Source organism: Bubalus kerabau, chromosome 1 (genome assembly GCF_029407905.1).
Source record: "Bubalus kerabau isolate K-KA32 ecotype Philippines breed swamp buffalo chromosome 1, PCC_UOA_SB_1v2, whole genome shotgun sequence".
Classification (NCBI taxonomy): Eukaryota; Metazoa; Chordata; class Mammalia; order Artiodactyla; family Bovidae; genus Bubalus; species Bubalus kerabau.
The window spans coordinates 107,004,880-107,149,058 of NC_073624.1; the positions used below are offsets into that span (position 1 = coordinate 107,004,880).

Genomic DNA, 144,179 nt, shown 5'->3' on the forward strand with positions numbered 1-144,179 from the left:
TTCAGGTATACAGCAAAGTGAATCTGGTATACATATAGTTGCTCTTCTTTAGATTCTTTTAAAAAGCCTACTCTGGCACATTTAACAAGTTTACCTGCATTTTTTAAATAAAACTGAGGTCATCAGGCATGAACCATATCAACCACCTGCCTATTTTGTACAAAATAATTTATATCAGCAGATGCTTTTATATTCTCCTTCCAGGATCTTTGTCCAACAAGTTTATCTTCTTTCTCCTAAATATTTAACTTCTCCTGATTTCTATTGGTCTATGCCCTCAGGATGGATAGGTACAGCTATAGATATAAATGTATGAATATATGTATATATTCAAGGCTTTCAATTCTTCCAATAATCTAATTGACACCAACTTATCCACAGTTTTTCAACAAATTCTTGACTTAACTTTCTTAGTTTCCTTTTTGGTTCGATTATCAGGTTTAATTCTCTTAATGATCAGTCTTTTCTTTCCATGAACACACTCTCTTTGGCAATATCATCACTTGTGGGTTAACTAAAGCCTATAAACACAATAACCTCAGTTGTGTATTTCCAGTTTCCAGATCCTGAACTACTTTCCAGAACAGTTAATAGAATTTCAAACTCAACATCATCAATGTCAAATGTCACAGCATTTCTTATTTCCTGCTGCTGCTGCTGCTGCTAAGTCGCTTCAGTCGTGTCCAACTCTGTGCGACCCCATAGATGGCAGCCCACCAGGCTCCCTCGTCCCTGGGATTCTCCAGGCAAGAACACTGGAGTGGGTTGCCATTTCCTTCTCCAACATCTACTATTTAGGTAATAAACCTCAATTAATGAATTCTCTGTCTATGGAAATGTTGATTCTCAACATGGGTTATGGGAGCAACAAAAAAACAAAGCACCTGCTGCTCAGTGGCTTCTAGAAGTTTCCAGTCCATGAAGTGCTACTGATGTGCAATGAATCTTACTGTGCTGAGAGGACACTATGTCTCCTCCAAGAACCACAAAGCCATTGTGGAAAGAGCAGCCCAGCTGGCCACCAGAGTCTCCAGTTCCAATGCCCGTCTGTGCAGCAAAGGAAATGAATAGATAGTTTGTGTGCATATTGTATTTGTGCTAATAAAACTCTGAGAAAAAAATGAAGCCAATTTATAGCCTACATCTTCCCTCACACTTGGTTCACCAAATTCTGATAATTATGCTTTTGAACCACCTCCTTTCTTATTGCAACTACCCTCATTTCAGTCTATCATTAAATCTTACTTGGACCATTGAAATGTCCATTTAATCAGGCTCCTTGTCTTTATTGTTACCTATCATTAATTCTGTTTTATTGGCTACGGCAAAGCCTTTGACTGTGTGGATCACAAGAAACTGTGGAGAATTCTGAAAGAGATGGGAATACCAGACCACCTGATCTGCCTCTTGAGAAATTTGTGTGCAGATCAGGAAGCAACAGTTAGAACTGGACATGGAACAACAGACTGGTTCCAAATAGGAAAAGGAGTTCGTCAAGGCTGTATATGTCACCCTGCTTATTTAACTTATATGCAGAGTACATCATGAGAAATGCTGGACTGGAAGAAACACAAGCTGGAATCAAGATTGCCGGGAGAAATATCAATAATCTCAGATATGCAGATGACACCACCCTTATGGCAGAAAGTGAAGAGGAACTCAAAAGCCTCTTGATGAAAGTGAAAGTGGAGAGTGAAAAAGTTGGCTTAAAGCTCAACATTCAGAAAACGAAGATCATGGCATCCAGTCCCATCACTTCATGGGAAATAGTTAGGGAAACAGTGGAAATAGTGTCAGACTTTATTTTTTGGGGCTCCAAAATCACTGCAGATGGTGACTGCAGCCATGAAATTAAAAGACGCTTACTCCTTGGAAGGAAAGTTATGACCAACCTAGATAGCATATTCAAAAGCAGAGACATTACTTTGCCAACAAAGGTCTGTCTAGTCAAGCCTATGGTTTTTCCTGTGGTCATGTATGGATGTGAGAGTTGGAGTGTGAAGAAAGCTGAGCACCGAAGAATTGATGCTTTTGAACTGTGGTGTTGGAAAAGACTCTTGAGAGTCCCTTGAACTGCAAGGAGATCCAACCAGTCCATTCTGAAGGAGATCAGCCCTGGGATTTCTTTGGAAGGAATGATGCTAAAGCTGAAACTCCAGTACTTTGGCCACCTCATGTGAAGAGTTGACTCATTGGAAAAGACTCTGATGCTGGGAGGGATTGGGGGCAGGAGGAGAAGGGGACGACAGAGGATGAGATGGCTGGATGGCATCACTGACTTGATGGACGTGAGTCTCAGTGAACTCCAGGAGTTGGTGATGAACAGGGAGGCCTGGCGTGCTGCAATTCATGGGGTCACAAAGAGTCGGACACAACTGAGCGACTGATCTGATCTGATCTGATCTGATCATTAATTCACCTTTGATAGCACTGCTAAGTAACAGAACATGAAAGCATATTTGATTTATACAAATGAAGTTTGATTTGACTATTTAAAGATGGTTTCAAAGATGAAACTATGTTCTTATACTTGGCAAATGATTTGGCATGTCATTCTTCAGGTCACCAAGTATAGCATATGATTAGTTTCTAAAATAACAAATTCATCACCTGCATAGCTCTTCTCCGACAAACTGATTCCTTGGAAATCTAACTCTTTGAAAATGCTCCCTATGACTTGAAGTGGAAAGGTGCTTTCTGAAGTGTTTTGCTTTTTTTAAAAGTGTTATCACTCTCTCTTTGGCTAAGATGTGGTTCTAAGGCATTTATTTAGCCCTCACCACTACCCCAACAAGTAGAATTACTCTTGTCTTTCATCAAAGAATAAGTGATCCATTGACATGCCTTGGTAGAGAAAATCTGAACCCCTCCTTCTTCTCCACTCAGCCCTATTTGACAGCAAAGAAACTTATCCTGGCCTGAGAACAATAGGACTCAAAGACCTTCTGGATATGGAAGTTAAGAAGAAAATAGAATGAGTTTCTGATCTTGGGAACTGGAAATAGCTTTGAACTTAATTTGGACCTGTAGTTTAAATCAGACCACAAACCCTTAGAAGCTAGAGAAGCAGAGAAAATAATGTAAAGCTTCAACTTAAGAGGATTGAGCTCAAAAAAGTCACAGAATGAGAAATTCCTGAGTCATCGCCTATATTAAATAATTCTGATATCTAGCTAAATTCTGAACCAGTCTGTTGCCATGAAAAGTTTATATCCTTAAAAGAAAATTAATCATACTGTTGAATAACATTAAAACAACTGTAATAGGCTCCACTACTGAGAAAAATCCTAGAAAAGATTAAATATCAAGATCACCTTCCAAAATTAGATATTCTTTAAAAAAAAAAAATGCCCAAATTTACAAAGGAGAGTATTGGATACACTTTTATCTTAGGGTTTTATCTGATTCTTTAAAGGTGTGCTTCCCCAGTGACTCAGTAGTAAAGAATCTGCCTGCAATGCTGGAGCCGTAGGAGTCACAGGTTTGATCCCTGGGTCTGGAACATACCTGGAGCATCCACTCTAGTATTCTGGCCTGGAGAATCCCATGGATAGCAGAGCCTGGTGGACTACAGACCATGGTGCTGCAAAGAATTGGACATGACTGAAGCGACTTAGCACATAAAGATATGTTGCTATTACTGGCTTTCTCTCAATTAGGTCATTTTATATGACTGTAAGAATAGATGATAACTTATTCAAAAAAGGATCATAGGGCAAATAAATATGGCCCAGGGAAGAAAAAAACTTGATTTTTGCCCCATGGAAAAGATGACATCAAATATGGCCTAACATTGCATGGAAGATTAAAGAATTTTAAATCTATTAGTGAATTAATTTGAAGAATTAATTTCAATCAGGCCTTCTGAAGGCCTGATTGTCAAATTCTCCTTTGAACTGATTATAACATCTTACTGATTTCCCCATTAATTAATGAATTAAATAAAATTTTGGCCCATGTTTATTTTATATGTCATAATTTTATCTTCCTGAAAATTATAATTTAGTAATGTTATAGTCAAAAGAATACCCTAAGAAGACCAATCAATTAATTCAATGAATCCTCTGATAATAAGAGTACAAAGGTTTTCTCACATAACCAATAAGTGATGATTGAATTATTTCACATAAATATCTATACATCAAAAAGTCAAAGTGAGAAAATCTTGCCAAACAAAATTTTACACTTTTGCTATCTAGATGTGTAGTATTTCTAAACATGGGAAACTTTAATTTGAATTTGTCTAAAGGCAGCAGGTGCTGAATATTGTTTATCATTTGATTTCTACATGAACATCTCATTTCTTAACAGCAATGAGACTTGACATTTTTGATGAGAGGTGGGATTTTGGTAGAGGAATTTTTGTGATAAAGATTAACATTGATTGCAGTACACATTTTTAAATTTAAATTGTTTGAACCTTTTATTGAATGTTGCCATGTACAATCACAAAACAACAACATACATAAATAGACCTCCCCTCTCCTCAAAATAACTATCCTGTCACTGTGCTCCATGCTCAGTCGCACAGTCATGTCTGACTCTTTGTGACCCCATAGACTCTAGACTGCCAGGCTTCTCCATCCATGGAATTTTCCAAGCAAGAATACTTGAGTGGGTTTCCATTTCTTACTCCAGGGGCTCTTTCCAATCCAGTAATTAGACTTAATCAAATGTAGTTTGATTCAACATTTTTAATGCACTTACTGTTCTTAATAAGGCAATGTATTTGACTTTCTCAGTGCTAAATGAAATAGAGAAAGGAGGCATTTTACCTTCAGGAGTTCCAAATCAAGGAGAGAATGAAATGCATAATTGTAAATAGAATGCATGGTAGAATATAATAATCTAATATACCTTCCTCTCACTATGGATGATTAATTGATATGCTTTTGGAAATAATGTAATGATGATATTTATTTCTTTCTTTAAAATGTGCATTCAAATTAATAAGAGAAATTCAGAAAATAAGAGACTCCACCAATATCTTGTGAATTAAATATCAGTACTTCTTAGGAACTCATTCCAGTGCTCCAGTAAATGAAGGGGCAAAATAAATACCCAAAGCAAGAGGACAGGTGCTTTCCTAAGTGGGATTGACCTTGTCAGATGACATTGCTTTGTTTGGTAATATAGGTTTAGAATTTAGAATTATTCCAAGCGATTTTCTTTCTTTTAATTTTTAAGTCAAAACTAAAAACAAATATTATTTTAAAAATTCATTTAAAAGGAAGACTCTGATGATAACTGTTAAAAGGTAATTACAATGAAGGAAAGATAGAATTCGTCAGACGCAGGGCAAACAAGAATGTACTGTTGCTATAAACTTGCTTCACCATAGTGAAAACACAATGAGAGTAACTCATGACAATGCCACTGCAATCTGAGAAAGAGCTAAATCTGGAAAATCCTTCAGCATGACAGATACTTGGATGCAAAACTTTCTATAATGGAGAAGCAAAATAATACATTCATGATTATAGGCTAATGCCATCTGAAGTTTTACTTTTCTTTAAAAACGTGTTATTCAGTTTCATGTGATATGAGAAAAATAATACAAATGTCTTTTCTCTTATTTTCTACTCTTTTTGAGAAAATTCAACTAGATTTTATTTGTAATCACCTTTCAATTTTTAACAATGTCTATCATATAAAATTAAGAGGTGAGTCTATGAGATATACAAATTAAATATAATGGTAAGAAAAAGTAGGGTAGAGATGAAGGATAGGACATTCTAGAAGGAACTTAGAGGATACACAATATGGGCTATATCAGAAAATGACAAGTCATTAGTTTTTGTTCATGTTTTTCTGTTAAAGAATATACTGGATTCTCATCGGGTCTCTGTGACTATAAAGCCTGTGCTGATTCTTGCCTATAGAACCCCATCAGTGGAAAAGATAGTTGAGTGGAAAAGTGGAACATTTTTTATGGTTATGAACACAAGATGGATTTCATCAAGAAAGTAGTACTTGAGCTGAACCTGATGCCTAAAGACATTTTCTTCTAATCAGGATATAGTTTCAGTCATTTCAGGAAGCAGCAGGAGCACACTGGGTGTGGGATAATGTATAGAATTTCTAGAAAGTTTATGGAGCCACTCAGACTTAGATGTGAGGAGCTGTTTATATCAAATGTTGAGCCCAGAAGATGATCAGCAGTCAGAAGCTTCATATTTTGTTCAAAGAAATTTTAGCTTTATAGCAGAGGGCCTGGAAGGGCTCTGAGCAGGGAGTTATATTAAATTGACAACATCCATACCCAGGCAGAGTATATTATGGATGTGGGGATGCATGTGACAAAGATGGAAAAATGATGAATGGTAATGTGTTTGTGACATATTAATAAGTGTGGTTTAGTGTGCTTCACACTGAGTATGTACATCAGGGCTTGAGAGGACGCATAGAAAGAGTTGATGAAGGTCAAGCATGGCTACTAAGGACAGGTTTCCTAGAAAAGCCTTGCTTAGATCTCAGATTTGATATGAGAGACATGAGTAGATAAAATAAGGACAGAATGAACCATGACAAGTCAAAGCAATAAAACCAAGAAGCAAGAAAGACCAAGTTGTATGTGAGAAGAGGAGTGGAGTTGTTAAAATAAGAGTTAGAAAATAAAAATGAGAGACGAAATTATTTTGGGGTGTCTAATTCACTTGGGAATGATGGACAAAACTATCTTGTTGCTGTTATTATTTCAATAAAGAAATAGCAATGTTTTTCAGTTCAGTTCAGTCTCTCAGTTGTGTCTGACTCTTTGAGACTCGATGAACCACAGCACGCCAGGCCTCCCTGTCCATCAACAACTCCCGGAGTTTACCCAAACTCATGTCCATTGAGTCAGTGATGCCATCCAACCATCTCATCCTCTGTCGTCCCCTTCTCCTCCTGCCCTCAATCTTTCCCAGCATCAGGGTCTTTTCAGTGAGTCAGCTCTTCACATGAGGTGGCCAAAGTATTGGAGTTTCAGCTTCAACATCAGTCCTTCCAATGAACACCCAGGACTGATCTCCTTTAGGATGGACTGGTTAGATCTCCTTGCAGTCCAAGGGACTCTCAAGAGTCTTCTCCAACACCACAGTTCAAAAGCATCAATTCTTAGGCGCTCAGCTTTCTTCACAGTCCAACTCTCACATCCATACGTAACTACTGGAAAAACCATAGCCTTGACTAGACGGACCTTTGTTCACAAAGTAACGTCTCTGCTTTTGAATATGCTATCTAGGTTGGTCATAACTTTCCTTCCAAGGAGTAAGCGTCTTTTAATTTCATGGCTGCAATCACCATCTGCAGTGATTTTGGAGCCCAGAAAAATAAAGTCAGCCACTGTTTCCACTCTTTCCCCATCTATTTGCCATGAAGTGATGGGACTGGATGCCATGATCTTAGTTTTCTGAATGTTGAGCTTTAAGTCAACTTTTTTACTCTCCTCTTTCACTTTTATCTTAGACAGATTTTAATCAATCTTACAGTCATATTACTACATTAGTTAGTCCTTTGAGAAAATTCTCACTTAAGACACATAGCAAGCATGTTAATAAAAATTATTAAACAGTTTCAGCGCCTTGTGAGATATAAATTAATTAAAACAGATGCTGATTTTAAGAAGTGATATAAGCAGTAAGCTTACAATATATAGGGGTATATGACAACATAGGCTGATACAATGATATACTCACATTGATATATGCAAAATAAATAGATTGTATAAATAAGCACAGAGAGAACAGTATCATTTCCTGGAGGAAAGACGTACAGTAAGCACCAATGATTTTCTCTTGAAGTATATAGAGTTGGTTATATAAAGATTCCCCATAGCTGAACTTCCCAGGTGGCTCAGTGGGAAAGAATCTGTCTGCAATGCAGGAGATGTGAACTTGATCTCTGGCTCAAGAAGATCCCCTAGAGTAGGAAATGGCAAATCATTCCAGTATACTTGCCTGGGAAATCTCAGGGACAGAGGAGCCTGGCAGGTCACTAGAGTGGGACAGGACTGAGCACCTGAGCATGCACATAGATAATTGGGAAAGGTGTTATCTTCCAAGAAATTCTTATTTAAGATAAGAAGGAATTTGCCAAAACCTCTAAAAAGCCCAAATAACTTTCTTCTCCTGCTGAGTCTTGAGTAAGTAAGTGAAATATCAGAAAGGAACGTGAATGGTATCTTTAGTTACTTTGAAGTCTTAGGTTGAAGTCTGAAGGTTTGGGAGCAGGAGATTTGGATTGTACGGTTGGAGTAGTCATCCTGTTATCTAACTGAACACTGCATATTGAAGACAAACAAGCATTTGGAATTGAGACCATGCAGATGATACAAAAATTTTGATGGTATTTTCTGGGCTACAGCTCCTCATTTGAGAATGAGGGATGTCAGAGAAGGAAAAGAGACCATCTCAGGAGAAAAATGAAAAGATGTAAAGTTCAGGCTTTTTTCATATGCTGCTTCCCATAGGAAGGCTCTCCATCCACTCTTGCCACTTTATCATTTAGATTATTTTGTATTTGGATGCAGACAGTGAACGTATACTTTTATATCTGAAAATATCACAAACATAAAGATAGGGGAAGCTGAGAGACTATGAATTCAATTACATTGTTGTTTGAAAAGAAAAGCTGAATTAATAGGATTAAATGCCAGAGGTATTAATGTAATTTCCTACACCTATTTTCAGAAATTAGCTGCACAAGTACAGGATGATTCTATTAAAACAAAACAAAACAAAACTCACACACACTGGCTTAACTGCATTTTAGTTTAAAAATATATATATACTTGTCTGGATAAAGTCAGTTTTAGAATTCTGTGAAGCCAACTGTGTGATTCAGCAACCAAAATTATCTAATGAATTTTCAAACTGCATTAGCAAAATTTTAATACCCAGGGAAAGCAAAGTAATAATTCTCTGGCTCTTTGCTTTGCCCAGACCACATCTGGAGCTATTTGTTAATTTTTAGACTTGGTTGACAGTTAATTATAGTACACCCCAAGAACATAAGTGGTTGTTAAGGGCTATGGAAACCATGGATATGAGAAAGAGTTAGAAAAAAATGTCATGGTTAACCTGGGAAAGAAGACATTAATAGAAGTAGAAGCTGCCTTAAAGTCTTTGACTGACTGTCATATGGCAAAAAGTTCCTTTTTATATTGTGTAGCTTTTGAATTGTGATTAATGCCAACTCCGAGGTAAATTTCACAGCAAAGCATTTTGAGTATATATAAGGGAGATCTCTTTAAAACTTGAAGTCTATCAGTACATGGGCTTCTTTGTGAAGTAGTTGTAGGTCACAAAAAATATTCTAAACAGAGAGAGTGGAACACTTGCAACATGTGCTTGAGTTATCTCCTACCAGTTATGAAAGACAAATGTTAAATATTTAAGAATTTTTCCAGTTGGTTTGGTATCTTAAAATCAGTAAACTTTGGGAATATTTACAGTAGAGATATTGGCAAACACTATAAATCAGGATTTTTATGTTTTCCTTCTGATAGCTAGTTTACCTGCATACTACAGGGTTTTTATAGATGATGTCAGTGCAATGATTAAGAGTTTTTGGTTTTTCAAATCTAAAACCCTATGGATTTATTAATATGTAGAAGAATATAACCCCACTCCAGTACTTTTGCCTAGAAAATCCAATGGACGGAGGAGCCTGGTAGGCTGCAGTCCATGGGGTCACTAGAGTCGGACACGACTGAGCGACTTCACTTTCACTTTTCACTTGCATGCACTGGAGAAGGAAATAGCAACCCACTCCAGTGTTCTTGCCTGGAGAATCCCAGGGACGGGGAAGCCTGGTGGGCTGCCATCTATGGGGTTGCACAGAGTCAGACACGACTGAAGCGACTTAGCAGCAGCAGCAGAAGAAGAATATAAACTGAGTTTAAAAAGAAACAGGAGGAATAAATATGGTTATCAAAGTCAGGGAAATTTGTGAAGGAATTTAGAAGTGAAATGGTAAGAGTCAATACTAGGGGAATGGATTATATTCTGTGGGAATAGGAAAATATAGAACTTTAGGGAGAATTTTCTGAATATTTTGAATTTGTGAGATTTCCCTTTGTTGACAGAAAAGCATAACATCCTAGAAATATCTGCTTTTTTCTTTCCTTTAGAGATGGATATATTAAGGAGTCAATGAATAAAATTTAAACCCAGAAACTGCAGAATGGAGTAACTACAAATTTTGAGTTTAAGAAATCAGACTATCTTTCAAAAATGCAAAAATATTTTCACTGTCTACTTCATAGCTAAAAGTAAATGCTACAGGAGTTTGTTGTTTCTAACACAATTTATATTCTTCATTCCATAATTTATGAGTGGACTAATTATTCCTACATTTAATCATAAACATAAATTTTCTTAATTCCAGTGGTATTTAAGATTTTTTAATATGGGTGATCCTTTTGATATATACTTAATTAGTGCCTAACTTGGATGTTTGTGCTGAAATAGCCATATTACAATGTTCCATAAAAAAAAAGCTCTTGTAGTCTTTCATGTTATAAAAATTTAACTATCCCACATTTCAAAGTGTAAGAGTTTTGAAATTTTAAAAAGATAATGCTTTCAAAATCTTTAATTGCTGCATGATATTTTAATAAGCTTTTGTAGATATTTCATTTCAAAGAGGAAGGGAAGTTCTCCAACTTGAAAAGTTTCCTTGCTGTTCTCTATGACATCAATACAATAAGGAAATAAAACCACGAAACTTCATATTTAGTTCTTCTTTCTTTGAGTGCCTATAACACTATGTGTATGCTCCTGGCATGATAATAATTATATTATTACTCACATGTTATAATTAGTTTAATATTAAATAAAGCTCTAAACTTATTAGATTCCTAAGAGCAATGCCCAGGTCTCATTCACTTTAGTGCTTTAAAAAAAAAAAAAACACTATTTACAATAATAGATATGCTGCTGCTGCTAAGTCACTTCAGTCGTGTCCAACTCTGTGCAACCCTATAGATGGCAGCCCACCAGGCTTCCCCGTCCCTGGGATTCTCCAGGCAAGAACACTGGAGTGGGTTGCCATTTCCTTCTCCAGTGCATGCAAGTGAAAAGTGAAAGTGAAGTCGCTCAGTCGTGTCCAACTCTTAGCGACCCATGGACTGCAGCCTACCAGGCTGCTCCATCCATGGGATTTTCCAGGCAAGAGTACTATATACTAAAGAAATATTTTTAAGTGAAGAGTTCAGCCATTTTTCTGTTAAATAAGACACACAACATGCTGTTTAGATACATCCATAAATACATCCATAAATGACATAAGCCCATTTCTCTAATATCTTCTCTATGGTTTGTTTGAGGAACTCCATTCCTCCTTCAAAATGTTGATTTAAACTTTATAGAACAAGTTAAGTCATAATCTTTGTGTAGAATGGAATTTTGAAAAAAATAAATGTGTTTAGTAAGATCCAAAATAAATATATTTGCATTCTTTCCACCAGAATAATAAATTTTATATCCAATTAATATGGATATAATAGTTTCTATCCAAATACATATATACAGATACATGTATATGTGTATATACATATGTGTGGATAACACATATAGTATATATAGTATATACACATACATGTAAAAATTGAGATATTATCCAAGTATATCTGTTAGGCCAAATACTTATTCACTCAAAAAGTCCTTAAGGGCCTACTGTATGCCAGGTACTGTATAAAGTGTCCTTGATACATCGGTGGACACATAACAGAGAAAGATGCCTGCCCTAGTGGAGCTCACATTGTAATAGAGAATAGAGCAATTAAATAATTAAAAGTGATTAATATTTTTTTAAAGAAAGTAATGTTCACTGTAAGAGAAAAGGGACACGATATAAATAGGAATATCAGCTTATGATCATTTCAGATGACAGTTTGGATCAACAAAATGAGTCAGATTCCATATATTTTTGGAAGTTAAGTTAGCAGGACTCCTGAGAAGTGTAGAGTGCAAGAAAAAGAAAAGGGTCATAGACAATGCTAAGGTTTTTTGACCAGACCAGAACAATTATAAGCTGATAGAGCTACTTTCAAACAAACTATGGAAAGCTGTGCATGTAACAAGTTTTGGAGGAAAATACAAGAGTGCAAATTAGGAAATTCCAAAATAAATATGATTGAGAATAAGCCCATTACATGAGATGATACATACATTTCAGACCACAGAAAGAATGTGAGCAAGAGCTAACAGATTTTGTTCCAATGAATTAGAAAAGGATGGTGTTCTTCTTTATGTTAATTTACATAAATTTATAGGATGTCTAACATTTCGCTTTTTTAACTACAATATTACACATGCAATTAAGAAGTTATTCTTTTTATGGCACAAAATTCCAAAGGGAAGACATTCATCAAAAGAGTTAGATACTTTTATGGTGTTGGTGTTAAAGATTCACTATGTCCACCATTTAACTGTGCTCTTTCCAACATCTGCTGATTCTTCAGGTTTGTAGGCACTGTGAATCCTGCCCACGGAATGATAAAATACCATTAATTTCCATTTTAGTTGAGTGGAGTATACCATTTTATTGACCAAAATTGGGATTAAATTGATCTTTACATTTTGGATAAAAAATGACTTGTTGAGAAAATTAATTCCATACAAAGAACAAAGAATATTTTTAATCTGCTAAAGGAAACACATGTTTACCAAGTGCATGACGGCACACAGCTATGGACAGGTGAAAAAGTGTCCTGTGTTCTATGCAGTGCAGGAAAACAGTACTTGGTTCCAACCCCCAAGTACTCAGTCAGAGGACATTCAGTAGTCAAGAGAAAATAAAAGAAAGATTGTGCTAAGAACTTTATGGGAAGAAGAACCTTCACTGGGGTTTAAAGAGTGTGATTAATTTTAATAATGTGACTATGATAGCAGGGGCTACAGCTGTGGAAAATTCTGAAAGAGATGGGATCCCAGACCACCTGACCTGCCTCTTGAGAAACCTATATTCAGGTCAGGAAGCAACAGTTAGGACTGGACATGGAACAGACTGGTTCCAAATAGGAAAAGGAGTACGTCAAGGCTGTATATTGTCACCCTGCTTATTTAACTTATATGCAGAGTACATCATGAGAAATGCTGGGCTGGAACAGGCACAGACTGGAATCAAGATTGCCGGGAGAAATGTTAATAACCTCAGATACGCAGATGACACCACCCTTATGGTAGAAAGTGAAGAGGAACTAAAAAGCCTCTTGATGAAAGTTGAAAGAGGAGAGTGAAAAAGTTGGCTTAAAGCTCAACATGCAGAAAACGAAGATCATGGCATCCAGTCCCATCACTTCATGGGAAATAGATGGGGAAACAGTGGAAACTGTGTCAGACTTTATTTGGGGGGCTCCAAAATCACTGCAGATGGTGACTGCAGCCATGAAATTAAAAGACGCTTACTCCTTGGAAGGAAAGTTATGACCAACCTAGATAGCATATTCAAAAGCAGAGACATTACTTTGCCAACAAAGGTTCGTCTAGTCAAGGCTATGGTTTTTCCAGTGGTCATGTATGGCTGTGAGAATTGGACTATAAAGAAAGCTGAGCCCCGAAGAATTGATGCTTTTGAACTGTGGTGTTGGAGAAGACTCTTGAGAGTCCCTTAGACTGCAAGGAGTTCCAACCAGTCCATCCTAAAGGAGATCAGTCCTGGGTGTTCATTGGAAAGACTGATGTTGAAGCTGAAACTCCAATACTTTGGCCACCTCATGTGAAGAGTTGACTCATTGGAAAAGACTCTGAAGCTGGGAGGGATTGGGGGCAGGAGGAGAAGGGGACGACAGAGAATGAGATGGCTGGATGGCATCACCAATGCGATGGACATGAGTTTGAGTGAACGCCAGGAGTTGGTGATAGACAGGGAGGCATGGCATGCTGTGATTCATGGGGTCACAAAGAGTTGGACATGACTGAGTGACTGAACTGAACTGAATAGCAGGGACTAGCCAGGTAAGACTGGAGTTCACTGTGACCATTACTCTTCTTTATTAAAATTATATCTTTATGAAGCATTCATTCTCGATTGACTTCTATATTACTTATGCACGCTCAGTCGCTTCAGTCATGTCCAACTCTTTTGTCACCCTATGGACTAGCCTGCCAGGCTCCTCTGTCCATGAAGATTCTCCAGGCAAGAATACTGAAGTGAGTTGCTATGCACTCTTCCAAGGGATCCTCCTGACCCAGGGATCAAACCCGCATCTCCTTTGTCTTCTGTATTGAAGGTAGATAAAATTATTTACCGCTGAGCCACTGGGGAAGCCCTCTGTATTACTTTAGAACCAATTTATTGAACCAGCTAGACTAGGTTGGGCACAGGCAGAACGCAACTCTTATTTTCTTTTTTTCACCTCTATCTTTTGGATTTTGTCTGAAGATTTGTTGTTGTCATTTCCTTTTCCCAGAAGAAGTTCAGTAGACTCCATAGTTTTTAGAAAAGTTTAAAATAACACAAAAGAATCTAGGTTTTTCCCATAAAAATACAGACCAATATTCAATTTAAAATTTCTCTCCAACATCTGCTCAAGACTGCTACAGGCTGTACTGGGGGAAAATGTCATAGTTGACTGCACTTTTTTTCTCTTGATGTATTTCTTACCTCATGCTCTGTCACTTCTTATCTCATATTTCTCTTCTCTACAGTGTCAGGCTAACAGACCTGAAGCAAATAGACTGCCAGATATTTCTCCAGCATATATGGGTTTATTCAGGATTAACTGAGAATTGCAATTTGGAGTCTGCAACCATGGTGAGCCATGTGCAGATCGCCCTGCACAGCAAGAGAAGGGACATGCTCTTACAGAGAGGAAAAGGAAGTTGGGGGGGCTTAGTAAATAAGGCGTTCTTGGTTTTTCATTGACTGGCTCCCTCCCAGGAAAGAAAAGTGTTAAAGTCTTTCTTCTCTGCTGGCCTCTGCTACTGTCACAGGATGTAAGAGCTCCTCCTCCAGGTTTCTCAGTTTATTTGAGGTTTCTGCTTGTTGCCTGTGTGCTAAGTTGCTTCAGTCCTGTCAGACTCTGTGATCCTATTGAACTGTAGCCTGCCAGGCTCCCCTGTCTGTGGGATTCTCCAGGCAAGAATACCGGAGTGGGTTGCCAGGCCCTCTTCCAGGGGATCTTCCCGAACCAGGGATCAAACTCACAACTCTTAAATTTCTTGCATTGGCAAACGGGTTCTTTACTGCTGGTGCCACCATTAAATGTCAACAAGGTGTAGGGGAATACAGAAGTGGTGAAAGGGTAAAAAAGACTTTACATGATTGGTTCAGTTGTAACTTAACGTTAGGTCTTTGTATTGGTTATGAAGGTGGCTTTGTTTTTCTTGTAGGATGCTTCAGCATTTTCTTCTGATAGCCTCACCTGCTAGAACTTTAACTGTTAAAGATAATGCTTTCTGTAGGAATGAAGCTTGCTCCTAGGGCTCATGAAAACTGATAGCATCAATTTCCAATTCAGCGTTCAGTAACTTCATGGTGGTAACTTGAAATCCACCATAGTGCACATACTTATATGATGGTAATCAGTAAGTCCTACAAATCAGGATTTTTATGTGTGTGTGTGTGTGTGTGTGTGTGTGTGCATGTATATTTTTTCCCCTCCTGGAGGGTCTGACGATTGGTAAACATATACCAGCACATTGCTCCATATATTGCTTCCTCAGGATTCTTTGGCTGGCCTTTTCTTTGAAAATCCTTTGGGGCAGTGATTTTACGTACCATTATTTGTTCAGGAACATAATGCAAACCTTTAGAATTTGTCTCTTAGAGTCCCTTGCTTTGGGGGCATGGAAAGGGAAATAGAATACAAACATAATGTCAAACTTACCACAAAATTCCTTACTGTCAGCATCCAAGGTCATTTTCTTAGGTCTTTCTTATAAGAATAGACTCCTGACCCTTCTAGGGCCTCCTTAGCACCTTGCCTGAACTTGTGTAAGACTAGTTGGAAAATGAATAATTTAAAGCCAGACTTTGGAAAATATAATAGCTGTTATTTGTTTTAGTTGTGACTAATACTACTGTTTCTGGGGGCAAATAATATCACAGTAATTAATATTATTGTTTTATTATTATCACACAAATAGCTCCCATTGATCTCAGGATTACTCCAAGGGCTTTCTACACACTATAAATTTTCACTCCATTAATCTTCACAACACTCATTGTTACAATAATAATAAGATACTATTATTAACCTCACTTAATAGATAAGAAAACAGAAGCACACAGAGACTGAGTTACTTGCCCTAGATCAATCTAGAACATATGTATTGTTAATCAGTTTGTTTAGTCCTCAGAGGAAATAAGAAGAATTAGTACTCTCTGAATTCATCCTTCCTCTGTATGCAGAGCATAGCATATGTAAGACTCATTTATACCATACAGCAACTTCTGATTTAGGTATTATTACTTTATTTCATAAACTGAAAGTGCTATATGTGGAATATCATGAGTATGAGCTTGCGTTAGTAAAAGATGAGTCTGATATTTGAAATGGTTATGCATGACCTCAAAATTCACATTTTTAGAGTTCACCACAGTTCTTTGGTAGGAACTGACTGTAAGTCTTTTTACCCTCTTCATAGAGTGTCATACTCTCAGTACTATTATATGAAAAATTACTTATTTAATATTGAAAACTGAGACTACTTGAGAAATTAATATATAATGTATAAAAATAATATTAAAAGAAAGGGCGAGGTATACCATTAAGAATCCTAATATTTGAGAAATAAGACTTAATATTATTGAGTGTTATGGTATGTTGGGTATTGTTCTAAACACATCTTATTTCATATTTATAAAGAATTCTAATACAGAGTTTCAAATAGTCTTACACTGCTAGCTTCTGATCTGTATATTTTAGAATTACCTATTTGCTTAACAACTGTTTAGATTTCTTACTCCTCCATCCCCATGCCATGCACTTAGCTCCTCTCCCTCATACACTACACTCTGAGAGCATCTGCAATAGTTAGTTTGATGTGTCAACTTGACTGGGCAATAGGGCACCCAGATAGTTGGTGAAACATTATTCTAGGTATTTCTATAAATGTGTTTTGGGAGTGAGTAACATTCAACTTGGTAGACGGCATAAAGTGGATGGTTTTCCTAAAGTTGGTATGCCTCATCTAATCAGTTAAGGGTCTGTATAAAACAAAAAGGCTGACCCTTTCAAGCAGGACTCTCTGATGGCTTTCATGCTTTTAAACTGTGGTGTTGGAGAAGAGTCTTGAGAGTCCCTTGGACTTCAAGGCGATACAACCAGTCCATCCTAAAGGAAATCAGTCTTGAATATTCATTGGAAAGACTGATGCTGAAACTGAAACTCCAATACTTTGGCCACCTGATGTGAAAAACTGACTCATTGGAAAAGACCCTGATGCTGGGAAAGATTGAAGGCGGGAGGAGAAGGGGACGACAGAGGATGAGATGGTTGGATGGCATTACCAACTCAATGGACATGAGTTTGAGTTAGCTTCAGGATTGGTGAAGGACAGGGAAGCCTGGCGTACTGCAGTCCATGGGGTTGCAAAGAGTTGGACATGATTGAGCAAATGAATTGAACAGGGTCACTGGATTTTTCCTGCTTTCATATTTGAGTTGAGTATTGACTCCTCCTGGGTCTTCAATCAGGTAGCTTTTTGACTAGAACTAAATCATTGGGTCTCCTAGTTCTCCAGCTTGCCAACTCACTCTGCAAATCTTGAGACACAACAGTCTCCATAATTGTGTGAATTAATTCCTTATAAAAATATTTCTTTCAGTTCAGTTCAGGCACTCAGTCATGTCCTACTGAGCAACCCCATGAACTGAAGCACACCAGGCCTCCCTGTCCATCACCATCTCCCGGAGTTTACCCAAAATCATGTCCATTGAGTTGGTGATGCCATCCAATCATCTCATCCTCTGTCGTCCCCTTCTCCTCCTGCACTCAATCTTTCCCAGCATCAGGGTCTTTTCCAATGAGTCAACTCTTTGCATCAGGTGGCCAAAGTACTGGAGTTTCAGCTTCAACATCAGTCCTTCCAATGAATACCCAGGACTGATCTCCTTTAGGATGGACTGGTTGGATCTCTTTGCACTCCAAGGGACTCTCAAGAGTCTTGTCCAACACCACAGTTCAAAAGCATCAATTCTTCGTTGCTCAGCTTTCTTTACAGTCCAGCTCACATCCATACAGGACCACTGGAAAAACCATACCCTTGACTAGATGGACCTTTGTTCACAAAGTAATATCTCTGCTTTTTAATATGCTATCTAGGTTGGTCATAACTTTCCTTCCAAGGAGTAAGCGTCTTTTAATTTCATGGCTGCAATAACTATCTGCAGTGATTTTGGAGCCCAAAAAAATAGTCAGCCACTGTTTCTACTGTTTCTCCATCTATTTGCCATGAAGTGATGGGACCGGATGTCATGATTTTAGTTTTCTGAATGTTGAGCTTTAAGCCAACTTTTTCACTCTCCTCTTTCACTTTCATTAGAGGCTCTTTAGTTATTCTTCACTTTCTGCCATAATGGTGGTGTCATCTGCATATCTGAGGTATTGATACTTCTCCCAGTAATCTTGATTTCAGTTTGTGCTTCTTCCAGCCCAGCATTTCTCATGATGTACTCTGCATATAAGTTAAATAAGCAGGGTGACAATATACAGCCTTGACATACTCCTTTTCCTATTTGGAACCAGTCTGTTGTTTCATGTTCAGTTCTAACTATTGCTTCCTGGATAGCTATAACTGTTTATATTTATCTATATCTACATCTGTATCTATAACTGGGTTTCCCTGGTGGCTCAGAGGGTAAAGAATCTACCTGCAATGCAGAAGACCCGTGTTCAGTCCCTGAATTGGGAAAATCCCCTAGAGAAGGGAATAGCTACCCACTCCAGTATTTTTGCCTGGAAAAGTCCATGGACAGAGGAGCCTGGGGGGGTTACTGTCCATGGGGTCACAAAAAGTTGGACATGACAAAGCACAGCACAGAACATCTGTATCCATAACTATGTATAGATAGATATCTATCCTATTGATTCTGTTTCTCTAGAGGACCCTGATTAATACAGATTTCAATGTAGTTCTAGCACAATTTTTTAAATCAATATCCAGTATTTGCATTGTTATGACTATGTAACTATTATTTCCTGCTCTTAGAGTAGTTTGTAATTTCCTCAGTTTTGTCTTGCCACAGCAAAAATTTGAAGTGATGGACAGACCAGTATTACAGCTCAGTTTTATTTGACAAGCAAAGGAAAATACACCCTCAAGGCTTGAGGGCAGGCTGACCCAAAAGACACAAAGAGAAGCCCCCAGCTCAGTTTTGGCTCCTCTCTGTATATGTTTTTTCTCCTCCCCCTGAGCCTGCCTAATGTAAATTGGACAGCCAGGAGGGCTGTCTGTTTTCCCTGAGGTTCTCACACAGGTCCTTGGACCTTCCTTTGTTCTGTTTGCAGGCTTTTCCTTTCTTTCTCTTTTAGGCACCACCATTATGGACTCCTTTTTCCTATTCTAACTACCTAACATTTCCCCCTCAAGAGATGGAGGCCCAATTCTTTAGGAACAGGGGCATAGATGTCTTTCTGGCTATTTCCTGCTGACCTGGGACAGCGAGGGGCATTGGGCCTCCCCTTCTTAGTCTCAAGCCTCAGAGTCCATAAAGTGGTGTCCATCTAAGGGTGAGTGATATTTTCCATGGTTGGGTGTAGTTTTCTATATCCTTGTTGAACTGGCACTGCATGTTGTAGCTTGTTAATCTGGGAAGAAACAAAATGGGTTAGACAATTGATAATACATGGAGCAATCATATACATGCAGCATCAATAGAGTTATGACAGGGATTAATAGGGGCGTTAGCCAACTCCAAATTTCCCTTGCCAGGAGAAGGATCCCCCAAAAGAGATTATAGCCACCTGAGAAGTCTCCAGCTCATTTTTTGAGATACTATAGGATGTGAATGTTTTTCTTGAGGACCATGAGACTTTTTAACTTGGCTGGAGGTATTTACCCAGAAACAAGTCTTGTTCAAGATGGCTCAAGTCCCTCCTTGTTTAGGGATCAGGAAATCTATCTCCTGTCTATTTTGTGTTGTCTCTGCCAAGCTGTGTTGGCTCTTTAGAGCTATCCTGAGAAATCTGATCCCCAGAAACTTAATTTTGGGGGTGTTCATTAGAATGGCACTCATTTGTAATCCTGAATAGGTATCTGAGATCTCAGGGGCTCACAGGTGTATTGTGTGTCCTCTTCTGTTTTCTTCCATGCTTGACTCATGAGTAGTGAATCCAGGAGTCATGTCCTGGTACCTTGACTTCTGTGGGGGTATAAAGTATTTCAGAGTAGGGACCCTTCCATGTGGGCTGGAGTTGAGCCTTTGGGGACCCATCTTTCCAAACTTTAATTAGGACATGAGTCCCTGGAGCATATAGTGGTGGCTCTTTAGTGTCTTTTGGGTCCTGGTTGACACCCCACAAGCATGTATCCTGTTGGAATTCCCCAATGGCAATAGTATAAGATCAGTAAGTCTGAGGCTGTGGATCTAGGAAGAGATAATTGACATAAACAAAAGGTCTCCCATACAGCATCTCATAAGGACTAAGAACAACCTGTTCCTTGGGGATAATACAGGTGCAAAAGAGAGCTATTGGTAAAGCCTCCTTTATCCCAGGGAGGTCTCCTGGGTTGTCTTTTTTATCACTGATTTTAAGAATTGGTTCTCTCTTTCTACTCTTCCTGAAGACTGAGGCCTCCAGGCACAGTGGAGATAATAAGTAATGTCCAATGCTTTAGAGACCCCTCGGGTGACCTTAGAAGTAAATGATGTCCCATTGTCACTTTGAAATGACCTGGGCAGACCAAATCTTGGAATGATTTCATGGATCAGCTTTTTACCACCTCTTTGGCCTTCTCAGTCTGAGTGGGAAAGCCTTCAATCCATCCTGTGAATGTATCTATCACTAATAGGTATTTATACCCTTCAGAAACTGGCATCTGGGTGAAGTCCATCTGCCAGTCCTCTCCTGGGTAGGTTCCATGCCATTGGATGGGCTGGGCCAGCTGGGGTCTTCAAGCTCCTTGGGTGTTGTTTAATTGACAAGTGGGACAAGAGGAGACCACTTGCCTTATAGTTGTTTGGAGGCTTGTTCCTCTGAAGGACCTTTCTAGTAATCTTTGGAGGGTCTAAATGAGTGGTGGCATGTAAGAAGTTAACCAACTTCCACTGGAGGTTCCCAGACAGAAAAAGGAGTCCCTCCTTTTGGAACCACCCCATGTGATCTTGAAAGCCCTCTCTTAGCTTAAAGAGTCTCACCTTCAGTATATGAAGGAGTTTCTGGCAAATTAGTCTGTGGAACTAAGGTGGCAACCCCTATTAGGTTATTGATCTGTAATGCTGCTCTCTCAGCTGCCTGACCAGCTGCTTGGTTCCCTCATACAACTTCTGTGCTCCCCTTTTGGTGTCCTTTACAATGGGAGACTGAAATCTCAGCAGGGAGATGTACTGCCACCAAGAGCCTAAGGATTTGATTACCATATTTGATTGGGGACCCTCGGGTGGTCAAGTGGTCTCTTTCTTTCCAAATAGCAGCATGTGCATGTAGAACCAGAAAGGCATACTTGGAGTCAGTGTAAAAGGCTACTCTTTTTCCTTTTCCCAGCTCTAAAGTTCGAGTCAGGGCTATGAGATCAGCTAAGTAGGCTGAAAAGGAGTATGTCAAGGCTATATATTGTCACCTTGCTTATTTAACTTATATACATCATGAGAAACGCTGGGCTGGAAGAAGCACAAGCTGGAATCAAGATTGCCAAGAGAAATATCAATAACCTCAGATATGCAGATGACACCATCCTTATGGCAGAAAGTGAAGAGGAATAAAAAGCCTCTTGATGAAAGTGAAAGAGCAACCTAGATGTCCATCAGCAGATGAATGGATAAGAAAGCTGTGGTACATATACACAATGGAGTATTATTCAGCCATTAAAAAGAATACATTTGAATCAGTTCTAATGAGGTGGATGAAACTGGAGCCTATTATACAGAGTGAAGTAAGCCAGAAAGAAAAACACCAATACAGTATACTAACGCATATATATGGAATTTAGAAAGATGGTAACAATAACCCTGTGTACGAGACAGCAAAAGAGACTGATGTATAGAACAGTCTTATGGACTCTGTGAGAGAGGGAGAGGGTGGGAAGATTTGGGAGAATGGCATTGAAACATGTAAAATATCATGTATGAAACGAGTTGCCAGTCCAGGTTCGATGCACAATACTGGATGCTTGGGGCTGGTGCACTGGGACAACCCAGAGGGATGGAATGGGGAGGGAGGAGGGAGGAGGGTTCAGGATGGGGACCACATGTATACCTGTGGCGGATTCATTTTGATATTTGGCAAAACTAATACAGTTATGTAAAGTTTAAAAATAAAATAAAATTAAAAAAAAAAAAGTTGGCTTAAAGCTCAACATTCAGAAAACTAACATCATGGCATCTGGTCCCATCACTTCATGGCAAATATATGGGGAAACACTGGAAACAGTGTCAGGCTTTATTTTGGGGGGCTCCAAAATCACTGCAGATGGTGACTGCAGCCATGAAATTAAAAGATGCTCACTCCTTGGAAGGAAAGCTATGACCAACCTAGACAGCATATTCAAAAGCAGAGACATTTCTTTGCCCGCAATAGTCCATCTAGTCAAGGCTATGGTTTTTCCAGTGGTCATGTATGGATGTGAGAGTTGGACTATAAAGAAAGCTGAGTGCCAAAGAATTGATGCTGTTGAACTGTGGTGCTAGAGAAGACTCTTGAGAGTCCCTTGGACTGCAAGGAGATCCAACCAGTCCTTCTTAAAGGAAACCAGCCCTGGGTGTTCATTGGAAGGACTGATGCTGAGGCTGACACTCCAATACTTTGGCCACCTCATGTGAAGAGTTGACTCATTGGAAAAGACCCTGATGCTGGGAGGGATTGGGGGCAGGAGGAAAAGGGGACGACAGAGGATGAGATGGCTGGATGGCATCACCGACTCGATGCACATGAGTTTGGGTGAACTCTGGGAGTTGGTGATGGACAGGGAGGCCTGGTGTGCTGCAATTCATGTGGTCACAAAGAGTTGGACACGACTGAGCAACTGAACTGAACTGAACTGAACTGAATTGGGCTGAACTTCCGGTGGCAAAGGTTTAGCCTCCATGGTTCCAAAATTGGAGACTACTGCATATACAGCTCTTCTTTTTCTATCCAAGGCAAAGCTCCTTCCATCAGTGTGCCAGATTTCCTCAGGATTGGTCAGAGGATCTTCTGACAATCCCTCTCAAGGGATTGTCCAATGGTCCAAAGTTTCTACGCAAGAGTGAAAGGGGAGAGAGACCTCAGAAGTAAGCAGGAGGGTAGCTGGGTTAAGAACCTCACAAAGGGATATAGTCAGTCCTGAATATTCCAGCAGTACTACTTGATATCTGAGGATTCTTTGATCAGACATCCATAAATGGCCTCTCCCATTTAGAAGCTGTTTCACTTGGTGCCTGGTAAAAATCGTTAGTTTACCCCAAAAGAGAGTTTTAAAGCATTTTCTATCAGGACTGCAATAGCGTCAAGATTTCGAAGGGAAAGATATCTTTCCAAGAAGGAAGTAGGACAGTCAGGGATCACCAGAAACTGGTGGGAAAATATTTGTCCATCCCAGCAACAAAGAAGTGCTTGGGTGAATATTTTTGTAATTGTTTTTCCTGTAACACCCAAAATGGTTTGAGAGGAGAAGGCTCCAGAGTAGGAGGTCAGGACAGAGTAGGTAACCCTTGTGTCAACCAAGAAATTCTTGGACTTACCTGCCACATCCAGTTGTACCCTTGGCTCCAGCCCCGTGATGGTTATCTGTGGCAGGCGAGCTGGCTAGAGAGGGCAATTTCAGTCCTGTTGAACCATCATGAGGGAAGGCTTGGTACTTGACCTTGAAGCTCTTGGGTCCCAAGGGCAGAGTGCCGCCCAATGTCCCAATTGATGGCATTGGTAGCAAGCTGTTTTAGGAGACTTCTCATGGTTTGGACACTCTTTGGCCCAACGTCCCACCTGTCTACAGATTAGGCATTTGCCTAGTGCCTTGTCCTTTAAAGACTCAGGGTTTGCCACAGGGCTTCCCTGGAGGGTGGCCAGGATCTGGAATATGCCTCGTGTCTTTCCTTTTCTCCCTTTCCTGCGCCTTGGCCTTCCTCTCCCGTTCTCTGCTATAAAAGGTATTGGTGGCTGTCTGGACCATCTCATCTATAAGAGGCAGCAGGGTCCTGCTGCTGTAGCTGTTGTAACTTTATCCTGATATCTGATGCACACTGGGACAGGAATTTGTCCTTTAAAATCACCTGTTCCTCGTAAGAGTCTAAGTCCAGATTGGTAAGCTTTTGGAGGGCCTCTTTTAGCCCTTCCAGAAAGGCAAGGGAGTTCTCGTTGCGGTCCTGAGTTACTGCTGAGACTGGGCACAATCCCACAAGTAATAGGCCTCCTTCAATTTCCATGGGTGGACTTCCTTAGGGGTGAGTCTTTCTGAAGTTTATCCTACCGAGTCTTGTTGCAACCTTAGAGCCAGGCATCCCCGGGTCAGAGTGCAGATACCCAGGCAGACTGAAGCATGACAGCCTCCTGGACATCAAATCCCTGGGCAGGTTGAGGCAGGTCAGCCTCCCAAGAATTGGGTCCCTGGGCAGACTGAGGCATGTCCACTGGACCAGTGGATCCCCAAGCAGTTTGAGGTGTGACAACCTTTTGAGGACCAGATCCCTAGGCATGTGGAGGAAGGTTGACCTCCTGGGACCCCTAGACTTGAGTTGGGCATCCCCAAGGTCTCCAGTATGACCAGTGCTGGGTAGGTTTAAGGGATTGTAATCTTAACTCATTGCTGGTTTGTCCACTGCAGATGGGAATAGATACCATGATGTAAAGCAGTCCAATTCTGTGCCTTGAGGCTGGGAATCTGGGCAAATAGCCATAAGCCTTATCATCTTATTGCTCTTAGAGAATGTAAGTCACTGATTTCCTTCCCTAGTTTTTCATAAGAGCAGTTTAGAGTGTCTCCATTGGTAAACATTTCATTGTCATAGACACACTTTAGGTAAAATTAGAAGTAATGACAAAGGAGTGGGTTATCTGTTCCTGTTAGGGTCATTAAGAGTATTTTAATAATAAGCAGGGTGGAGTAATGTTACCTACAAGAGGGCAAGGTCCTAGTTGTAGGAGTTAGTAAGCGGTTTAAGAACAAATTCGTAACAGGCAACAGAGCAAATGTTCCATAAAAGGAGAGTGGAGATTTGATCCAAGGGTATGTTTGTAACTTTAGGAGAAGGGTGGCAAGGGTTTGGGCCCAAACAACCTGCAGGGCTAACTCCCAAAGTGGAAAACATTATCCCTGGAAGCCCAATTGCCCTTGAAGGGATCCCATCAACAGATGGACTTCAAGCAGGCATTGTGTGCCTGTCATCCATCCCTAGTGGGTTCACTAAGAGATGCTGTTGTTGCACATGTTGTAGGAAACACGGAAGATGAAGGCCTGAATTCTAGAGGGATTGGGTGGGTTCACTAAGAGATGCTGTTGTTGCACATGTTGTAGGAAACACGGAAGATGAAGGCCTGAATTCTAGAGGGATTGGGTGGGTTCACTAAGAGATGCTGTTGTTGCACATGTTGTAGGAAACACAGAAGATGAAGGCCTGAATTCTAGAGGGATTGGGTATTTTACAGTATTTCCCTCCCAAGGGCCAGATATTTTCTGGTTGTCCCTCCAGATGATTGTAGAGGCAACATTGTGGGCCTGGACAGGGCTCAGGAAAAGAGCATGAAACAGGAGGGAAGGGGGTAGGGCACAGCTTTTGAAAGAATAACATAGCCCAAGTGCATAACATAAACTGATTAAAATCAAGTAGGTCCAAGAAGACAAGTCAAATTCAACTAGACCTTGATCCTCAGTCTGCAAACTAAATGATACACCCAGAGGTGCCAGAACAGTTCCAAATCACTGTCAAAAGACCCAGCAGTGTGTGGTTCCCCAATTGTTGGAATGATCCTCCCACTCATTAGCATATGAAATCACTGAGCTTGGGAAAACTAACCACACCACATTCAATGGCCCACACTCTTGAAGTGTGCTTCTCTCTAAATCTGAACAAATCCACCTCTTACCTATCACTGTGTCTCTCACTGAATTTTTTTGCAATGAGACATCAAGAACCCGAGCGTTATTAGGTCCTAAAACCAGGCACCATAGGTTTTGGCCAGGCTCAAGTCCCAGTCGGATACAACTGAGTGACAAAGCACAGCACAGGGTCCCTGCCATGTGGGTTTGAGTCCCGATCTTAGGTAAATGGTTTCAAGCACAACTTTTAGAAATGAAAAGATAATGACCTGCCCAATACTTTGTAAGCAGTGGCATAGATGGAGAGAGGAGCTGAAGGATGGGAGGAAACAGCAGTGGGAAAAACGTGACAAGGAATCCCTTTCATAACCTGCTGGAAAATCTGCTAAATACCTGACCTGTGCTCAGAGTTTTCATTGGTCTGATCCTTGGCACAAAGAATATTAAGGACAGAAGGACCCCCACCTGCTTGGGCTACAGCTACTAGGGCACTGCAGATAGTAGAGCCTTCGGGACACCCTGGGGCACCCTCTGCTGCTTGCCTGTTCACAGCAGGTTCAAGGAAACAAGAAATGAGACATTGTAAAGGAATTAAGATTTTGTTAGCCATATGTCCTTCCAACCATAGGAGTGATTACTTGCTACCCCAACCAGAGCCTCCTGGAATCTGAGACTGAGTCGTGTGAGCTTTCTGTCAAGTTTGTTTTCGCTGTCCTGGTTTCCAGCACACTGGGCTTCTTGTCACTTCCACTGTGCTGGGTTTTCTTCACGTTCAGCATCCACTGTGGGAGCTTTCACCAACTTGAGCTTCTGCTGTGCTCAGCCTCTGCCTCGCGGGAGCTGAGCCAAGGTTGTTTCAGCCAAGTTAAATCCAGGAGATGGCACAATATATGTCGGGGGAGTTTACAATTTCCTCAGTTCTGTCTTGCTACAGCAAAAATTTGAAGCAACGGATGGACCAGTGTTACAGCTCCATGTTACAGCTCAGTTTTATTTGACAAGCAAAGGCTAGTACATCCTTGAGGTGCGAGGGCTGGCCACCCAAAAGACATAAAGAGAAGAGAAGCCCGCAGCTCAATTTCGGCTCTTCTTTTCATATGTTTCTTCTCCTCCCCCTGAGCCTACCTATGTAAATTGGACAGCCAGGAGGGCTGTTTGTTTTCCCTAAGGTTCTTACTCCAGTTCTCGGACCTTCCTTTGTTCTATTTTCGCCAGCTTTTCCCTTCTTTGTCTTTTAGCCAGCTTTTCCCTTCTCTGTCTTTTAGCCACTGTTTTATGGACTCCTTTTTCCTATTCTAACTACCTAACACTGCTAAACGCCCCGACTGCTGGAATAGAATTCAGTGGAAAGAGGGGATATTGTGTACTATGCTTTCCCTCCTATTTTCATTTCAACTTACAAGATTCTCCTGGAACACCACATTATTCTTAAATGAAACATGCGGATGAGAAACAACACAGACTGAAAATACTCCCATATACCTTTTCAACCCACCATAAATTTATGCATTCATTCAACAGTTATTGAGAACTTAACCTATGTTAGACACTGTGCTAGTGTTGTGAGAGATACAAAGATATCCTTAAAAAGGTGAACTTAAAACCCTGTCAGGAAATGACATTGCATGAATGCCAGCTCAATAATAAAATGCCGTTTCACGTTGTTTGATGGTAGAAACCAACATACTGTAAAAAAATTTTTTTTAAATGCCCTTTCATAGATACTGATGTTTCTTTTTCCTTCTTTTTAGTGAGAAAAGCACACAAAACCAGAATTTCTTTTTTGAGAGAAAAATCTATAAGCATCATTAAAATATGATTATTACAATTCCTGAATGAACAAACCTCTGGAATTAAAAACTCAGGAAGAGTTTCAGCTCTCAAGTTATGTTAAATATGGATAAACAGATGTTAAGCAGGTAGACAGATTAAAAACTCAGAGTTTCAGCTCTCAAGTTATGTCAGGGATGGATAAACAGATGTTAAGCAGGTAGACAGACAGACATATATTTAAATCTTCTTTTGGAACCGTGGGAATTTTATTGAGATTCAAATGATAAGTAGTTTAAGCATGTGCTGACATTTCTTTTTAAACAATACTCAGTATCAAACCATGACTGTTTTTAAATTAACAATTATCTGCAAAGTCCATAGGTAATTATTGCAGTTTAATGACAAGCTGTTCTACTATTTCTTAAATGTCAATCGCTTTAAGAAATAGAAAGTCACAGACATTATTATGCTAATTATCTAATTATTTTGCAAGAAGTTTTTGTGAGGTTGTTAGTTTAGGATAACAGAACAATTAACTTAAAGGAAAGTCAAAAGAATGAGCAACAACAACAAAAAATCCCCAAACATATAGATATTGGTAAGAATGAGCAATTTAAATACTAAGTAATCAACAGTAGCTCCTGAAGAGCTAGTAAATACAAGTAAAAAAAGAACACTGAATTTCTTTTCAAAAATATTTTTATTTAATTTTGTCTGTGCTGGGTCTTCATTGCTACATGGGCTTTTCTCTATCTGCTGCAAGTGGGGATGAGTCTCTAGTTGTGGTGTGAGGGCTTTTCATTGCTGTGGCTTCTCTCATTGCAGAGCACAGGTTCTAGGGTACTTGGGCTTCAGTAGTTGCAGCTCCCGGGATCTTGAATATGTTCTCAGTAGTTGTGGCACACGGGTTTTGTTGCTCTGTGGAATGTGGGATCCTCCTGGATCAGGGATTGAACTTGTGTATCTTGAACTGGTAGGCAGATTCTTTATCTCTGAGTTACCAGGGAAGCCTGAACACTGATTTTTTTTTTTTTTTTAAGGAAGACTTTTATACTATTTTCTCTGTTGCCCTAAGTCATACATTGCCTGGAATAACTACCTCTGTGGGCTCTATTTCCAAAGGCCCTTTCCTGCTTCCAATAAGGGGTGAGCCAAAGGAAATCTTTAGATTTGCCTGGGTCAAAATAAACTTTAAAAGGGCAGTTTCAGGGGAATGTTGGGATTAGATGAGGAAAGAACACATAGAATATAGTTACTTGTTTTGTGCTGCTCAATATGGACTAAAAGGGATAAATTTGAATATTCCTAGACACAATGATATTAATCTAAGAGTTGTGTTTACTTATTTTAAGAAAATGGAAAACTGATGTTTGGAAAGCAACTGAAAAATCAATGATATAGAAGAGCATGAAAATACTTCAAAGGAAGGGAGAATTACCGATTGCTGGGCAAAAGATGGGAAATCATCAAGTAAAAAAACAGGTGAGATACTGAAGAATTTATTTACAGGGCAAAAATGGAGAAACAGACATAAAGAATAGACTTATGGACATGGGGAGAGGGGAGGAGAGGGAGAGATGTATGGAAAGAGTAACATGGAAACTTATATTACCATATGTAAAATAGACAGCCAACTTGAATTTGCTGTATGGCTCAGGAAACTCAAACAGGGGCTCTGTATCAACCTAGAGGGGTGGGATGGGGAGGGAGATGGGAAGGAGTTTCAAAAGGGAAAGGATATATGAATACCTATGGCTGATTCATGTTGAGGTTTGATAGAAAACAGCAAAATTCTATAAAGCAATTATGATTCAGTAAAAAATAAGTCAATAATAAAAAAAAAACAGGTGAGAATCTCAGCTGAGTTAGAGGCTGAACGCATGAGACATAGAGGTAGGATAACATGAGAATAAACATAGATAGGCATGAGGAAAGTGGTCAAGGATGTGGGCCTGGGAGATGGACAGTCTGAGTCTGAAGCTGAACTCTGCCAGTTTTTGACCATGTTGCCTCAGGACAATAAGGTTTTACTTCTCTGTGCCTTCATTTCCTTATATAGAAAATAGGGGTGGTATTAGTATCTTTATCATAGCACTATTGCTGAAATCAAGATTGCCAGGAGAAATATCAATAACCTTAGATATGCAGATGACACCACCCACCCTTATGGCAGAAAGCGAAGAAGAACTAAAGAGCCTCTTGATGAAAGTGAAAGAGGAGAATGAAAAAGTTGGCTTAAAACTCAGCATTCAGAAAACTAAGATCATGGCATCTGGTCCCACCACTTCATGGCAAATAGATGGAGAAATAATGGAAACAGTGAGAGACTTTATTTTTTGGGCTTCCAAAATCACTGCAAATGGTGATTGCAGCCATGAAATTAAAATACACTTACTCCTTGGAAGAAAAGCTATGACCAACCTAGACAGCATATTAAAAAGCAGAGACATTACTTTGCAACAAAAGTCCATCTAGTCAAAGCTGTGGTTTTTCCAGTGGTCATGTATGGATGTGAGAGTTGGACTATAAAGAAAGCTGAGCCCCAGAGAATTTATTCTTTTGAACTATGGTGTTGGAGAAGACTCCTGAAAGTCCCTTGGACAGCAAGGAGATGCAATCAGTCCATCCTAAAGGAGATTAATCCTGGGTGTTCATTGGAAGGACTGATGCTGAAGCTGAAACTCTTATACTTTGGCTGCCTGATGTGAAGAACTGACTCGTTGAAAAAGCCCCTGATGCTGGGAAATATTGAAGGCGGGAGGAGAAGGGGAGGACAGAGGATGAGTTGGTTGGATGGCATCACCAATGCGATGGACATGAGTTTGAGTAGGCTCCGGTAGTTGGTGATGAACAGGGAAGCCTGAACTGCTGCAGTCCATGGGATCACAAACAGTCAGACATGGCTGAGCGACTGAACTGAGCTGATTGTGACCATTATCTGTGTTAACACATAGAAAGCACTCAAAATAGTGCCTCATACATGAGAGACACTAAAGGTTAGCTCTAATTATTTGGCAAATCATCTGCTGCACTGGAGGATAATTGGAATTCTTAGAGAAAAGTCTGCAGTAACTCCGCAGCAGTGTTATCCACAGGCTGTAAATCATATTAACATGATAACACTAAAAATATCATTGAGTAACCAACAGAGTGCTTGCTCTTCTAGTGCTTTATGTTTACTCATTAAATCCTCATAGCAAACCTATGTGGTAGGTACTGGAAGTATCCCCTTTTGCAAATGAGGAAATACACAGATAAATAACAAAATGGGCCTCAGGTATCAAATGAGCTATAGAAATTTTTTCTGGATTGCTCTGAAACCCAATGAATTCTACAGTCAGTATGTTATGTGTTCCAAATCTCATTCCTATTGAAATGGTCCTTGCCCCCATGTCCTCTGCCTGCTTTTTGTTTGTAGAAAAGCTTTAGCCAAAGAATAAGTTTAATCAGAGAACTGAGAACATGCAATCACAAAAGACAACAGTCAAAGGAGACCAAATAGTAACAATTTAGTCATTATGCAAAGTCAAGGACCTGTAGTTGCTCCTCAAGGGCTATAGATGATACTCTGAGCCATATGCTGTGAGCTGTCTTGGGCACACTTGCACTAAGCCACTTCAGTCGTATCTGACTCTTTGTGACCCTATGTACTGTAGCCCACCTGGCTCCTCTGTCTATGGGATTCTCCACGCAAGAATACTGGAGTGGGTTGCCATGCCCTATACCAGGGGATCTTTCTGATCCAGGGATTGAACATGCATCTCTTACGTTTCCTGCATTGGCAGGTGGGTTCTTTACAAGTGCCACCTAGGAAGCCTGAACTCCCACCAGATAAAAGAAGTTAACTACATGATCACCAGACTGCAGCTATCACATAAGCTGCCACAATCCCAAAAACTGACCTTAGAGAAATGAAAATAAACCTACTCTTGAACTGACGATTGTCATGGATCAGTTGCTCAGTCATTTCTGACTCTTCAGGACCTCATGTACAGCAGCACTCCAGGGACCTGAAGATTAACTGTACCTAAAACAAACAACATGATACTGGTCAGACCACCAATGACCGATTTCAGGGTGACTGTCAGAGCTGACTGTGCTATTTCTGCATGTACAATCCTATCTCTATCTATAAAAGTTCTTACACCCTGATTGTTGATGGGGTTTTGGGGGGGTGGGAGTCGGCTTTTGGACAGGCATCTGCCCCCTCCCCAAACCCCCACCATTGCCAGCATCCAAAATAAAGCAAACTTTTCTTTCCACTAGCCTGGGTTTTTGAGCAGCAAGCAACTGGACCTGGGTTTGGTAACAATATATCAGAATGTTCTGTTAAAGCTGTGTGCAAATTAGAGCATTCACCACACACTACAGAGGTGATAAATTTATTAACAAGTTTGTATTATTGATATAGATTAATGATGAGATGAGAAAAAAAAAAAACAGGATCAACAGATAAGAAAGGAAAAGGAGACTACAAGTAGGAGCTTGACTGTATGTGCAGAGGAGTCATACAGCATTAAGATAGTCTCAGTGGTGAGGGCATGATGAGTCCCTATCTTCCTCATTACAGAACTTTGTGTCCATGCTGCATTCTTCTGATGGTGTACAAATTATGCCGCAACAGCATTATCAAAGGCACTTGCTTTCTGCTCAAGGAGGAGTAACGGGCCCATACCACCTGCCCCGTTAACCTTTCCTTTTTTTTCTATTAAAGTTTGTGCCTCCTGTTCACTTTTCCTTTCTTTATTGCTCATAAACATTCAATCTCTGTAGGCTTTGCTGAAATATGCAAGCTTTCCCAGAGTTACAATCCCAGTTGGTGTATCACTCACTTTTTCCCCTTCTTATCTATGATACGCAAGTAACCATCTGCTGCTTGAAATTGCATTTTTGCCAGCATAAACTGTTAGAGGTATGTTAGAAAGATGCAAATCTGTTACTACACTACAGAGGAGAAAACCTGTTTTAAAGAATCCTAAAGGTGGCTTTATATCAAATGCTTCACTTATTTTCATTTGAGGAATGTTAAAAGGACCAGGATTGAAAAACACTGACCATAAGACTTACAGGTGTCCAGCCTAGAGATCTGTACCTCATTGGAAAATGTGTTGTTATTATTGCTATAAGGCTCTGGAGTTATACAATAGAAGGAACTCTGTAAGTTTAGTTTTGTTATTTTTGTGTGTTCATAATTTTAATCCAAGCAGTTCTTCCTGATTGCTTCATGTAACATCCTATTGTTAGGTCCATTGCTATTTCCACAAAGCAGCTTCTACTTCTGTTCTTTGTTAATAACTAGAGACAACCAGTAAAATTAATAAATGGTTTAAATTGGTAATCTTTAAAAGGAGGATGCTCTTCAGATATACCATTCATCAAATACAAGAGGATGCCTTTCTTAGGAACTTGGAACATTTTAGATCACGCTTCTGTCAGTGGAACTGCAGGGTACATGTTACTTGAGGTTAGGAATATAAAAGTAATCACTTCAGTTTATTATTGACAACATTATTTGAAATTTATTACTCAAATTACTTGTTACCAAAGGATTGATGGGTGATTTCCATTTTTTAAAATATAGCTGAGAGAAAGATATCCTATCCTTTTTAAAAAATATTTATTTATTTGGTTGCACAGGGTCTTTGGTTGTCAGGATCTAGTTCCCTTGCCAAGATGAGCACAGACCTTCTGCCCTGGGAGCCTGGAGTCTTAGCCACTGGACCGCCAGAGAAGTCCCAAAAGCTACCCATTTGAAAAACAGAAAGAAAAAACGTGGCCCTCTATCTTCCACTTTATAAATGCCTTGATAAACTCAGTCTTTGACAAAGTAAGTGATATCTTCCTAAAGCAGCATCCCAGTACCCAGAGACAATTACCAAATTGCTTCCTTTCTCTACACTAGCCACCAAGAGGTTTTTGATGAGGGTTTTCAAGAAAAGTAATAAAATATTAAAAGGGAAGCCAAAATCATCAGGGAATCTTCTGGAGTCTATACAGTCAAGGCACTTGAAAGCAGAAGTGGAAAAAAAAAAATAGTCACATCCAGAGAACACTAGATGTCTAGAAGCCATCTAGTATCTAAGTATGCTGTCTTAGAGGCTGGGACAGTCATGAAGATAAAGGTGAGTAAAAGGAATATGTGCATTGAGATTCTCTGCATGTTTGAGTCTGTATAATTTAGAGACATTGCGTGTGGAACCCAGACTTAGAGTGTGACTGTCTGGGCCAAGCCGAAGTCACCAGTGCACAGAAGAATGTACTCACTGCTCCAGATGCCCTGGGTCTGTTTTAGGGTGGCTGTACATCCCATCTCCTCTGACAAACAGGAAATTGAGATGCACAGGATTTGCCCAACTGTGTAATTTTCCTGAAAGTGTACCAAGATTTATCCAGCTATGCTACCCTTAGAGAGTATAAAACTTTACTTCTAGAGCAGAAGGAAATAAAAATATCATTCTGAGGTTCTCCACTCAGTACTTTGAAGAGATGTGGCACATAGCAAGTGCTCACAAGTTTTGTTGAATAATTAATAAAATAGACCAAATGGTGTAAAGAGCTCTTACAAAGGAGTGATGGCAATGAGGACCTGATTATAGTGAGTCCGAGGAAGAATAAAAAGAATAGTAGGGGAGAGAAGAGGGGAGGAAACCCTGATGAGGAGTTTCACTGTTAAAGGGATAAGGAAAAGGAACAGAAGAGAAAGGTAGAATGACTTGAGTTTTTATGAAAACAAGTTATTTTTTCAGGTGGATATAATATGGCATGTTTTTATTTCAATAGGAATGATTTATTAGAGGGATGTTTGGGGTTGGACAAAAAGTTTGCCCTGGTTTTTCAGTAAGATGTTATGGAAAAATCCGAATGAACTTTTGGGCCAACCTAATAAGATTGATTGTGGAAGAGATAGAGGGAGACAGTACTAGAGCAGTGCCCTTCATGGGGTAAGAAGCTTGCCATGAAGAGAGAGGCCGGCTTTAGATAAGAGCATTGGTTCTTCCTTGGTCTGTGGGTTATGGGGAACTAGAGAACCTACGGAAGCAGATGGATGCAGGCTAGCAGATGCTGGAGCATAAAATAGTTCTCTTCTGACTTCTCCATGTTTCAAATGGAAAAGGAACTGATATCACCAGCACAGAATAAGTGGCAAGAAGTATTTCAGGTTTAAGGAGAAAAGGGTATGAAAGAGTATAGAAAGGTGAGAGATTGAATAAACCACCGAAATTGCCAGGCAGCCCTAACAAATTACTGCATTTCCCTTAAAGTGTGATTTCTTAACTCCTCTACTTTCTAGATTTATACAAAAATTGAAACCAGGTGTACAAAGAAAAAAATTTACTCTCTTAGAAAAAATCATACTTTTCCCAGTAGGGTTTAAGACTTCTTGCAAAGCAATCACATTAATCTTCTATAAATACAATTGAATCTGTATAGATAGTCAAACTTAATGTTACAGTTCCTACCAAAGACTGGCTTTATATCTTGACTTCAGCTTATACAAATCAGTGAAATAGTTTGCACACTGCAATTCAATTCAACTGTGTCACCTTTTAAGTTATATGGTATTAACAGCATGTTAATTAACCAAGTATGATTTTGGACACTTAGAATATTATATCTTTCAATTTTAATATCTTTTGTGAATATGAAAAGTATTTGTTATATTTCAAAAAGATCACAATAAGAAAACTAAAATCTGGAAACAGTGTTTTCACTGTACATACATAAAAGAGTACATAAACAGTATATAAAATGGGTTCAGGCTTCTAGAAGTAAATGAACTAAATATCCTGAAGATATTTTCTTCAAGGTCTTATTGATCTGCTCTTCCTGTTGCCTGAAAAACCTGAGGAAGAAGGGAAAAAAGCAGAGAATATGGCCAAAGAATCCTTTACATAGATGAATCTTTCTGTCTAGTGAGTTATTATACGTATTGTTACATAAAATATAAACTACAAAAATGCTCCAACCTGCTTAAAATTATTTTATTAAAATTTGGGGAACTAGACAAAGATAGATATGGTAAACAAATTTCAGAGATAAAGAAACTAACAGTTAAAAAAGTACACATTTCAGCCCCTGACTCCTGGCTTAATTTACTTATCTTTCTTTACACTGAAATTGCCTCCCACAGATTCTGGCTCTAAAAACTATAATTGTTTTGGAGATTCTGTATGGTAGGAACCTTAACAGAGAATGTAATTATTATTTTCAGTAGTGTGTGGAATGCACACAGGATTTATAATAAGCATTCATATATTCAAGGTCATTACCATCATTAGTTATGTATGACACACACTTTCAGGAATGTTAATACCTTATTTGAGGAAACTGAGGCATAAAACTTGTTCAGACAGTGAGTGGCAAAGAAAAAATAACAGCTTAGTCTTGCAATCTTGATCCCAGAAAAAAAATATTTTATGGGGGTTATTTTATCATTCCTAATCTTTTATCTTCTATCCATGCTTTTTGCTACAGCATTGAGATACTTTAGAAAACATTCTTAGTCTTGAGACACATGCTGAGATTGTCCTGTGAATACCTCTGAGAACTCCAGCCTCAGTACAGTTTGACATAGGTCAGTCAGAAAAATGATAGGCTGACAGATCTGAGCGTGATATGAGTCAGAGCATATCCGGTGCACAGTTTCAGGAAGACTGAATGTCCACATAGTTTTGTGTCATCGTACTCCAGCAGTTACTAAATTTTCTCAATGGCAGAAATGGCAATGGCCTAGTAAGGAATCTTTCACTGATTATCCTCCTATATAAGTAGGAGACAAAGACATGTTCTCCCTCTTGGAGAAGAGTGGGAATCAGAGGGCAACTGGGGAACTCAGCAAAGAAAACCCTAAAAGGTAAGTTCAAAGGAGGTTCCTATTGCATATTGCAAAGGGGAAGGTCATAAAGCTAAGAGGAATATCAGATGGCATAATGTCGTGATTGCACATGAAGGAGAACAAAGCAAACACACAAACACTGGGGACTATGTATGAAAGTGAAAGTGTTAGTCGCTCAGTCATGTCCGTCTCTTTGAGACCCCATGGTCTGTCCATGGGATTCCCTAGGCAAGAATACTGGAGTGCTTTGCCATTCCCTTCTCCAGGGGATCTTCCCGACCCAGGGATCAAACACAGTTCTCTTACGCTGCAGGCACATTCTTTACCATCTGAGCTACCAGGGAAACCCTGAGGAATATGTATATATTTGGTTAAGTACTTGAGTGAGGAGGTATACCAGATGAGGACATTCTCTGTTGGGATACTTTATTTGATCAGGTTGATAATTTATTATGTGGGAAAATATAAACGTAAGCATTTATAATTTAGTTCAATCAAATGACTTTGACATGTATAATGGAGTGTGGTTTATAAGATACATTTGTTCAGGCACTTCAACCTGACATGATTATTTTTAATAACTTGATTATTTAATTCCAAAGCAAATATGCCTACCAGGTTTCATTATAAGTTCAAAATATTTATTTATTTGAAGTTCATTCTCTCAGAGCTTTCAGTTTATAAGAGAAGAATCAGGAGCAGAAAACATGGATTATTATCTCTGTTATAGACTGAACTATCTCCTTCGAAAATTCATATGTTGAAGCTCCAAGACCTCAGAATATGACTGTATTTGGAGATAAGGCATTTAAGGAGGTAATTAAGCCAAGATGGGGTTCTTGGGATGGGCCCTAGTGTAATATGCCTGGAGTGTTTCTAAGTAGAGATTAGAACAGAACCAGAGAGAAGGATGACTGTACAAGAAAACAGCGAGAAGCTGTCCAGCCACGCACCAAGGAGAGAGGCCTTGGAAGAAACCAAACATCCCGACATTTCCATCTCGGAATTCTAGCTCCCAGATCTGTGAAAAAATACATTTCTGTTGTTTGAGTCATCAGTCTGTGGTATTTTGTTATAGGAGCCCTAGAAAATAATATTATCTTCAGTGTACATTTAACCCAGCGATCTCACTACTGGGCATTCACCCTGTGAAAAATTCAAAAAGGTACATGCACCCCAATGTTGGTTATAGCACTGTTTACAATAGCCAAGACATGGAAGCAACCTAAATGTCTATCAACAGATGAACGGATAAAGAAGTCATGGTACACGTATACAATGAATATTACACAGCCATAAAAAAAATGAACAATTTTGAGTCAGCTGAACTAGGTGGATGAACCTACACCTATTATACAGAGTGAAGGAAGTCGGAGAAAAACAAATATCGTATATCAAAGAATACATATAGAATCTAGAAAAAATGGTACTGATGAACCTATTTTCAGGACAGGCACACATTGAGAATGGACTTGTGGACACAGCAGGGGAAGGAGAGGGTGGGAAGAATTGAGAGGGTAATATTGGCATATATACATTACCATGTGTAAAACAGATTGTTAGTGAGAAATTGTATAACACAGGGATTTCAGCCACTGCTCTGTGATTACCTTGAGAGGTGGGACAGGGGGTGTGGGAGGGAAGCTCAACAGGGAGGAGACCCATGCATACTTATGGCTGATTCATGTTTTTGTTCAGCAGAAATCAACACAACATTGTGAAGCAATTACCCTCCAAATAAAAAGAAATTAAAAAATAAATCAATCCTTGTGTGTTCAGTCACTAAGTCATGTCCAACTCTTTGCAACCCCGTGGACTGCAGCAAGCCAGGCTTCCCTGTCCTTCACTGTCTCCCAGAGTTTGCTCAAACTCATGTCCAGTTGAGATGGTGATGCTATCTAACTAACCACCTCATCCTTTGCCATCCTCTTCTTGTTTTGCCCTCAATCTTTCCCAGCATCAGAGTCTTTTCCAATGAGTCAGCTCTTCGCATCAGGTGGCCAAAGTATCGGAGCTTCAGTTTCAGCATCAGTACTTCCAATGAATATTCAGTGTTGATTTACCTTAGGGTTGACTTGTTTGACCTCTGTGCAGTCCAAGGGATTCTCAACAGTCTTCTCCAGCACCACAATTCAAAAGCATCAGTTCTTTGGCTTTTTTATGGTTCTTCTTTATGATCCAACTCTCATATCTGTACATGACTACCTTCTTTATGGTCAGCCTTCTTTATGATTCAACTCTCACATCCATACATGACTACCAGAAAAACCATAGCTTTGACTAGACAGATCTTTGTCAGCAAAGTGATGTTTTTGCTTTTTAATACACTGTTAGGTCTGTCATAGCTTTCCTTCCAAGGAGTAATCGTCTTTAAATTTCATGGCTGCAGTCACCCTCTGCAGTGAATTTGGAGCCCAAGAAAATAAATTCTATCACTTCTTTCACCTTTTTCTCTTCTATTTGCCATGAAGTGATGGGACTGGATGCCATTTTTGGCATCACTTTTTGAATGTTGAGTTTTAAGCTAACTTTTTCACTCTCCTCTTTCACCGTCATCAAGAAGCTCTTTTGTTCCTCTTCAGTTTCTGCCTTGCTAAATAACTAAGGCTTTAGGGAAAAATACAGAGTCTGAGGAGAAGTAAGGAAAATAAATATCACTATTAAGGGGAATTGCATTCTCTTGAGAGTAGGAAGGGAAGGTTGAAAAGATAAAAGCTTCACAGAAGAAGTGGCATTTGGGCCTTGAGGAGAATCTTTTATTTTCTCAAGGTAAAACTGCCAACTGCTGTCATGTAGGAATTACTTTATACTGAGACCCAGTGTATTAATATCTAAACCTTCTTAGAAAAAGTCCTCTTTTTCTAGGCAAAAGGAGATTCACATCATGGGACTCATCTCAAAATCCAGTAGTGAACATTGGTTGGAACCTAATGAAGAATAAACAAATCCCCAAAGATAATCTAAACCTTTGACAGAACTATCTACTTGGGCTAAATGTTTACAATTAGTAAATGATAAGCAGGTACATGACACATTAATCATTGAAACTTTGTTGATATTGTTTACTTGGTCAGATCAGATTAGATCAGTCGCTCAGTCGTGTTCGACTCTTTGTGACCCCATGAATCACAGCATGCCAGGCCTCCCTGTCCATCACCAACTCCCAGAGTTCACTCAGACCCACGTCCATTGAGTCAGTAATGCCATCCATCCATCTCATCCTCTGTCGTCCCCTTCTCCTCTTGCCCCCAATCCCTCCCAGCATCAGTCTTTTCCAATGAGTCAACTCGTCGCATGAGGTGGCCAAAGTACTGCAGTTTCAGCTTCAGCATCATTCCCTCCAAAGAAATCCCAGGGTTGATCTCCTTCAGAATGGACTGGTTGGATCTCCTTGCAGTCCAAGGGACTCTTAAGAGTCTTCTCCAACACCACAGTTCAAAAGCATCAATTCTTTGGCGCTCAGCCTTATTCACAGTCCAACTCTCACATCCATACATGACCACAGGAAAAACCATAGCCTTGGCTAGGTGAACCTTTGTTGGCAAAGTAATGTCTCTGCTTTTGAATATGCTATCTAGGTTGGTCATAACTTTCCTTCCAAGGAGTAAGCCTCTTTTAATTTCATGGCTGCAGTCACCATCTGTAGTGATTTTGGAGCCCAGAAAAATAAAGTCTGACACTGTTTCCACTGTTTCCCCATCTATTTCCCATGCAGTGGTGGGACCAGATGCCATGATCTTCGTTTTCTGAATGTTGAGCTTCAAGCCAACTTTTTCACTCTCCACTTTCACTTTCATCAAGAGGCTTTTTAGTTCCTCTTCACTTTCTGCCATAAGGGTGGTGTCATCTGCATATCTGAGGTTATCGATATTTCTCCCGGAAATCTTGATTCCAGCTTGTGTTTCTTCCAGTCCAGCATTTCTCATGATGTACTCTGCATATAAGCTAAATAAACAGGGTAACAATATACAGCCTTGATGAACTCCTTTTCCTATTTGGAAACAGTCTGTTGTTCCATGTCCAGTTCTAACTCTTGCTTCCTGACATGCATATAAATTTCTCAAGAGGCAGATCAGGTGGTCTGGTATTCCCGTCTCTTTCAGAATTTTCCACAGTTTATTGTGATCCACACAGTCAAAGGCTTTGGCATAGTCAATAAAGCAGAAATAGATGTTTTTCTGGAACTCTCTTGCTTTTTCCATGATCCAGCGGATGTTGGCAATTTGATCTCTGGTTCCTCTGCCTTTTCTAAAACCAGCTTGAACATCAGGAAGTTCACGGTTCACATATTGCTGAAGCCTGGCTTGGAGAATTTTGAGCATTACTTTAGGAGCGTGTGAGATGCGTGCAATTGTGCGGTAGTTTGAGTATTCTTTGGCATGGCCTTTCTTTGGGATTGGATCTCTGTTCGTTTCCAAGGCAAAGCATTCAATATCACAGTAATCCAAGTCTATGCCCCAACCAGTAACGCTGAAGAAGCTGAAGTTGAACGGTTCTATGAAGACCCACAAGACCTTTTAGATCTAACACCCAAAAAAGATGTCCTTTTCATTATAGGGGACTGGAATGCAAAAGTAGGAAGTCAAGAAACACCTGGAGTAACAGGCAAATTTGGTCTTGGAATACAGAATGAAGCAGGGCAAAGACTAATAGAGTTTTGTCAAGAAAATGCACTGGTCATAACAAACACCCTCTTCCAACAACACAAGAGAAGACTCTATACATGGACATCACCAGATGGTCAACACTGAAATCAGATTGATTACATTCTTTGCAGCCAAAGATGGAGAAGCTCTATACAGTCAGCAAAAACAAGACGAGGAGCTGACTGTGGCTCAGACCATGAACTCCTTATTGCCAAATTCAGACTTAAATTGAAGAAAGTAGGCAAAACCACTAGACCATTCAGGTATGACCTAAATCAAATCCCTTGTGGTTATACAGTGGAAGTGAGAAATAGATTTAAGGGCCTAGATCTGATAGATAGAGTGCCTGATGAACTATGGAATGAGGTTCATGACATTGTACAGGAGACAGAGATCAAGACCATTCCCATAGAAAAGAAATGCAAAAAAGCAAAATGGCTGTCTGGGGAGACCTTACAAATAGCTGTGAAAAGAAGAGAAGTGAAAAGTAAAGGAGAAAAGGAAAGATATAAACATCTGAATGCAGAGTTCCAAAGAATAGCAAGAAGAGATAAGAAAGCCTTCTTCTGCGATCAGTGCAAAGAAATAGAGGAAAACAACAGAATGGGAAAGACTAGGGATCTCTTCAAGAAAATCAGAGATACCAAAGAAAAATTTCATGCAAAGATGAGCTTGATAAAGGACAGAAATGGTATGGACCTAACAGAAGCAGAAGATATTAAGAAGAGATGGCAAGAATACACAGAAGAACTGTACAAAAAAGATCTTCATGACCCAGATAATCATGATGGTGTGATCACTGGCCTAGAGCCAGACATCCTGGAATGTGAAGTCAAGTGGGCCTTAGGAAGCATCACTATGAACAAAGCTAGTGGAGGTGATGGCATTCCAGTTGAGCTATTCCAAATCCTAAAAGATGATGCTGTGAAAGTGCTGCACTTAATATGCCAGCAAATTTGGAAAACTCAGCAGTGGCCACAGGACTGGAAAAGGTCAGTTTTCATTCCAATCCCAAAGAAAGGCCATGTTTACTTGGTAAATCAGTCCAATTTTTTTGTGACCCCATGGATTGTAGTCCGCCAGACTCCTATGTCCATGAGATTTCCCAGGCAAGAATACTGGAGTAGATGGCCATTTCCTTCTCCAGGGGATTTTCCTATCCCACAGATTGAACCCACATCTCCTGCATTGGCATGTGGATTCTTTACCACTGAGCAATCAGGGAAGCCCAATCCCTGAAAATAATTAAATTTTAAATTAGATTTAGCATAAACATTTTTATTCATCTTTGCTAGAACTGAGTGGCAGACAATATTTCTGTTGCAGATAGGATTCTCTCTATTACAAGTAATAGAATACCTTTCCCAAATGGCTGAGGCAAAAGAAGGCAATTTCTTAACTCATAGGAATAAGATCCAGGTTGGTGGGGGAAGGATGATGCCTCTTCAGGTGCATCTTGAGTTCAATCTGAAATAAAGTTGCAGGATTTCATCTTCTTCCTCTGCTCCCTTGGGGATCCTTTCTTCTCAGGTTTTGAGACAACACTCACAATAATTACATTTCTTAAGAACTCACTGAGGTTTTATTTACATATAGTAAAATGACTTATTAAAGAGTATCGTTTGATGAGCTTCAACACATGTACTTATGTCTATATATTTAAAACCATCATCATAGTCAGAATAGCAAAACTGCTTGCCGCCCACAAAAGTACCTGCATGCCCCTTGGCAATTTCATCTCTCGTTTCACCTTGGTCCCATTCTGTGACCATGACAGGCAATCATTGATCTGCTTTTTGACATTATAGATTACTTTGTAACTCCTGCAAATTTATGTAAATGGATAATACAGTATGCAGTCTTGTATTGCTTTTTTCACCAAACATAATGAACTTGACATTCATCCATATTTTGGTTATATCAAAGTTTGTTTCTTTTTTACCTATAAGAGAGTTCCATTGTATGCATATGTATGTTTACCACATGCTGTTTATTTACCTTTCGATAGGCATTTTGTGTTTTTTCCCTAGATAGTGACTATTACAAATAAAGCTATTTTTGAAAATTATTTTTCCATATTCACTGTATTTTTATTTCTGCAATAGGTACTATAGCTTGGTAGTTTAAAAATCTTATCTCTATTAAATGATTTTTGCATACCTTGGGCAAATTTAAGTCCCTGTCTTGTTCTTGTGTGTGTTGACTTTTGTTTTTGTCAGGATAATGTCTAGGTTCAGAAGAATTCTGATGGTATTAGGTTAACTACTTACTGGAGTATTTTTTCATTTGACTTCAATTAGGTTAGCTGACTTCTGCTACTCTGCCTTTAATAACGTTGCTTTTGCCTGGAATGAACCTTTCATGATATGTGCTGTCAGAGTACTTAAAATAATAGAGAGCTGGAATTTCATCAAGTATACAGAACAGGTGGTATGGTTATTTTTGTACTTTCTTGCTGTTAAATGTGAGGCAAATTCACTTGGAGACTTGAGTTCATTATAATTCATGCCACCTGCAGCAAAGTTGATTATCCAATATCTAACTATAACTACCTAAAACAGTATAATGATTTTGAACAATCAGATTGATTTCGTTTAGTTCATAATACTCAGTTACCTCCTATAAGAAGATGGAGTAGTAATAGTAATAAACAGATAAAGACTTTGTGAAAATTAAATGAAATATATATATATAATGAAATATATATATATACATACACACACATAAATGTACTTAAACAGTGTCTGTCATTTAGTAAGTATAATGTAGAATGGTACAGGTACCTATCTATCCATCTATCTGTGTATCCAGGAGATGGTGAAGGACAGGGAAGCCTGGCATGCTGTCATCCATGGGGCTGCAAAGAGTCAGACACAACTGAGAGACGGAACAACAACAACATCTATTTATTTACCTACCTATGTTTCTGAGGGCTCCTCTAAGGCTGAAAATTTTCTAACTACCAGAAAGTTGATCATGATGTGAGCTTTAAGCTAAAAAGATAAAACTATTTAGGAAATCTAATAAGAAGCATGTTAAGACTTTGGGCAATATTATTGAATTGTGTGCTCCAAAAAAGGTATGTTGAAGTCTTAACTTCCTGTATCTGTGAATATGACCTTATTTGAAAATAGGGTTTTTGAAGATGTTATCAAGATTAATTTATATGGTTTAGGACAGGCCTTAATTCAATGACTGGTGTCCTTTTAAGAAGAGAGAATGTGGACATGGAGACATATAGAGACACAGGGAAAAGCGTCCTATAAAGACAAAGGAGAAGATTGAAATTATGGTGATACAAAGAAATGCCAAGGACTGCTGGCCGCCATCAGAAGCTAGAAGAGGCCAGGAAATATTCTCTAGATCAGTCAGAGGGAACAGGATGGACACTGTGATTTCAGATGCTTAGCTTTCAGAACTGTGGGAAAGTAAATTTCTGTTGTTTTAAGTTGCCTAGTGTGTGATACTTAGATGTCATTAACTTCAAATATTTTTGTAACGAAAAAGCTAAGTAAATAAATAAGTAAAATCTCTAGTTTTAGAAGCCTAAAGTTTGCAATTAAAATAGTCCAGCAATAAACAAAATGTCTGTTCAACTGGCTGAATTGTTGTATATGCTTCATTTTCTAGGTTATCTCCTCTCTGCATAATCATTCCCTGGTGACTCAGATGGCAAACAACCTGCCTGCAATGCAAGAGGCCCAAGTTTGATCCCTGGGGCAGGAAGATCCCCCTGGAGAGGGGAATGGCTACCCACAGTGAAGCATTATGTTGTGCTTGAATTTCAAACATTTCACATAATTTTTCAGTCCTGAGGGCTTATATTATTGAAATAATTAAATTCTTTAAATGAAAGAAAATTTTATCACAGTGCTTCCTTTTTTTGTGACAAAAAAGAAAATAAACTAAATTTGTAAAATTACACTTAATTTCTTGACCAAGCATTTTGTCTGCACTTCTATTTACATGGTTTATCCTACTTTCAAATTCTTTTCTTGGTCTTAAATAACCAAAAAACTCAAAGAAGTGTCTGATTATGATTGCTAATTTTAGAAAATGATGTTCAAGCAGGTATACAAATTGAGTGGTTCATACAGCCTCAGAGCAACAGAATAACAAAACAAAAGCAAGATAAATACACATTTAATTACTGTAAGAAGAAAAGGAATGTCATTAATTTAGAAAATTGTCTCTCAGTTGATTGATGTTAAGTGTCACACTGAGCCATTATTATTTAGAGGTTGAAAGACTGAATATACACATGGACAATAGCCAAACTATACAAAAATACAATTCTATCCCACAATCTGCAGCAAAAAGCCCAGGAAACCAATCCATTCTCTACAGTAATCAGCCAACCTGCCATCTATAAGTTGGATTTCTGGGAAGTCAGACCAACTAAGAAGCTAAACTCCTGTATCAATTGGCCTAAAATGGCCAGGACTTGATTAATAACTAACAGCTTCCTTAATTTGTATCTCCACTTCCAATTTAAGACCAACCAGAGAGAGCCAAATATGCACCCCTAACCAATCACATGGGCTTCCCTGGTGGCTTATCTGGTAAAGAACACGCCTGCAATGTGGGAAACCTCGGTTCAAGCCCTAGGTTGGGAAGATCCCCTGGAGAAGAGAAAGGCTGCCCACTCCAATATCCTGGCCTGGAGAATTCCATGGACTCTATAGTCTATGGGGTCACAAAGAGTCAGACATGACTGAGCGACTTTCACTTTCAACCAATCACATAGTATACCCAGTCTCTAGGTACCCCATCTGTAGCTTCCCCTGCCAAAGACTATTCCAGTCAAGGCACACCTGGAGCCTTCTCTTTTCTACAAAACTTTCCCACTCCTCTCTCTGCCTTCGAGTCTCTGTCAAAACACCAGTGATGGTAGTTGCCTCTTGCTCTGAATAAAAAAACTTTACCTCTTCTTACACAAACCTTTCAGAATTTTCCACAGTTTATTGTGATCCACACAGTCAAAGGCTTTGGCATAGTCAATAAAGCAGAAATAGATGTTTTTCTGGAACTCTCTTGCTTTTTCCATGATCCAGCAGATGTTGGCAAGTTCATCTCTGGTTCCTCTGCCTTTTCTAAATCCAGCTTGAACATCAGGAAGTTCATGGTTCATGTATTGCTGAAGCCTGGCTTGGAGAATTTTGAGCATTACTTTACTAGCGTGTGAGGCGGAGAAGGCAATGGCACCCCACTCCAGTACTCTTGCCTGGAAAATCCCATGGACGGAGGAGCCTGATAGGCTGCAGTCCATGAGGTCGCTAAGAGTCAGACACGACTGAGCTACTTCACTTTGACTTTTCACTTCATGCATTGTAGAAGGAAATGGCAACCCAGTCCAGTATTCTTGCCTGGAGAATCCCAGGGACAGGGGAGCCTGGTGGGCTGCTGTCTATGGGGTCGCACAGAGTTGGACATGACTGAAGAGACTTAGCAGTAGCAGCAGTAGCAGCAGCAGCAGCAGCAGCAGAGGTGAGTGCAACTGTGTGGTAGTTTGAGCATTCTTTGGCATTGCCTTTCTTTGGGATTGGAATGAAAACTGACCTTTTCCAGTCCTGTGGCCACTGCTGACTTTTCCAAATTTGCTGGCATATTGAGTGTAGCACTTTCACAGCATCATCTTCCAGGATTTGAAATAGCTCAACTGGAATGCCATCACCTCCACTAGCTTTGTTCATAGTGATGCTAAGACCCACTTGACTTCACATTCCAGGATGTCTGGCTCTGGGTGAGTGATCACACCATCGTGATTATCTTGGTCATGACAATCTCTTTTGTACAGTTTTTCTGTGTTTTCCTGCCACCTCTTCTTAATGTCTTCTGCTTCTGTTAGGTCCATACCATTTCTGTCCTTTATAGAGCCCATCTTTGCATGAAACATTCCCTTGGTATCTCTAATTTTCTTGAAGAGATCTCTAGTCTTTCCCATTCTGTTGTTTTCCTCTATTTCTTTGCATTGATCACTGAGGAAGGCTTTCTTATCTCTTCTTGCTATTCTTTGGAACTCTGCATTCAGATTCTTTTATCTTTCCTTTTCTCCTTTGCTTTTCGCTTCTCTTATTTTCACAGCTATTTGTAAGGCCTCCTCAGACAGCCATTTTGCTTTTCTGCATTTCTTTTCCATGGGGATGGTCTTGATCCCTGTCTCCTGTACAATATCACGAACCTCAGTCCATAGGTCAGGAAGCAAGAGTTAGAACTGGACATGGAACAACAGACTGGTTCCAAATAGGAAAAGGAGTACATCAAGGCTGTATATTGTCACCCTGCTTATTTAACTTATATGCAGAGTACATCATAAGAAACACTGGGCTGGGAGAAGCACAAGCTGGAATCAAGATTGCCGGGAGAAATATCAATAACCTCAGATATGCAGATGACACCACCCTTATGGCAGAAAGTGAAGAGGAACTAAAAAGCCTCTTGATGAAAGTGAAAGAGGAGTGGGAAAAAGTTGGCTTAAAGCTCAACAGTCAGAAAACGAAGATTGTGGCATCTGGTCCCATCACTTCAAGGGAAATAGATGGGGAAACAGTGGAAACAGTGTCAGACTTTATCTTTTTGGGCTCCAAAATCACTGCAGATGGTGACTGCAGCCATGAAATTAAAAGATGCTTACTCCTTGGAAGAAAAGTTATAACCAACCTAGATAACATATTCAAAAGCAGAAACTACTTTACCAACAAAGGTCCGTCTAGTCAAGGCTATGGTTTTTCCAGTGGTCATGTATGGGTGAGAGTTGGACTGTGAACAAAGTTGAGCAATGAAGAATTGATGCTTTTGAACTGTGGTGTTGGAGAAGACTCTTGAGAGTCCCTTGGACTGCAAGGAGATCCAACCAGTCCATTCTGAAGGAGATCAGCCCTGGGATTTCTTTGGAAGGAATGATGCTAAAGCTGAAACTCCAGTACTTTGGCCACCTCATGCGACGAGTTGACTCATTGGAAAAGACTCTGATGCTTGGAGGGATTGGGGCCAGGAGGAGAAGGGGATGACAGAGGATGAGATGGCTGGACAGCATAATTGACTCGATGGACATGAGTCTGAGTGAACTCCGGGTGTTGGTGATGGACCTGGAGGCGTGGCATGCTGCAGTTCACGGGGTTGCAAAGAGTCGGACACGACTGAGTGACTGAACTGAACTGAATACTAACCTTTTGGGTAAGAGAGCTAAGTAGAGGATTAATTCCTAAAAACTAGTGACTATTTCTATGGTTTTACTTCTAATAGCTGGATCTATACAACCATAAGCACTCAATAGATGTAACTGTTGAATAATCTATCTATAATTCTAAACTTACATAGCCTCTATTCATTTATATGTAGAGATAAAGTAGATAGCATATGGCATATTCACTGATGAGTAATAATTGAATTGCGTGAACATGTTCAGTTGGCACCAATGATTATTCTCTAAAGACAAGAAATAGCTGCAACATTTTATTCTATTATGCACAAAGTATGGAAGTAATTGGTGAGTAATTACAAGGTGTCACATATGAATTCCATCCACAAAGACCAGGCAAAGTACCTTTTTTCCTTACCTTGGTTCAGGAGATGACAATGGATTCACAGGTTTATTAAATGCATCATTTTAAATTGAATTCTCTTACATATGATATACATGATGCTTGGTTTGTTAGGTTCAAAACTCAAGTTTTCTTTCCAAACTGTATTTTTCTCATTGTTACTAAAGGAACTTATTAATATATTCAGTTTTCCATTTAATTTTTGTCTTTTATCCAGTAGAGTGATTTTTCTGTATACACTCTTGAAACCATCCCTGTTATCTAAACAAAAAACATGTCCACCACCTCTAAAAGGATCCCCCTGCTCTCTTTGTTACTTTTATCTTTTGTTAAAAACACTTAATGTAAGATCTACCCTTTTACACCAGTAGAGTTGATATGGTATAATTAAAGTGCCATCAACTCTTCATATTAAGAATAGCTCAGCTGTTTAAAAACTGGTTTATATATAAGGTAAATGGAATAAAATTGTATTAGCAGATTATCCATCAATATTAATATCATACTAAAGTCTTGCTTGATATAGAAGAAAAACCCAACATAACCTGGGTCTAGATTCTAGCTTTGCCTTGGCCTTAACTGACTGAGACTCGGATAAATGGATAATAATTTTTGGACATGTTTCACTATTATAAAATGAACTGGACTAGATGATACCCAAGATTTCCTTGTGCTCTTGCACTAGCATTTTTAAATGATTTGAAGACTTTCTTCAAATTATACTCTGTTCTTGATAAAAATATCATTATAACTGGAAAGGGCAATATTGAACAAGAGCATCTTAGAGTCAACACTGGATTATTCAGTATCTGATTACCTGGCTTGTAAATATTACACACCCTGCTCCTTTCTCTATCTGCCTGGTATTTCATAATGTTTCTTTCTAAGGCTGCCTTTGTCACTTCAAATTTCTCAGTCTAGAGCTGCACTAACTGGTATGGGAACCATTAGTCACAAGTGGCTATTCAACATTTGAAACACAGCTGTTACTACTGAAAACCAAAATGTTTACTTTAATGAAAATGAATACTTCAGTTATTGGAAAACTATTGGAACAACATAGGCATATGAATATACTTTTTGACTGTACATTTTATGACATCTAAATATTGAACATTAATAAAAACTTAATGTTTGATTTGAGATGGCCTGTAAGTGAAAGATAAATGCCAGATTCAAAGACTTAGTATAAAAAAGTAAAATATTTCATTAATAATTTTATATTGATTATATAGAGAAATGATAGTATTTGGAACATACAGAGCTAGATATAAAAATACAATTCTGTTGCTTCTTTTTACTTCTTTTATTGCAACTATTAAAATATTTAATTGTTTTTAGTTGGTTTGAAATCTTTCTCTTTGGGACAGTGCTGATTTAATATATGCAAGGCTCTTCCTCAACTTTCTCTGGGTAACTGATTTGCATTTTCTAGGCTCAGTTTGCTGTCACTTTGCAAATCCTAGGGCATTCCCAGGAAACTTTCCAACTCCCAGCATTTCCCTCAATCGCTCTCCTTTACTCTCCATTAAGAAAACTCAAAATCCATGTCTATACTTGTAAAATCCCTTACACTATTCCTTTTATTTAAGTCTGATTATAAATTCCATAAGCCAACTTAAGCTATCAGAGGTAGAAGAGGGATGGATATTACAAAGATAATAAAGTGTTTTGCATCTGGTCCCATCACTTCATGGAAATAGATGGGGAAACACTGGAAACAGTGTCAGACTTTATTTTTGGGGGCTCCAAAAATCACTGCAGATGGTGACTGCAGCCATGAAATTAAAAGACGCTTACTCCTTGGAAGGAAAGTTATGATCAACCTAGATAGCATATTCAAAAGCAGAGACATTGCTTTACCAACAAAGGTCCGTCTAGTCAAGGCTATGGTTTTTCCAGTGGTCACGTATGGATGTAAGAGTTGGACGGTGAAGAAAGCTGAGTGCCAAAGAATTGATGCTTTTGAACTGTGGTGTTGGAGAAGACTCTTGAGAGTCCCTTGGACTGCAAGGAGATCCAACCAGTCCATTCTAAAGGAGATCAGTCCTGGGTGTTCTTTGGAAGGAATGATGCTAAAGCTGAAACTCCAATACTTTGGCCACCTCATGTGAAGAGTTGACTCATTGGAAAAAACTCTGATGCTGGGAGGGATTGGGGGCAGGAGGAGAAGGGGACGACAGAGGATGAGATGGCTGGATGGCATCACCGACTCAATGGATGTGAGTTTGAGTGAACTCCGGGAGATGGTGATAGACAGGGAGGCCTGGCGTGCTGCGATTCATGGGTTGCAAAGAGTTGGACACCACTGAGCGACTGAACTGAACTGAACTGAACTGAAAGTGCTTTGCAGACTAAAAACTTTCTTTTACCAACACACAATAATAAATAAATGAAAACATGTTTAAGAGTAATAAATAGTGGAGCCTTTAATGTTTGAGTTAATCAAATAATTACTTGTCTTTTAAATTTCAGTTTCCTTGCTGTTTAAGGAAAATAACAAGGACAATGAAGGGGATTAAATGTAAATTGGGTAATCATATGCTAGTTACTTATTATTCATTAACAGTTATCTGATAATACCAGAAGGGTTCTGACAGTAATCATAGTGCCTACTTAAGAGATTCTTTTTAGAAATATGTGAGTCATTTAAACTCAGTTCAAAGTTTGGGTAAAAAAGACCTTCAATAATGCTGTTTATTATAATGCTAATGTTTTAGAATTACTAGCTCTCTTTTATCAAACAAACCTTTGAAAACAACTTTAATGACTGCTTTTAAAAATTAGCAGCTGATTAAATGCCCACAATTGCCAGGAAATAAAATATTTAGGAGTTTTAGGCTAAGATTATTTTTCTGTTTAGTAACCAATTCAATAAATATTTGCTGAATGTCACCTATGTGAGGCAAAACTCCAAGCGACAACACACATAAATAAAACACAATCCTTGATCTTGAAGGTTAAGAGCTTAGTTACTAGGATGTTATTGGGTAGTTGGGGGAATTATAAAAAATATATATATGTATTTTCTCATATGTTGTTTTTTTCTTTTCACAAACTTAAAGAGTCTCCTTTCCCCATATCTATTAGTATCGAGTCCCTCAGAAGTCTGAACACTCCAAGCACTAGCTAACTCCAAATCCTTACCCCAGTGAGTAATAATCTTTTGTTATGGGTCCACTGCTGGAAGAGTAAAGCTGAATGCTCCCAGAAGGCAGAAGGAGAGGCTGGGCTTCGAGGTACAGGATGGAAGTGGCCCTACTCTGTGAGCTAAAATCCACAAGAGGGAAACAGTAGAGGAATCCAAAACATTTCAACACCATGCTTCGCAACATGGCAGCCTCTCCAAATAGAATTAGCTACCTCCCACCCTCAAAAGTCATATAGATTCTAGAGAGAGTAGACTGGGGGAGTCGGGGAGAGAAGAGAATGCATGTGTGCCTGTGTGCTCAGCTGTGTCTGACTCTTGGTGACCCTTCAGACTGTAGCCTGCCAGTCTCCTCTCTCCATGGGACTTCCCAGGCAAGAATTCTGGCCTGGGTTGCCATTTCTTTTTCTAGGGGATCTTCCCAACCTGGGATTGAACCTGGGTCTCCTGCACTGGTAGGTGGATTCTTTATCACTTGAGTCACCTGGGAAACCCCTTAAGTAGGCTAAACAGAAGAAATGAAGGGATAGTGCAAGCACTTCCCTTACCTGCCACATATACAGAGAGTGAAGTGAACTTCCTGCCCATCCCAAGAGCTGGGGGGTTGGAGCCTGATATTTATTTTACTACTTTTTAGAAACCTATTATTTAATATTGGAGTATAACAGATTAACAACGTTGTGATAGTTTCAGGTGAACATCAAAGGGACTCAGCCAGACATATACATGTATCCACTCCCCCCGCCAGGATTTCCTGGTGTCTCAGTCCCTAAAAAATGCACTTGTAATTTAGGAGACCACATGAAATGCAGGAGACACGGATTCAATCCCTAGGTTGGGAGGACCCCCTGGAGGAGGAAATGGCAACCCACTCCAGTATTCTTGCCTGCAAAATCCCATAAACAGAGGAGCCTGGTCGGCTACAATCTGTGGAGTCACAAAGAGTCAGACATGGCTTAGTGACTAAACCACCAATTCACCCCAAACTCCCCTCCCATTCAGGCTGCCACATAACACTGAGCAGAGTTCTCTGAGCCTGGTATTTCTGATTTAGAATTGTGAGGCCATGTGATAGTGCTAATATCTGAGCCTGAGAATAAAATTCATATTGTCACAGGTTGATACCCAAAGTTGATGGTCAGCCAACTGTCTGGGCTGTAAATAAATAGCTGAATAAACACCTGCATTGCCAAGCCGAGCAAATTTACTTCCCACTGCCTCAGCTACCCTGGTTCAGGTTCCACTTCTCTGGAATTCTTGGACTTTTCTCAATCCAGCAACTATAAAGGTAATGTTTGGCACATTAGGAGCCCCAGGACCTCACTCCAACATGAAAGCAATTATCCTTTGATTGTTATGTACATAAACATCCATTCATGGTGTTAATATTGTGACATACACCCTGTTTATAACCCATCAAATCTGCCAAAAATTGAATGACAAAAAATTTTTAGACAATTTAAAAAAAATTAAGTCACTACTTTATTATTTAAATATGTGAAATAGTAAAGATTTCTTCCTTCATTTTGAATATTGCTTAAAATTCTTTTCATTTTTCTCCTTTGCATTTAAAATATATTGAGGTTTATGGAAGAACTATATTTTAAAATAGAAAATAACTAAATACTATCCAAGAAAGTCAACAATTAGTGAGCTAATATTAATAGCATCAGTTGATCCACTGAATTATTGATACTTAGGGATTTTTTTGTTTGTTTGTTTGTTTAATCTTGTTTTGCTATTTCATTTTCTAAGGTTTGGGGCTTCTCAGGTGGCCCAGTGGTAAAGAATCCTCCTATAATGCAGAAGACACAAGAGACATGGGTTCCATCCCTGGGTCGGGAAGATCCCCTGGAGTAAGAAATGGCAACCCGCTCCAATATTCTTGCCTGGAAAATCCCATGGGCAGAAGAGACTGGAGGGGCTACAATCCATGGGCTGCAAAGAGTCGGACACAACTGAATGACTGAGAACAGACGCACGTTTCTAAGGTATACCATTATGTGTAGTAGGAGAATATTTTTGACACATTAACCAATTTATCCTTCTAATTTCTTTTATTATTACTATTTCTATTATTTTTTTTTACCACAAGGCTTTCCCTCCATTAAAACTAATTATTGAAAATACAAAATATAGAGTTCTGATATGGTGTGCATATTGAAAATACTCAACATCTAGCTTTGGATACCAAAACAGACTTTAAAGCATAGAGGTAACTATCTTGAAAGGTAATTTCTCATTTGTAATAACTGAGTATTTTGGAACTCAAAAGACTAAGTCTTGATGGGAGCAGAGTCTGAATATTATGCCAAATGCAACATATTACAAGAGCAATAATAAAAGAGCCAAATCTTCCAACCTAAGGGCTACCCAAGTTAGGCAAGGAGAGAAAAGAAGAGATGAGACCAAGGGGAGGGGTTTGTGGTAAGAAGACCCAACCTGAAAATCCTGATCATCAACACTGGGAACTGTCAAGTCTCTACATGAGACTGGCCAAGGAGTCCTGTGTAAACTGAGATTGCCTTGGGAGCCCATCCCATCACCAAGCTGTTGAGTATAATACACTCTCCCAGGTGAGAACATAGGATTTCTTGTATGTCTAAGTGATGCATATCATCAGCTAATAAACAGGAGTAATATCCACCCCTACCCTGCGGGAACCACCAATATCATCAATCTCCCTGCTAATGTGCCAGACATTATTGAATCTTTCCACTCCCAGTCATGCACCTCCTGCCAAACAGAGAGTCTGGATACCTCGAAGGCCAGTGATAGTACAAAAGAGGCCTATATGATGTGGAAAAGAAAACCTTCAACAACTTTACTTTGTTGGGGCGGGGGAGCAGAAAGGAATTGGGCTTCCCAGGTGGCATTAGTGGTAAATAACCCTGCTGCCAATGCAGGTAGATGTAAGAAGTGCAGATTAGATCCCTGGGTTGGGGAGATCCCTTGGCAGAGGGCATGGCGACTCACTCCGGTATCCTTGCCTAGAGAATCCCATGGACAGAGAAGCCTGGTGGGCTACAGTCCATAGCATCACAACAAACTGGACACAACTGAAACAACTTAGCACGTGTGCACGCAGAAAGGAATTAGTTCACAGTTCCAACCTTTCTTCATTTGAATACCAATTACATACAATTTTCTGCTCTCATATGGAAGATGTAAAAATAACTGAACTTTCAGTAAAAATATCTTTCAAGGCCTAAGTTTACCTTGTACATGAAAGAGTTCCTAATAAATGAAAAAATAAAGAAGTGTCACCAGATACTGGGTAAGAATCTTATTACTCCTTGATATACCTTGACAACTTCCTTTTTTTGCCTTTAAAGGTTTATCTTCAGTTTCTTATTAATCTATTTCTCATTCAAATATGGAGATAAAATTGCTCGAAGGTTTTTCCGTGTGTTTTAATCATTGAGCTGCTGCTGCTGCTGCTAAGTTGCTACATCCATCTTATTTTAAAAATCACATTCACACTTTAGTTCAACAAGGTAATGTGAAAAAAAAAAACTCTGCCTTTTAGGGTTTAATTTTATGATTTATGTATTTATTTATTGTCAAAAGGCAATCCTCATCTTCCCTCCGCAGGCTTGAAAGGGACCAGATGTTTCCTACCATGTGTTTCCTCAGCTCTTCGGTTCATTTTTGACAGGCTGAAACTGGAGTATTTATCACTGTTGGTGTTGTGCTCAGCAACTGCTATTTGTCGAATTCACAGCAACATCCTCTAAAGTGAGCTAGCGTCATCTAGACTAGGGCTATCTAATTTGACTATCATGACAACGTGTAGTCAAAAATCTCAATCAAATAGGGGTATTGAATAGTTTCCCTTTCCATAGCATATGCATGCTCAAATTAGCTGTTTAGACTGATTTGAATTTTCAACATTAACGATGTCTTAGAAAGGACTGAAGGCAGTTTCCAACTATACTTGAAAACAATAATAAAGTAATGACAAAGGCATTTTAAATAGGTAAAACCCTTTAATCTGGAAAGCATTCAATGTTATTGCTTTTATCATTATAATGAAATGGTCATAGTTATAATTCATATTTTAACATATTTTATATTTTAATAAGAACTCAGAAATTTAACCCATAATTCTCTCAAGACATTCTGATGAATTAGACAGAATGGACATTATTAGTCATATTTTCTCAATGAAAAAAAGAGAGGCAAAGAAAGATTAAGGGATCCAGCCAGTTTTACATTAAGAAAAGCTTCTTGATTTTTTCTTCTAAATGATATTTTTTGTATATTAAAGTGAGTGGTACTCTCTGATTTGAAACAAATCATGTCCTTCATATATATGCCATAAGCCCAGAGAGATGGATGCTTGTTTTTTCAGAAGCTTAGAAATTCAGGGTAACAGAGAGATGGTACAGTAACTGCAAGAAGATGCGAGGTCAAGAGGAGCTTTTTTTTAAATGGAAAATATTAGAGATTGGTTGACTGTTAATAAAGATAACTAATGAATGATAGATTGAGAACTCAGGAAAAAGGGGTATAATAATGAAAAGAGCTTCTTGAGAAGATGAGAGTCAATAGGAAAAAGGACGCAAATGGGGTCAGTTAGCTTTTGCTACTAGCATTGACAGGGCTTTGCAGGTGGTTCAGTGGTAAAGAACATGCCTGCCAGTGTGGGAGACACAGGTTCTATCCCTGGGGTGGGAAGATCCTCTGGAGAAGGAAATTGCAACCCACTCTAGTATTCTTGCCTGGGAAATCCCATGGACAAAGGAGTCTGGTGGACTACAGACCAGGGATTGCAAAGAGTTAAACACAAGTGAGCATGCACACACCAGCACTGACACCTAATACGAGATGGGAACTTGCAGAAGATTGATGAAGTGCAAATAAAATTTGCTCCTATGGGAAAAGAAGGAAATTCCTTTTTGATGATGTCTGTGTTTACAATGACAGATGAGGATGGTTTTCAGCTGAAATGAGAGTGGTATAAAATTTAAGTGGCACAGGAAAGGTATAAAATCATTGTTGAGGAGACATTCTCTTATTTTTAAGTTTTATCACTCCATTTAGAATTAGCCATTGGTGAGACTTTCACAACAGATTGGGAAACAGATCATATGAGTCCTTTATTTGAGGAAATATGACATTAGAGAAATATTCCCTTGTGAGATATATTTTCAGAGATAGAGATCCTATTTAAGTGCATGTTTACCAAGTCATTTTTTCATTGGATTACAGATCTTGGGGAACATCTCTACTTCTTTACTGTAGTGAGCAGCTTCCAATTCTTCTTGTGCTTTAACACCAGACCTTTCTATCTCAGAATCTATCAACATAAATTATTAGACTAAGGAAGTCAGGCCTGAGAGCAGTTAGATGATCTGGGGGTGGTTTGAGCTGATGCATGTTATATTGTTAGCTATTATTTTTTAATGGATTATTTGTATCTCAAACTCAACAATATTACATTAGATAATGTTTCCCTGTTTCTCATAAACTACAATACTGGCTTTAAACTCAACATTCAAAAAATTATGATCATGGCATCTGATCCCACCACTTGATGGTAAATAGATGGGGGACTGGAAACAGTGACAGACTTTATGTTCTTGGGTTCCAAAATTACTGCACAATGACTACAGCCATGAAATGAAAAGACATTTGCTCCTAAAAGAAGAAAAGCTATGACAAACCTAGACACTGTATCAAAAAGCAGAGACATGGCTTTGCCTACAAAGGTCTATATAGTCAAAGCTATGTCTTTTCTAGTAGTCATATACAGATGTGAGAGTTGGACCATAAAGAAGGCTGAGCACCGAAGAACTGGTGCTTTCAAACTGTGGTGCTGGAGAAGACTCTTGAGAGTCCCTTGGACAGCAAGGAGATCAAACCATTCAATCTTAAAGGAAATCAACCTTGAATATTCATTGGAAGTACTGATGATGAAGCTGAAGCTCCAATACTTCGTCACCTGATGCGAAAAGCCAACTCATTGGAAAAGACTCTGATGCTGGGGAAGAGTGAGGACAGGAGAAGAAGAGGGCAACAGAGGATGAGATAGTTGGATGGCATCATCAACTTAATAACATGAGTTTGAGCAAACTGTAGGAGATGGTAAAGGGTAGGGAAGCCTGGCATGCTGCAGTCCATGGGGTCACAAAGAGTCACACACAACTGAGTGACTGAACAATGATACTGTACATAAATTTAAGCATTTCTAAACACTTTCTATTCAAGGGAATATAAAGTTCTATATAGAAACAAAGTATTCTCCTTCAAATATTCTTCCCTAAATTTGATCACTTCCCTCACAACTTTAGTGTTCTTCATGATCTCTGCCCGTTCATGGTTAACCTGTAATCAGGTCAGTTCAGTTGCTCAGTCGTGTCCGACTCTTTGCGACCCCATAAATCGCAGCACGCCAGGCCTCCCTGTCCATCACCAACTCCCAGAGTTCACTCACACTCATGTCCATTGAGTCGGTGATACCATCCAGCCATCTCATCCTCTGTTGTCCCCTTTTCCTCCTGCCCTCAATCCCTCCCAGCATCAGGGTCTTTTCCAATGAGTCAACTCTTCCATGAGGTGGCCAAAGCATTGGAGTTTCAGCTTCAGCATTATTCCTTCCAATGAACACCCAGGACTGATCTCCTTTAGGATGGACTGGTTGGACCTCCTTGCAGTCCAAGGTACTCTCAAGAGTCTTCTCCAACGCCACAGTTCAAAAGCACCAATTCTTTGGTGCTCAGCTTTCTTCACAGTCCAACTCTCACATCCATTCATGACCACTGGAAAAACCATAGCCTTGTCTAGACGGATCTTTGTTGGCAAAGTAATGTCTCTGCTTTTTAATATGCTGTCTAGGTTGGTCATAACTTCCAAGGAGTAAGCATCCTTTAATTTCATGTCTGACACTGTTTCCACTGTTTCCCCATCCATTTCCCATGAAATGATGGGACCAGATGCCATGATGTTAGTTTACTGAATGTTGAGCTTTAAGCCAACTTTTTTACTTTCCTCTTTCACTTTCATCAAGAGGCTTTTTAGTTCCTCTTCAGTTTCTGCCATAAGGGTGGTGTCATCTGCATATCTGAAGTTATTGATAGTCCAATGTAAATGTCAGCTATAGTGTGAAATCATCTTTGAATCCACTGGTACACACTGGTCTTATAAACTACCAGTTATATCTTTTTTATTACCATTACTTCCTTGTGACCTTTCATTATAGTTTACTATGGAGATTTCTCAACAATCCTAGTAGATTATGGGTTTGCTGCAGATAAGAATATCACTTATCCTTCTGCCTGCTGTCTTTGTTTCCTTCACAGCACAAGCAAAATTAGTGACTTTTATATTTCACAGATGTGTACCAATTTTTTTGAATGAGTGAGTAAATGTCCTGGTGATATAGATTTCAGGTATTCACCTGACTGAATTTATCTTTTACAAGTACTATTCTTGGGATATTTTTAAAATATCAATACAGGAAATATAAAATGCACTTATTCTATTTATGGTGTACTATTTCTGAAAATGAAGTGCACTGATGTCTTCATGGCATTTTTATATGACTATAAAAATTGATTTCTCTCTCTAAAGAGACGAATAAGTTGAATCAACAACTGTTTCTAAGGAACATCAAATCCAGACCTCCTACTAACTATTTGAATAAACAAGGAAAATAGAATTAGCAAATCCAACAGATTATAACTGGGCAGTATATTGTATGTAGTGATCATTAATATAGTCTTTCAGTATTTTAAGGCTAGAGAATACAATATCCTAAAAATAAAAACAGATTTCAGTGTTTAATCACTACCCATTTCCTTAAGTTATCATTACTGTATTCAGGTAGAGAGTTGAAGAGATGATGCCATCATCATGAATTGTACAGAGATAAGCAAATAGATATCTTCCACATAAAGTCAAAATATTGATTTTTCAAAATCTGTAATATTTTCAAGCTTTATTGATATATAATTAGCATAAAACACTGTATAGGTTTAAGGTGGCTTCCCTGGTGGCTCAGTCAGTAAAGAGTCCACCCACAATGCAGGAGACCTGGTTCGATCCCTGGGTCATTGTGAATTTTACCTTGTTTGAAACTAAAAATTTGTATTACAATTCTTGAGCTTTCTTCTGAAATAAAGTTAAATAAGTTGAAAACAATTTGTTATTTTTAGTTTTACTTTTCAGAAGATGTTAGACAGGAGCAGCCTTTTGAACTAAATATTCCTACTACTCAGGCAAAGCCTTCTGAATATCCCATAAAGTCCCATGAATTACTAGGCTTCCCAGTCTGGCTGATGAGAACAGGCATTCATTTGCCATCCTGTGTGAACCTCAGGTGATATTTCCTGTAATTGGTTCAGGCAAATCAGCCCCAGCTGTGTGAGCTGGTGTGCTGAGCTGGGCTCTGCACCCCAGGAGTACTGAGCAGGGCTCTGAATGCTCAAGGAAGGCCTCTGCAGGTGTTTAGGGTTCTCTCTACACACAGCTGTCTCCTCTCTGGTGCTCTGGCCTATGAATTCTAGCCACCTTGGTCTCTTCAAACTCTCAGCTGCATCTCATTTCTTGGTATCACCCGATCGCCTCCTCCGTGCACCAGCCTGGAGTCTCTTCAAATGTAGTAAGCTGGGCTAATCCTAAGACTCATTTGCTTCTCATCTTTGCAGGGGTGTGCTGAGTGCTAAATCATTTTAGTCATGTCCGACTCTGCAACCCTAGGGACTGTAGCTCACCAAGCTCCTCTGTCCATGGGCTTTCCCAGGCATGAATACTGGAATGGTTTGCCATGCCCTCCTCCAGGGGATCTTCCTGACCCAGGGATTCAACCTGCTTCTCATGTCTCCTGCATAGGCAGGCAGGTTCTTTACCACTAGGGCCACCTGGGAATCCCCTAGCCAGGGATCACTATCCTTTGTTGTCTGATGTTCAAAATCTTGAAAGCTGTTCTTTCATTTATTTCATCTTGATTTAGTTGTTTCAGGTTGGAGGGTAAATATCTATAAGAAGTTGAAGATCCTGGAAGTCTCTGAGATTGTCCTCATTTCTCTTAATTCGTTTTTCTTTTATCCTCTCTGATTCATTTATTTCTACCATTCTGTCTTGAGAAAGAAGAATGGAACTGGAGGAATCAACCTACCTGACTTCAGGCTCTACTACAAAGCCACAGTTATCAAGACAGTATGGTACTGGCACAAAGACAGAAATATAGATCAATGGAACAAAATAGAAAGCCCAGAGATAAATCCACGCACATATGGACACCTTATCTTTGACAAAGGAGGCAAGAATATACAATGGATTAAAGACAATCTCTTTAACAAGTGGTGCTGGGAAATCTGGTCAACCACTTGTAAAAGAATGAAACTAGAACACTTTCTAACACCATACACAAAAATAAACTCAAAATGGATTAAAGATCTCAACGTAAGACCAGAAACTATAAAACTCCTAGAGGAGAACATAGGCAAAACACTCTCCGACATACATCACAGCAGGATCCTCTGTGATCCACCTCCCAGAATATTGGAAATAAAAGCAAAAATAAACAAATGGGACCTAATTAACCTTAAAAGCTTATGCACATCAAAGGAAACTATTAGCAAGGTGAAAAGGCAGCCTTCAGAATGGGAGAAAATAATAGCAAATGAAGCAACTGAATCTTCATTCAAACAACTAATCTCGAGAATATATAAGCAACTCCTACAGCTCAACTCCAGAAAAATAAATGACTCAATGGGCCAAAGAACTAAATAGACATTTCTCCAAAGAAGACATACAGATGGCTAACAAACACATGAAAAGATGCTCAACATCACTCATTATCAGAGAAATGCAAATCAAAACCACTATGAGATACCATTTCACACCAGTCAGAATGGCTGTGATCCAAAAGTCTACAAGCAATAAATGCTGGAGAGGGTGCAGAGAAAAAGGAACCCTCTTACACTGTTGGTGGGAATGCAAACTAGTACAGCCACTATGGAGAACAGTGTGGAGATTCCTTAAAAAACTGGAAATAGAACTGCCTTATGACCCAGCAATCCCACTGCTGGGCATACACACTGAGGAAACCAGAAGGGAAAGAGACACGTGTACCCCAATGTTCATCGCAGCACTGTTTATAATAGCCAGGACATGGAAGCAACCTAGATGTCCATCAACAGATGAATGGATAAGAAAGCAGTGGTACATATACACAATGGAGTACTACTCAGCCATTAAAAAGAACACATTTGAATCCGTTCTAATGAGGTGGATGAAACTGGAGCCTATTATACAGAGTGAAGTAAGCCAGAAAGAAAAACACCAATACAGTATACTAACGCATATATGTGGAATTTAGAAAGATGGTAACAATAACCCTGTGTACGAGACAGCAAGAGACACTGATGTATAGAACAGTCTTATGGACTCTGTTGGAGAGGGAGAGGGTGGGAAGATTTGGGAGAATGGCATTGAAACATGTGTAATATCATGTATGAAACGAGTTGCCAGTCCAGGTTCAATGCACGATACTGGATGCTTGGGGCTGGTGCACTGGGACAACCCAGAGGGATGGTGTGGGGAGGGAGGAGGGAGGAGGGTTCAGGATGGGGAGCACATGTATACCTGTGGCGGATTCGTTTTGATGTTTGGCAAAACTAATACAGTGTTTCAGGTTTAAAAATAAAATAAAATTAAAAAAAAAAAAAAAAGAAGTTGAAGATCCTAAGAGACTTCTCTCCTTGAGATACCCTCCTCATTTGTCTTCCATAGAATTTATATATTCTGCTTTTACCTGTTACCTCTGGCTGTTTCTTCTCCATCTTTCAAATCTGTAACCCCTAAAGAAGTGGTAAAGAATCTGCCTGCCAATCAGGAGGCACAAAGATGCATGTTCAATACCTACCTTGGTGGGGAAGATCCCCTGGAAGAGGGCATGGCAACCCACTCCAGTATTCTTACCTGGAGAAGATATTAAAAGATATTCTTGTCTGGATGTAAGTAATTGAAGCTTTCCATGATCGCCAGCTGTCTGAATCTGTGGATGTGAAATAGATGATATGAAAGAACAATAAACATATACTTAAGGCTGTAAATTGTATTTGGATTTTGACTATGTGGAGGGTCAGCACCCCAACCCCTGTGTTGGTAAAGGATCAGCTATGATTTACTTTAATATATTATTATAATAAGATTTTTCTTTTTAAGGAAAATCTTCATCGATTATAGTAGATACTTAATATACTTTAATTCTCTATTCTCACCATTCTGCCTCATCACTTTCCTGAGGATATTGCCCAAATACTAAATGAGGGATGACAGTCGAATGTTGTACATAGATATTAATATACTTAAAGATAAGTTGATAGAAAACACTTCCAAAAAACCAGAGATTATTCAAAGAAACTAAAATGATTAATTAAAAACTGTTAAACATCAATTTCTGTATCTTATTTTATGATATTGCTATATCATAAAATGGAAAAATATATCTTTGTGACTAAATAACAATGAAACACATGTGCTATATTATCAGATAATATAAGTTTTATTTTATCTCTTTGATTGGTTAAGTATGTATGTCTATGCTAAATCTGGTAAATCTAACAATAGGGCTCTAGTTCAAGTGTGTTATAAAATAAAATACAATGCTCTGTGTATTAGACTGCTAGGGCTGTTGTAATATTATACCATAGACTGAGTGGGTTAAACTATAGTAATTTATTTGCTCACAGTTTTGGAGATTAGAAGCCCAAGATCAAGGTGCTGGAAAAATCTGTTTCTGGTAAGACCTCTCTTCCTGACTTTCAGAAGGCTGCCTTCTCTCTCTGTCCTCACATGGCCCTTTCTCTGTGTGTGTGGGAAGAGAGAGTGATCTCTATCTAGTGCTTCTTCCTCTTCTTATCAGTTTTCTTTTTCCTTCTTCTATCTTATCAGTTTTATGGGCCTATGGCCCTACCTTTATGACCTCATGTAACTTTAATTACCTCCTTGAAGGCCCTATCTCCAAAAACAGTCACATTAAAGTGTAAGGCTTCAGCATGATAGATTTGGGGTTCACAATTCAGTCCATAAGAATATACAGTTGACCCCTGAACAAGGCAGGAGTTAGGGACATCAACCCCCGCAAAGGAAAAATACCCAAGGATAAGTTTGCAGTTGAATATTGTAAAGCAATTGTCCTCCAATTAAAAACAAATAAATTTTAAAAACTTCACAGTTGGTTTTTCATACCACAGCTCTACATTCTCAGATTCAACCAACCACAGATAGATCATGGGGTACTATAGTACATATTTATGGAAAAAAAACTCCACGAAGGAGTGGAAACTTGCAATTCAAACTGACATTATGGGTCAACTGTATGTAATTTTCTGATAAAGATAAGTGAGGCCTGAATATTAAGTATCTCAGGCCAAAAAAAAATCATAAGAATAGAAAACACTGGGAACTGTAAATACATTCAAATTGCAAGAAATTTAATTATTACATGTATTAATATAATTTATATATAAACAATATCTAATGACTACATTTAAAGGAAAATGATGAGGTTAATTTAGCTTACTATATGAAGTGTTTGGTTTATAATTCTGTGTCTGAATTAAGACTATACATTTTAAATTTTAAAAGGCTGAGGTTGTTAAAATTTTTTAAAAACTTGCATGTTTGTAATATACTGAGTTATATATTCTGTGAAGATTGTACAAATCTTTAAACCACTTGATCCTTTAATAACTGGAATTTTGTCATTAATTTTACACTTGAGAGAGGAACAGACTGATTTAATCAAGACATAATTATAGTACTTGGAAATATAATTTTATTCTTTTACTGAAGAAATGTGCTCACATATTTATTTTTTAATTTTGACATGAACTCTCTTCATGACATGAAAGTTTCTCTTTTTCTTATCTTCCTCTAATTATTGGATTTTTTTCCCTATCCATTTCCTCTATTTCCCACTATTCTCTCTTCTTCTTTATTCATTAAACTTTCCTTTTATACATCCAACAAATTTTATTATATCTGAATATAATTTTGATTTTTTAGGGGTGTGCTTTTGCTTCTGTAATTTATAGGATTACTAACATGTACCTTAGAGATTGATCTGCTTGGTATTTTCAGTTATCTTACTGAAAATACAATATTCATAATCTCCTGAGACTGTTGCAGTCCTTGGCAACAAAGTCTGCGTGTTATCTACATGCTCACCGTTATCAACTTTGAAACAGCTGTTTACCTGACTTTGATAGCTACTTTAAAAGACCATTCTCAGGAAATATTTCCTAACCATGGTAACCATAATGCACAAACACACACAGATACTCCTGTATAAAACTCTTGTATAGAAATGTGGTATACAAAGACTGTCAGCAATATTAAGACCCACACAGTCTGGGGTGGATCTGGAGAAAATGTCACGGGTCACCCAGAAAGTTAAGGATTAATTAAAGTGAAAATGAGTAAATTAGAAAGAAAATTTGTTATTTTACCCCAGAATATAACAGGAACCATTCTGGATGGTTAGCATTCTCTTTAAGCTCCAGGTGGCCACTGTTACTTTTTTTTTTTTTTTTTTTTTTTTTTTTTTTTTTTTTTTTTTTCAAGCTATGATTTTTATTTTTATTTTTATTTTTTTTTTTTTTTATTTTTTTTTTTTAAATTTTATTTTATTTTTAAACTTTACATAACTGTATTAGATTTGCCAAATATCAAAATGAATCCGCCACAGGTTTACATGTGTTCCCCATCCTGAACCCTCCTCCCTCCTCCCTCCCCATTCCATCCCTCTGGGTCGTCCCAGTGCACCAGCCCCAAGCATCCAGTATCGTGCATCGGACCTGGACTGGCAACTCATTTCATACATGATATTTTACATGTTTCAATGCCATTCTCCCAAATCTTCCCACCCTCTCCCTCTCCCACAGAGTCCATAAGACTGTTCTATACATCAGTGTCTCTTTTGCTGTCTCGTACACAGGGTTATTGTTACCATCTTTCTAAATTCCATATATATGCGTTAGTATACTGTATTGGTGTTTTTCTTTCTGGCTTACTTCACTCTGTATAATAGGCTCCAGTTTCTTATTCTGCATGTCTGACACTTTTGTATTTATACCTATCCAAGCAACTTTGGAATTTTACATTTAGCAGCACATTATTTTCTCATCATTTCATCTCTAGACTCAAAAGGTAAAAATATTCCAGTTTCTCTAGGCAACCAGCACAGCCCAGACTCTCCCTTCTGTATAAAACATGTGAAGCTGAGTTTTTTCATGCATTCACTCAACTAAATGCTTACTGAGCCAGGCATTGCACTAGCTCCAAAAGCCGATACATTTGCTTCCTTCTAATCTTCTCTACGCGACTTCCCTGGTGGTCCAGTGGCTAACACTCCATGCTCACAGTGTTGGTGGCACAGGTTCTATCCCTGATCACGGAACTAGATCGCACATGCCACAGCTAAAGATCCTGCATGCCGCAGCAAAGATGGAAGATCCTGCATGCATCAACCAAGTTTTTCCAGTAGTCATGTACGGATGTGAGAATTGGACTATAAAGAAAGCTGAGTGCTGAAGAACTAATGCTTTTGAACTGTGGTGTTGGAGAAAGACTCTTGAGAGTCCCTTGGACTGCAAGGAGATCCAAGCACTCCATCCTAAAGGAGATCCGTCCCAATTACTCATTTTAAGGACTAATGCTGAAGCTGAAACTCCAATTCTTTGACCACATGATGCAAAGAACTGACTCATTGAAAAGTCCCTGATGCTGGGAAAAATTGAAGGCGGGAGAAGGACACAACAGAGGATGAGATGGTTGGATGGTATCACCAATGCGATGGATATGAGTTTGAGCAAGCTCTGGGAGTTGGTGATAGGCAGGGAAGCCTCACGTCCTGCAGTCCATGGGGTTGCAAATAGTTGGACACGACTGAGTGACTGAACTGAACTGAACTGAGTCTTCTCTACTGGAGGAAACATTTAAATAAAATAATCACAGAAAATAATGGTGAATTTCAACTTCCACAAATGTTGTAGAAGAGGTACACAGTGCTAGAAAACTGAGAAACTGACCTCACACCAAAGGTCAGTGAAGTCTTCCCTGTGGAATTATCACCTCAACTGAGATCTGAAGGATGAGTAGCAGATAAGCAGATGAAAGAAGGGGAGAAAAGCAATATTGGTAAAGGTTATCTTTTGGTATCTTGATGCATCATGGCAAATATAAAGGAATAAAATCTATCATGTGGCTACAGTACAAGTTTGAAGGAGAACAGGGTGTGAAACCAGATTGAAGAGGGAGATGGAAGCCAGTTTTCACTTTATGAAGGGAAGATACAGAGTAAGAATTGCTTTTTGTAAAGGTAACTCTGGAAGACTGTGGCATATTTTATAATTGTTTTTCTTGAATTACATTTCTTTGGATGATTGATCAATTGGAAGGGAAGCTTCCTTTATTATCTCATGTTAGTACTTCACAATCACCCTAGTTTATCCCACTGTGTATACTAAGCCTCAATGCCTTGAATAATTCAAAAAAAGAAATGGAGGAACACTGGAAATCTTTGTTCCACCATTAACTTCAAGTCTTTGATAATTTCAGTTTGGAATTGTGAATATTTCTAGGCCTCTGTGAAGAGTTGGTCTGCACAGATTGACTATGTAGTAGAGTGTCATATAGTATAAGCCAGAGTTGCAGCTTGTTTAAAAAAGTCAACAAATATATATCTAATCTGTAATATGAGAGAAATTAAAGATCTAAAACTTTAAATGAGCCTAATAGCTGGAATGGAGAAGGCAATGACACCCCACTCCAGTACTCTTGCCTGGAAAATCCCATGGACAGAGGAGCCTGGTGTGCTGCAGTCCATGGGGTCGCTAAGAGTCAGACATGACTGAGCGACTTCCCTTTCACTTTTCACTTTCATGCATTGGAGAAGGAAATGGCAACCCACTCCAGTGTTCTTGCCTGGAGACTCCCACTTTTAGCCACTAGGCCACCTGTCTCATTCCTTCAATACATCTGGAATTGTAGATTTAGTTCTGCTGAGTGATCTTCTATATCAATAACCTTAATGTCTCTGTTTCTGATTTGTAGTAATTGTTGTTGTTTTAGTCACTAAGTCCTGTCTGACTCTTTTGCAACCCCCTGGACTATAGCTCACCAGGCTCCTCTGTGCATGAAATTTCCCAGGCAAAATTACTGGACTGGGTTGCCATTTCCTTCTCCAGGGAATCTTCCCAACCCAGGTATCAAACCTGGGTTTCCTGTGTCTCCAGCATTGGCAGGTGGATTCTTTACCATTAAGCCATCTGGGAAGCCCACTTCAAATTTATATTATCTGTTAAATAATCAGGCTAGAAAACAAAACCACCTTGGAGACAGTAGAATGAAAACCATCCTGGAGAGTTGACTGGGTTATCTGAAGGAAAAAACTACCCAGCCAAAATAGTGACCATCTCATTCATTCACTTACTCAATTCATTCGAGCAACATTCCATAGCATAGAGATATATTAATTAACTCAAAAGTGCCAAAGAATTGATGCTTTTGAACTGTGGTGTTGGAGAAGACTCTTGAGAGTCCCTTGGACTGCAAGGAGATCCAACCAGTCCATTCTGAAGGAGATCAGCCCTGGGATTTCTTTGGAAGGAATGATGCTAAAGCTGAAACTCCAGTACTTTGGCCACCTCATGCGAAGAGTTGACTCATTGGAAAAGACTCTGATGCTGGGAGGGATTGGGGGCTGGAGGAGAAGGGGAAGGCAGAGGATAAGATGGCTGGATGGCATCACTGACTCGATGGACGTGAGTCGGAGTGAACTCCAGGAGTTGGTGATGGACAGGGAGGCCTGGCGTGCTGTGATTCATGGGGTCGCAAAGAGTTGGACATGACTGAGCGACTGATCTGATCTGATCTGATTAAAAACTAGGTTAAAACTTTACAAAGAACAAAACATACTCCCTGCCCTCAAAGAGTTCATTGTCTCTGTGGAGCAATAACTCACCATTACAGACCACCTGTTAAATGAAAGAATATTAAGGGAGGCTAGAGAAGAGGTACAGTCTAAATATCTCCAGGGGATCTTCCATAAAGAGTTGGACATGACTGAGCATGTGCAGGTACAGGCACAGCTTAAGAGGAGGAGAAAGTGTGAGCAGTGTGGTCAGTGGGAAAGAGAGGTCAGGGAATACTACCTGGAGGAATCTCAGATGCACTTATTGTAGCTTTCATATATGTGGAACTGGCAACTCTTCACTCTGATTTAAGGGATTCCCTTGAGTTAACCTGAAGGCACAACCCTATTTGCATCTCCCCAAGATTTAGTTACACAGTTAACACCAAATAATTCAGAAGGAGTTAAGTATGAATTCTTTAACTACTATTGTACTTCCTTTATGTTGGATTCTCTCATTTTATCTTTATTGTTTAATTGAAGTCTAGTTGATTTTCAATATTGTGTTAGGTTCAGGTGTACAGTGAGGTGATTCAGTTATACATACATATATTTTATGTATTAATATATATGTATATTTTATTTTAAAATTATTTTCTATCATGGATTATTGCAAGATATTGAATATTGTCCCCTATGCTATACAGTAAAATCTAGTTGCTTATCTCTTTTATGTAGTTTGTAGCTGTTAAACCCATACTCCTAATTTATCCTTCCCATCCTCCCTTTCCCCTTTAGTAATCTAAGTGTGCTTTCTGTGTCTGTGAGACTCTGTCCATTTTGTATATATATTCATTTAATTTAGATGTTTAGATTCTATATATAAATGACATCATATTATGTGTCTTTCTCTGTTTAACTTACTTCACTTAAGTATGATATTCTCTAGGTCCATATATGTTGTTACAAATGGCAATATTTCACTTTTTTATGCTTAAGTAATGTTCCATTACATATATATATATATGACATCTTCTTAAACCATTTGCTTGTTAATGGGCACTTAATTTATTTCCATATATTGACTGTTGTAAATAGTACTACTATGACTATCTCAAAGACGACAGAATGATCTCAGTTCGTTTCCAAGGCAAACCATTCAATATCACAGTAATCCAAGTCTATGCCCCAACCAATAAAGGTGAAGAACTGGAAGTTCAATGGTTCTATGAAGACCTACAAGACCTTCTGCTGCTGCTGCCGCTAAGTCACTTCAGTCGTGTCTGACTCTGTGCAACCCCATAGACAGAAACCCACCAGGCTCCCCTGTCCCTGGGATTCTCCAGGCAAGAACACTGGAGTGGGTTGCCATTTCCTTCTCCAATGCATGAAAGTGAAAAGTGGAAAGGAAGTCATTCAGTCATGTCTGACTCTTAGCGACCCCACGGACTGCAGCTTACCAGGCTCCTCCGTCCATGGGATTTTCCAGGCAAGAGTACTGGAGTAGGTTGCCATTGTCTTCTAGAACTAACCAAAAAAGATGGCCTTTTCATCATAGAATGCAAAAGTAGGAAGTAAAGAGATACCAGGAGTAACAGCCAAATTTGGCCTTAGAGTGCAAAATGAAGCAGGGAAAAGGCTAACAGAGTTTTTCCAAGAGAACACATTGGTCACAGCAAATACTCTCTTCCGACAACACAAGAGACAACTCTACACATGGACATCACCAGATGGTCAATACCTAAATCAGACTGATTATATTATTTGCAGCCAAAGATGGAGAAGCTCTATACAGACAGCAAAAACAAGACCAGGAGCTGACTGTAAATCAGATATAAAATCCTTATTGCAAAATACAGACTTAAATTGAGGAAAGTAAGGAAAACCACTAAAAATTCAAATATGACCTAAATCAAATCCCTTATGATTATACAGTGGAAGTGACAAAAAGATTCAAGGAATTAGATCTGATAGACAGAGTACCTGAAGAACTATAGACAGAGGTTCGTGACATTGTACAGGAGGCAGTGATCAAGGCCATCCCCAAGAAAAAGAAATGCAAAAAGGAAAAATGGCTGTCTGAGGAGGCCTTACAAAAAGGTGAGAAAAGAAGAGAAGCAAAAGGCAAAGGAGAAAAGGAAAGACATACTCATTTGAATGCAGAGTTCCAAAGAATAGTGAGGAGAGATAAGAAAGACTTCCTCAGTGAACAATATAAAGAAATAGAGGAAAATGATAGAATGGAAAAAAGAGATCTCTTTAAGAATATTAGGGATACCAAGGGAACATTTCATGCAAAGATGGGCACAAAAAAGGACAGAAATGGTATGGACCTAAAAGAAGCAGAAGATATTAAGAAGAGGTGGCAAGAATACACAGAAGAACTATACAGAAAAGATCTTCATGACCCAGATAACTGTGATGGTGTGATCACTCACCTGGAGCTAGACATCATGGAATGAAAAGTTAAGTGGGCCTATGAACTAAAGACCCTTTATTCATAGTGATCACTATGAACAAAGTTAGTGGAGGTGATGGAATTCCAGTTGAGATATTTCAAATGCTAAAAGATGATGCTGTGAAAGTGCTGCACTCAATATGCCAGAAAGTTTGGAAAACACAGCAGTGACCACATGATTGGAAAACATCAGTTTTCATTCCAACCCCAAAGAAAGGCGCTGCCAAAGAATGATCAAACTACTGCATAATTGCAATCATCTCACATGCTAGCACAGTAATGCTCAAAATTCTCCAAGTGAGATTTCAACAGTATGTGAACTGAGAACTTCCAGATGGTTCAAGCTGGTTTTAGAAAAGGCAGAGGAACCAGAGATCAAATTGCCAACATCCATTGGATCATAGAAAAAGCAAGGGAGTTCCAGCAAAACATCTATTTCTGCTTTATTGACTATGCCAAAGCCTTTGTCTGTGTGGATCACAAAAAACTGGAAAATTCTTAAAGAGATGGGAATACCAGACCACCTGACCTGCCCCCTGAGAAATCTGTATACAGGTCAAGAAGCAATAGTTAGAACTGGACATGGAACAGTGTACTGGTTCCAAATTGGAAAAGGAGTATGCCAAGGCTGTATATTGACAACCTGCTTATTTAGCTTATATGTAGAGTACATCATGTGAAATGCTGGGCTAGATGAAGCACAAGCTGGAATAGAGATTGCCGGGAGAAATATCAATAACCTCAGATATGTAGATGACACCACTCTTATGGCAGAAAGCAAAGAACTAAAGAGCCTCTTGATGAAAGTGAAAAAGGAGAGTGAAAAATTTGGTTAAAACTCAACATTCAGAAAACTAAGATCATGGCATCTGGCCCCATCACTTCATGGCAGATAGATGGGGACACTTGGAAACAGTAATAGACAATTTTCTTGGGCTTCAAAATCACTGTGGATGGTGATTGCAGCCATGAAATTACAAGACGCTTGCTGCTTGGAAGGAAAGTTATAACCCATCTAGATAGCATATTAAAAAGCAGAGACATTACTTGGCTGACAAAGGTCCATCTAGTCAAAGCTGTGGTTTTTCCAGTAGTCATGTTTGGATGTGAGAGTTGGACTATAAAGAAAGCTGAGCACCAAGGAACTGATGCTTTTGAACTGTGGTGTTGGCAAAGACTCTTGGGAGTTCCTTGGACTGCAAGGAGATCCAAACAATCAATCCTAAAGGAAATCAGTCCTGAATATTCATTGGAAGGACTAATGCTGAAGCTGAAACTCCAATACTTTGGCCACCTGGTGTGAAGAACTGACTCACTGGAAAAGATCCTGATGCTGGGAAAGATTAAAGGTGGGAGAGGAAGGGGATGACAGAGGATGAGATGGTTGGATGGCATCATCAACTCAATGGCCATGAATTTGAGCAAGCTCCATGAGTTGGTGATGGACAGGGAGGCCTGGCATGCTGCAGTCCATGTGGTCTCAAAGAGTTGGCCACTGAGTGACTGAACTGATGAATATTGGGGTATATGTATCATTTCAAATAAAAGTTTTCATCTTTCCAAGTACATATCCAGGGGTGGGATTGCTTGATCATATGGTAGCTCTATTCTTAATTTTTAAAGGAATTTCCATACTGTTTTCCATAGTGACTGCACCTATTTACGTTTCCACCAAACGTATAGAAGGGTTCCCTTTTTTCCACACTCCCTCCAGCATTTGTTAATATGATTTATAAGCTTTTATGAACAAAAGCTCATTCTGACTATTGAGGTGATACCTCATTGTTGTTTTGATTTGCATTTCTCTAATCATTAGCACAGAGAAGACAATGGCACCCCACTCCAGTACTGTTGCCTGGAAAATCCCATGGACCGAGGAGCCTGGTGGGCTGCAGTCCACGGGGTCGCAGAGAGTCGGACATGACTGAGCGACTTCACTTTCACTTTTCACTTTCATACATTGGAGAAGGAAATGGCAACCCACTCTAGTGTTCTTGCCTGGAGAATCCCAAGGACAGGGGAGCCTGGTGGCCATCTATGGGGTCACACAGAGTCGGACAGAACTGAAGTGACTTAGCAGTAGCAGCAATCATTAGCAATGTTGAGCATTTTTTAAATGTGTGTTGGCTATCCGTATGCCTTCTTTGGAGAAATGTCTATGTACGTCTTCTGCCCATTTTTTGACTGGGTTGTTTGTTTTTTGATATTGAGCTTCATGGGTTGCTATATACTTTGGATATTAACTCCCTTGTCAGTCACATTATTTGCAAATATTTTCTCCTATTCCATAGGTTGCCTTCATTTTGCTGATGGTTTTCTTTGCTATGAAAAAGCTTTTAAGTTTGATTAGGTCCCATTTGTTTATTGCTTTTATTCCTCTCGCTTTGCGAGACTAACCTAAGAGTTTAGATAAGTCTAAATTTCTAAGAATGTTTTGCCTTTGTCCTCTTCTAGGAGTGGTATTGTTTCTTGTCTTAATTAAGGTCTTTAAGCCATTTCGAGTTTATTTTTGTATATTGTGTGAGGGAGTGTTCTTTTTCTACTGAGGCACAGTTGCTTTATGATGTTGTGTTAGTTTCTGCTGTACAACAAAGTGAGTCACCCATTTATATCCCCTCTCTCTTGGATCCCCCCACCCCATTGCACCCATGCATGTTGCTGCAGAGCACTGAGATGAGCTCCCTGTAATATTCATCAGGTTCCTATTAGCTATCTATTTAACACAAGGTAGTGTATATATGTCAACTCCAATCTCCCAATTCAGCCCACCCTCCTTCCCCCAACTCATGTCCACACATCCATTCTCTATGTCTGCATCTTATTTCTATGCTGCAAATAGGTTTATCTGTTCCATTTTTCTAGATTCCACATATGTGCATTGATATATACAGAGTCTCTTTCTGACTTACTTCATTCATATGACAGACTCTAGGTCTATCCATGTCTCTACAAATGATGAAACTTTGTTCCTTTTTACTCAGGAATTCCACTACTAGGCAGATATCCTGAGAAAACCATAGTTCAAGAAGACAAATGTGTCCCAGTGTTCATTGCAGCACTATTTGCAATAGCCAGGACATGGAAGCAACCTAAATGTCCATCAACAGATGAATGGATAAAGAATTGGTACATACACACAATGGAATGTTACTCGTCCATAAAAATGAGGACGTGTTCTATTTCATTGATTTACATGCAGCTTTCTAGCTTTCCCGACACAATTTTCTGAAGAGACTGTCTTTTTTCCCTTGTATATTCTTGCCTCCTTTGTTGTAGATTAATTGACCATAACTGTGTGGGTTGATTTATGGACTCTTTCTTCTGTTCCATTGATCTGTATGTCTGCTTTTGCACCATGATGGTTTTTTTAAGTTATTTTAAATTAATTTTGTTGGAGTATAGTTGTGTTACAATGTTTTGTTAGTTTGTACTGTACAGCAAAGTGAATCAGCAATATGTATACACGTGTATGCATGCTAACTTGTTTCAGTCGTGTTCAACTCTTTGCAACCCTATGGATTGTAGCCGGCCAGACTTCTCTATCCAATAACACCTCTTTTTTGGATTGCCTTCCCATTTAGGTCACCACAGAGCATTGAGTAGAGTTCCCTGAGCCATGCAGTTGGTTCTCATCACTTATCTATTTCATATGTAGTATCAATAGTGTATATATGTCAATCAAAATCTCTGAATTCCTTCCACTTCCCATTCCCCTGTTTATAGCCATAATGTCTATATATTTTTTCTATGTATCTATGTCTTTCTTTCTGCTTTGCTATTAAGAGCATCAATACCATTTTCCTAGATTCTACATATATGTGTTAATCTACCATATTTGATTTTCTCTTTTTGACTTATTTCACTCTGCATGACAATTTCTAGATCAATCCATGTGGATCACTACAAAGGATCCAAGCTTTGTAGTACTGTCTGAAGTCTGGAAGGGTTATACCTCCAGCTTTGTTCTTTTTCTTCAGAATTGCTTTGGCAATTCTGGATATTTTGTGATTCCATATAAATTTAAATTGATGAATAAAGCATGCTGTTTGACTTTAGGAAAATTCTAACTAAAAAAAGTACAAAAATGAGTCAGAAGGTAAAGAATGTATAAGCAAGCTATGCAATTCATTGCAAGTATGTGAACTGAAGATGCTGCAAAAAAATAAAGATGGTGCCATGATCCTTGAAAATTAATCTGGCACTGTCTTTGGGGAGTCACATCAGTATTTCAGGCCAATAGAAAAATAAGAACTATTTTACACATACCTGATTTTTATATTTGTTCACAGATTAGGGGGATTGTACATGTATTCTGCACTGACCTTGAAACAGATTGTCAAAGAGGAATGGGAATGAGAATAATGAGTCTGTGAATTGTAAACTGCATATTCCATGTTTTGTCTACATAATGAAAAAAGAGTCATCTTCAGAAAAAAGATCGTATGTTTGCTTTCAAACATTTTTAAAAGATCAATTTAATGTGTAGGAAGGGATACGCATTACACTTAATCACTTTGAGTAAAAGTCCAAGGTACAGAGGAAATTGATACATTTCCATAACAATGGATACTTTCAATTTAATTATACCCACTGCCCTAAGTCATCTGAGGGCAGGAAGTTTCCTCCTTTTTTATGCTGTGTCATTACTACTGAGGTTTTCTAGATGCAAAGTCAGCACCCAATCAAGACTTATTGAATGAAGTAACAATACATTTATAAAGGGTCCCAGATTGCTTTGTGTTTTTTAAGAAAACAAGATTTTAAGATGAAAGATACCATTGACAAAGTATATCTAAACTTCAGAATTTTGAATCCAGCCTAATGCAATATGTACCAGTATTGCCCTAAATTAAGTGCCAAATATCTTACAAGTGCATAGAGATAAGAATTTTAGTAAGACTATATGAATACTTAAGAATATTAATCTTATAAATAAGAATACTGTAAGAATATAAATCTTCGATATAAAACAGCTATATTGCCTTATTTTGTGAAAGAAAAAAATTATATATGAAATAATTTGTTCAAATGTTTCTAAGATATTCTTATTTGATTTTTATAAGTTAAAATATTTTTATTATTAACTCTAAAATTAAGTTAGCCTCTTTTGTACACATGTAAACAGAAAAGTAATTACTAAGAGAAGTACACAGTTGGAAGATATAGACTAAGATATGTTTATGCCTAAAAAAACATTTTTGTAAAAACAAGAATTTGTATCAAGGTAAATTTTAAGTATTTTGTCTTATAATGTGTGATATTTAAACATATAATTTGCCTTTTTTAAAAAAAATTTAATACTATCTATTTGGAAAAGCAGAATGGTATATATTTTCCTATTCCAAGGTAGATAGAATTTTGACAGGGGCAGGAAATGTGTTTGCACTCCCTATTGTGTAGAAATAATCCTCTATTTAAGGAACAGTCTTGGCAGCTGTGTTCAGGTGGCCGTGTAGACTGATCTGTGCTTCCTCACCAAATCAGAACAAAAGAGAAGAAAACACATTTTAGCCATCATGCTGCAGATAACTGAAATGAAAAATTACAAAGTAAATTGTTTTTGGCCAAACTGTTTCCTCCACAGAACTGAATATCTAAATGTGGTTTCCATTTTTCCACTGACAGGTCACAAGTTCCATTCTGGGTGACGTCTGAGATCCTGACTCAGGATGTAAACTAGGAGGGTCCAGGTCACGGTGACAGTAACCAAAGTTGTTAGATTTATTAATGTATTAGTCATCCTGCTAAAAATGTTGATATGAAATGGGCGTACAGCATTGCCTTAACTTGTGTTTTATTATTCTGATTTTAGCTCAATTATATAATCTAATTTGATTGAATCCAAGAGAATAAATTATAGTTAAACAGTAGTTATAATTTACATTTAGGTAGATAAAGAAAAAAAAAAAATATATATATATATATACATACACCTGAAAGGACAATGGAAGCTATGTTCTATTAAAAATTCAACTTTCAAAATTTAACAATCATGTATTTAAATTTAGCTCTAAATTTAGCTGTATGGACAAAAGAAATTACTACATGATAATTAGGGCTATCCTCTAGATTTTAGCATCTCTGCCTTATGCAATTTACATCAAAATTTACTTAAATCCAATCTTATTTGGATGATATTTAAACATACAATTTGGTTTCTAAATTAATACTGAGAAATCTGTATACAGGTCAAGAAGCAACAGTAAGAACGGGATATGGAACAACAGACTGGTTCCAAATCGGGAAAGGAGTACATCAAGGCTGTATATTGTCACCCTGATTATTTAACTTATGTGCAGAGTACATCATGAGAAATGCTGGACTGGATGAAGCACAAGCTGGAATCAAGATTGCTGGGAAAAATATCAAAACCCTCAGATATGCAGATGACACCACCCTTGTGGCAGAAAGAGAAGAACTAAAGAGCCTCTTAATGAAAGTGAAAAGAGGAGAGTGAAAAAGTTGGCTTAAAGCTCAACATTGAGAAAACTAAGATCATGGCAGCCGTCCCATCATTTCATGGCATATAGATGGGCAAACAGTGGAAACAGTGGCTGACTTAATTTTGGGGGGCTCCAAAATCACTGCAGATGGTGATTTCAGCCATGAAATTAAAACACATTTACTCCTTGAAAGAAAAGTTATGACCAACCTAGATAGCATATTAAAAAGCAGAGACATTACTTTGCTGACGAAGGTCCATCTAGTCAAAGCTATGGTTTTTCCAGCAGTCATGTATGGATGTGAGAGATGGACTATAAAGAAAGCTGAGTGCCGAAGGATTGATTCTTTTGAACTGTGGTGTTGGAGAAGACTCTTGAGAGTCCCTTGGACAGCAAGGAGACACAATCAGTCCATCCTAAAGGAGATCAGTCCTGAATATTCATTGGAAGAGCTAATGTTGAAGCTGATACTCCAATACTTTGGCCACCTGATGTGAAGACTGACTCATTTGAAAAGATCCTGATGCTAGGAAAGATTGAAGGCAGGAGGAGAAGCGGGTGAAAGAGAATGAGATGGTTGGATGTCATCAACTGACTCAATGGACATGAGTTTGAGTAAACTCTGGGAGTTGGTGATGGACAGGGAGGCCTGGCATGCTGCAGTCCATGGGATCACAAAGAGTCAGATACAACTGAGCGACTGAACTGAACTGAAGCTTAGTTATCTTTCAACCATCATTGGATTTAAATAGATTAGTAAAAGAGACAACTAGAGTCCAATGGGAGATTTCTTTAATCATGAAATGTTACGCAAAAACAAAAACAAACAGCAAGAAAAAAGTTATGGCTAACTTAGACCTATATATCAAATTTTATTTATCTTTAGACTATCAATAGATTCAATTCAGTTCAGTCCAGTTCAGTTCAGTCGCTCAGTCATGTCCAACTCTTTGCAACCCCATGTCTGCAGCATGCCAGGCCTCCCTGTCCATCACCAGCTCCTGGAGTTTACGCAAACTCATGTCCATTGAGTCGGTGATGCCATCCAACCATCTCATTCTCTGTCATTCCCTTCTCCTCCCACCTTCAATCTTTCCCAGCCTCAGGGTCTTTTCAAATGAATCAGTTCTTTGCATCAGGTGGCCAAATACTGGAGTTTCAGCTTCAGCATCAGTCCTTCCAATGAATACCCAGGGCTGATCTCCTTTAGGATGGACTGATTGGATCTCCTTGCTGTCCAAGGGACTCTTAAGAGTCTTCTCCAACACCATAGTTCAAAAGATTCAATTCCTTGGCACTCAGCTTTCTTTAGAGTCCATCTCTCACATCCATACATGACTGCTGGAAAAACCATAGCTTTGACTAGATGGACCTTTGTCAGCAAAGTAATGTCTCTGCTTTTTAATATGCTGTCTAGGTTGGTCATAACTTTTCTTTCAAGGAGTAAGTGTGTTTTAATTTCATGGCTGAAATCACCATCTGCAGTGATTTTGGAGGTCCCCAAAATAAAGTCTGACACTCTTTCCACTGTTTCCCCTATTTGCCATGACGTGTTAGGACCAGAAGCCATGATCTTAGTTTTCTCAATGTTGAGCATTAAGTCAAATTCTTCACTCTCTTCTTTCACTTTCATCAAGAGGCTCTTTTGTACTTCTTCACTTTATGCCTTAAGGGTTGTATCATCTGCATATCTGAGGTCATACCATATATCTCTCTTGGCAATCTTGATTCCAACTTGTGCTTCTTCTAGCCGAGCATTTCTCATGATGTACTCTGCATATAAGTTAAATAAGCAGAGTGACAGTATACAGCCTTGATGTGCTCCTTTTCCGATTTGGAACCAGTCTGTTGTTTCATGTCTGGTTCCAACAGTTGCTTCCTGACCAGGGTACAGATTTCTCAAGAGGCAGGTCAGGTAGTCTGGTATTCCCATCTCTTGAAAAATTTTTCACCGTTTGTTGTGATCCACACAGTCAAAGGCTTTGGCATAGTCAATAAAGCAGAAATAGTTGTTTTCCTGGAAATCTCTTGCCTTTTCAATGATCCAACAGATGTTGGCAATTTGATCTCTAGTTCTTCTAGACATCACCTGGAAGTTCATGGTTCACATACTCTTGAAGCCTGGCTTGGAGAATTTTGAGCATTTCTGTGCTAATGTGTGAGATGAGTGCAACAGTGTGGTAGTTTGAGCATTCTTTGGCGTTGCCTTTTTTTGGGATTGGAATGAAAACTTACCTTTTCCAGTCCTGTGGCCACTGCTGTGTTTTCCATATTTTCTGGTATATTGAATGCAGCACTTTCACAGCATCATCTTCTAACATTTGAAATAGCTCAACTGGAAATCCATCACCTCAGCCAGCTTTGTTCGTAGGGATGCTTCCTAAGGCCCACTTGACTCTGCATTCCAGGATGTCTGGCTCCAGGTGAGTGATCACACCATTGTCATTATCTGGGTCATGAAGATCTTTTTTGTATGGTTCTTCTGTGTATTCTTGCCCCCTCTTCTTAATGTCTTCTGCTTCTGTTAGGTCCATACCATTTCTGTCCTTTATTATGCCCATCTTTGCAAAAAATGCTCCCTCGGTATCTCTAATTTTGTTGAAGACATCTCTAGTGTTTCTCATTCTATTGTGTCCTCTGTTTCTTTGCATTGTTTACTGAAGAAGGCTTTCTTATCTCTCCTTGCTGTTCTTTGGAACTCTGCTTTCAAATGAGTTTATCTTTCCATTTCTCCTTTGCTTTTCACTTCTCTTCTTTTCACAGCTATTTGTAAGGCCTCCTCAGACAGCCATTTTGCCTTTTTTGCATTTCTTTTTATTGGGGATGATCTTGATCCCTGTCTCCTGTACAATGTCACAAACCTCCGTTCATAGTTCATCAGGCACTCTATCAGATCTAATCCCTTGAATCTATTTCTCACTTCCACTGTATAATCATAAGGGATTTGATTTAGTTCATACCTGAATGGTCTAGTGGTTTTCCCCAGTTTCTTCAATTTTAGTCTGAATTTGTCAATAAGGAGTTCATGATCTGAGCCACAGTCAGCTCCTGGTCTTGTTTTTGCTGACTGTATAGAGCTTCTCCATCTTTGGCTGCAAAGAATATAATCAATCTGATTTCGGTGTTTATCATCTGGTGATGTCCATTTGTAGAGTCTTCTCTTGTGTTGTTGGAAGAGGGTGTTTTCTATGACCAGTTCGTTTTCTTGGCAAAACCCTTTTTTAGCCTTTGCCCTGCTTCATTCTGTACTCCAAGGCCAAATTTGCCTGTTACTCCAGGTGTTTCTTGACTTCCTACTTTTGCATTCCAGTCCCCTATAATGAAAAGGACATATTTTGGGGGTGTTAGTTCTAGAAGGTCTTGTAGGTCTTCATAGAACCACTCAGCTTCAGCTTCTTCAGCATTACTGGTCAGGGCATAAACTTAGATTACTCTGATACTGAATGGTTTGCCTTGGAAATGAACAGAGATCATTCTGTCGTTTTTGAGATTGCATCTAAGTACTGCATTGAGGACTCTTTTGTGGACTATGATGGCTACTTTGCCCACAGTGGTAGATTAAAATAGGTTAATAAAAAAAAACCATCTAATGTGCCATGTAAGATTACTTTAATCAGAAAACATTATATGAACGAAAAATAATAAGAGAAGATGAACTCACGCAAAACTAAATTTGTATTAGATGAAGATATTTTTTGTGTTGTTTGTTACAATAGCAGTCAAATCTCATTAACAATGTAAGATAATCTTCATTTATGATGACTGAACCCTAATCTGTTACCAAAATTATGAGTTTAAAAAATGATTAATATAAGTTTCCAGGAAATAGTTTTCATTGCAGTTTTAGCAATGCCAAAATTTCTTGGCTCAATGTATGTATATTACAGGAAAATTAATACAGCTGACATCCTATGGCACATTACACTATAAAAATCTGGGTGAGATCAATTTTTTATTGTACAGATATAAAACTTGCTCTAAAGCCTTGACTTGGACTTTAAAGATATAGGACAGTATAAGCCATTTTAAAGACGTCTGCTTTTGCTCTGAGTAGAAGGGTGAACTTTTGTAAAATTCTGAGCAGAAGAGAATCTGGTTGGATATATGCTTTAACAGAATCATCCTGATTCCTGTATTGGGCAGAGACACAAGCAATTCAGTAAGAACAGGGTAGTAAGCTTGTGGCTGTCAATGTCATGAGAAATGATCAGATTCTGTATTTACCTGTATTTTTAAACAAGAGTGAAGATTTCTTCACCAATCCTATATAGGGTATGACAAAAAGAAAAAAGTCAGTAATGTCATGGCTCAGCACTAGAACCATGGAGTTGCCATTGACAGAGACAAGTAAGGCCAGGGTGGAGCAGAGTAGTGGGGAGAATGAAGAGTTCATTTTTAGGCTCATGAAGGTTAGATGATTCAGCATTCAGTGTATGTATTGCTCCCAAAGAGCATGTAGCAAGTTTCTGTTGTGAGTGCTGTTTACTGGAGTTAGTTATTTCTCTGGTTCTCTTGCTTCCTGCAACATCATCTATTTCTTAATTTGCCTGGTTGTTCTTTCTTATCCACTGGATTCAGTATCAGTTCAGTCACTCAGTCGTGTCCGACTCTTTGTGACCCCATGGACTGCAGCAGACCAGGCAGCTCTGTCCATCACCAAATCCTGGAGTTTACTCAAACTCATGTCCATTGCATTGGTGATACCATCCAACCATCTCATCCTCTGTTATCTCCTTCTCCTCCTGCCTTCAATCTTTACCTGCATCAGGGTCTTTTCAAAAGAGTTGGTTCTTCACATCAGGTGGCCAAATATTGGAGTTTCAGCTTCAGCATCAGTCCTTCCAATGAATATTCAGGCCTGATTTCCTTTAGGATGGACTGTTTGGATCTCCTTGCAGTCCAAAGGACTCTCAAGAGTCTTCTCCAACACCACAGTTCAAAAGCATCAATTCTTCGGCTCTCAGCTTTCTTTATAGTCCAACACTCATATCCATACATGACTACTGGAGAAACCATAGCTTTGACTAGATGACCTTTGTTGGCAAAGTAATGTCTCTGTTTTTTAATATGCTGTCTAGTTTGGTCATAGCTTTTCTTCCAGGGCCAACCATCTTTTAATTTCATGGCTGCAGTCACCATCTGCAGTGACTTTGGAGCCCAAAATATAAAGTCACTAAATGTTTCTATTGTTTCCCCATCTATTAGCCAAGAAGTGCTGGGACCAGATGGCATGACTTAGTTTTCTGAGTGTTGAGTTTTAAACCAACTTTTTCACTCTCCTCTTTCACTTTCATCAAAATGCTCTTTAGCTCTTCTTTGCTTTCTGCCAAAAGGATGGTGTCATCTGCATATCTGAGGTTATTGATATTTCTCCCAGCAATCTTGATTCCAGCTTGTGCTTCATTCAGCCCAGCATTTTGCATAATGTACTCTGCATATAAGTTAAACAAGCAGGGTAACAATATATATATCATTGACATTCTCCTTTCCCGATTTGGAACCAGTCTGTTGTTCCATGTCCAGTTCTAACTGTTGCTTCTTGACCTACATACAGATTTCTCAGGAGGCAGGTAAGGCAGTCTGGTATTTCCATCTCTTGAAAAATTTTCCAGTTTGTTGTGATCTACACAGGCTAAGGCTTTAGCATAGTCAATAAAGCAGAAGTAAATGTTTTTCTGGAACTTTCTTGCTTTTTCAATGATCCAACAGATGTTGGCAATTTGATGTCTCATTCCTCTGCCTTTTCTAAATACAGCTTGAACATCTAGAAGTTCACGGTTCACGTACTGTTGAAGCCTCACTTGGAGCATTTTGAGCATTACCGTGCTAGCATGTGAGATGAGAGCAATTGTGCAGTAGTTTGAGCATTCTTTGGCATTGCCTTTCATTGGGATTAGAATGAAAACTAACCTTTTCCAGTCCTTTGGCCCTTGCTGTGTTTTCCAAATTTGCTGGCATATTGAGTGCAACACTTTCATAGCATCATCTTTTAGCATTTGAAATCGCCTAACTGGAATTCCATTACCTCCACTAGCTGTGTTTGTGCTGATGCTTCCCAAGGCCTACTTGACTTCACATTCCAGGATGTTTGGCTCTAGGTGAGTGATCACGCCCTCATGATTACCTGGGTCATGAAGATCATTTTGTACAGTTCTTCTATGTATTCTTGCACCTCTTCTTAATATCCTCTGCTTCTGTAAGGGCCATACCATTTCTCTATATTGTTCACTGAGGAAGGCTTTCTTATCTCTCCTTGCTATTCTTTGGAACTCTGCATTCAAATGGGTATGTCTTTCCTTTTCTCCTTTGCCTTTCACCTCTCTTCTTTTCTCAGCTATTTGTAAGGCCTCCTCAGACAACCATTTTGCCTTTTTGCATTTCTCTTTTTTGGGGATGATCTTGACCACTGCCTCCTGCATAATGTCACAAACCTGCATCCATAGTTTTTCTGGCACTCTGTCTATCAGATCTAATCCCTTGAATCTGTTTGTCACTTCCAGTGTATATTCGTAAGGGATTTGACTTAGGTCATACCTGAATGTTCCAGTGGTTTTCCCTATTTTCTTCCATTTAAGTCTGAATCTGAAGTATACAGTATACTTCATACAGTATACAGAATATGATGTATACAGTATAGGGTTCATTATACAAATAGGCAAAGAGGGTTTAAGATCTAGGAAAGTTTTTTCCCCTCACTGGAGCATATTATCATTTGCTTAGGAAAGTAGCTGGGGTCCTCAGCAAACTAGAGTTGCCTTAATACTACCAGTGATTGAATTAGAAGTTACACTTCTTCAATCCTTGCAAGTGCCTTTCACCCTGATTTGGGAGTGTAGACCATAAGGATCTTAATCAGAATCCTGCATGATTTACCAATGTCCCTGGCAAGCCTTGAATCCAACTTGAAATTTTATTTCTGTAAATCTTTCAAAAACTCTTCTTATCAGTTTCTTGGCCTCTCAATTGCCTCTTCCAGTATTGGCAGGTCCTCTAAAGGAAATGTACAGCTAAATAGTAAGTTCACATCTCTAGGTTTTAGTTCTTTTCTTTTGGAATTTGACCCTATAATTGTCTTACTAGTATCTCATCATGATATTTACACACACATGCATATACACACACACAAACACATACACACATACCACATTTCTTAGTACAAGGATTAAACCAAGTTTTCATTGCCATTACCCAAAGCAATTTTAAATCAATATTTTATTCCTATTAAAGACAGTGGAAAGGTAACAGTTTAGAAAGTGTAAAAGCAGAGGTGTTTCTTTCATTCAAAAACATTGTTTTCAACCCTATTCTAGGTGGCAAGATACAGCGAGGAACAGATAGCCACGATGCCCACTCTCCAAGAACTTACATTCTACCAAAGGAAGATGAAATCAGATGTCACCAGGGTGGTAGAGGTGGTGGTGTTTTACTCGCTAAGCTGTGTCTTACTCTTGCGACCCCATGGACTGTAGCCCACCAGGCTCCTCTATCCAGGCAAGTATTCTGGAGTGGGCTGCCACTTCCTTCTCCAGGGGGGTCGTCCCAACCCAGGAATTGAATCTGGGTCTCCTGCACTACAGGTCTTTACCAACTGAGCTATAAGGGAAGCATCACCAGCACTCTGATGGCTTTTAAGAAGGGTCCTGTAATATAGAGTAGGCAGCAGCTTCTTTTCACTGAAAGGTCAGCGAAGTATTGGCTTTGGAGAGGACACTTAGGTTAAGAAATGAAAGACAAGAAGAAACAACTCATACGACAATATTCCTTGAAGTGTTGAGCAGAGCCATATGTGCCTGAAAAATAAGAAGGGGCAAGTGCATCTGTACTCTGCTAATTACCAGAGAGGACTGTAGAAGAATTTGGGGGGTCAAGTAAGGACAAAATCATACAGAGTCTTACAGGTCAAGATAAGAAATCTAATAAATAAAACCGGCCTATCTAGATTTATTTAAGACATCAAACTTCCAACAAAATAATGAAGAGAACAAGAAAGGTAAACTCTTACCTGCTGGAAACTCATCAAAAAGAATGAGAAAGGTTTTATTTTTTAAAATATATCTTTCAACTCAAACATTTCTTTTTCTTCTCCTAGTAACTTCTATATTGATGTGATATTAGGTTAAACCAGTGGGCTTGTGTTGTGTAGTTATGTTTTTTCCTCTGAGATCCAAGTTGAGAGGAAATAAAAGAAGGAGCAAACTACCATCCTGCAGTCTCCAGTGTGTGATACCAATATAGGCAAGATCATCATTGCATTCTAATAGTAAAAAGTTCTGCAAAGAGAAAAATGTACTTTTACATTAGCCATATCTAACAGCCATCCTCCTTTGGCAATCCATGATAAAGCAAGGATTGAATTTTCCATATCCAGCAAATACTACCGTGTTTGTGCTATCAGTGATAATATCGTGTTCCATCAGGGTCCCTGAGGACACGAGAAACTACATTCAAAACTTCCTTATGCTCTCCTTTCTTGTGTACCAGTGTAATTTAAGATTTTATTTTTGAAAAATTGAACCAGGACATTTATTTCATCTTCAAGTAGTATGTGTATGTGAGTATTGTGTGTTCTCTTCCTCCCAAGCAGTCATAGAACATCTCTCAAGTAATTCCATTTTTTGAATTGGTGGTTTTGGAAACAAATGGAAAGAAGAAAAAATGATATTTCATTGTCATGACAGCAGATGGCTTAAGGAAAAAAAGTACATTTTATTAATTAACCACAATGATGGGATCACTCACCTAGACCTGGACATCCTAGAGTATGAGGTCAAGTGGGCCTTAGGAAGTATTACTACAAACAAAGCTAGTGGAGGTGATGGAATTCCAGCTAACCTATTTAAAATCCTAAAAGTTTCTGCTGCTAAAGTGTTATATTCAATATGTCAGCAAATATGGAAAACCTTGCAGTGGCCACAGGACTGGAAAAGGTGACTTTTCAGTCCAATTCCTAAGAAGAGCAATGCCAAAGAATGTTCAAGCTATCATACAATTGCAATCATTTCACATGCTAGCAAGGTTAATGCTCAAAAATCCTTCAAGCTAGGCTCAGCAGTACATGATCCAAGAACTTCCAGGTTCCAAACAAGCTGGGTTTCAAAGAGGCAGAGGAACCAGAGATCAAATTGCCAGCATTTGTGGATCATAGCTAGGGAGTTCAAGAAAAAAATTTACTGCTTCTTCATTGACTACATTAAAGCCTTTGACTGTGTGGATCACAACAAACTGTGGAAAAATTCTTAAAGAGATGGGAATACCAGACTACCTTACCTGTCTCCAGAGAAACCTGTATTCAGGCCAACAAGCAACAGTTTGAACCAGACGTGGACCAAAAGGGACTGGCTCAAAACTGTGAAAGGAGTACGTCAGTCTATATATTGTCACCCTGCTTACTTAACTTCTGTGCAGAGTACATCATGTGAAATCCTGGGCTGGCTGAATCACAAGCTGGAATCAAGACTGCCAGGAGAAATATCAATAACCTCAGATATGCAGATGATACCACTCTAATGGCAAAAAGTGAAGAAGAACTAAAGAGCCTCTTGATGAGGGAGATAGAGGAGAGTGAAACAGCTGACTTGAAACTCAACATTCAAAAAACTAAGATCATAGCATTTGGTCCCATCACTTCATGGCAAATAGAAGGGGAAAAAGTGGAAGTAGTGACAGATTTTATTTTCTAGGGCTCCAAAACCACTGCAGATGGTGACTGCAACCATGAAATTAAAAGATGCTTGCTCCTTGGAAGGAAAGCTATGACAAACTTAGACAGTACATTAGATAGCAGAGGCATCACTTTACCGACAAATGCCCAAACACTCAAAACTATAATTTTTCCAGTAGTCATGTACGTATGTGAGAGTTGGACCATAAGGAATGCTGAGCACTGAAGAATTGACACTTTTGAATTGTGGGGCTGGAGAAGACTCTTAAGAGTCCCTTGGACTGCAAGGAGATCAAGCCAGTCAGTCCTAAATAAACTCCTGAATAGGAAATCAACCTTGGAAGGACTGATGCTAAAGTGGAAGCTCCAATTCTTTGGCCACCTGATGCAAAGAGCTGACTCGCTGGAAAAGACTTTGATGCTGGTAAAGATTGAAGGCAAAAGGAGATGGGGGTGGCAAAGGATGAGATGGCTAGATAGCATCACCAACTCAATGGACATGAATTTGAGTAAACTCCGGGAGATAGTGGACAGAGAAGTCTGGCATGCTGCAGCCCATGGGGTCACAAAGAGTAGGACACAAGTTAGAAACTGAACAACAACACAGTTGCAGCATGACAAGTTTAATGAAATAACTAAGGCCAAGCTGCAGGTCTAGAAAGATGGACGGTCCAGGAGTCCAGCTGAAGAACCTTGACCTGTCCAGGGCCTGGTTGAGATTTGCTGCCATCTACTGACAGCTTTCTGTTATGGCCTAAATATCAATGATGATTGGTGGGTTTTTGAATATTTCCTGCTTAATGTGAGATCACTAAGCACAAGGAGATCCAACCAGTCCATCCTAAAGGAAATCATTCCTGAATATTCACTGGAAGGACTGATGCTGAAGCGGAAACTCCAGTACTTTGGCCACTTGATGCGAAGAACCAACTCATTGGAAAAGGCCCTGATGCTGGGAAAGATTGAAGGCAGGAGGAGAAGAGGATAACAGAGGAAGAGATGGTTGGTTGGCATCACCGACTCGATGGACATAAGTTTGATAAAGCTCCGGGATTTGGTGAGGGACAGGGAAGCCTGGCATGCAGCAGTCCACGGGGTCGCAAAGAGTCGGACACGACTGAGCTACTGAACTGGAACTGCTTGATGTGAAACTGAGAGTCCTAGAGGGCTCTCCTCCTCCCTTAACAAAGTAGATTTGGAAATCATACTAATCATATTGAGCAATAATTATGTATCTATCAGTTTCACTTCTATAAATCCCTTGTAAACAGTGCATTTTTAAGTTCTCAGTGCCTCAGTTTAGTTCAGTGCAGTTGTGTCCCACTCTTTGTGACCCCATGAACTGCAGCACGCTGGGCTTCCCTGTCCATCACCAATTCCTGGAGCTTGTTCAAACTCATGTCCATCGAGCTGGTGCCTAGTGGCTTTATTTATTGTATTATAATAAGTTGCTCACACACCTGTCTCTCTAACTAGACACCTCTGAGTGGTTGAGCGAGTCTTCTGTCATAGTAATATAAAGAATAACATCTATTGAATGTTTTCTATGTAACAGACGCTGTTACAAATTCTTTATATACTTTTTCCCGTTTAATATCATCACAAAGCAGGCATAATTCTAGTCTTTTACTTTAAAAAGCAGACACAGATATAGCAGGCAATGCTCTTGCTACCAGAAGAGTCCTGAACTTGGTTTGAAGCTCTGCTGTCTACATTGAAATTCGTATTTATATCTTGGAACATGAAGTGAGACAAGGGTGCATGACAGTGAGCAGTGGGGACAGGTCTGGGGATACAAGTACAAGTACAAGTTAGCTTAGGATCATGGGCCCAACAGGCCTGGTAACCCATCTCATAGGATCCAGACTCATGACGCTTGGGTATATAGGATCTAATGAATTGTGAGCTCCTTAAAACAGAATATTCCTTAAAAGAAGATACTTAAAACAGCAGAAATGCTGACCTGCTGGCCTTGAAGAAGCAATAAGCACTTTTTGAGCCACCAATGGAGAGGACAGCATATAGAGACTAAGGGCCTCAGTCCTAAAAACTGAATTCTGCCAATTACTTGAATGAACTTATAAGAGGATACTGAGCTTCAGATGAGAATGCAATACTGGGCAAAATCTTCGTTGCAGCCTTCCAATCATGGTTCAGATGGTAAAGCGTCTGCCTACAATGCGGGAGACCCAGGTTCAATCCCTGGGTTGGGAAGATCTCCTGGATAAGGAAATGGCAACCCACTCCAGTATTCTTGCCTGGAAAATCCCATGGATGGAGGAGCCTAGAAGGTTACAGTCCATGGAGTCGCAAAGAGTCGGATACGACTGAGCAACTTATGACTATTATGACTATCCCATATAAACCATAAGATAATAAATATGTGCTATTTTAAGCACTATTTGAGATAATTTGTTATATAGCAATAGGAAACTAATACTATAGTTAGGAAATATGCTAAAACATGACTATAGTGAGATCATTATAAAAATGTTATTGCCCACAGTTTTTATATAGAACCTAAAATCTAAATGTTTAAATATTTATTTTCAGTTACTTATGATGTTTACACAAATATAAACACACACTTACGTACATATATTTGTATACCTGAGAAACCCTAAAGTGAAAATGTGTTACCTTCAAATAACAGCCGTTAAGTCACAACATCCAACATAGCTTGGCTCCAGGTGAGGATTATCCCAGAATTCCTGAATATTACAACTTGTAGGCGCTTGCCTATTTTAAAACCATGCCTGTAGCAGTATATTCCCTGCTCTATCTTAGGTCACATGGCAAGAATTCAAGATGAGATGTAACACCACGATTCTGTGTAAATAGCAGGTGAGCTGTTGAAGATTTTTCAATTTAGATGGATAAGAAGATTTCAGAAGTCTAGATGGATGAGAACAATAAAACCCAGGAATAATTTGATGCAGTATGCATGAGTAGAGAATAATTTACTATGACAGAAAGAATATAATTATTCACAGGAATTTTAAAAATCATCAAACAGGATGGATCAGAAAGTTTAATCTGTTATCTTAGGCTCCTCATCTGCTCTAAGGGGGACGGGAGGTTCTGGCCGTCATTGACTCAACAGAGAAGCCAGTGCGCTGGAGCCAGAGTTCTCTCCACGTGGAGTGGGTCTAGTCAGGAGTCCTATGAAAATATGATACTCCTTTATGATGCTGCAAGCTGACTCACATTGCTGTTACCATGTGGGGCCTTCACGAAGCATAAATTCCACAGAAATACCTGCATATACTCACAAGATTTAACTGCATAAGGGATAATTTGGCTTTATGGATTGTCAAGCACAGAAGAAATATATATTCAATAACAATAATGCTAACAATAGCTAACATTTATTAGACATAGAGTCTGTCCTAGGTGATGTTCTTAATTGATCTCAATTCTTATAGTAGTCTTATACAATAGAGACATAGTATCTCCATTTTGCATATGAGGAACTAAGGAGAGGTTAAATAACTTGCCAAATGAAGTCTCAGAGTTAGGATTTATCCCCCAAAAGATACTCTCTGGTCCCCAAGATCTTAGTTTTCAAGAATATATCTAAATATGAGCAGAGATAACCAGGGCAGGTAGGACAATACCTAGCATAACCAATCGCATTTCCCTGACTTTCAATCACATGTAGTTAATTGACTCTTTTAAAAAATAAACATTTAACACTGTAACAATTTTAGAGTTATACATTATGTATAATAATTTTAGATTTATAGAAAAGTTGCAAACATAATACATGGAATTCACCCAGGCCCTTTACCTATTTCCCCTAATACTAACCTTGTTACCCTGCTTATTTAACTTATATGCAGAGTACATCATGAGAAACGCTGGACTGGAAGAAGCACAAGCTGGAATCAAGATTGCTGGGAGAAATATCAATAACCTCAGAAATGTAGATGACACCACCCTCATGGCAGAAAGCAAAGAGGAACTAAGAGACTCTTGATGAAGGTGAAACAGAAGAGTGAAAAGCTGGCTTATAACTCAATATTAAAAAAAACTAAGATCATGACATCCGGTCCCATCACTTCATGACAAATAGATGGAAAAATGATGGATACAGTGACAGATATTTTCTTGGGCTCCAAAATCACTGTAGATGGTAACTGCAGCCAAGAAATTAAAAGATGCTTGCTCTTTGGAAGAAAAGCTGTGATAAACCTGGACAGCATATTAAAAAGCAGAGACATTGACAACAAAGATTCATATAGTCAAAGTTATGGTTTTTCCAGTAGTCATGTAGAGATGTAAGTTCGACCATAAAGAAGGCTGAGTGACAAAGAATTGATAATTTTAAACTGTGGTGTTGGAGAAGATTTAGATGGCTGAGAAGATTTTGGAAGTCTAGATAGATGAGAACAATAAAACCCAGGAATAATTTGATGCAGTATGCATGAGTAGAGAATAATTTACCATGACAGAAAGAATATAATTATTCACAGGAATTTTTAAAAATCATCAAACAGGATGGATCAGAAAGTTTAATCTGTTATCTTAGGCTCCTCATCTGCTCTGAAGTGAGACGGAGAGTCCCTTGGACGGCAACGAGATCAAGCCAGTCCATCCTAAAGGAAATCAATCCTGAATATTCATTGAAAGTACTGATGCTGAAGCTGAAGCTCCAATACTTTGTCCACCTGAGGCAAAGTGACTAATGAGTCAGCTCATTAGAAAAGACCTTGATGCTGGGAAAGATTGAAGGCAGGAAGAGAAGAGGACAACAGAGGATGAGGTGGTGGAATGGCATCACTGACTCAATGGACATGAGTTTGAGCAAGCTCAGGGACATGGTGAAGGACAGGGAAGTTTGGCATGCTGCAGTCCATGGGATCACAAAGAGCTGGACTCGACTGAGCGACTGAACAACAATCTAATATTAACATCTTGCCTTCCCTTGGTACAGGAAATTACCATTGAAACATCATTATTAACTAAATTATAGGCTGTATCAGATTTTTTAAAAACACTTTATATTTCAGAGAAGTATTAGATTCACAGAAAAATGGAGCAGAAGGTATAAAGACTTCCCAGATCCCCTGCACCTAAACAGGCACAGTCTGGCTATCACGTGGTTTATTTGTAATAATTGATTAACATACACTGACACTTCATTATCACTCAAAGTCCATAGCGTACACTGGGATCCACTTGGGGTGCACATTCAATGGGTTTTGCAAATGTATGACAGCATGTGTCTACCATACAGAGTATCCTACAGAGTTTGACTGTCCTAAATATCCTCTGTGCTCTGCCTCCCTCCCTCATCTTTCCCTCCTCAGTCTCACTTGGCAACCACAGATCCTTACCCTCTTCCCATAGTTTTTTTCTTTTCTAGAATGCCAAATAGCTGGAGTCATACAGTATATAGTATTTATAAACTGGCTTCTTTAGCTTAGTAGTAGGTATTTAAATTTTCTATGGGTCTTTTCATGACTCCATAGCTCATTTCTTTTTACCACTAAGTACTATTCTATTACCTAGCATGCACCACAGTTAATTTTATTGAAGGGCATCTTGGTTACTTGCAAGTTTTGGCAATTATGAATAAAGCTGCTGGAAACATCTGTGTGAGGGTTTTTATGTCCACACATCTTTTCATATGCTTATTTGTCATCTGTATATCTTCTTTGGTGAAGTGTCTGTTCAGGTCTCTTGCCCATTTTTAACTGGGTTATTTGTTCTCTTATAATTGAGTTTTAAGATTTCTTTGTACCCTGGTGGCTCAGCCGGTAAAGCATCTGTCTACAATGCAGGAGACCCGGGTTCAATCCCTGAGTCGGGACGATCTCCTGGAGAAGGAAATGGCAACCCACTCTGGGATTCTTGCCTGGAAAATCCCAGGGACGGGGGAGGCTGGTAGGTTACAGTCCATGGGGTCGCAAAGAGTCAGACATGACTGAGCCACTTCATTCACTCACTCACTTGTATAGTTTGGATAACAGACATTTATCAGATACGTCTTTTTAAAATATTTTCTGTCTGTGGCTTGTCTTCTGATTCTGTTGACAGTATCTTTCAGAGAGAAAAAGTTTTTCCTTTTAATGAAGTCTGGCTTACTAATTCTTTCTTTTATATGTCATGCCTTTGGTGTTGTTTTTAGAGTCCTTACCAAATACAAAGTCATCTAGATTTTTCCCTGTTCCCTGTTATCTTCTAAACATTTTACAGTTTTAAGATCCACTTTGACTTAATTTTTCTGAAGGCTGTAAAGTCTGTGTCTAAGTTCATTGTTTTTGCATGTGGATGTCCAGTTGTTTCAGCATCATTTGTTGAAAGGACAGTCTTCTCCATTGTGTTGTCTTTGCTCCTTTATTAATTGGCTATATTTATATGGGTCTATTGCTAAGCTCTCTATTAGAGACAAAAATATATATATACATATGTATATATACACACACACACACATGCCATTGGGCATTCTATAAGAAAGATTTGTCCTATATCCCCATTCATGCATTTAATCAATATTTCATTTATATAAATATATATTATTATCTATTTATTTATCTAATACTGCTTGGCTGATTTTGTTGCTAAAACCAGCCTAGTTTTGATCATCCAGAGCATTTTTAATTTGGCTCCTGTGTTACATTATACACCTCATCCTTTTTTTTTTTTTAAGCTTTCCTCACTCTCTGGCTCTATACACATGATATACCTTAGTGCTACAGGCAGCCACATCTTCAAGGAGCGCTGGTTTCTTTCACTGGAAAATGGTATCTATTGTCCTGTGAGCATCGATAACTTATTTTTTCAGAGGTCATTCAAGCTCAACAACTCTGAAGCCAATTTAATTCCCAAACCCTGCCCCTGTAACATGGCTAGTAAATTCTGTTCCTTTCTATTCTGAAACAGTAAACAATATGCATATCTTTCTGTTGCCCAAATCAAAAAAAAAAAAATTTCCAGAGTGAAAAATACAGTAGTGCTCTTATGGCCAACCAGCAGAAAACAATTTCTTGAGGACATGGGCTTGGAGCATGAGACTACTGTATATGTGTGAATGTGTGAATATGAGACAGTGTGTATGTGTGTGTATAAAACCTGTCACCAAAATGAAAGGTTAATAGAAGTAGATTAAATGGTTGGTCAACCCTCCATGCTTAAGACAGTTTATGTCAGTAAATAAGTGATGAATGTAATATTTTATCTTCAAAGTATCCAAACAGAACAACTAAAGACCAATATAAAATTGAGCATCTAAACACACATTATGCATCAAATTATGGAAAAACAGAACTATGAACATATGTTTCCTTTTCTTAAATTACAATACAGTTTAAAGGTAAGAAAAACATACTTAAATTGACAGCAAATAACAGTATGAAATGTAATTAGATGCAAGCATGATGACTCTAAAAGCTCTAGGAAGTGAGTGGAAAGATATTTCCAAGCTTTGCTCAAAAAATTTTATAGTGATCTTGTAACTTACATGTGTCTGGAAGAGATATAGAGTAAAGGGGGGAAGGTAATATGTTTTATATGAAAACAAAAGCATACTGAAAGGTAGAGAGAGAAAGGTTTAAACACAGCAGGTTTATAAAAATCATAAAATTTATCTGAAACAGACTTTACAAAGCTTGCTGAGATCAAAGTAACACTAATATCTGTAAGTATAAATTTCAGTGTACTTTAAAGACATTGCTTACTTGCTTGGGATTCCAGTATCAAACTCTTCTAATTACTAACTCTAAATGATCATTTAATATAGCTAAGCATGATATTTTACATCTGCAAGACTGCAATAAATCTTTTTCCTGTTATTCTTGCAAGGTCACCTGTAAGAGTTATATAAGACTACATATAAAAAATTGTACTGTATGCCATAATTATAATTTAAGTATAAGCATAATTATAATTATACTACTAAGGTAAGCTATTGCTTATTAATTCTAACTTGTCTTTTCATATACACATATTAAATGCTTCATATAGGTAAATCAAAATTATGTAGAAAGGTACAATTAAAAAGTAATAGAATATTTTATGACGTGCAAGTGCAGTAGTAATCGGTGTTCTGGCTTCATATTCCTTGCTCATGGGATATTTTCCACCTCTAATTCTAAAGCTGGATTCACTGCAGCCTACAAAAGTGCTCTTGCAAGTGAATTTTAATAATAAAGATTAAATACTCCTCAGGTAAAAACCCTTTTGAGTTGCTCTAAAATTATCACAGAAAAATTTGTGAAAACATGTTTGAAATTAATATGCCTTTAAAAAGTAATTCAACATAATTATGTCTAATATTCACTGCATTTTAGTTCCCTGAAATGCAGAGATTTTCATTTGATAATTTAAAACTGTGACAGCAGCTTTAATTTCAGTCTGCTAAAAATTATGATTATATCATTCCAACTGCTCTTCCTCTTTCATCTCAAAAAACAGTTTATCCAGAATTTGAATATGTTTTAGTGGTAGTTTTTGTGTACAGTTTTTATATTAATGAATTAAAATTATCTATCATGTTAGCCAATTTCTCTTATCTTAGTAAAACTTTGCTGCCATTTACTCCAAGTAATCTAAGTGCTCAACATGATTGTGTAATTTTCTTCTCTTATCCAGAGTAGAACAATCAATCTGTGTGAATCAAAAATGGTCTATTCCATCATATATAACTTAAATTTCCTCTGAAGTGAGTTCATAGACTATTCATTTTCCTCTGAAAAAGTGGTTTTGAGAGCTACTGTCTCCAACTTCCAATCATTTTTTCTTTACCCTTTGCAGTTATTCTTTCAAACGTTCATTTCTCTGTTATCTTCATTATTCCCTCATTTTTTGTACATATATCATCTAACTTTATCTATCTGAAGGTAAATTTTTATACAGGAAGAAAAAATTCTCAAAAATTATTTTATTAAAGCACATGTCAGAATTTCATATGGTATGAGATTGGGGTATTGGAGGGAGGCTCAAGAAGGAGGGGATATATGTACTTGTATAGCTGATCCACTTAGTTGTGAAGCAGAAACGAATACAGCATTGTAAGGCAGTGATACTCCAATAAAAAATGTCATATGGCACAATTCTAGTGTCTTAAGTAAACCTTATATAGTTGGTATATCTTATATTCACTAATCTCACCCTATTTAATGACAAACTATGTCCCATAAATATTCCATAGGTCCTTGACAACTGATGTGATAATGATGTTAAATAAATGAGGCAAAAAATGTAAGTAAATACATTATGGGTATTATCATAATTTAGGACATTTTAAGTCATAGTTGTCAGCCAGAAACAATTTCACCCCTCAAGGGATGGATATTGGAGACATTTTTTCTTGTTACAACTGAAGCAGTACGACCAGCATTTAGGGAAGCTGCTACACAGTCTGCAATGCAGAGGAGAATATTCCACCATGAAGAATTATCAGATCTAAAATATGAATAATAATATCAAAATTCCAAACCTCGATGTAAAAGGAAGATACGATTCTTATAATCTGTCAATTGGCTATTTTTCTCTTGATGGCAAGGGAGTCCTACATTTGAGTTTTAGTTCCAATCGCTCATTTACAGGTTAGCCCAAGTTGAGGCGTGCAGTTTTCCACTTAGTCACATCATCCACTCTGTGAAGCGTATGTAACAAGAAAGCTGCCTATTACCTAATGGCGTGGATCACTCTAAAAGTGTCTACAAAGCAAAGAGGATGGGGAACAATTACGCTCATCACAACACTAATAACTGATGGTCATTATTGCTTTAAAACCATGCTAGTGGACAGTACTCTTGCCTGGAAAATCCCACGGATGGAGGAGCCTGGTAGGCTGCAGTCCATGGAGTCGCTACAAGTCGGACACGACTGAGAGACTTCACTTTCACTTTTCACTTTCATGCATTGGAGGAGGAAATGGCAACCCACTCCAGTGTTCTTGCCTGGAGAATCCCAGGGATTGGGGAGCCTGGTGGGCTGCCGTCTATGGGGTCGCACAGAGTTGGACACAACTGAAGCGACTTAGCAGCAGCAGCAGCAGCAGTGGACAGAAAGTGGAGATGAGAATATTCTATATAATTTACACATAAATGTAGTACTTAGCACCCAATACATTCTGTTGCAATTTTAGTGACCAAAAAAAAAAAAAGAGGGATGATTATTTTCCTCTTACTATGTTTAAATAAACTATCTTTTTTCTGTTTCCAAGGGAAAATCTTAGTGAAAACTGATCTGCCATACTAATCCAAGAGAATATCATTGTTACAGATACTATATCATTATGTCATATACTTACTACCCTTACTTTATTAACTACAGACTTTGAATTATATGTGCTCACAAGTGGTAAAAATAACCATCACCACTCATGGTTTGGATTAATAAAGTCTATTAGATGTATTAGCTAATTTGGACAAATTCATGGATAGTGTATGAAAGTCTCCACAGCACAATAAGATTTCGTCAAACCTAAATTGATAATATTTTGGTAGATTTACAGGGATTACATTTATAACTATTCTACTCTTTGCTTCACTTCTAGAAATGTTTAAAAGTCTTGATAATCTGTACCACCATGGGCAAAACAATTAGAAAATTTGCTTTCCTGAACTGAGAAGATCTTGCCTGACTTTTCTCCCCTAAATTATTTCCTTTAGCCTAGAAGAAAACCGTTTCTCATATTATGCTTGTTTGAATCAACATAGTGATTAAGAGTGTTACTTCTGGAAACAAATATGATGCTTAAATCAAATTTTTGTCATTTATTTCTAAATTCAATATTTTTGGTAAGTTACATAATGTATATATCTTTGTTGTTGTTCAGTTTGCTAAGACCTGTCCCACTCTTTGCAGCTCCATGAATTGCAGCACGCCAGAGTTCCCTGTCCTTCACTATCTCCCAGAGTTTGCTCCAACTCATTCCATTGAGTCGGTGATGCCATTCAACCATCTTATCCTCTGTCAACCCCTTTACCCTCTGCCCTCAATCTTTCCTAGCATCAGGATTTTTTCCAATCTTTAGTATGTCACTAATAATGTAGCAACAACAATAGTAACAGTAGTAATAATAGCAATACCGTGTTGGTTTTGCGAAGATTAAAGAGCACATATTTTATTCCTGATACATATTATGTGTTGGATAAATTTAATTATAATTAATTTTGAAAAGTCTGTGTCATACAGAAAATTTTGTCCAGATTTCTCTTCCAGTGTAGCCAGTGAACTTACTTATTATCTTTATATGTAAGTCTAAAAGCAAACTAGACTCAGTATGTTAAATCAAACTCTTTCCCCTTCAAAACTTGCTTTTCTTCCTCTCATGTTCCCTATGTAGTGAAGATGTCCATACAGTTTGTTCCACTCAGAAATGTTGGAGTCATACTAGCCCCTATTTTCACAATTATTTTCCATATACAGTGAATCACTAAGGGTTTTCTAATCTATTGGGTTGATCAAAAAGATCTTGAACCAAAATTTTGGCCAACCCAATACTTCTTTGTCCATTTCTTTATATTTCAACTGGAACATCTTTATTTTAGGCCATCATCATCTCTTTAAAGGAGAATGATAGCAACAATCCCTAAGTCATATCTTGCTCCTCTTCACCTTCTAATTTTCTCACTAATCTGTTTTTCCATGTGGAAACCAGAGTGATTTCCCAAAATTAATATCACATCATATATTTTCCCTGCTTAAAGGCTTTTAATGGCTCCCATTGATCTTAAGTTGAAATTCATAATCAGTTCAGTTCAGTCGCTCAGTCACGTCTTACTCTTTGTGACCCATGGACTGCAGCACGCCAGGCTTCCCTGTCCATCCCAGAGCCTACTCAAATTCATGTCCATTGTATCAGTGATGTCATCAAACCATCTCATCCTCTGTCGTCCCCTTTCCCTCCTGCCTTCAATCTTTCCCAGCATCAAGGTCTTTTCCAATGAGTCGGTTCTTCTCATCAGGTGGCGAAAGTATTGGAGCTTCAGTTTCAGCATCAGTTCTTTCAGTGAACATTCAAGACTGATTTCCTTTAGGATGGACTGGTTGGATCTCCCTGCTGTCCAAGGGACTCTCAAGAGTCTTCTGCAACACCACAGTTCAAAAATATCCATTCTTTGGTGCTCAGCTTTCTTTATAGTCCAACTCTCACATCCATACATGACTTCTGGAAAAACCATAGCTTTTGTCTCTGCTTTTTAATAAGCTGTCTAGGTTGGTCATAGCTTTTCTTCCAAGGAGCAAGCGTCTTTTAATTTCATGGCTACAGTCACCATCTGCAGTGATTTTGGATTCCCCAAAAATAAAGTCTGCACTGTTTCCATTATTTCCCCATCTATTTGCCAGGAAGTGATGGGACTGGATGCCATGATCTTAGTTTTCTGGATGTTGAATTTTAAGCCAAGTTTTTCACACATCTCTTTCACTTTTATCAAGAGGCTCTTTAGTTCTTCTTCAGAATACCAGACCAGCTGACCTCTATTCCTGAGAAATCTGTATGCAGGTCAAGAAGCAACAGTTAGAACTGGACATGGAACAACAGACTGGATCCAAATCAGGAAAGGAGTACATCAAGGCTGTATATTGTCACCGTGATTATTTAACTTATATGCAGAGTACATCATGAGAAATGCTGGGCTGGATGAAGCACAAGCTGGAATCAAGATTACCAGGAGAAATTTCAATAACCTCAGATACGCAGATGACATCACCTTTATGGCAGAAAGTGAAATCCATAATACTTTACCTAAGTTACAAGTTGGTCTAAATTAAAATTTTAGAGGCACTAAAAATGCCTTATGTTCTTTCACAAAACACTCTGTAAAATAAATACCATACAAAATGAAAATGTAGGAATTAGAATGACTCTTAAGATCCTAGTAGCAGGAAATACCGGAAAGTCTCACTGAAACAAAATGCTTGATCCTGAATCTACATTTGGCTCAATGATTGTATTTCCAGGAGACAGAATCTGACCATACCTTGGTTAGAGAAAGTTATCGTTTGGCAGTGCCATTCAGCTACACAGTCTTGGAAAAGATGTTCCATCAATACTGCATGTAAAGAAAAATCAGTCTTCTGTTACTAGAATCAGGAGTAGTGTTAATACTAGGTAAAAAACAAAATGACAGGATATACCTTACAATAAAAAAAAAAAAGGGAGTCAGAAAGTCATTTTAAATGGAAAACTAGTACCTAAAAATTAGACTATAGCTGCCTACAGAGCATCTTTTTTTTTTATCATATTGAAAAACAACTTAGCCATGATTGTCTTACTCAACTCTCATGAGTTAATTAACTTGGTTTCAATATTATTTTTGAACATTAAATATAGATGGCATCTTTCATAGAGTGTACTGAGTATAATATGCCCATCTCTCAGTTTAATAAGAAAAGAGAAAACTATTATTTTATTTATCAGCATTTTCTCAAAAACTAAAGAAGACAAGGACTGGATTGGTACTTAACACGTAATGATAAATACTAGCTAGATGTGAAAAGTGAAATTATCCAAACCCCAAACATTTCTGTGAGAAAGAGGTTAACACGGCACATTAGTGGCACGACAGATGCGGGATCTCTAACGGTGAAAAGATACGAAGGGAAAGCACAAAGAAACGGGCGTTAATAATCCCAACGTTACTCACCACCTAGTATTTCTCTCTTTTTTCACTCATTGAGTACTACTTGTTCTCCAAGCTATGACTCATCTCACATTAAGTGACTGTCCTATAAGCAGTTAAGCTTGAACTTTCTGAAAAATGTATATTCATCTCTGAATGAGGATATGAGGCAGCATTCTCTGACCACTTGGGCATTATCACAATTATCTGACCCCCTTGCCAATAGGGTATTACATATTTCGATCTTTTTTTTTTTTTAATTCATGTGTGCCAAGTTCCTGAAGCATCCCCAGAGAACTCACATACAGCTCCAGCTGGGGTTTTCACTATTGTTGACCTTTCCCAGACAAATTACCCTATATTTTGTACTGTCTTATCACAATGATTTCACAAGACTGTCTCCTGTGCAAAAGTTTCCCTCCTTGGAGAAAAAGACAATCATTTAAAATATTTAGGTAAAAATCAAACATTTTGTAATCTTTCAAATCACCGAAACTACACTTATTAAAAAAATAACTAACAATATTGAATGACTTTCAGTTTCTAAGACTGAAAGAGTCAACTTACCTTTGTATGTTTATTTAGCTTCTGTTTTAAGGAAAATTAAATTATCTTTACAAAGCACAACACTGTCACCTGTCAATTGTATACATAATATATTCACCCAATAAAAGATGAGAAACTGGTCATTTCACTGTGACTACTTCCTACATTGGAGAAGGCGATGGCACCCCACTCCAATACTCTTGCCTGGAAAATCCCATGGACGGAGGAGCCTGGTAGGCTGCAGTCCATGGGGTCACTAAGAGTCGGACACGACTGAGCGACTTCCCTTTCACTTTTCACTTTCATGCATTGGAGAAGGAAATGGCAAGCCACTCCAGTGTTCTTGCCTGGAGAATCCCAGGGACAGGGGAGCCTGGTGGGCTGCTGTCTATGGGGTCACACAGAGTCGGACACGACTGAAGCGACTTAGCAGCAGCAGCAGCACCTCCTACATGGTATTCACTGTCTACTTCTACAGCTTATAGTTCAGCTTACTTACTTCCAGTTAATTTACAGTTTAAATTCAGTAAATCACTGGACAATTGTTAAACATTTAAAGCAAACTAACATTATTATACTTTTCTGTGTAGATTAGGTTATACTTCAAACCACATTATATAAAATCACACTGTGTCTCCTAATGTCTTTGCCATCTATGTTGCCTTTCCTGGTCCTTTATTTTTATTAGCATCTGCCAATAAAAGATGCATCTGCCAATAAAATCCAATCCAGTTTGATTTTTAGATTTTCACCCAAAAAATCAATATCTTATCCCAGTTATCAATGTCATATACTTCTAAAAGTATTTTTAGAGGCTGTTTTTCTTCCCCTTGACTTAAGTACAATAATACTTTTACTCAATAATTTTGATGATATAAGTGATATGGTGCAGAAATACCTCAATTGATGAAGGATCTTTCCTAAGTGTTATATTTGAGTAATTCCTTTATAATCCTTTGATTTTTATGTACCAGGTAGAATTTTCATATTTACTTCTGATGTGTTATTAATCATTCCTTGATATTTTTATATGACTCCAATACTCGTTATGTGTCTTACAAAGCCAAAAGTGAAAGAATGTCACTATGATCTTTCTTTAAATACTTTCCAGAATGCCCAAGTACAGACATAGGGGATATATTACTATGGAACTTTGCTTATTTGGGGTCTTGGCTCAAAAAAAAGTTTACATTCCTCAAAAACCAAACATATAAAATGTTTTCTTATGGAATTATTTTAATTAGTGACTTAACAATTGTTTTATTATCACAAACAGAAAATTATTCTTAAAATTAAAGAAAAATATAATGTCTCAAATGTAAAATTAAATACTGTGTTTATTTATACTCACTAATGGGAATAAATTTTTCTGGCTGCATATTTCACATGAAAAATATTTATAATGAATATTGTTTCATGATATATAGGAACAGTCTTTACTATAACACAACAGTATCTGCTTCAGGATATTTTAAGATTACTTTCTCTGAGCTGTTGCCAAGGTTATTAGGAAAACTGATTATTCCAAATTGTTTTCATCTTATTCCAAAACATGTTTTAATTTCCTGACTTTCAGAGACCAATGCAAGAGATGTAAGAGACATGGGTTTGATCCCTGGGTTAGGAAGATTCCCCAGAGAAGAGCATGGTAACTGACTCCAGTATTCTTGCCTGGAGAATCCCATGGATAGAGGAGCCTGGTAAGCTACGGTCCATAGGGTCACAAAGAGTCAGACACAACTTAAGCGACTAAGCATGAGCATATTAGAGAAGAAAGTCAATCAATCAAGTCTTTCATTTTCAATGAAATAATCTAATCTATTTAGAACTCAGTTTCCTTATTTCAAAAAATCAGGGGATTAAACTTAGGTAACTCTGGTCACTTTCAGTTTTTAAACTATATAAAAGCTTAAAACCATAGCCCACAAAAATAAGGAAAAGGGGAAAAGGCAACATGTCTGAAAACTTGTTAGTATGGAATATATCTGGTGTATTTTTAAATGATAGCATTGTCTTTCACATAATAGAGTTCTTTCCAAGAACAGAGATAAGTTATTACAAGAAATATTAATTATTTTGCCAAGTTATGTCTTGGCATGGGTCAAGACTGAAGAAACAGTAAAGCCAAGTTAAAGAAAATATATATTAAAAGAAGAGCCAGTTGTCAATAAAAGCTTATAAGTTATTTTCATTCTCTAATACACATAATCATGTGATGAAGTATTTTTTAAAACTTGTAATAAAGATGTTTCTAAAAAATTTTTTGAGACATTTAAAAATTTGTGATCTACAATGTCTCAAATACTTCCCACTATAGATACTTGATTGCCTTACTCATTTAAAGAAAACACTTTTATGATTTTCAATATTTATTGATAATGGAATAAAGTGTATGTCCTCAAGTTTTTAAAGAAATAAAATTAGGCTTGTAAAAGATGGTATAATATCTTAGGGATCAAAAATATGAAATGTGAAAGATATTTGAAAGAAAATATCATGTTAAGTATGCTTATCTACCATTTTTCTTTTTTTTTTTTTATTTTTTTTATATTTTAAGTTTTTTATTTTGTAAGAGAATATGAAGACCTAGAGAAGATTGCCAACTTCCAGTTTGCATTTGGCTAAATATGGACATTGCAAGAAAAATGCAATCTGTTTTCACCATTATATCATAAAATAAGGGTCATTTTCAAAACAAAAATTTTAAAGCTCTTAATTTTATAGTAAAAGACATCCCCTTAAATTGTATAAGTTTATCTGTATGGAAAATTCACTATTTTGCCTATTTTTTAAAATTTTTTTTTTTTAATTTTATTTTATTTTTAAACTTTACATAACTGTATTAGATTTGCCAAATATCAAAATGAATCCGCCACAGGTTTACATGTGTTCCCCATCCTGAACCCTCCTCCCTCCTCCCTCCCCATTCCATCCCTCTGGGTCGTCCCAGTGCACCAGCCCCAAGCATCCAGTATCGTGCATCGAACCTGGACTGGCAACTCATTTCATACATGATATTTTACATGTTTCAATGCCATTCTCCCAAATCTTCCCACCCTCTCCCTCTCCCACAGAGTCCATAAGACTGTTCTATACATCAGTGTCTCTTTTGCTGTCTCGTACACAGGGTTATTGTTACCATCTTTCTAAATTCCATATATATGCGTTAGTATACTGTATTGGTGTTTTTCTTTCTGGCTTACTTCACTCTGTATAATAGGCTCCAGTTTCATCCACCTCATTAGAACTGATTCAAATGTATTCTTTTTAATGGCTGAATAATACTCCATTGTGTATATGTACCACAGCTTGCTTATCCATTCATCTGCTGATGGACATCTAGGTTGCTTCCATGTCCTGGCTATTATAAACAGTGCTGCGATGAACATTGGGGTACTCGTGTCTCTTTCCCTTCTGGTTTTCTCAGTGTGTATGCCCAGCAGTGGGATTGCTGGATCATAAGGCATGTCTGTTTCCAGTTTTTTAAGGAATCTCCATACTGTTCTCCATAGTGGCTGTACTAGTTTGCATTCCCACCAACAGTGTAAGAGGGTTCCCTTTTCTCCACACCCTCTCCAGCATTTATTACTTGTAGACTTTTGGATTGCAGCCATTCTGACTGGTGTGAAATGGTACCTCATAGTGGTTTTGATTTGCATTTCTCTGATAATGAGTGATGTTGAGCATCTTTTCATGTGTTTGTTAGCCATCTGTATGTCTTCTTTGGAGAAATGTCTATTTAGTTCTTTGGCCCATTTTTTGATTGGGTCATTTATTTTTCTGGAGTTGAGCTGTAGGAGTTGCTTGTATATTCTCGAGATTAGTTGTTTGTCAGTTGCTTCATTTGCTATTATCTTCTCCCATTCTGAAGGCTGTCTTTTCACCTTGCTAATAGTTTCCTTTGATGTGCAGAAGCTTTTAAGGTTAATTAGGTCCCATTTGTTTATTTTTGCTTTTATTTCCAATATTCTGGGAGGTGGGTCATACAGGATCCTGCTGTGATGTATGTCAGAGAGTGTTTTGCCTATGTTCTCCTCTAGGAGTTTTATAGTTTCTGGTCTTACGTTGAGATCTTTAATCCATTTTGAGTTTATTTTTGTGTATGGTGTTAGAAAGTGTTCTAGTTTCATTCTTTTACAAGTGGTTGACCAGAGTTCCCAGCACCACTTGTTAAAGAGATTGTCTTTAATCCATTGTATATTCTTGCCTCCTTTGTAGAAGATAAGGTGTCCATATGTGCATGGATTTATCTCTGGGCTTTCTATTTTGTTCCATTGATCTATATTTCTGTCTTTGTGCCAGTACCATACTGTCTTGATAACTGTGGCTTTGTAGTAGAGCCTGAAGTCAGGTAGGTTGATTCCTCCCGTTCCATTCTTCTTTCTCAAGATCGCTTTGGCTATTCGAGGTTTTTTGTTTTTCCATACAAATTGTGAAATTATTTGTTCTAGCTCTGTGAAAAATGTTGTTGGTAGCTTGATAGGGATTGCATTGAATCTATAGATTGCTTTGGGTAGTATACTCATTTTCACTATATTGATTCTTCCAATCCATGAACATGGTATATTTCTCCATCTGTTAGTGTCCTCTTTGATTTCTTTCACCAGTGTTTTATAGTTTTCTATATATAGGTCTTTAGATTCTTTAGGTAGATATATTCCTAAGTATTTTATTCTTTCCGTTGCAATGGTGAATGGAATTGTTTCCTTAATTTCTCTTTCTGTTTTCTCATTATTAGTGTATAGGAATGCAAGGGATTTCTGTGTGTTGATTTTATATCCTGCAACTTTACTATAGTCATTGATTAGTTCTAGTAATTTTCTGGTGGAGTCTTTAGGGTTTTCTATGTAGAGGATCATGTCATCTGCAAACAGTGAGAGCTTTACTTCTTCTTTTCCAATTTGGATTCCTTTTATTTCTTTTTCTGCTCTGATTGCTGTGGCCAAAACTTCCAAAACTATGTTGAATAGTAATGGTGAAAGTGGGCACCCTTGTCTTGTTCCTGACTTTAGAGGAAATGCTTTCAATTTTTCACCATTGAGGATAATGTTTGCTGTGGGTTTGTCATATATAGCTTTTATTATGTTGAGGTATGTTCCTTCTATTCCTGCTTTCTGGAGAGTTTTGATCATAAATGGATGTTGAATTTTGTCAAAGGCTTTCTCTGCATCTATTGAGATAATCATATGGTTTTTATTTTTCAATTTGTTAATGTGGTGTATTACATTGATTGATTTGCGGATATTGAAGAATCCTTGCATCCCTGGGATAAAGCCCACTTGGTCATGGTGTATGATCTTTTTAATGTGTTGTTGGATTCTGATTGCTAGAATTTTGTTAAGGATTTTTGCATCTATGTTCATCAGTGATATTGGCCTGTAGTTTTCTTTTTTTGTGGGATCTTTGTCAGGTTTTGGTATTAGGGTGATGGTGGCCTCATAGAATGAGTTTGGAAGTTTACCATCCTCTGCAATTTTCTGGAAGAGTTTGAGCAGGATAGGTGTTAGCTCTTCTCTGAATTTTTGGTAGAATTCAGCTGTGAAGCCGTCTGGACCTGGGCTTTTGTTTGCTGGAAGATTTTTGATTACAGTTTCAATTTCCGTGCTTGTGATGGGTCTGTTAAGATTTTCTATTTCTTCCTGATCGAGTTTTGGAAAGTTGTACTTTTCTAAGAATTTGTCCATTTTTTCCTCGTTGTCCATTTTATTGGCATATAATTGTTGATAGTAGTCTCTTATGATCCTTTGTATCTCTGTGTTGTCTGTTGTGATCTCTCCATTTTCATTTCTAATTTTATTGATTTGATTTTTCTCCCTTTGTTTCTTGATGAGTCTGGCTAATGGTTTGTCAATTTTATTTATCCTTTCAAAGAACCAGCTTTTGGTTTTGTTGATTTTTGCTATGGTCTCTTTTGTTTCTTTTGCATTTATTTCTGCTCTAATTTTTAAGATTTCTTTCCTTCTACTAACCCTGGGGTTCTTCATTTCTTCCTTTTCTAGTTGCTTTAGGTGTAGAGTTAGGTTATTTATTTGACTTTTTTCTTGTTTCTTGAGGTGTGCCTGTATTGCTATGAACTTTCCCCTTAGGACTGCTTTTACCGTGTCCCACAGGTTTTGGGTTGTTGTGTTTTCATTTTCATTCGTTTCTATGCAAATTTTGATTTCTTTTTTGATTTCTTCTGTGATTTGTTGGTTATTCAGCAGCGTGTTGTTCAGCCTCCATATGTTGGATTTTTTAATAGTTTTTCTCCTGTAATTGAGATCTAATCTTACTGCATTGTGGTCAGAAAAGATGCTTGGAATGATTTCTATTTTTTTGAATTTACCAAGGCTAGCTTTATGGCCCAGGATGTGATCTATCCTGGAGAAGGTTCCATGTGCGCTTGAGAAGAAGGTGAAATTCATTGTTTTGGGATGAAATGTCCTATAGATATCAATTAGGTCTAACTGGTCTATTGTATTGTTTAAAGTTTGTGTTTCCTTGTTAATTTTCTGTTTAGTTGATCTATCCATAGGTGTGAGTGGGGTATTAAAGTCTCCCACTATTATTGTGTTATTGTTAATTTCTTCTTTCATACTTGTTAGCATTTGTCTTACATACTGCAGTGCTCCCGTGTTGGGTGCATATATATTTATAATTGTTATATCTTCTTCTTGGATTGATCCTTTGATCATTATGTAGTGACCATCTTTGTCTCTTTTCACAGTCTTTGTTTTAAAGTCTATTTTATCTGATATGAGTATTGCTACTCCTGCTTTCTTTTGGTCCCTATTTGCATGGAAAATCTTTTTCCAGCCCTTCACTTTCAGTCTGTATGTGTCCCCTGTTTTGAGGTGGGTCTCTTGTAGACAACATATGCAGGGGTCTTGTTTTTGTATCCATTCAGCCAGTCTTTGTCTTTTGGTTGGGGCATTCAACCCATTTACGTTTAAGGTAATTACTGATAAGTATGACCCCGTTGCCATTTACTTTATTGTTTTGGGTTCGAATTTATACACAATTTTTGTGTTTCCTGTCTAGAGAATATCCTTTAGTATTTGTTGGAGAGCTGGTTTGGTGGTGCAGAATTCTCTCAGCTTTTGCTTGTCTGAAAAGCTTTTGATTTCTCCTTCATACTTGAATGAGATCCTTGCTGGGTACAATAATCTGGGCTGTAGGTTATTTTCTTTCATCATTTTAAGTATGTCTTGCCATTCCCTCCTGGCTTGAAGAGTTTCTATTGAAAGATCAGCTGTTATTCTTATGGGAATTCCCTTGTGTGTTATTTGTTGTTTTTCCCTTGCTGCTTTTAATATTTGTTCTTTGTGTTTGATCTTTGTTAATTTGATTACTATGTGTCTTGGGGTGTTTCGCCTTGGGTTTATCCTGTTTGGGACTCTCTGGGTTTCTTGGACTTGGGTGATTATTTCCTTCCCCATTTTAGGGAAGTTTTCAACTATTATCTCCTCAAGCATTTTCTCATGGTCTTTCTTTTTGTCTTCTTCTTCTGGGACCCCTATGATTCGAATGTTGTAGCGTTTAATATTGTCCTGGAGGTCTCTGAGATTGTCCTCATTTCTTTTAATTCGTTTTTCTTTTATCCTCTCTGATTCATTTATTTCTACCATTCTATCTTCTAATTCACTAATCCTATCTTCTGCCTCTGTTATTCTACTATTTGTTGCCTCCAGAGTGTTTTTAATTTCACTTATTGCATTATTCATTATATATTGACTCTTTTTTATTTCTTCTAAGTCCTTGTTAAACCTTTCTTGCATCTTCTCAATCCTTGCCTCCAGGCTATTTATCTGTGATTCCATTTTAATTTCAAGATTTTGGATCAATTTCACTATCATTATTCGGAATTCTTTATCAGGTAGATTCCCTATCTCTTCCTCTTTTGTTTGGTTTGGTGGGCATTTATCCTGTTCCTTTATCTGCTGGCTATTCCTCTGTCTCTTCATCTTGTTTAAATTGCTGAGTTTGGGGTGTCCTTTCTGTATTCTGGCAGTTTGTGGAGTTCTCTTTATTGTGGCGTTTCCTCGCTGTGTGTGGGTTTGTACAGGTGGCTTGTCAAGGTTTCCTGGTTAGGGAAGCTTGTGTCGATGTTCTGGTGGGTGGAGCTGTATTTCTTCTCTCTGGAGTGTAATGAAATGTCCAGTAATGAGTTATGAGATGTCTATGGTTTTGGGGTGACTTTGGGTAGCCTGTATCTTGAAGCTCAGGGCTGTGTTCCTTTGTTGCTGGAGAATTTGCTTGTTATGTCTTTCCCTGGAACTTGTTGGCCCTTGTGTGGTGCTTGGTTTCAGTGTCGGTATGGAGGCGTTTGATGAGCTCCTGTCAATTAATGTTCCTTGGAGTCAGGAGTTCCCTGGAGTCAGGGATTGGACTTAAGCCTCCTACTTCCAGTTATCGGTCTTAATTTTACAGTAGTTTCAAAACTTCTCCTTCTATACAGCACCACTGATAAAACATCTACGTTAAAGATGAAAAGTTTCTCTACTGTGAGGGTCACTCAGAGAGGTTCACAGCGTTACATGGAGAAGAGAAGAGGGAGGAGGGAGTTAGAGGTGACCCAAATGAGATGAGGTGGAATCAATAGTGGAGAGAGTGGGCTAGCCAGTAGTCACTTCCTTATGTGCACTCCACAACTGGACCACTCAGAGATGTTCACGGAGTTATACAGGGAAGAGAAGAAGGAGGCAGGAGACAGAGGTGGCCAGAAGGATAAAAGGGGGAAATGAAAAGGAGGGAGACAGATCCAGCCAGTAATCAGTTCCTTAAGTGTTCTCCACCGTCTGGAACACACAGAAATTCACAGAGTTGGGTAGAGTAGAGAGGGATTAGGGAGGAGATACAGGTGACCTGGTGGAGAAAATGGAGAGTCCAAAGGGAGAGAGAGCAGTCAAGCCAGTAATCTCGTACACTAGTGAAAAATGGGTCCTGAAGATTGGGTTCTTAAAGGTACAAAATTGGTAACAAATACATAAAAACAAAAATTAGAAATCTAGAGTAGAGTTTGGAATTTCAAAAATGCGATGTTAATGAAAAGGAGAAGGAAAAGAAAGAGAGAAAAAACGAACAAAGAAAAACAAACAAGGTCGTGAAAGTAATAAAGAAACTACAAGTACAAAATTGATAACTAATACCAAACAGCAAAAATTAAAAATCTAGAGTAGAGTTTGGAATTTCAAAAATACAACGTTAAAAAAAAAAAAAGAAGAAGAAGAAAAATAAAGAGAGAAAACAAACAAACCAACAAAAACAATGTCGCAAAAATTATAAAGAAAATACAGGTACAAAATTGATATCAAATACCAAAAAGCATAAATTAAAAATCTTGAGTAGAGTTTGGAATTGCAGATATACAATGTTATATAAAAGAAGAAGAGAAAGAAACAGAGGAAAAAAAGAAAGTCACAGCAATTATGAAAAAAACTATAGGTACAAAATTGATAACATATATCAAGAGGCTAAAATTAAAAATCTAGAGTAGAGTTTGGAATTTCAAAAATGCAATGTTAAAGAAAAGAAGAAAAAGAAAAAAGAAAAAAAAACCACGGTCAAAAAATTATGAAATATATATATGAAGTTTGCTGAAGAAGAAAAGAAAAAAAAAAAATAGGGTCTTTTTTTTTTTTTTTTTGCAAAGTAATAGTTATAAAAGTGAAAATTAAAGGACAATAGAGGACTTAAAAAAATTTTTTTTTAATTAAAAAAAAAAGAAAGAAAGATTGATCGTAAAAATAGTAAAAATATATCTAGGTCTTTCTCTGGTTTTGTTGTGAGTATTGTGGGTTCATTTCATTTTTGGCAGTTCCTTAGTCCGACTTATATTTCTCAAGATCTATAGGCCCCTTCCTATGTAATCCGTAGTAACCACAGGGTTTTAATCTATGGCCTGTAGCTTCCAAGGCGTTTCCCTCTGTTATAGCTTCTTCTGTTTGCTGGTCTCTTCAGTGTCTGGTTCCCGCCCTGACACAAAGGGGATGGTTGAGGACACTATTTTTTTTTTTTTTTTTTTTTAATTTAGGCTCACTTGTTCAGCCGCGCTGTGGGGAGGGAGGGAGGGATGCTGCAAACAGATAACACTGGCGTGCGCTCGCAGTGCCTCAGCCACACTGGGTCTGCCCCCGCTCACGGCGCGTGTAGCCTCCCTGCCCACACTGCTTGGGCTCTAGGTTGTTCCGCAGGGAACAATCAGAGGCCGGCCCTGGACTGAGCTCCCAGGTCCAAGCCGCTCACGTTCCGGCACTTGGGTAGTCCTCAGAGGCGCAGACTCGGTTGGGCCTGCATTTTGTGTTCTTCCCAGGTCGAGCAGCTCAGGTGATGAGGTGTTTGGCGGGCGCCAATGCTGCGACTTATCGCCTCCCTGCCACTCGGTTATCTGGGTGTAAAACCCGCGCACCTTCTCAGGCAGATGTTGACCGTCCAGACCCCCAAGAAGTTTTAGTTAGCAAAGAAGCCTGCTTACAGTTTTATATATAGTGTCTCTCTGGGGCTGCGATTGCCCCCTTCCGGCTCTGGCTGCCTGTCACCGGAGGGGGAAGGTCTGCAGCCGGCTATCTCTGTTCAGTCCTTTGTTCTGTGCGCGGGCCTGGCGGTGTCTTAGGTTAGGGCTGGCTTTTCGCGTGGTAGATATCCCACAGTCTGGTTTGCTAGCTCAAATTATTTCGCTCAGATAGCGCTCAGGACATTCGGCCGGATTCTTACTCTAAGGGACACAGCCCGCGCCGCACTTCCCTGCCCAGCCCCTGCTTGCTAATGCCGTGTGCAGGCGTCTGCGCTGCTTCTCCGCTGGGGGAGTTACCGTAGGGCTCACAATCCTCGATTTTTAATTGTTTATTTTTTTTTCCCCTCCCTTTTATGTTGCCCTCTGTGCTTCCAAAGCTCGGCAGTGAGAGGGTTTCCTGGTGTTTGGAAACTTCTCTCTTTTTAAGACTCCCTTCCCGGGACGGAACTCCGTCCCTCCCTCTTTTGTCTCTTTTTTTGTCTTTTATATTTTTTCCTACCTCCTTTCGAAGAGTTGGGCTGCTTTTCTGGGTGCCTGATGTCCTCTGCCGGCATTCAGAAGTTGTTTTGTGGAATTTACTCGACGTTTAAATGCTCTTTTGATGAATTTGTGGGGGAGAAAGTGTTCTCCCCGTCCTACTCCTCCGCCATCTTGGCTCCTCCTCCTCTATCTACCATTTTTCAAGCCTGGCTTACTATTTTGTATTAAAAAATAAATACAATGATTACAAGATTGGATGCCTGTGTTTATGATGTTAGGAAGGGTAGTAACTTTATACATCTACTTACAACCAAGTGCTCCCATTTCCCTCCCAAAGCTGGCCTTTGGGGCAACCACTTCAAAAGCTAGTTTTTGTATTGCTAGTTGCATCTTTGTTATTGATACTGATATTAGTTTTACGTGACTTGGTAAACACTGTGTTTCAACACCATTATCCTTTATTTCCTAAAAGTGAATAGAGAAAAAAATGTACAGAGAAATTCACAGAACTTAATTTACTATCTCTGCACTCTCTCTCCTTTCCTGTTTCTTTCACCCCCCTATCTTCTCCCTTTCTTTTCCTTTCCTCTCCTTCCTTCCTTTCCTTTCTCTCTCTCTCTCTCCCTCTCCCTCTAGTGCATGAAATGTGGAAGAGACAGGAAACTCTAATGGTTAAAAGCATAGCTCTGATGCTGAACTGCCTAGATTAAAAATACCAGATCCACTGTTTTCTCCATGATTTTGAACAAGTTATTTAACACGGTCATTGTTACAATTTTTTCATGAGTACAATTGGAATAATAAAGGTTATTTTAAAAGGTTTCTGTGGAGATGAACATAATTTAATGTATGTGAAATACTTAAACACAGCAACTGGCACATTTACTATGACTGTATAGTTTTCATAACATATATTCATGGGGAAGCTGAAGAAGCCATGGGAGAAGCTATCAGGTGACATTCCTGCAAATCCTGATGTAAGATCTAAGCACTAAGAACAAGGCATCCATGATGCCAAATTAAGAGAGTCAGTTGTTAGCATAAACTTGGCAACATAGGCCATTCTATCTGATTTCATAAGTTCCCTTGCTATTCCAAGTATAACAGGACATATCTATGTGATAAGCTTTTATGTGTAGAAGGGGAAACTTTTTGTTAAAGACAATACAATTTTAATGATATTTTTATTTAAAACAATTAAGAAGATAATAGTGTTCCCACTTGATATGAAATGCAATATACCAGTTGTTAATTACATACTATATGATGGAGAAAAGAGAATAAACTTCTTAATTATGCTTCCTAGAAACCAATGTTGGAATAAGTCAAGAGGTATTTAGCTGTGTGTGTTGGGAGTGGGGTGAGGGTGTGTGTGTATGTGCTCAAACTTTTAGTCTTGTCTGACTCTTTGTGACCCCATGGACCACAGCCCACCAGGCTCCTCTGTTCATGGAATTTCGAGGCAAGAATACTGGAGTGGGTTGTAATTTCCTTCTCCAGTGGATCTTCTCCACCAATGGATCAAACCTGCATTTCTTGCATCTTTTACATTGGCAGGCAGATTTTTATCACTTGTGCCACTTGGGAAGCCCACTTGGCTGTATAATATTATTTAGCCTTTAAAATAATCTATTGCTAATCTATTAAGTTTACATCCAAACTGAGAGAAGCAGGAAAATGAGGGAAGGCATAAAAACAAATGAAAAATGGAAACGTGGAGTTCAGTAGCCTACTGAACACCAGGAGCTACAATCTTAACAACAGTTTTATTCATACTAGTTGTTCGTATTTTAACTGCAAATTTATTTAACAAGTATATATTTAACAATATTTTCATTATAGGGGACTGGAATGCAAAAGCAGGAAGTCAAGAAACTCTTGGAGTAACAGGCAAATTTGGTCTTGGTGTACAGAATGAAGCAGGGCAAAGGCTAACAGAGTTTTGCCAAAGAGAATGCACGGGTCATAGCAAACATTCTCTTCCAACAACACAGGAGAAGACTCTACACATGGACATCACCAGATGGTCAACACCAAAATCAGATTGATTATATTCTTTGCAGCCAAAGATGGAGAAGCTCTATACAGTCAGCAAAAACAAGACTGGGAGCTGACTGTGGCTCAGACCATGAACTCCTTGTTACCACATTCAGACTTAAATTGAAGAATGTAGGGAAAACCACTAGACCATCCAGGTATGACCTAAATCAAATCCCTTACGGTTATACAGTGAAAGTGAGAAATAGATTTAAGGGATTAGACCTGATAGAGTACTTGATGAACTATGGACAGAGGTTCGTGACATTGTACAGGAGACAGGGATCAAGACCATCCCCAGGAGAAGAAATGCAAAACAGCAAAACAGTTGTCTGAGGAGGCCTTGCAAATAACTGAGAAAAGAAAAGAAGAAAAGCAAAGGAGAAAAGGGAAGATATACCTATTTGAATGCAAAGTTCCAAAGCAATACAAGGAGAGATAAGAAAGACTTCCTCAGTGATCACTGCAAAGAAATAGAGGAATGCAATTGAATGGGAAAAAGTAGAGATCTCTTCATGAAAATTAGAGATACCAAGGGAATATTTCATGCAAAGATGGGCTCGATAAAGGACAGAAATGGTATGGACCTAACAGAAGCAGAAGATATTAAGAAGAGGTGGGAAGAATACACAGAAGAACTGTACAAAAAAGATCTTCATGACCCAGATAATCACGATGGTGTGATCACTCACCTAGAGCCAGACATCCTAGAATGTGAAGTCAAGTGGGCCTTAGGAAGTATCACTATGAACAAAGCTAGTGGAGGTGATGGAATTCCAGTTGAGCTATTTCAAATCCTAAATGGTGATGCTGTGAAAGTGCTGCCCTCAATATGCCAGCAAATTTGGAAAACTCAGCAGTGGCCACAGGACTGGAAAAGGTCAGTTTTCATTCCAATCCCAAAGAAAGGCAATGCCAAAAATGCTCAGAAACCACACAGTTGCACTCATCTCACAGACTAGTAGAGTAATGCTCAAAGTTCTCCAAGCCAGGCTTCAAAGTTCTCCAGCCAGAAAAACATTTCTGCTTTATTGACTATGCCAAAGCCTTCAACTGTGTGGATCACCACAAACTGTGGAAAATTCTTAAAAGAGATGGGAATACCAGACCACCTGACCTGCCTCTTGAGAAACCCATTTACAGGTCAGGAAGCAACAATTAGAACTGGACATGGAACAACAGACTGGTTTCAAATAGGGAAAGGAGTACGTCAAGGCTGTATATTGTCACCCTGCTTATTTAACTTATATGCAGAGTACATCATGAGAAATGCTGGGCTGGAAGAAGCAAAAGCTGGAATCAAAATTGCCGGGAGAAATATCAAGAACCTCAGATATGCAGATGACACCACCCTTATGGCAGAAAGTGTAGAGGAACTAAAAAGCCTCTTGATGAAAGTGAAAGAGGAGAGTGAAAAAGTTGGCTTAAAGCTCAACATCCAGAAAACTAAGATCATGGCATCTGGTCCCATCACTTCATGGGAAATAGATGGGCAAACAGTGGAAACAATGTCAGACTATTTTTTGGGGCTCCAAAATCACTGCAGATGGTGACTGCAGCCATGAAATTAAAAGATGCTTGCTTCTTGGAAGAAAAGTTATGACCAATCTAGATAGCATATTAAAAAGCAAAAACGTTACTTTGCCAACAAAGATCCATCTAGTCAAGGCTATGGTTTTTCCAGTGGTCATGTATGGATGTGAGAGTTGGACCCTAAAGAAAGCTGAGTGCTGAAGAATAGATGCTTTTGAACTGTGGTGTTGGAGAAGACTCTTGAGAGTCCCTTGGACTGCAAGGAGATCCAACCAGTCCATCCTAAAGGAAGTCAGTCCTGAATATTCATTGGAAGGACTGATGTTGAAGCTGCAACTCCAATAATTTGGCCACCTGATGCGAAGAACTGACTCATTTGAAAAGACCCTGATGCTGGGAAAGATTGAAGGCGGGAGGAGAAGGGGACGACAGAGGATGAGATGGTTGGATGGCATCACCGACTCAATAGACATGAGTTTAAGTTAACTCCAGGAGTTGGTTATGGACAGAGAGGCCTGGCAAGCTGCAGTCCATGGGGTCACAAAGAGTTGGACACGACTGAGTGAGTGAACTGAACTGAACATGGAAAACACTGTTTGAAGCACTCTACAAATACTTTCATTTAATTCTCAAATCAACTTTATATGGGATGTGTTACTGTTAACCTCCTTTTACATATGAAGAAACTGAGACATGAGGTGGCTGAGTAACATGCCCAGAGTCATATAGCCTTACTGGCAGAACTAGGATTGAACCCTGGTAGTCTGGTCCTCATACCCTTGCTTTTTACCTTCATGTTATTCTTAATATGAGATTTAAATCTCATTATTTATGCACAGTTATCTAAATTATTTTTAATATAGATAATTAAGCAATTGGTCAAGGGAAAGTCTGCAGTTCAGTTTATCTTTAATTTGGTCTGAATATCCAATTATCAATTCAGTTAAAACTTTCAAGTCATCATTATCATCACCATCATCAACATTTTTCATTACATCTTAACTGTATTTCACTTGGTCACATCAAAGTAAGTTTTGAAGTGTTCACTTGCTTTTAGGCACCATGGGAATTACTTTGACATATATCATCATCACTTTGGACTTTTTCTAAAATCACAGAGGAAAACTAAATAGGGAAACAACTGTACTCTGCAATTTGTTCCAAAGAGCTGATGGTTCCAAAGTAATTTATGTTACACGCTGAACTGCATCAGGTATATGCCCTAAATATAACACTAAATTTGCTTTTCCGGTACTCTGTATGATAGGCTTAAAATATAAATTACACCACCACCCACTTCAACAACAGTCAGTAAGAAGAGAAAGTGATTTTCCATGATGTGGACATGGGCTTAACACAGAGAAGTTGATATGGATAAAGAAGTCCTAAGTGACAATAACCCAGAGTACAAACCAGTTACTTAAAATTATCTGTTTGATTTCATTATTTATTAATTTCTGGAAAGGTTTAAATCACTGAATTTTGATAACTGATTATATAATATTTATCAAACTTAATATAATTAGTAATATGAAAAAACCATTGATAAATATAAATGAGACTAATTAGAAAAGCATAATAGCAGAAAAACCTAAAAATTACAATTAATATATTCATTGGGTGAAATATTTCATTTTGTCCTAGAGATGCTTATATGTCTTGCTTATTTCATTAGTTTTCAGAATATCAATAATATAACCCCAAAATTAAGAATAAATTAATTTTACAAGTGAAGATACTTTTTGCTAATGTTGACTGGACATGACAACATAGAGAAAAATTATTGAATGTATAATGATAGTATCTTATTTATGATCTTCAAATAACTTTATAGAATCAAGTATGATTTTTTTGCCTGTTCCCCCACTACTTTCTCTCCAATCTTCCTTAAGATATTAAGCATTGCCAGTTTTATCAGGCAAACAAGCAATTTCTACTAAATGGGGCTAATTATTAATATAGTAAAGTCAATGAATTTTAAGTTTATATATACTGTTGAAAAATGCTCTACTTACAATTAACTTCAAGTTAAGTTCTGTGCAAAGCATTGTTTAGGAAGCTCATAGAAACACCAGGAAATCCAGTGGCAATAAAGGAAATCTGAACAGCAACCTCTAAAAGGCACCTTTATTGCCTGTCTTTTTTCCTATCACTCCCACTAAATCCATTCTGTATAACAGATTCATCTTTTATTTTTAAAGCATCATTTTCATTATGGCATTGTTATTTTTGGAATTATAAACTAAGTAACATACAAACATAATGACAGTATTTTTAAAAAACCGTTATCTACTACCTGACCGAAGAAAAAATAGTTGCTGACAAAATGTAAACGTCTATATATACTTGCTTCCAGGTTCAATTTCCTTCAAGACCAGAGGTCATTAATTACTCTTCTGAATTTGGCATATGCCATTCTTTGCAGGCTGATACACTGACTATACATATATATTAGAGGAGGAACACTCCAGTATTCTTGCCTGGAAAATCCCATGGTCAGAGGGGCCTGGTGGGCTACAATCCATGGGATCGCAAAGAGTTGAACACAACTGAGCAACTGAGCATACATATATATATTAATATATAGAATGTATTAATGTATTTCCATGTTATAAGAAGTCAACATGTGTTCTTTAACATGTTTTTGAGGTTTATTCATGCTAATATATACCTATATATATATATATATATATATATATATGAAATACACACATATATTTGAACCTAGTTTTAAGAGAAAGAAAGGGGACAAAAACACTGGCTCTGTTTGAACTGCTTATAGAATTTATCCTTTAGAGAAGCTCCTTGAAATTCTATTTTAAAATGATTATGTTTTTTATTGTATAAGCATTTTAGATTACAATCTAATGAGCTTTGTGTTCTATCTTAATATGCAAAATATTTTATTTGTTTCATATAGGTCAAACCTATTTCTCTCAAATAGCTTGTAAACTATCGAAAAGTAAAATTTGGGCCTTCACTTACTCTGCTATCTCCCCATAAGGCTTTGTACAAGACTGAGTCCAACAGTTGTTTATAAGTTTGCCTTGATTTTTTGTGAAGGAAGAAAGATGGAATTCCATTAAAATTTCCTTTGATACAACTGAAGATTGAAGATACATTTCTTTCCATTTATTTGATAAATTTAGGCTGTTTTTACCCACATTGAAAATAAGGCATTGATGCAATTTTGTAACCATTATCTGCCATTATGAACAATAATATGACTCACACAAACTTTTTTTCTCAGTATCTTTTTGTATTGAAACAAGAAAAAATAATGTTGCTTGTTTTTTGTTTTTTTGTTTTTGTTTTTGTTTTTTTTTTCCATCAGACCCTTTGCAGAATTTCTACTACAGGAGAGATAACAATTTTCTCCAACTCTTATACTTTTATAGTTTCTCCATCAGTACCTGTTGATTGTCTATGATTACAAATTGTAAGATTATCAATACTGTTTCTTGACTACTTAGCTAGCTCTAAACTCCCACTTTAGGTTGTAAAAGTGACATCTGAAAAAAAAAATATAATGTCTTATGATTAACATAATGCTTTTTACTTTGGATCAGTATTTTGTCTTATCTATTGTTATACCCATTAATCTGATCCACAGAGTGAATTGGTCCTTGATAAATGTTTGCTGAATGGCTCATTGGACAGATAAATGACATAATTTCTTTTACTCCTCATACTAACGCAATTTGCGTCTTATTTTGCAGAGAAGAGTACAGAAGCTTTAAAAAGCTAGGAAGCTTAGAGCAAAAGCACACAAAAAGCAGGTTCTTGTCTTCTGATTCTAAATATCCTGTTTGTACTCCTGCTGCCTTACTATCTCCTGTGTAGCTTAGATGAGAGGTTAAAAATGAGACAGTGGTGAGTTAAAAGAAACTGAATCTGTAGTATTCTCTTGAAAGCTGAGATTTGATTTTTGGCTTGTGTTTAAATGTGATACACCTTTATTCAATGCACAGGAATGATACTTGGTTCTTCTGTGAACGGTCAGGAATATCAGGACATTCACAATCAGAAAAAAACAAAGCAGAAATGCTGAATCGCAGTCCAGCCTTCTAAGTGGGTTTCTGAAAATGATTTGCAGCAAGAAAATGGAAAAGATGGAGATAAACTCTTAACTCTGCGGCACATAGAAGGAGCAGTCGTGTTCATTTAGACATGTGGCAGGGCTGTTACACCTGCTGGCCTCACAAGATTGTAGGAAATGTGACACCCCACAGTGCCAAGCTTGGATCTGCAAATTTGAATTTTCTCCATTAAAGAAGTGAATCCCTGCTGCTTTTCAAACGTTAAAAGCTTCACTGTTCCTTTGCAACAGCATGTTTGAAGCCTGGAAAACATTCAATGAGTGGCTACAAATCAGGGAGTGAACTTTAAAAGTCTTGATCTGTGGTTGCAAAAGTTTATTTGAAACAGTGACAGGAAAGGAGATTTCATAGCATCGTGTCTTGCTGAAGAGATGCACAGGAAGTGCAATGTAGCACATTTCAGCAGAAGTGGAGTCAGCAGGGTACCTGTTTTCCAGGTGATAGAATGTGCTTTCAAGGTGATAAAAACAGCCCTTGAACCAAAGCACTCAAAAGCAAAGGAAACAATGAAAGATCTGAGTTGAGGGGTAAGCAGTGGGAGAGCAAAGCAGCTTGGGGTGTGAGTGCTTCTTTAAAAGGGCTGCTGTTCAGGTTTCTATGGTGCATGAAATGTGATGCCAAAATAAGAGTGGAACCAGACCTGCATAGTAAATCAAGTACAGGGAAGGGAAAGATTTATTAGAGAAGTCTTATGTGCTTACTCTTTCATGTGTCAAGAACTCCCCAGACCAATATTTTATCCTGTAAAATCATCACTATCATTCCACAGTGGCCCATAGAAAAACACTGTGATCATTACAACAAGATTTTACTACCAGAGCTGTTTTTCTTCTTTTTAAAATCTAGTTTAAATCATGATTAAATGACAAGGATAATAGTTGTCAAGATCACTACATGCAATGTACACCATAGTTAATTGTGAGATGACTTGTTTTATTCATATAATTGGTACTCAGAGTCATCTTTTGCTATAGGTAATAGAGAAGCTTTAAGGAGGATACAAAAAATTTATTTGACACGATGCTTTGTTCTTTGTATTGTCTTTAGTTCTCTGTCATAGGCTTGGAAAGGACCTCTAGACATGAGATCATCACTTCTGATGGAGGCAGGACAGATTTTCACTAGACCAGACTGGAAGGCGTCTATCAACAATTTCCTGGAAAGGAGATTTACAAGCCTCCCTGGGAAACCTGTTACTGTGCCAGGGCCTCTAATCCCACAGCAGTATGTTTTCCTACATCTTTTATCCACCAATCCATACTCCAGGAATGTTCCATCAATATCAGCTATGATCAGGAGCATCCTAAATCCCATCCACTAAAATTTAAGCTCATCTCATCACTGCCAGATGGCTGGCAACTTAATAGCATCCTTGGTATAATAACCCCTCATATACTTAAGACTTTTAATTGTCTTTGGCATAGATCGTCCTAGAATGTAATACACAAGTCTGCATACAAAGATGATACAGATTGTCTAACAGCAATATGAATGCATTATAGTTGGTTTTTCTTTAATGACTGTGGATGTGCTCTCATCCATTCATAATCTCCTACTCCATCTGTATTGTGACCAACAGTATAAAGTTTAGAGGTAGCTAGCTTGGGTTAAAGTACAGTCATTCTCTTTGGAAGTAACTTTATCTTAATTAGCATGGTGATCATTCAAGCTACTTAAGGTAAATGGACAAATAGATTTAGGAGTAAAAGGACTGAACATTTTATTTTTAGAATATCTTGTTAATTGGGATGGGAATTTAGGCAGAAAGATGTGGAAGGAAAAAAGCTAATGGTTTGAAGCTCTGTAGCTTCTGCTCCTGACTAGCTATGCAACAATCTTATTTGTGATACTTCTAAGAGAATTAAGCTGCATAGGAATGTTACTGTGTAACATGAAATACTTACTTATGGACGCCCATGCTGCTGCTACTAAGTCACTTCAGTCATGTCCGACTGTGTGACCCCATAGATGGCACACCCATACTGAGCGCCAAAACTTCAATTCCAATAAGATGTGTTCACACAGTCTATCCACATGTTTATCTTTTAATATCTAGAGACTTTTTTTTAACTCGGGTGTTTATGAATGAGACTAAAGTGTTTTTTGAGAAGAGACTGAACTTGATCTTTTTAATAAAGCATATGTGTGTATGTATATGAATGGCAGACTATAATGAATAAATGATATGCGGAAGGATTACAATGTTAATCTTGCTTCCGTCAGATGAAAAACTATTGAAAATTTTTTGGCATGAACTTCACTCTTTTTCTTATTATTGAACATAAAAAGATTTTTTTTTGGAGAGTCCCATATTATCTTGCTCCAAACTATCATGGTTAGTACTTCAGGGCCCTTTTCAGTTAACTGCAGAGTTTTTATGCATTTACCTCATACGGAGTCTTTGTTTCTGAATTTGTATCAGCTGATCTCTACTGAAGATTTTACTCTAACTCCCTGTTCAAAATATCAGTCTTGCTGGTTTTAATAGAAATGGTTAAGTTCTGGAGTGGCTCACTGTGTCTCATTTTAAAATGAGCTGGAACTTTCTATAAAGTATCTATATTTCACTTTCCATTGTAGTGTATTGCATGAAACAGTGATTAGGAAACCTCGTGGAAGGGGTCATGTTTTTTTGAAATACAAGCTGAAACAGCTCCATGAATTGTATAACTATTAACATGTATTCTGTACTCACTAAGAGTCTTTCATCACAGCAGGGGTAAATTTAATGTCCTGTGCACCTAGTAAATGTTAAATAGATGCCAGTTTATTTCATTTAGTAAATGTAGCTAATCTTTCAAAAGCTAGATTTTTAAAATCTGCTTCTGAGAGCAATCTTATTAGATTTTCTCATAACTTGAGAGAGTAAGGTACTCAAAATCAATGTCAAATGAGTCCAAGAACTCTTACTAGAATAATTCGCATTTCCTGAAATTGATAACCAAATCTTGCACATTGTGCTGGAATGATACTAACCAGTAAATTTAATTATACCTCTTCTTGCCATGTGACTATACTCATTTATAGAACATTGTGCCCACAGAAGGTAGAGTTTGGGAATATCCATTGACAAGAAAACTATCAGATAAAGTACAACATATAAATCCAACTGAATATTATACAACAACAAAAAAGAATAGAGTAGTAAGAAATACTATCTTATTCTAGATAGTAATAAGATATACTATCTTATTCTAGAAATACAATAAGAAATACTATTGATCAATCTTAGACACAAATTTTTTCAAGCATCCAAAGACTATGTCCAGTATGATATCATTTTCATGAATCAGAAAAACAGTAGAATGGCAGGGGGGAAACACTTAGATAAAATGTTCTATTATATGCAGTGGGAATGGGTGGTCTAGGAATCCATTATACTGTTATGTATGCATAGTACATGCATATTAAGTATTCTTTTTATATGCATACAATATTATATTAAGAAAATAAAGTATACAAGTTAGAAAAAAGTATTAAAAATATTTTGGAAGACAATAATTCATGGAAGACAAGTCTGTATTGGGGCAATGATTTTATACTATTTAGCATCCCATCTTCTGAATTAAAGTCAGTTCTTAAGAGTAGACACCAGAATAGTACTAGATAATGACCATAAAATCAGTTGGGCTCTCTCAGTTTCAGATAGTTCTATCTTTCCATTTATCTGAAGTACTATTTTAATAACTCAGAGTTTTTAAAGGCTTGAACATGGAATGAGTACCATGCATACTATATTTGTCAGCTGTGCAGAACTGCTGTGTAACAAACCACTGCAAAATTCAGTGTCTTTAAAAAGTAATAATTTATTTTCACACTTACAGGTCAACTGGAAAAGCGTTGCTTCAGACTGCAGGTCTGTGGTTGGGGGTCTCTGCTCCATGGGTCATTTTTTGAGAGGGTGGCAGAGGACCCAAGCTGAGGTGTTACTGGAGTATAGTGTCCTGGCAACAGCAATAACACAAGAGGGCAAGTGAAGCTGTGCAAGAATGTTTAAGCCTCTGTACCACAGTTGCGAACACTGGCCAAGCTCAAAGAAAAAAGTGGAAAGGTGAACTTGAAATGGATTTATAGGACTAATATGGGACCAATGAGTCAGTCCATCACACAAATTTACCAAAAAGTCAAATAAGGTTCATACTTTACTAGGTGTTTCCTCTACTCACACCCAGTTTTCAGATTCCCTGATGTGCTCCATGCCTCAGTATGCTGAATTCTAAGGATGACCTGTTTACACTAGGTTTATCCATTGACCAGCTTGAGGAAGGAACTGACCAATGGAGACACCGACAGAAAACTAGAGGGTAGAAAATAAGGAACATTGGGACATGTCTTCCCTCTTTTGCTTTTACATCTCTGGCAGTGTCTTTGTCCCTCCGTGACTGGCTCTCTTCAAGTGACCGTGCCTGCATTGTTTTAGTTGCCTCTGGGGATGGTAGCAGCTGCCCACCTTGCTAGTCTCTGTGTATCTCATCACCATTTGTTTTTTTTTCTTAGGCAAAAACCACATCAATTTACATACTCCTCTTCCAAAGTCGTTTCAATTTAACCACCTGAATTGAATTCTGTTTCCTTCTGACATTCTGACCAATACACACATGTAATTAATTTCAATATGTATAACAAAGATATATCCTTCAGTTCAGTTCAGTTCAGTTCAGTCGCTCAGTCGTGTCTGACTCTTTAAGACCCCATGAATTGCAGCATGCCAGGCCTCCCTGTCTATCACCAACTCCCGGAGTTCACTCAGACTCATGTCCATCGAGTCGGTGATGCCATCCAGCCATCTCCTCCTCTGTCGTCCCCTTCTCCTCCTGCCCCCAATCCCTCCCAACATCACAGTCTTTTCCAATGAGTCAAGTCTTTGCATGAGGTGACCAAAGTACTGGAGTTTCAGCTTTAGCATCATTCCTTCCAAAGAAATCCCAGGGCTGATCTCCTTCAGAATGGACTGGTTGGATCTCCTTGCAGTCCAAGGGACTCTCAAGGGTCTTCTCCAACACCACAATTCAAAAGCATCAATTCTTCGGTGCTCAGCTTTCTTCACAGTTCAACTCTCACGTCCATACATGACCACTGGAAAAACCATAGCCTTGACGAGACAGACCTTTGTTGACAAAGTAATGTCTCTGCTTTTCAGTATGCTATCTAGGTTGGTCATAACTTTTCTTCCAAGGAGTAAGCGTCTTTTAATTTCATGGCTGCAGTCACCATCTACAGTGATTTTGGAGCCCCCAAAAATAAAGTCTGACACTGTTTCCACTGTTTTCCCATCTATTTCCCATAAAGTGATGGGACTGGATGCCATGATCTTCGTTTTCTGAATGTTGACCTTTAAGCCAACTTTTTCACTCTCCTCTTTCACTTTCATCAAGAGGCTTTTTAGTTTCTCTTCAGATCAGATCAGATCAGTCGCTCAGTCGTGTCTGACTCTCTGCGACCCCATGAATTGCAGCACGCCAGGCCTCCCTGTCCATCACCAACTCCCGGAGTTCACTGAGACTCCTCTTCACTTTCTGCCATAAGCGTGTTGTCATCTGCATATCTGAGGTTATTGATATTTCTCCTGGTAATCTTGATTCCAGCTTGTGCTTCTTCCAGCCCATCATGTCTCATGATGTACTCTGCATATAAGTTAAATAAGCAGGGTGACGATATACAGCCTTGACGTACTCCTTTTCCTATTTGGAACCAGTCTGTTGTTCCATGTGCAGTTCTAACTGTTGCTTCCTGACCTGCATATTTTCGAATGCAAAAGTAGGAAGTGAAGAATCACCTGGAGTAACAGGCAAATTTGTCCTTGGAATACAGAATGAAGCAGGGCGAAGACTAATAGAGTTTTGCCAAGAAAATGCACTGGTCATAGCAAACACCCTCTTCCAACAACACAAAAGAAGACTCTACACATGGATATCACCAGATGGTCAACATTGGAATCAGATTAATTATATTCTTTGCAGCCAAAGATGGAGAAGCTCTATACAGTCAAAAAAAAAAAAAAAGACTAGGGGCTGACTGTGGCTCAGATCATGAACTCCTTATTGCCAAATCCAGACTTAAATTGAAGAAAGTAGGAAAAACCACTAGACCATTCAGGTATGACCTAAATCAAATCCCTTATGATTATACAGTGGAAGTGAGAAATAGATTTAAGGGACTAGATCTGATAGATAGAGTGCCTGATGAACTATGGTCGGAGGTTTGTGACATTGTACAGGAGACAGGGATCAAGACCATCCCCATGGAAAAGAAATGCAAAAAGCAAAATGGCTGTCTGGGGAGAGATATGTCCTTACTTAACACTAATCCCTTTTCAAAATGCTAAGATAAAGAATCAGGCATGCTTAAGTTTTTTAAATTGTGCTTCATGCTGACCCTTTCATAATTGTTTGGATATAGCATAGGTTTTGTCTATTTGACTAGAACTTTCCAATTCTATACCATTGGCTCGATATAATACAAGACATACTTTTTTTAAGTGTAGGAAAGTACTTTAGTTACATTGCATTCTATGCATTTACTCTGGGTTCACTTTCCTAAGCTCTCTTTTTTGGGAGGTCATGTTTCTGTTAGAAAGAGAAGTCTCCTGAAAGCATACTTAAAATAATCTTCCTCTAGGAAAAAAAGAAAATAAAAATTGATTTCCCCTTGCAAACATTCATCTTTCCCACCATCATAATTAGAATATGTAGGCTGAAGAGGTGAGTCTAGCAAGGTTAGTGATAATCCTTGGTAGGTTGAGAAGAGCATTAATAAAGATGAGAAATCAAATTTCAAAGAGACAAGCCAAGGCACAAGTCATATGGGAATGAAAGAGATAAAGAAGGTACCAAAGCAAGAATATGAAATCATTCAGTTATTAAACACAGCACATAAGACCAGGACAAAAAAAAAAAAAAGTACCCTATTCAAAACATGTCTGTAATCAGAAGTCAGGGACATATGGCTAAAGTGGATTTGCATGGCATTAAGATGGTGTACTAGAGTTAGGAATGAGTTCCAAGGCTTGCAGACAAAACAACCCTATATCTGTAGTAACCAAGAGAATTAAGAAAATATACCCGCATTAAACATTTTTGGAAAAGTAAGGAGACCTACAAAGAAGGCTGGCTTAAACTATGCTATAAGAGGATATTTTTCACTGAAAGGTTAAAAATGACTAGAAAAAGAACAATACTTATGCTAATAGGGGGCATTTGAGTGCTATTATTCACAGGCAATGTAGGGTGTATATAATTTACATTCCAATTTGCATTCAAAATATTGCTTTCTTTAAAAAAGCTGCCAACAAATATTGTAATACAATAGTTAGCATTATCATCACAAATTATCAAACAAGTCATCATTGTCAATATCTTACTAACAATGATTTTTTAAGAACGTGCCCCAGGAGTTCTGAGTTCATGGTCACTGATCTTTTAGTTAATAATAGCAAAAATTTACCTTCAGATATGTGTTTTCAACATTGGTATTGAGAGAAAAGTTGTTTTCAGTCTGACCTGATAGGACCCATTGAACCACAGCTTATTATAATTTCCACTGAGCAATAAAAAGTTTCTGGATATTATTTGGAATTTAGAATACTTAAAATTGTTTCATCTGGTTGCTATAATTTGTTCATTCAAGCTCAACTTATGATTCTTTTACATTCAATCCAATCTTCAGAGTTATAGTAAAAGTTCAGTGTTGTCAATTTATCAAATCCCAGTCTATCTCCTGATTCTATTCTACTTTAAAAACTTGTTTATGTCCAAACTACTTGGTTTCATAATGCTTTCTTATTCTGTTTTGCTTTTACATATTAATTATTTTTGCCATGCTGAGGTTCTTTCTTCTTCAGAGTTTGATTTGTGAAAAACCCCATTAAAATAACTCTCTTCTTTCCAGCTGTTTTGTTGACTTTTTGTTAAATCATTATTCTTTACATCTCAGGCTTATTCCTAAGTTTATAAGGTTATGTAGGTGTTGCAGAAAGGGAGACACCTTTCAGGCCCCAAAATTGGACTCTTGTCTAACACTCAGAAATGAACTGTCCAAGGAGACACATGTACTGACAAAGCAAAAGATTTTATTGGGAAAGGACACGCAGGTGGAGAGCAGTAGGGTAAGGGAACCCAGAAGAACAGCTGTGCCACATGGCTTGGGTTTTATCGTGATGGGATTAGTTTCCAGATTGTCTTTAGCCAATCATTCTGTCTCAGAGTCCTTCCTGGTGGTGCAGCCCAGATGGATGCCAGCGAGAAGGATTCTGGGAGGTGGTCAGACATATGTTGTCTCCTTTTGACCTTTCCTGAACTCTTCCGGTTGGTGGTGGCTTATCAGTTCCGTGTTCCTTACCAGGACCTCCTGTCCTAAAACAACTCATGCAAATGGTTACCATGGTGCCCGGCCAGGGTGGGTGGTTTCAGTGTGCTTCCCCTAACATAGGGGCTTCCCGGATGGCTCAGATGGAGCAGTTTGTTTTAAATGGAATTTTTCTGAGTCTTTATTTTCTTCTAGATTAGAAATTTGAACAATTTTCTACTGATCTCCGAGTTTCCCAACACTAGGGAGAGTATTCCTGCTTATATAACCGTCTTTCCCAGGAATTTTCTCACCATATTGATAGGAGTTCATGAACTTTGCTTTACTTCTTTTTTAGAATGACAGAAAACTAAATACTGAGTTAAGTAATTTTTCCTTAAAATGCATACGTGAGGTTTATGGAAGCCAAAGTCTTAGTATCAGCCCATCAAGGAAGATCACTCTACTGCAACAATTAGATTTTCCAGAGTTATCTAGTTATGCTTTAAAAAACAAATAAATGGATTTAGAACTTATGTGATTAAAGGAATCCTTTCTTCTTTGAGCGATGGAGGGGAACAGGTTTTGTTCTTCTCTTACTTTCACAGAAAATTTCTGATATTTAATTCTATCTATTATCTTCAGACCAAAGCATTAAAAGGGGTTGTGTTGTTCAGTTGCCAAGTTGTGTCCATCTCTTTGTGATCTCATGGACTGCAGTACACTGGGGTCCCGTCCTTCAGTATTTTCCAGAATGTGCTCAGATTCATGTCCATTGAGTCAGTGATGCTATCTAACCATCTCACCCTCTGCCACCCCTTTCTCCTTTTGCCTTCAATCTTTCCCAGCATCAGGGTCTTTTCCAATGAGTAAGCTCTTCACACCAGGTAGTCAAGGTTTTGGAAGTTCAGCTTCAGCATCAGTCCTTCCAATGAATATTCAGGGTTGATTTCCTTTAGGATTGACTTGTTTCATCTCCTTGCAGTCCAAAAGGCTCTCAAAAGTCTTCTCCAGCACAATTTGAAAGTATCAATTCTTTCGTGAGGGGGAATCATAAAGATGAGGTATGTGTGTGTGTGTGTATATATATATATAATGTAATATTACTCAGCCACAAAAAAGAATGAAGTCTTGCCATTTGCAACAACATGGATGGGCCTAGAGGGTTATGCTAAGTGAAATTAAGTCAGACAAAGAAAGACAAATACAATATGATTTCATTAATATGTAGGTTCTAAAAAACAAAACAAATGAACAAACATAAGAAAGCAGAAACAGACATAGATATAGAGAATAAACAGGTGGTTACCAGAGGGGTGGAGCGTGTGGGGATGAGAAAAATCAGTTCATTTCAGTTCAGTCGCTCAGTTGTGTCTGACTCTTTGAGACCCCATGGACTGCAACATGCCAGGCCTCCCTGTCCATCACCAACTCCCAGAGCTTACTCAAACTCACGTCCATAGAGTCGGTGATGCCATCCAACCATCTCATCCTCTGTCATCCCCTTCTCCTCCTGCCTTCAATCTTTCCCAGCATCAGGGTCTTTTTAAATGAAGGTGAGGGTTTCAAGAGGTACAAAATTTTACCTACAAAATTAATAAGTCACAGGGATGTACAGTGTGGAAAATATAGTCAATAATAATATGATAATCTAAAATAAACAAAAAAACACACTAAAACTGTGTGTATCTGCCAGGAGATATTTTACAGCTCTCTGTCAAGGATCTCTCTGAAGGAAAGGTAAGTGCCAGAAGTAACAGTTCAAACTTTTAGTGAAGAAAGTGTCATTTATTTTAAGCTACATGGGTTTTGATGCTTTAAGATAAATGAAATCATTCTTTCATAATCCAACCTATAAAAAACAAATAAAATACAATTAGACATCTGACTGGTCACATTCATAATTTAGTCCATTAAGCAAAAATAACTGCAGTAAAATGTTCCTTTATTTAATTCTTAACAAGTAGATCAAAAATAGGACATTTTTATTTGATTAAATATAAAGCTAGTATACACTAGTGAAATGTGATTTTTATATGTAGCTAGAGAGTTGTATATTAATCTTTAGGTTGTTTTATCTTAGCTGTTTCTTATGGAAGCAATAAAAAATATATCATATACATGAATACATCATATACATGAACACCATTGAGCATTTGTCATAAAAAATGTAACTTTCAATGATATTTCAAGGAATGATATCTGTCTGCATAGTAAGTCTTGTAATCTCCAGAGAATTAAAGCAACACAGATAACAGATTCCAGCAATCATTTTGGAACTATCTCTACAATATAATTGCCTCTTAATTTATAACTAGATTATAGCATTTTTCATTAGCTTGGAAAATGCCTCATTGGGTTGTTCATGTAAGAAAAACTAAGAGACAAGCTGCATCTTTGACATTTATTGAGAATTCTCAGCTCAAATTTATGATGTGGGAGTTAGTAAAAGAAAAGAGCCTGTCAAACTCTACAGCAATTTGATGAAGTCAGGAGAAAGTGGAAATTTATCTCTAACTCTTTGATCTTTTTCATCTATCCAAGTCAAAATACCATGTCTGTTAAACTAAGGAAACCTTGTCTTTTTTCTATTCAATTTGAAATTTAACAGAAAATCTTGACATAACATACTTTAGTTTTACTTCTATAATTCTCTCCTGGGAACAATTCTATTTAATCAGAATTAATCCATAAGTTTTCCTCAGAATTAGAAAGATTGATTAACAATCGGTAACACACAGAAAATGTTAAGACTGCCGATTTTATGAATTAACTGATGTGGATCAGCAATATAGAGTAGTCAAGAATGTGGTATTTTTTTTTTGAATTTTAAATATACCACTACCTTGGACAATTAAAAATCTCTTTATACTGTCCTTGTTTGGCCCACTTGAAAATAGAGAAGCTAACTGTATAAGCTCATACATTCTTTCCCTGTCTCTTATTTAGGATGCTAAGGGTTTCCTCACCATAGTAGTTCCAAAACAAAGGAACAACTCCACAAGCATCATTAATGCTGACTTCTATTTGATTTTCCTCTTCAAGAAAGATGTAATTTTCTTCCGTTAAGCAAATCTTCATTAATCAATTGATCTGTCTTCAGATCTTGTGTTTTATTTATTTAATAATTTATAAAACAGTACTTAGTTCATAGAACATAATATTCTGTTCTTGATAATGACCTCAATTATGGTTTAGAAGTAAATGTGACAGCTTCTCTCTATGGAAACATAATAGCCTACATATAATTATCTGAAAATATATAAATATGAAAATTAGTTTAATTAGCTAAATGTATTTAAGGAGATAGGCATTTATTTATTTATTCTGCAAGGAATATATAACATAGAGAAAATGACCAAGAATAAAAACATTGGAGAAAAAATAAAAATATGATCAGCACTAAATGAGAAAGAAATTTCTCTTTCCTATATCCACAAAGATCTAGCAAATGCCAAGTAGCAGAAGTCTTTCTGCTTCTTGGGTAGAGTTCATTTACAGTTAAAGTAAGCTGTTGTCTCAGCATTGTATAAAACTGTCCGACAGCAATTAAGAAGAGAAACAAGGGTCCAATAAGAAAAAGAATAGCAAAACTCTTGGAGGAGTATTGCTAGAAGACTAAGAAAGTTTGCATTATTGCTGGAATAAGTGACCAGTGGGGCCATATATTAATTCTTTAACAAATGTTTTGATTTTTTACAATTTGCCAGTTAACTATATTATTTGCTATACTTGTAATAGTGAGCAGAAATCTATATAGTTACTTTCCTATTCGATTAAGAATTCAAAGAAGCTAGACACTGGGTTAAAAACAACAACGACGACGACAACCAAAAAGAGACAAATATTGTCGCTCAAATGAATATAATTCTTTAAGAAAACATGATAAAGGACCGCGACTGGGACCAGTGTGGCAGAGTTGGTCTTTTTAGCTGAGCTCTGAAGGATGATTAAGATTGAGCAGGGTGAAGGTGGGTCGCAGTAAGGGTAGTTACACAAGGCAGCAAAGAGAACATGGGCAAAGGTTCTGTGAATAGATGGATTATGTGAGTTTTACAAAATTAAAGTCTTGGGATTAACAGGTACACACTCTATATATAAAATAAATAAACAACAAGGACCTACAGTGCAACTCAATACCTTGTAATAATCAATAATGGAAAAGAATCTGAAAAAGAATATACATATACATGTATAACTGAATCACTTTCTGTACACCGGAAACTAACAAAACTTTGTAAATCAGCTATATTTCAATTCTTTAAAAGACTCAAAAAAAGAAAGAAAAGCAAAATAAGCAATAAAAATACTAGAAAGCTAAAGTGGATGAGAGCACTGAGAGTGAAATACATGGTATAAAATGGTATTAGAGCTTCACCCTGCAGAGCCTCCTAGATCATGTGAGGAGAAGGAGCTGTTCTGTACAGCCGTTTTGTAAGAGCAGCTGGAAGTCATCAGTGTGCTCTGTCCAAGAATATGAAACACAGTCACATTTGAGGTTTGAAAAGATCACTCAAATTCTGATGAGAGAACTCAGAGTAGATTTCAGTTCAGTTCAGTTCAGTCGCTTAGTCGTGTCTGACTCTTTGCGACTCCATGAATTGCAGCACGCCAGGGCTCCCTGTCCATCACCAACTCCTGGAGTTCACTCAGACTCATGTCCATCGAGTCGGTGATGCCATCCAGCCATCTCATCCTCTGTCGTTCCCTTCTCCTCCTGCCCCCAGTCCCTCCCAGCATCAGAGTCTTTTCCAATGAGTCAGCTCTTCTCATGAGGTGGCCAAAGTACTGGAGTTTCAGCTTCAGCATCATTCTCTCCAAAGAAATCCCAGGGCTGATCTCCTTCAGAATGGACTGGTTGGATCTCCTTAGGGAACACTATTAAGAAGCTACTTCAGTACTGCAACAAAGAACAGAGCATAAAGGGAGCCACGAAGAAAAAGACAAATCTATATATTCTGGGGGTAGTCAAGAGATCAGTACTGGTAGACTCAGTGAGCAATGGGACAAGAACACGAGGGAGAGGGAAGTGTCCAAGATGATTAGATAAATGGATTCGTGCCATTAACTGACAGAAGACACAGTGAAAGAAGATGGAGACTGCGAATTCATCGTTGGATGTTTTTCCTCTTGAGATACATTTGAGCCACCCGGATAGAGATGTCAAGTAGACAGTTAGATCAAAACAACACTTACATAGGTTATCAAGTAATTCAGAAGACCTTATGGTGAAAAGCAATGGTTTTGAATTTTGTTCTTTCCCTCTCCTCAAATAACCTTTTCTAACCATTTATCATAGTGGTTGTTGTTTTTAATTAATTCTGGTGTTTAACCCATAACTCCAGAGATTATTCCAAATGCTAGAGTTACAGTTTTAATGGATTGTTAAGAGAGTAAACAAATGTATATGTTGCCTTTCTGATACTTCTGTTTTCTATATTCTCTTAAGTATCAGTAATTTTACATATAATTACTCTCTCAAAACACTGAGAGGGCTTCCCTGGTAGCTCAGAGGGTAGAGAATCTGCCTGCAATGCAGGAAACTCAGGTTCGATCCCTGGGTTAGGAAGATCCCCTGGAGAAGGAAACAGCAAACCACTCTAATATTCTTGCCTGGAAAATCCCATGAACAAAGGAACCTCCTGGGCTACAGTCCATGGGGTTTTAAAGAGTCAGACATGACTGAGCTAATACTTTCAAAACACTGAAGCTTTCTTCCTATACATTATGATTTTATAATAATTATATTAACCATTATTGGAAAAGACTCAGCACCAAAGATGAAAGAGAATATACCACTCTCCCTATTACAATCTAATACTGAGGAATATAATCAGTCCTCAGTATTTAGGTTTTATGTGTTCTAACTGGTTATAGTGTTTACATTTCACTTGATTTATGTTTGTCTTATATGAAACGTTCATAGTAATATTACTAATAATGCCTTTCACTTGATTTATGTTTGTCTTATATGAAACATTCATAGTAATATTACTAATAATACTTGTGCTGAACAGTATGGCCTATACTTTGTGTGCATTTTCTCAGACTTTGACTAAATTATACTATATTAATCTGTAATCCCCAAATCTTAGTGGTTTAAACCAACAAAATTTATTTCTTGCTCTTTCTACATACATGCTATTGTTTGGTTAGGTGCTCTGTTGACATTGTCCTGACACTTAAAACCAGGCTGATAGAGGATACACTACCAGGAATATTGAGTGTGGCAATTTATACACAGGCTCTTAAAGCTTTTTTTTTTTTTTTTTTAACTTTACAATATTGTATTGGTTTTGCCATCTATCAACATGAATCCACCACAGGTATACACGTGTTCCCCATCCTGAACCCTCCTCCCTCCTCCGTCCCCATACCATCCCTCTGAGTCGTCCCAGTGCACCAGCCCCAAGCATCCAGTATCGTGCATCGAACCTGGACTGGAGACTCATTTCATATATGATATTAAATGGAAGTGTCAAACATCACTTCTACTTGTTGACCAAAATAAGATGTAAGTCCTAACTAGATTCCAGGGGACTAGGAAGAACAATCCTATGACGTGTAATGGAAAAGATTTGGAATTATTTGGTTGTTGACATTACAAAATATTCTAAATTAGATATTTACTACTTCCATTTTGCAGATGAAAAACTATGTTTGAGATGGTTTGGTAATTTTTTTCAGGGTCACACAATATTCATAAAATAGCAAACTATGTTATAGAAAGATTATTTTAATAAAAAATTGCTACTTTACAGTAAAATAATAAAAGCTGGAAAAAATTAGCTTTTAAGGGAAATTATTCCGAAATAAGTTTTATTTTCACATGTAAATAATTCTGCTGTTTGCATTTTACAGGGTTTTTGGTAATTGCTACTAGATATTTTAACCTTGGAGCAATATAACTTGTCATCCTACCATCATGTCCACAAGATTATAACCATTAATGTGGACTCTTTTGAGCAACGTATAAGAATTTCCATTGGAATAGGAAAAAATTGTAATATATTTTATTAGCTATAAAGAATTATAACATTATATAAATACATATAAATATGTTTACAAATGATATCTATTAGTGTGTAACAATTTGGAGAGTCTTCGATAAAATCCATTTGAATGCAAAGGGAAATGTAAAACTGTTAAGGTCCTTTCTAGCATTATGATTCCCAGAAAACATTTACTTTTCAACTATTTTTAGCATTTAAAAGAAAAATAAAACAGATAAGTGTAATTTGATGAAATTGAACAGCTTGCAATATTTACTAACTTTTAAGTGTTAATACCAGGAATCATCATCAATATTCACGCAGTTGTCTATCTTCTCTGGTGATTTATCTGTCCATTCCTGCATCAGAGAGTATTGATTATTCTGTCAGAAGACAAATAATTACTATAAATAAAAAATACATAAGTCTAATAGGTAATCAGAATAAGTAATAACATAAATAATAATATGGACATGTTACAATAATAAATTTTTTTAAATTCTTCATCATTTCAATATAAGTGCAGAGAAAAGGAGAGATTATGGATGCACAAAAATTCATGTCACTGTGTGGCAAAAACCACCACAATATTGTAAAAGAATTAACTTCCAACTGAAATAAATAATTTTAAAAATGGGTATAAGAAATGGCTTTTGTCTCCAAGAGGCTAAAATTCCATAAGCAGAGAAATGCAACACATTTACAAGAATGAACTAGATAATAATGAATTGATAAAATGTGTGGTTCAGAGAATGCGGGAAGATGTGTATAGTTAACAACAGCTGCTTATTTGTCTTGGGCTTAGTGACTTTTATCTTTTATGACAAGTGGCTGACTCAGCACTTAGATTCTAGAAGGGATCTTAATGTCCTTGTTTCAAAACAGAAATTACAGAGTGAAGTAAGCCAGAAAGAAAAACACCAAATACAGTATACTAACGCATATATATGGAATTTAGAAAGATGGTAACAGTAACCCTATATACGAGACAGCAAAAGAGACACTGATGTATAGAACAGTCTTTTGGACTCCGTGGGAGAGGGAGAGGGTGGGAAGATTTGGGAGAATGGCACTGAAACATGTATAATATCATACATGAAACGAGTTGCCAGTCCAGGTTCGATGCATGATACTGGATGCTTGGGGCTGGTGCACTGGGACGACCCAGAGGGATGGTATGGGGAGGGAGGAGAGAAGAGGGTTCAGGATGGGGAACACATGTATACCTGTGGTTGATTCATGTTGATATATGGCAAAACCAATACAATATTGTAAAGTTAAAAAATAAAATAAAGAAAATCTTTACATTTCTTACTGAAGCCTTTAAATTATTTAAAAACCATTTTAAATATGAAAAATTAGGAAATAAGTGCTAGAAAAGATAAAATTGTACATTTTAGTACTGAAAACTGTCAAGGGGATGTATGACCAGCAACATGACTTTATTCACCTTCCTAGGAGAATATGAGCTGAACTTGAAAGTATCACCTAATCCCCAGGCACCTGATATCCCTGCCACTCAGGTAACTCACAAACAAGAGCTGAACATTTGCAATGATATGGCTGATGACTCTGATCCAGAGCATCAATTTTTGAAATGGTAATTTCTGGTAATGACCCATTGACACAAGTTTTGAATACATAATGTATTAGAAAGAGACACTTGAGGATAATTATCCATCTGCTAAGCCATAAAGCCCCATCAAGCTTAATTCATAAATATAGAGTGTGATTCTGAATCAGTGATAAGCTATTATATTCAATCATTCTATTAATCAATTTTAGCAATTTTTGCAACAATTTATATGATTAGTCAAAATGGCATTAATATTTATATTCTAGTTACATGGAATTTGTTACCTTTACGATATAAGAAAAAATAAAGAAACCAGACATGGAATTTTTTAAAAACACAATTGATTAGCATGCTCTACTGTGTATCCCTTCCAAGATAAGCATATCCTCTCTTTCATTTCATAAAAATAAAATTAAACGCACTAGGGAGATATCAAAAAAGTTTTCACTATAAAAAGTCATCAATCCTTTTGTTTCTAGTGATGTTCTCCTCACCCTGTAGGTTATAAATTGATTCAATCTTGAATCGAGTCACAGGGTCTAAAATATTTCTGCATCAAGTATAGCAGAGAATCGTGTTTCATCAACTCCAGAACCAGGGTGCCCACAAGGAAAATGGAAACATTAGACACCCAAGATGGAGAAGCTGCACATGACACCCAAGGTAGAGAAGGACTTTCCTCAAGGAGATTTGTGGGAGGGGCTTCCCACTGTCTAGTGTAGTGGGTTACCAATGGATGAATATTAAAACTCACAGAAACTACAAAGGATGAACATGTTAGCTTGCATTGGAAAGGTTAGGAATAGTACAAAATGAAAAGAGGGTCTTTGGACTCCTCAACTTCTACAGGTAGGACCAGCCGAGAAAACTACATAGCTAAAAATAAAGGCTAAGGAGAAATGACTTAGAAGGAAGAAGAGTCAAAGAGGTATAGTTAAGCCCTGTGGGGAATCAGTCTTAAGAACACCACTGGGCTATGATTAAGGAAATAACAACATGTACCTCATTGGATTTCAGAACTGCTCTGGATCTATGTTTGCTAAATGCCCTTCTTTTTAAATGGAAGTATCTAAATACTGGGGGCTTCCCTGGTGGCTCAGTGGTAAAGAATACACCTGCCAATACAGGAGACATGAGCTTAATCCTGGATCGGGAAGATCCCTTAGAGAAGGAAATAGTAACCCACTCCAGTATTCTACCTGGGAAATCCTATGGACAGAGAAGCCTGGTGGGCTACAGTCCATGGGGTCAGAAAAGAGTTGGACATGAGTTAGCGGCTTAAGAACAACAATAAAAATGATCTAAACATTACAGCTGTATTGGGCCTATTTAACCACATTTACTGGGTGCTTGTGGAGTAGCTAACAGGTCTTCCCATTGACCAAAAAAAAATGTTCCCAAGGAATTGGCCCTGAAGTGTTTCATCTACTCCTCAATCTAGTTTAAATGATAAAATTTTGGGTCTCTATTTTAGTCTGATGCTAAAATAAAATGAAGCTTTGGGTGTGTCTTTGGAGATAATGAATATATTTTACACTTAAGAAGTTTATATATACTTTGTAGCCAGGGTACAGATTGTGGAACTTCAAAAAAGTGTGCAAATTAGTTGTTATTCCTCCCTTTAAGAGGTGCTGTCTCTGACCCTTCCCCTTGAGTAGAGGCATCTTTGTATTTGACCAATAGGCTATGAAGGAAATGAATCCCTATTACTTCCAGGCTAGGTCACCAAGAACCATGAAGCTTCCTAATGGATCATTTGGTATACTCATTCTCCAGATTTCCCCTCTTGGAAACCATGGAGCCCAAGCCATATGGACAGCCCACATATAGAGGCTCTGGTTGACAATTCGAGCAGAACATAGCTTTTAAGTCATGATATCCTAGGTACTAGAAATGTGATTCTAATGCTTCTAAATGATTCTGGACATCTTCAGTGCCCGCAGCTATTCAACTTTCCTGCTGAAGATCCAAGTCATTGGAAAACAGAAACGTCACTCCAACATTGCCCTGACAGAATTTCTGACCCAAAGAATATGTGATTTTTTATTGTTTTACATCTCCAGACTTTGGATTAATGAATATATCAAATATATTGAACAACACTACATGATCTCGCTTAATATTTTTAAAGACTTAAATTTATTTTTTGAAAATTGCCTGGGTGCTATCAGTGGTATATTATATTTTGCCAATGCTATAAATAGTATGTATTTATAAAGTATAAATCTGTATCCCAGAGCTTAGTCCTGGGTCAAACTAAAATGCAGAAAAATAAAAAATTGAGTAAGAAAATAAGAACTAAATTTTGAACATTAGAAAGATCAGGTCACTGAATTATATAGCACTCAACAACCCTTTGCTTTGGAAAAGAAATACCTGTGTAGATATGGTAAATCCCTGGCTTCAGTCAGAGGATTTGGTGAAGATGTCCCATTTGAGGCATCAGTAGAGCTCCCAGGAGGGAGGAGGGCTGGGGGAGTCAAGGAAAGCAACCTAAACTTATTTTGGTCTCTTACCATATGCAGTACGGTTTTTGGAGACTCCTGAGTTTTGTAGAAATAGGCCTGTGGGGCTGTGTAGGCCACCATAGGTATGAGAGGATAGGCCTTGGATTACAACCACATGGGGCACCATGAGCAAGGTTTGTATGGGGCTGGTGGAATGGGCAGAGGGCTTTCAGGGATTCACCAGGGACAGCAAATCGTCCCTCTCATCTGAATGGACAATAAAGTAAAAGGATGACATGTCTAACAAGTAAGTAAAATATTAGAAGTGATTATTGAGCAAGGAACTCAGTATATCTTAGACAAAAATTTAAGGCATTAATTAGACTGCCAATTGATCTTTCTTCAAAGGTAATGACATGAGAAATAAGATAACATGAGGGCAAGCTAGCTGTAATGCAATATCAAACTCTGAAATACTAGACACTGAATGATTTCATATACTTTTACTACTTTTAATGAAGCCTTAGAAGAGAGAAATGCATCACCAAAGTGTTTTCACTTAAAAGAAGCTTCAAACTTCAGCAATCAATTCTCCATATGAAAAGCTAAGTAAGATACAATTTAGTTTTCTTATTCCTGGAAACTGAAAGATGCTTTTGTATCATCTCAATTTTCAGAGTTTAATAGCATTGAATTGCTTTTCCTTCTCTATTGTGTACTAATCCAGGATTGAATATTACTTCTCAGTGATCCCGTCGGATGGAAAATGAACACAGCCATACAGTAGACAGCAGCCTGGTGCTTCTTACATATTAGAAAAGCATGCGTCAGTTCTCTTTCTTAACTGTATTTGCTTCTTCAGAAATAATCCTCAAAGAAGACATTTCATTATTCAGCCTTCATTACACCCCAAATCTTCCAGGCTGGTTTGTAATATTACTAGCCTGTATGCATAGAGCCTAACTACATGACAGGAGAACACTAACTGAATGATTCCCTTAAATGAGTAATATTATTGTCTTTATTTTAATAGACGAGGAGAGAGAGCACAGAGAGGTTAAAAAATTTCCCTAGGTATCTGAAACAGAAAGTTCATCTCCAGGGCATACCCTCTTAACTGCTACCTTATAGAGTTCACAGTTACCTGTGCTTATGTATACAGGTTCTTAACATTATAGATGCATACAACATTGTTCATATGCACATAATTTACATACCACTGAAAGTTTTTATTTATTCAAATCATTAAGTGAGAATAAAGACCTAACTCCAGTGTTATACACCTAATCAAAATTATTAGTATACATGAATGAATCACTTCAATGATGGTAGAGAAATTTTAGGCAAAAGGTCAAGAACATATGATACTTCTATTATATCTACGTCATATTAGAATTTGTTCTCTTCTGTGTTAGCTGTAAACTTTGCTCTCATAAAAGAACATTTCCTGGAGAAGGAGTGTGGATTCCATGTATGTGTCTGGAATAAATTTTGACGATACTGGAAAATAACTAGAAAAAGGCAGAAAAACGTATCAACTGGTTCCCATACTATGTCACTCAGGGTACTTGGGCTCCTTGAGTGTGAGGCTGGGTTGCAACAAGGGAGCTAGTCAGCTTTCTGAATAGATTGAGATGGACTCTGAGCTTGCCCCTACCCTTTCAACCAGCATAGGACTCTTTCACCTACTTTATATTTTCAGGGCATGTAGCCCTGTGACCAGGAAAAAAGATGAGCTGTGAGTATGAAGGGATAAGTCCACTACCTACTCTGAAAGCAAAATATCTAGCAGGTCAAGGATCTCAGTTTATAAAAGTGTATGTTGTTGGTGTGTCTAGCATCCCTTAATCTACTCCCAACATACAAACTCATTTAGGAGCCTCTGAGAAGGGATCCATAGGTCATAATCATTTATAATTTAACAAGAGATTGAGACTCTGGGAATGTGTGCCTACTCTTTTTTTTTTTTTTCAGTTGTGAAATTGTTTTAAATTAATTATTTTATTTTAATTGGAGGCTAGTTACTTTACAATGTTGTGGTGGTTTTGCCATACACTGACATGAATCAGGCACGGATGTACATGTGTCCCCCATCTCACACCCCCTCTTCCACATCCCTCCCCATCCCATCCCTCTGGGTTGTCCCAGTGCACCGGCTTTGAGTGCCCTGTTTCTTGGGGCCCCTCTAGGGAAAAGCTCTCAGGACCAGCCCAAACCCTCTTTCTGGAAAGGAAAAAAAGGTGGTTAAATGATCCCTGGTCTCATCCTTCACTGAAAAACGTACTTTTAGCGTCTGACAATTTCTCAGGATCCAAGTCCACAACTGAATTATCTTTCGGAACTGAATTATCTTTCAGAAAGCTAAGCAAGAAAAGGCTTGAACCTTTTACAGAAAATATTTTTAAAAATATGATTGTAGTCCTGGTGACAGCAAAAAAAAAAAAAAAAAGGAAGAAAGAAAAAAAAACTTCCTCTTTATTATTGTACTGATGTCAAATTATCAACAAAATGATTTTATTATACCCACTGCCAGTCTTACATCGTTTTCTCAGTTCACTTGGATGGAAATGCACAATTAAGGTCTTTTCCGGAGTCATTTAAAGGAAAGCCTGAAGGGTGATGTTAAACTAATTAGTCATATTTGAAGATGAGCAGTTTAACGATGCTCCTAAATACTTTTGATTCTTTTTTGAAAGGTAAGTGGGTGTTAAATTATACATAGAAATTGCTTCTCATGAAAAAAATATTTTATAAATTTTTTTTAAAAGTTGGATACACTCTCATAGTCAAATTTCATAAAAGAAAAATCTGATAAAGAATGATTTAAAATTTCTAGTTGTTGGAAAGAATAATATTTTATCAATTAATTTTTACCAGGTACAAAATCCAAACAATACATTGGAGGTAATCTGGGGGAAAGTAATTTTATTCATTTGGGAAAAAAAATTATATTTTGTAAAATAATTACCAAGCTGGTATTTTTCACACAAATCTTCAAGTAGCTAAAGGGAAAAATGAAATTTCAAGGCTAATCTTTCTTGGCATTGACAGGATTTGGGGAAAAATCTGGACATATTTTCAAGCCAAATCTTGTCCACAAGGATTATGGTAAACATCCTACTGTCTCAGAATCTGCAAGTCAGTTTTCTCCTTTAATCTAATCACATTCATTTCTAAGCCCTTAAACTAAAAAAAAAAAAAAAAAACAAAAACAAAAACCTAGACTAATAAACACTAAAGTTACAAGGACTATTTCCTGAAATAATTTTCTATTTAATAAAGAGAGGCCCCTTCTCCAGGTTTTACTTGGAGTTTGGAGTTTTAATGGGGTAATAAATTACTGAAATTAATGAAACAAATATGTTTTAGGAAGTGCAATAGTAGGGATCAGATCTTTATCCTATTTTACCTGTTTTGCATAAATTCACTTCTGCATTACAGATACTTATTTGCCACAATTGCAGGCTATAGTTCATGGGGTTGCAAAGAGTCGGACACAACTGAAGCGACAGCATGCACGAGGTTTAAGAGAGAAATAGGTAGAATGCCTTTTAATAAGTGGAGGGCAGGAGGAGAAGGGGACGACAGAGGAGAAGATGGCTGGATGGCATTATCGACTCAGTGGATACAAGTTGAGTAAACTCTGGGAGATAGTGAAGGACAGGGAAAAGCCTGGGGTCGCAAAGAGTTGGACATCACTGAATAAATGAACAACAACAAGTATTATCAATGGAGTAAACTGACTAAAGAAAAACAAAAAAGGAGGGTTTTTTGTTCCCCTGTTAAATAGGGATTTAAGGAGAAAAATATTTTGTAATGTATTCAAAGGTGGGTGCTAGGTACCATACTCCTGTTATTGCAAACTTCACAAAAATTCTGACTAGAGTATATGACTAGATGAGATATTAGATTTTGTAATGGATAAAAATGATTATTAAAGAGAGATTAAGTAACTTGCTTAAAAGCACACAATTTTGATGGTAAATCTCTGACTTGACCCAAGGTAGATCCCATATCACTCAGGTTGCCATGCTGTGATCAAATCCCTGTGAACCCTGCTTCAGAAGCAGATAAATCTGAACCCCTCGGGGGATTTAGCGGTGGGGCCTTCCAAGTGTCAGAACTGGGGCTTCCCTGTAATTTATAATGCTTATTTTGCTCAGTGAGTGTTAATCTCTCAGTCATGCCCAAATCTTTGTGACCCCATGGACTGTAGCCCGCTAGGCTCCTCTGTCCATGGAATTCTCCTGGCAAAGATACTGGATTGGGTTGCCATTTCCTTCTCCAGTATCTGGCTTAAGTTTAAATTTTTAAAAAAATGGGAATAAAATGACCACAGAACTTTATTGTCTCAATAGTCTGATGAATGCTCAAGAACTATGAGTTTGATTTTTTGTATATGTGTGGCAAAACCAAAAATTTCCTAGGAACGTATTTAAAAAATCACATTTATCACAGTCCCTGTGCTCAGTTGTGTCTGACTCTTTGCAACCCCATGGACTATACAGTCCCCTTGTAGCTCAGCTGGTAAAAAATCCACCTGCAGTGCAGTAGGATTGGAATGGGTTGGGAAGATCCCCTGGAGAAGGGAAAGGCTACCCACTCCAGTATTCTGGCCTGGAGAATACCATGGAC

The 144,179-nt window shown here is 38.0% G+C and overlaps 1 long non-coding RNA gene across 1 annotated transcript; it reads right to left on the bottom strand.

Annotated features, from left to right (window-relative positions):
• Positions 1–19,683: 19,683 nt before the first annotated feature.
• Positions 19,684–101,251, bottom strand: LOC129655691 (uncharacterized). Its single transcript, XR_008716085.1, has 4 exons — positions 101,083–101,251; positions 62,979–63,054; positions 31,803–31,902; positions 19,684–19,741 (listed from the first exon to the last, which is right to left on the bottom strand). It is a non-coding gene; the product is annotated as an uncharacterized LOC129655691 (long non-coding RNA).
• Between the last annotated feature and the right edge of the window lie 42,928 nt (positions 101,252–144,179).